This window comes from Rhipicephalus microplus, chromosome X (genome assembly GCF_043290135.1).
Source record: "Rhipicephalus microplus isolate Deutch F79 chromosome X, USDA_Rmic, whole genome shotgun sequence".
Lineage (NCBI taxonomy): Eukaryota > Metazoa > Arthropoda > Arachnida > Ixodida > Ixodidae > Rhipicephalus > Rhipicephalus microplus.
Genome location: NC_134710.1, coordinates 15,948,358 through 16,092,536, shown reverse-complemented (window position 1 = coordinate 16,092,536; position 144,179 = coordinate 15,948,358). Strand labels below are relative to the sequence as shown.

The 144,179-nt window shown below is 44.6% G+C and overlaps 2 protein-coding genes and 1 long non-coding RNA gene across 4 annotated transcripts in view; 1 reads left to right on the top strand and 2 right to left on the bottom strand.

The window, feature by feature from the left end:
- Nucleotides 1-60,135, bottom strand: part of Oat (Ornithine aminotransferase precursor) — a 61,067-nt gene extending 932 nt beyond the window's left edge. The window contains exons 1-8 of the mRNA XM_037426606.2: nucleotides 59,979-60,135; nucleotides 56,157-56,334; nucleotides 52,010-52,234; nucleotides 39,741-39,964; nucleotides 25,655-25,827; nucleotides 20,142-20,220; nucleotides 13,510-13,623; nucleotides 5,917-6,055 (exon numbers count right to left, since the gene is read on the bottom strand). Coding sequence (XP_037282503.2) covers nucleotides 5,917-6,055; nucleotides 13,510-13,623; nucleotides 20,142-20,220; nucleotides 25,655-25,827; nucleotides 39,741-39,964; nucleotides 52,010-52,234; nucleotides 56,157-56,328 — 1,126 coding nt within the window. The 5' untranslated portion in view covers nucleotides 56,329-56,334; nucleotides 59,979-60,135. The remainder of the gene's footprint in view (nucleotides 1-5,916; nucleotides 6,056-13,509; nucleotides 13,624-20,141; nucleotides 20,221-25,654; nucleotides 25,828-39,740; nucleotides 39,965-52,009; nucleotides 52,235-56,156; nucleotides 56,335-59,978) is intronic.
- Nucleotides 60,136-76,582: 16,447 nt separating this feature from the next.
- On the top strand, nucleotides 76,583-128,386 carry LOC119175676 (HIG1 domain family member 2A). Of its 2 annotated transcripts, XM_075881862.1 has the most exons (3): nucleotides 76,583-76,761; nucleotides 76,823-77,034; nucleotides 128,194-128,386. In XM_075881862.1, the coding sequence occupies exons 1-2, from the start codon at nucleotides 76,614-76,616 to the stop codon at nucleotides 76,996-76,998; spliced, it is 324 nt and encodes a 107-aa protein (XP_075737977.1). In that variant the 5' UTR covers nucleotides 76,583-76,613; the 3' UTR covers nucleotides 76,999-77,034; nucleotides 128,194-128,386. The 2 variants fall into 2 exon arrangements, with proteins under 2 accessions (XP_075737977.1, XP_037282502.2); XM_037426605.2 differs by lacking the exon at nucleotides 128,194-128,386 and having other exon boundaries at nucleotides 76,584-76,761; nucleotides 76,823-77,200.
- LOC142777442 (uncharacterized) lies at nucleotides 95,570-100,463 on the bottom strand. Its single transcript, XR_012888096.1, has 2 exons — nucleotides 100,406-100,463; nucleotides 95,570-100,317 (listed from the first exon to the last, which is right to left on the bottom strand). It is a non-coding gene; the product is annotated as an uncharacterized LOC142777442 (long non-coding RNA).
- Nucleotides 128,387-144,179: the final 15,793 nt, after the last annotated feature.

Below are 144,179 nucleotides of genomic sequence, written 5' to 3'. Positions count from 1 at the left end.
TTAGTGGAAATTTTGGCATAGCCAGCCAGAAGGGAAAGTCCCTCCCACGAAATATTTTAATTTGACACATGTATATATGCATGCACAGATCCAAGCAAGCACAAACAGCCATAAAATATTGTTGCCAACTCACCCCAACTCTAATAATTTTCTAGCAATGCCCGTCACTGAAATATATATATGCCAATGAAAAAACAGCACCAATTTGACAGCTGCTGTGAAACAACCCTAGAAATCTGAGCAGTAGAAAATACCGCATCTACCGTATTTACTCGATTCTACCGCGCCCTCGATTGTAACGCGCACCCGGTTTCCACGACGAAAAAAAAAAAGCAAGACATCGATTGCAACGCGCACCCATTTTTCTCGTTGGCCCGCACGATCACACCACTCGAAAAAACGACTCCTTTCGGGAGCGTGTTCCATTTAAATATGCGGTACGGGGGAAGCTTGTGCCCATCTGACGTGTAACAGAGCATTGCCGTCACTGCAGTTTTACCGTGGACCGATGTCAGCACGCGAACTTGCTTCGCCCCCTTCTTTTCGACGGTTGTGGTGCCAGGCATGTCGAAGTAAAGAGGCGTCTGATCGGCATTCCCGATTTGCCCAAGCAGGTAGCCGTTGTTGTGCCGCAAGTTTAGGACGAACCTCTGAAAACTGTGAATGTTTTCATCGTACTCCTCCGCAAAACTTTTCGCATATGCATGTTCCCCTTTGGAGGGAAAAGCCTTTCCTCTAAATAAAGTTAGTTAGCCAGCACCTGCTCGCTTTAAACTGGCTCTGCATTAGACCTTTTTCCAAGACTAATTGCATAGCCCGCACTTGGAGCAGTTCTGTCGTCACGGGCCGCTGTGCCGCTCGCTGCTCAAGCACATACTTGCCGAGCAGCTCTTTAATTTGCAAAAACCGACCCTGCTGTGGTCCACTGAAGCCTTTGCGTGAAGCTTTGCTGTCGAGAATCTTCTGCTTTTGTTTCCGCCGGTCCCGCACGCACGTTTCGGGAACTCCGAACGACCGCGATGCGGCCCGATTTCCGTCCGTTTCTGCACACGCCATAACTTTTCTTTTAAAAGCGGCATCGTGGCGCTATCGAGTTTTTGGAGTCGGCCCTTCCACGCCGTCGATGCTAATGCACTACTAGATGACGAACTCCTCAGCACACGTACGAAGTGCCACACATGGGAAACACATAGGCAGAAATGGCCGACGCGCCATGCCGACGCACGTAGGGGGCGGCCATTTTGGATTTGCCGATGGCAATAGATTGACCGTAATTTTTTTGTTCGTACTCGATTCTAACGCGCATGCAATTTATAAACTCGCTTAACCGGAAAAAAGGTGCGCGTTAGATTCGAGTAATTACGGTATGTTATGTCGTTGCCTTACTTTTTAGCACAGTTTTTTTTTTTACATTTTTTAAGCACTATAGTCAGGCTTCTGGAACAGTAAACAGTAAGATTGTGCAAATATTCCAGCATTTCGAATACTCGAACGAATATCAATGTATTCGAATTCACTTCAATTTGAATTCAATTACAGGAAATTTTGAAGTATTCGAAATAAACAAATTATATGCATATTAGTCCACACGTAACCCCTTGTAAAGGTGGTTTCACTGCTCTGGGGTGTGCCATACTGTGAATACAACTTTCGAAAAAGAAAATCCACACTGCCACGAAGCCCAAGGGTACAACAGCCAAAATAGAATTTGAAGCAATTTGCGGAGTAGCAAAATCTCACTTCGGGTTCACTAAAATGCAAATTTTTAGCAGATTACGGGAAATAAGACACATATTTCTTTAAACTCGAAAGGCCGAATTCGGAGCAGTATAAAAAAATGCTTATATTTAGAAAAAAAAAAAGTACGTGCAAACCACTGAACATCATCTAAACTGTGCAGAGTAAACATGAGCACTGCTATTTCAATAAAATGAGTATTTTGAGCCACCCCACTGAGCAAACAATGATAAAGTCCACATTAGCATTTGCTTTCACATAACTTGTGTATTTACATGCAGATCTGATAAGCTGACGACCTTGAAAATCAAGGTATTTGTGGAACTGAGGAGTAGGGGTGGCGAAAAAAAAAAAGAAAACTGGTGCAGTTTGTCTTTTTTTTTAGGGCAGCAGAAGTGTCATACACTACTCCACATGATTGCCAGTAACTTTTTCAGACCTCAGCGATCATACTAGTGCTCACAATTATGCGGTAGTATATAGAAACATGAGTAATTGAACGAAATGTGCTGTGTCCCGTGAGTAAAGCTAACAGCCCCTTCCAAATCATAATACGCTTTTATGCGGAGCACCAGTGTACTGTGGCAAAATTGATTCAGGCAGCCTTCTGCAGGGGTTAGAACAAGACCAAAAAATTTTTGAACACCGCTGCGCCATCATCTCTCTTTTTTTTCTTTCTTTTTTTTTTTTCTAAGGTGGGGGTCAGGTTAGGGGTACAACATCTCGGCGCGCTTGCAAGGTGTTCTACCAGATAAATTAACAACGGCGCGCTTCCGTTGGCCCTGCGACAGCACCGAATATCTATCGCCAGGGCAACACATCTAACGGAACTTCAAGAGAGAAAAATTTCTCATGTGCCATTGGTATGGTGACCAATAACATGTTCACTGACAAGGCCAGTGTGTGCAGCACATCGACTTTGTTCATGCGCGAGAAACACGGTATGCGTTCCCAGCTGTAGTCGCTAACATGCCATAGTCGCTCTTGCTAACTACAGGGGTGCAACAGCCGAAACACAATTTGCAGCAATTTTCGGAGCCGCAAAATGTTACTTTATGAGCACTGAAAATCTAGATTTCTCGGGAAGTATTGGTGGCTACAGCAACGCATTTTGGTCTCGAATTTCCGTCATCTCACCGATAAATATACACTGCGGTGAGCAGACTGATGGGCACGCAGCATTGTTATTTTATGTAGTTGATCGCGTCTTGCAAGCATAAGGCAAGTGCCTAGACTATTTTAAGTATATTCTAGGCCCTACAGTTAGGGTCAGTGCACTTTGGCTGATGGCGCAAATTCCAGGTGGCCGACGTGGCCTGCATTTCTCCCCGAAATTAGCGCACCAGAGAAACTTTTGAGGCAGGCTGAGGATTTCAGTAGAGCGTGGCACAATTTCAGCAAATTTCACAGTTTTGGCGCAGCTCGGCGCAACAATCGGCAATTTGATCAAATTGGCGCAGCTGTTGCACCTTTGTAACTCGGAAATTCATATTGTGTGATTCCTGGTTACACAATTCGAAATGTGTGACGCCTGGCTGTTATTTTACTCTTATGCACGCTATATTACTGATGTTAACGTCCTTCCTTGCCTTGCAGTTGTGAGCACTAGCATGCCTCTGTGGTGAATACTGGGCTGCCACGGAGAGGGCCTAGGTTCGAACCGTATTTCATGTTTGATATTTTTTCTTCATTTCACGCAACAGCGGTTATGAACACCACTAGCAGCGTCAGTGAACTGTGACACCAAATACAGCCTTTGTTGTGATCTCATAACAACTTTCACTGTAAAAATATCAAGAGGCCACTGCCAATCAGACATTGACTGTATTTTGGAACCGGCGCTCACCTATAGATTTGCCGCCGTAGCAGAGTCTTTGCCACAATGCGAAAATGTGATGGGTCAATCAAAAATTGACTATACTTGTTTTCAGGAAGTTTGAATACTTTGAAAAATCTAATTCCACTGCGAATTTAATTGAACAGCAAACACTAGTAACAAATATTCAAAAATTTGAATACAGTATAACCTCATTACAACAGACCTCTATAGTGAAGAGAATTTCTGTCTGTTGTAAAAGGAGTAGTATGTGAAATCTAACTACTGTTACAACAGACTTTTGTGGAAACACGGGTCTCTTAACACTGGAAAGAATCATGAGTCATGTTGAATTTATTCTCCATGGGGCATAAAAAAAGTTAATTTCTTGGAAATCATTTTTCAGTGTCTATAACATTTATTTTTATTAAAAAATATCTTCTATTTTGAAAACTACATAGAAGGGCTGTAAAATGTTTTTTGCGCCTGCCAAAGTGGTGAAAATCACCGTGGAAGTTACAAAAAACAACGGCGTATTTCAAAGTTTTATACTTCCCGATGATACAACTGCTCCCTAGTCATTTTGGGCTCGTCTTAGAACTATTTTGTGAAAAGCATTCCATGTTGAAAAAGCAGAAGTTTAAAATTCATTTGGAAGATTCTGATTGGCTGCTTCTGCCGTATAGCTCCAGTACGCCTGCTTCGCTAGTCCGATGCTCGTTCCAGATACACCTCCGAGATAGCGTCATCTGCTTCTTGTGAGTCGCGAGGTCACGGCTGTCTGAAATCGCACTACTTAGTGACATTTTCACGCTCGTTTTGTGTTCACGGGTTGTTAAGGCAGGTACAAGCAAAATTTCAGTCTTCAGATTACGATCCCATGCCGTACTCATCACGAACATCGCATGTGCACGTCTCGAACCGATTGTAATAGCATTGACTCGTTGGCGAGAAGGTTATGCTTATCAGTGCTTCAGACCTTGCGACGAAGACCACTGCAGGACAGATCTTTGTACTCGTGATCGAGCATGTCATACTTTCAAACATCAGGCACCGCAGCCATGCACATCCGCGCTTTCTGCTCGAAGTCACGGCTAGGCCTAGCTCCGCCCCAAATTTGGCGGACGAAACCGTCGTTCTACCGGATATGCGAAAGCGAAGAAGCCAAAATGTGTTTTGTCACAAGCAACAAATCCCATTGGCTACTGCCTCCTTAGAACCACGAATCTTGCGCATCGGTAGCGGGCCCCAGCCATGCTCGCCATGCACTGACCGCTCGGAACAGCGGTGGCAACGGCCAGCAATGTAGCGCGTCAGTGTCCTTACCCGCGAAATCAAGCACGCTGCACGTCGGTTTTTAGTCACTGTAGCTAGGCACAACTCGTCATTAACAGACCAAAGATATGTGGCTTTTGTTCTTAAATAGGTACGCCGGTATCCACGGCCCCATTCCCGTCCGGAAAGTATGCCAAGCAATTTTTGAAGTCAGAAGTTACTGAATTTAGGATGTCCGCAGTACAAAAGTCCGATGTAAAGACGTCCTGACCACCTTGCTGGCCTAACATTTGAGTCAATCATATGAATGTCCATTGCACCAGAATTCGCAGTAAACGAAGCCCAACCAATGGAACAAATAGAGAGGTCGGCATACGGTAACCCCGCAAATCAGTATGTAGTAACCGAATGTCTGTTGTAACGAGGTTATGCTGTATTCACACACCTCTAGTAGTAATATTCGCTGGGGTTTCACATGCTAAACATGATAATGAGGCACCCTGTAGTGAAGAGCTTTAGAAATTTTGACCACTGGGGGTGTTGGTCAACGTTCACATCACATAGTACAAGGGCCTCTGTAGCATTTGACCTCCCTCAAACTACAACTGCAGCCGAGACTGAACCTGTGATCTCTGTGTTAGCGGCCCAGCACTGTAACCACTGCACCGCCATGATGGACCGCATGAATGAGCAATGCAGCCCATTCATGCACTCACTGAAAATAATTATCGCTTTACGGTCATTATAAAAAAAATTTTGTTATAGTTTTTTAGGTGTGCAATGCTATATAAATTTGGTTATATATTTTTTGTTAATTATAGGTGCGCAATACTAAAGTTAGCGCCGTGGGGTAACCTTTGGCAATAAAATTTTACCCTCAAAAGGTTAAATGTGTTTCGTTACTTTAAGGTGTGACAGCATTATCGAATAAAGTGCCAGTGCACTTATATGTTTATTGTCTTCAGCTTTTTTTAATTTGACCAGCTGAGCAGACATCAATAGCACACATTTGTTTATTGGTCTGTGTACATGCGTGTGTGCGTGTATGTTAGCAAGAGAAAGAGAGAGAGCATGACTGTGACACCTACCTGGTGCCACGATGATTGCATTGAGCAGACCTTTGCCTCGAACTTGGGTGACAAGGTCTTTTGGTAGTCGGCTCAATTCAGCACGAACGATTTCACCAAGCTTCTGAGCATTGTCAGCAAGTCGTTCTTCTTCCAGCACCTGGTAAAGTTGAGGGTGAAAAGCATTCAAACACATTGCATGAGACCATTGAGCAAGTAATAAGTTAATGAGTTATTTAAAGATAAGGCACTGAGTAACAGCAAGTATAATTATATAAACATCAAGCTTCTAAAATTGGACACTCCACTAAGAAATTAGGCCTGTTGTAGTAAAGTTTTGAATGAACCATGGTGCAATCAGGTAGCACATAATGCAGTCCCAGCTTAAGCTCATTACACTTAGTTATGCCACTGTTACTCATCTTGTTTACTTAATTAAAGGGACACTAAAAGCAAATATTAAAGGGCCAGTAAACAGACTCCGACTTTTTTTTTTACACCCCCCATACAAGCTCGGCAATTCGTAGATTAGACCGCAGCGATAACGTTTTATGATTATTACAGCGCTGTGCGGCGCAGAGCCTCTATTTCGAAAAACAAAACCCACACATCTTTCCTACACCTGACCGACCCCCTTGCACGCAGCTCGCCGAAGCAGCTCGCCGACTGGTCTAAATCAGGCATGAAAAAACAGTAGTGAAGTCAACGTCAGTTCCTGTTCCCACCCACAGCTATGAAACAGGCCCTTGTTTCTTGGCACTGCGGTGAAAGAACCAGCCTCGCAGTTGTCGCGTACACGTGTACACTCCTCGCTCAACTACAGCGCCTGTGCGCACGTACGAACGTACTTCGCCCTTGACATGAGCAACACGGGTAAAAAGCGTTGCTCTGTTGTCGCCTGCATGTCGAGCGACTGGGCAGCGGAGAAGCATCGGCACTGGGTGCCTCACGATGGAGCCCTGCGCTGCATGGCTGAAGCGAATCGGCCATCCAGCGACGTAAGTCGGGAACCTGATCGTTTGTAGTCGACACTTCACACCTGACGCTTACACAATTGACCCGCGGCTGGTGCAGCAAACGATAAACAGACAACCACGCTTCGCAGCAAGCGGAAGTGCGTTGTGACTGACTGAGTTCTCTGATGACGTCAATCGCTGACGTAGTGTTGCATTGCCGAAGTGGGTGGAGTCACGACGATGGGCTACGCCTTCCCCTTCATGGAAGGAAGAATGGGGGCGAGGCCGCGCGAAAATTTGAAACTGGCTTGGACCGATGTTCTAACCCCTGTAACTTTCTTAATATAGCACGTATTCGCAAAATGCTTGCGGCAGCATGTTTGCAAAGAAAAACTGCACATATATCTTTTTTTGAAATTTTTTGGACTTCGGGGCTGTTTACTGGCCCTTTAAGTCGATGTTGATTGCTGAAATAGCGGTTCAGAAACCTGGTAGTGCTACTTTTGTGGCAAGGAAGTGCTTATTTTAAAATAATATCACGTTTCAGTGGTCTGCATTTTCTCAATTTAGTGCAGCTAGTTCGATTATTAGTGATTAATAGTAGGCGAAAAGTTTGAAATCATTGAGATTAATTTTGCGAATGTTCTACTCGTGGTGCATGTGCTTTCATGCATTTACCTTAATTTCTCGGTAAGTAGGGCACTGCTGTTGATAATATTGTCGTTTTAGATGTCATACATTGACTTTCCTTCTGACACAAATTGTTATCTAACTTTAGCGTCCCTTTATGAAGCGAGTTGACTAAGTATGGCATACCTCAATATTAAAGCAAGCAGGATAATGCAGGTAATACTGTGTTTACTCGCGCGATCCTCGCACTCGCATAATTCACGCACCCTCTACATCGCCCAACAAAACTACGATTTATTTTTTTCCGCGAGTAATTATTGCACCCCCAAAAATTGCTGAAATAATGTCGTCTGCCCATTCCAGCCACTGATGATGATAGCGTGCATATAGTTTCCTAAAATTAACTAGAGGAAACTCTGGCGCTGCGATCATTTAGGGACCATGGGAATGATAGGAAGTACACAGATCTGCTTAGTTTTCGTACTTGCGGGCAGCAAATCGCAATATTGGCTTCATTTATTGCTGGTTTCGGTTTTGTTTTGAAAGAAAGAATGATTCTTTTCAATATTGTAACCCAATTCAAAATGGTAAGCCTAAAAGAATAAGGTGGTGAAGCGCAACCACTGAACATTTATTGATTTTTGTGTCGTGAGAAAACAGCTCCAAGCCACACAAACACACATGGAGCCAGAAGCAGGCCAGAATTTCGAAGATTAGACAAATCTGTGTAGTACTCATCATTCCCTTGCTCTGAAGCACCGTGCATTGCAGGTTCCATAAACGTTAGCACCAGAGTTTCCTCTAGTGTATACAGTTAAACCTGGATATAACGAAATTGATAAATTTCTAGAAAAATTTGTTATAAAAAGAATTTCGTTACATGCAAGTTTGGTATGAAGATTCAGAAAATAAATGCACAATTTAAACAAAAGGGGGACTGACAGCCGAGCTAACCCAAAACATTTATTTTACAGTGAAAAACTGCATTACTGCGACAGCAATTATATGGACACTCTCGGCGGGTTTTTGCTGTCGCTGCCATGTTCCTGTCGCTGCCAAATTGATAACACGCCCCCGCGCATCATAACTTTCACGAGCGGGTAAAAGCGCGCGAGCGCTTCTGAAGCAGAGACGAAATGAGGCAGCCTATCTCTATCGACTGGAAAGTGCATAACATCTCCCGCGAGTTAGAACTGCCGTCGAATGCTCAAACAGAAAGTAAACCACCTGTCTTAAACGAGCATGAAACAAGGGGGGGGGGGGGGGGGGTTATTGCTCGAGTAGTAATAATGAACTTGGACTTTAAGGGCGGTCGCGATCGCTAATGCGCTTGCTATCTCGACGAGTATTAGTGCAGTTTCAACGCGAAGGGAATGTGTGAAAAGAGCGAAGTGATCTTTGTGCGCCCGGCAAACGCAATCACTCCCGTCAAAGTCAAAGGCGCGCGATTCTCCCCACCGAGGGATAAACGCGCGCGCACAGTCATATAAACCCCCTCCCCTCCCCGCATTCACGGGGCAAAGTACGCGTGGGAGATAAGCGCGCGTCGGCGCATCGTGACGAGCTGGGCGCCGAGCGCGGGTGGTTTTTTTTTTCTTTCTTGAGTTTTCATATATATATATATATAGGTGTGTATACATACAGGGTGAATGAACGCGTAAAAAAAAAACAGCCGAGACTGTTCATATACATAATTGCTATTGCAATAAAAAAAAATTTGCCCTAAATCTGCATGTTACACTGCAAATGTCGTTGAAAGACGATAGTCTTGCATCCGGAGAGAGTGAACAAAACATTTATTTGATGTTCTGCGCAAGAAAATCAGTAAATAGTATTCTGGAGGCGCTGCGTTAGAGTGCCTTGAGCGTGCAGCAGAGGCGAACGAGCTCATCGAGGCACGTTAGACACGAGCGCCATCTGGCAGTTATCTTCGAAAATGAAGGAAGACTTGTGCACCTGCAGAGAAAGATGCGTGCCATTCTCGGAGGCGATAAGGTGCAGAACGGAAAGCGACCGACAGGTGCCACCACTGTGTCGTTTTAGCAAAGCGTTGGTAACACTTGCCTTTTTGAGCATCGCGTTGCACTGTCATCGCAGCATGTTTAACGCTATGGTCCTTAAAATTACTTGTGTGTGCCTTCTCTAGTATAAAGGCACACATACAAAACATCGATGTGTTGTTATGGAACCTCAGATATGCGCAATGATTTCTTTTTATTTAACAATCGCACAAGTATGAACGCTAAACCTTGAGTAATATTGATGGGCGCTGCGGAGAGGGTCTGTCGTTCGAGGTATCGTTAAGGGCGGACAAACAGACAAATGTGCAGACAGACAGGCAGACCAAAAATTTTTGTCGAAGGTCCTTAAGAAAGACTATCGCCTTTAAAAAAGCAAAGCTGAACGTCGTCGGGGGACACATTATGCGCACGCAGTGAAACTATGCACGCGTGCACGGCATCGAAAACGAAATGCAAACGACACAGACATCGCGGAAAACTATTAAGTAAAGCACCCTCCATATGCAGCGTGGCCCTACATATGTGACGCAAACTAAATGCGTGGCACTGCCAGCGCGCAAAAGTAGTTTTTTTTTCTTTTTGAGTAGGGAAAGAGAGGGGGGGGGGGGGGCACACCAGCGCATGCGACCACGGCAGCGAGAACGAGGGGCAACACCTGCTCGTAGGTTGCAGGCCTGCCTGCCCCGCTTCACGCGAATGCGAGCCGCGTACCAGCCGCCGCCGCTTCGCGATTCGGCGGCGGCGGGACAGCCACGAAAGATTCATGCTCGTAACAAAATCTCAAAATGCGGAGCGAAATTCCTAGATTGTCCACGGGTAAAATTCGTTATATCAAGGTTGTCTCCCGCAGTTACTTTGTTACATAGAGGTCGCAAATACATGTGCTTCTATAAAGCGACAACGGGGAATATAAAAACTTCGTTATAGCGAGGAATTCGTTATATGGAGGTTCGTTATAAGCAGGTTTAACTGTATTAGCAAACTCTATGATAGCCCACACCATGTGGCGCCCTCTCCTAATCATAAAGCGTACTACTATTGCACAGAGATTCAATCTAATCCAAGCCATGTCAAAGTGGCGAGTGGGCGTTGCAGCGTGGTTTGTACGTTGTGTCCGTGATGTTATGTTATAGGGTGTTACAGAAGCTACACAGCTGATTTCAATTTGAAAGTGATTGGTCATGCACTAAAAAAATGGCAACATGGCAGCCAGTAGGCCCTTCGGAGTCTACGAGTTTTGTGCTTGCTACTGTTTGACGGCAGCTGAAAGCCACCAAGATGCATTGGGCCTTCTGTGTGCTTGAGACTAGGATGGATGGTAAACTTTATTTCGTCAGAAGACAACTGCGGACAGGACAATTCAGTCAAATGGCCTTCACCCCAATACTGACCTCGTACCCTAACCTTTTGCGGGCTCCTGTTGAGTGACGAACACTACCGCTACGCTCGCAATGCACACAAGCTTTACATACAGTATTCTAATTCTCGACTATTTGCTTGCGCCTTTTGTGTCTCAAATAAATTTTGCCTTGTGCTGAACCTGTGCTTTTATTATTGAGGTAAGATTTAATTAGTACTTCTGAAAGCTTGCAGTTAGTTACTGGCATGAAAATCCCGATTTGCGGCCACTTTGTTTTTTTTTTTTTTTTCGCTGTGTACATTTTTGCCGAAAGTTTTTCCCGTGTAATTCTCGCACTCTCCAACTCTGCATCGGTTTTCTGCCAAGAAAGTGCGAGGATTATGCGAGTAAATACGGTACAGGTTGTCTGAAAGGTACTTTGCTAAGGTGAGCAAATCGATGTCACCTGACTTGAGAATTAACGCTGTCACTTCATATGTGGCTGCAAGCAAAGTAATGGCAACATCCCCAGCAAGAGAATGCCTGTGAATTCGCCCTATAAGCAAAGACAGACGTACTGCCAAGGCACAGTGAAGAAATTCACCAATGGCCCCAGTCAGGAATTTAGCATTTGCCCTAGACTCATGTCTGACATACTGCCACCCAGTATCAACACAAAGAGGAGCCAATCAGTCCTTGTGTAAACGCTAGTCACTACTTGCATCCCTCTATCAGGTACCAATGACCAGTTGATTACATACAGTTTCGATTTAGGTATTATTCGATAAAAGAGCACTGAATACCTTTACAGTACCGTCGTATTCCGGCATAACGAAGTCCGCTTTATCAAAAGTTCCACCACAACAAAGTTTTTTTTTTTTTTTTCATTCCCTGTCTATGTCCCATAGCGTTCTATGCTTTAAAATTTCCTCCAATACAAATTACTTCACAGCTGCGTTTCCACATAACGAAGTTTTTTCTGGACCAACCATGAGTGAAAATGATTCAAGTTACATCTTTCTAATATTTTTAAAAAGGGTTTTAGTGCCTTAACAAACTATCAACTTTAATAATATAAGAAAAAAGCACATGAGAAGCTGCTCAGAGCTGGCATATGAGGCATGACAGAGCCTTGTCGCGCAACCCAAACAAAACAAAGCCACCACGCCACGACACTGATTGCAATGCAACGCGCTCTTACACTCATTTAGGTTGAGAAAAAACAATTTTGAATTGTGTCTGCGTGCAAGCAACATGCATATTTTGATTTTTATAGTATTTCCAATTGTTTTTTACGAAGCTTATGAGAACGTTTTTATTATCGGGAATTACTGACTAATGTAAGTTAAAAATTGAAATTGCGAGATAAATCCCGGCAGGGTGCGGCGAGGCGTTCAGGGTGATGGCTTCCAGCTTGACTAGGGCTAGGTTCACATGTTAAGAACTTGCATGCATTGTTTCCCAAAGCTGGGGTAACGTGAACAGTCATGTCGCAGCGGGCAAAAATGCGCAAGTGTTGTCACTTGAAAACAAGGGCGGCATTATCACAGATGCTGAAGCCAGACGTTGAAGAGCAAAGATGCTCTAAACAAAGCTTTAGCTGCAGGGACGTCGGCGAAGCATAAGAAGTTGAACCAGTCAGTGCACGAAGTGTTGGACAAGGCGAGACCTGGTTCGTGGAGACACAGGCCAAGAAAATAGCCCTTAGTGGTGATACTGTGCGGCAGAAAGCGCTGGATTTTGTTTGTATGCTCGGCATAGACCATTTCAAAGCCAGCGTGGGCTGGCTGAACTGATTCAAGTCCCGCCATAGTATCATTGGCAAAATGTTGTGTGGTGAAGCCACTTCAGCGGATAAAGAGGGAGCCGCCGCGTGGATGTTGGCCAACCTCCGAAGCCTCCTGAAGGACTATGCACCATCGGATATCTATAATGCCGATGAGACTGAATTGTTCTACGAGATGCTTCCACGAAAGACTCTGGATTTTAAGGTGTAGTGCTGTCAAGGCGGTAAACAGCAAAAAAATAATAACTGTGTTACTGTTACAACAAAACAGCAAAAATATAATAACTGTACTACCATGAAAACGACTCGTCAACACGCTGACAACAGCCTCATGGAAGTTGTCAAATACACAAATTTGATGCCATGGGCTAAAAAAAATCGGTGCACTACCCTACCTTAGAGGCCATGTGAATGCCGTGGGGTAGCTGGCTTTCACTTATGCTCTGCTGCTATTAGTAACCATCGAAACTTCAAGCTGAGGGGAACTTCACTTTTTCTAATATTTTGACATTCCTCTAATTTTTTCAGTGAATATTTGAATATGTGCATACTAATTATGGTAATTGTATTTTGTTCGAAGGTATATATTTTGTATTTTGTTTTGCCGCAGTGCCCTCCCTCTACTAGTTGGCAAGCTATTTCAAAAGATTAGTTTCGTTTTGAACACATCTTATAATTGGAAACAGTCCCATGTTTATAGCGCAAACAATGCAAGCATAAAATTTTTCGCCAAACATACCAATATTCGATAAAATGTTTCTTGATACAATCAGATAAAAATCCTACCATTCGGTATTCCCACACGGCAGCCTCATACTCAACTTTTCTTCACCAAAGGCAGCAACCAACACACGCAGGGTGCATTGGAGCTGACAAGCATACCTCAAGTGCTGCAACAGCAACTCTTGCTCCCAGAGGGTTGCCACCGTATGTGGATCCGTGCTCTCCAGGCTTTATCACCAGCATAACCTCGTCATCCGCCAAGGCAGCAGAGACCTGGAGGTAAACATTTAGTCACTTCATCAATCGAGCTAACTGGCACCTCCAAGCTTCAAAGGCAGTTTCATAACAGCATACGTGAAGCTTTGCATTGGCTGTAGAAGCACGAACCATAGGGATAATTGGTGTGACATCTCTAGGATGAAGAGCGGAAATATTATCAACGAAAAACTACAACAAAAAGGGCACAGCACTGACCGAGCATCGTTCCTGATAACATAACGTTAAAGAGCTTGTTTCAAAGAAATTCTAATGTTGGTGTCAAAAATTATGAGCAAAAAATCATCGTTGTCCATGAGTGGAAATTTAAGATAAGTACAAATAAATAAAAATAATAAAAAGACCTTGTGCAAATACACAAAAATAATAAAAAGACCTCAATTTGAGGGGGGAATCAAACTGAGGCCTTCTGCTTGGCAGGCAAGTGCTCTACTTCGAGCCACGCTTAGAACTACTCCTGAAAAAAAAAAAAAAAAACCTGATATGCATGTTATGTAATAAGAAAAAGAGTGTCCATAACACACGTAATGTTGTGTAACAGAAGCATAGAATTGTTGGGTGAATGAAGCCTTGAGAATTGCATGAGTGAGGCGTTCAAAGCCCCACGCATTGCCAAGAACAGAGACATATTTAATAATGATCATCAAAAGCATAAGCTAAGTGAGCAGTTGTGCAAGTTCATGTGTTGCCTTACAGATGCGTAATGGGGCCTTCACCGTGGTTAGTTTGCTCATTACATCAATGATGTAACAATCAAAAATAATTCACTGGATCAGGTAGGTGCAGAAAATCTTTTCAGAAGATGCTTCAATTTTTTATGGCACTTTTACGTAGTTTTCAGTGAAGATATTTTTGTAATCAGAAAAGGGCTACAGAAACTGAAAATGTGATCTTAAAAAATATATACTTTTTTTAATATTTGCAAAAGCCCCCTTTCTCTTTAGGAATAGATCGGTCCTTTCACTGCGTTTGCGATTTGTAATTCTCCCTGGTTATAACGCTCATTGGGTGTTTGCATAAAAATGTAACAGTACTTGTATATTTTTTGTGCTAAATGGTTACGTCTGCACTAATTACATACTGCCTTTACAACAGACCAAAACCTCTTCACTACGGAGGTTTTTTGTAATGAGGTTATACTGCATGAATTCCGTTACGATGTAGCTACATGTGCCAGTGGCGGTCGGCTGATGTTCATGAGGCAAACGTGGTTCCAGTTTCATACTTGACCGACTTGTTTTGTGAAACATGCTTTCCAAATAAGGTCTTAGTGCCATGAAATCAGTGCGATAGAAATTTATTAGTATCACCAGAAACACAGAGAAGCATCAAGTTATACCGGCTCATGGCAATATAGCACGTTACGTCACCTGCGCCACTGCATGACAACACGGAGCACAGTTTTATTTTCATGCAATGAACAGTGCGCTGCCGCCGGGTGTGCGGATTGCCATGCCAAAGGAATCCTTGTCTTTTGGGCCATGTTTTGCACTACTGTACATTTTAACACAAAAGCGTTACTTGGCACAGTTTACAAAAGCATTGACTCATCCGGCACCTGCAAAAGTCGTGCTTGGGAAACACATGACAATGTGTAAAGTGTTGTCAACACCACTTTGGTTATACAGTCGAGCTCACATATAACGGCCCCACTTAAAACCAACTTTCGCTTAAAATGAACAACATCTGCGTGACCGTGAAAATATACATTGGTTCAATGGCACAAAATCGCACTTACAACGAACATCCCTGAACGCCGCTGATCGGTTACAGTGAACGAAGTCAGCGGTCCGCCAACTTCTCAGGCCAGAAACCGATTTCGACCACAGATCAGGCATCAGCGAAGTGCCCATACATTCCTATTGTTAAACGCCGACCCTCCCTCCGCGCCCCTCGAGTTGCCGCTCTCCTTGACCGCTTTTTGTTACGCACCCCTCCGTCCTTTGTCCCCCCTGCTACTCTGAGCACCCCGCATTGACAGACGAGGCCCATGTTTTCACACTGCCACCGATCTTTCGAAGACCGGTCGGCCATCTACCCTGTTTTTGATCGCTGGTACTGTCGTTGGCGTCGCTGGCCTGGAGTGACCAGACCATTTGCCAACATCGTCGGCCACCGACTGTATCCGATAGTCTGCGTCTGGTGCACGCGCGTACGCTACCCCACCGACTCTGATAATTTACCATTCGTTTCGTTTTTAGGACTTATTCTCGCTCACTTCACACTCAGCTCAGCATGCCTGCTCTGCGTGTGCGGAAGCGCGAAAACGGCTGTTAATTTGTGCGGAATGAATCGCGAAATATCGAAGTTCGTGAGGCCACGCAAATCCGCCAGTGCAATGAAACGATTTTTTAACTACGGCCGCTGATTCTTCGAACACCGCTGCGCGCACCGATTCAGGCGGCCATGCACTCTTTCTAAGTTATTCTACATGCGAGTTTTGCGGACCTTTCAAGCAAGCTACCTAACCTGCCTCCTTCCCGTGTGTTTTGGTTTTCAAGGTCGCCCTCCCGCCGCATCCTCCCCATCGCAACTCCTTGCAAGTCTGCTCACCTCTCTTGATCACAACCCCTTCGCCTGTCTCCACCGCTCCACGACGCCCATCACACTGGCTCGAACTAGTTTCGTTTTCTGACTGGAAATGGGCCCAGAGCTGTTCTACGCGCTCTGGCATGTGTGTCGCGTGTGCGCGTCTTGCTCGCTCTTGGTGTACGTGTGTGGTCATGATGGCCGACGGGAGGACTAGCACGCTTCTTTGTGCCGCTCAACAAAACGTCGAAAGTGTGACCACTTGGCTAGAGCGTAATCCGCGCGTTAGGTGCCGCGTTGCGGAGGGCGTGCTCATAGCTGTTGACCACCTGGCAGCCAACTTGCCGCTTCGGACGTCCCGGTATTCAGCTGTGGAGATGGTGAATATTTCATCGGCAGTGGTGACGGCTACATGCACGCAACACTGTTCTCGCGAGGCCGACTTCGTCGACGTCGGGCCCGATGCGGAGCAATTCAACGGAGCAAACTGAAGCTTCCGAAGCAATTTGTGGCAGCGCGTCGTCGACTCCGACCTGGCAGAGCGGGTGAGACATCTGTTGCGATGGTGTAATTACGGCCGATGATGATGCCAACACTGCGGAACAGTGCCAGGATTGGGGCATTGTGAATGAAGTACGTGGCGAGAGGGATTTGGAGGAATCGGATTGCGAGAACGATGAAACTTTGGAGCCAGTGCCTCATGCAGCTTACGTCACGGGCCTCGGCGAACGAGCACCCTGCCGTTTTAAATGAACTCAAGACCGCCCTTATCGCTCCTGCTATTCAAAACACGTGCATCACGAACTTTTTGGGGCATAAAATGTTTGTGTTTTCACTCCCAACTTTTTTTATGAGCTGTGTTTCATTTACTACGAACTTCAGGATACAGCGAACGAATGCCGTGTCACGCTCAGGTTCATTATAAGCGGGCTCGACTGTAGTACTAAATTAGCTAAACACAAACTCAGCCTTTCATGTTCCCATCTCGTAAGAATGTGCTAAGGTATCTTCTACAACATTTTTGCTTAATTTTGCTTCGAAGCAATGGAAAAAGATATGAAAATTATTCAGTTCAATTTGCTCTAAACATTTCTTATTTGAATCTGCTTCACACCCAGAATTTAACTATTCTCTGTGTATGGCGACAGTGCTGTGCTCTTTGTATTGTTTCTAGACGTCATTGATGTATTCCCTCAATTCGTTCGAGTAGGTTTTTCACCTCACCAATGTATGATGAAGGGCACCCAGCACACTGAATTTTGTATGTGACACTGGGTGTTTTTTCAATCGTCAGGCCTTTGTGGGGCAGGGAAGAAGGCGGCATAGTGTATAGTACATGAAGGCACACGCGCGATGTGCATACCTTTTTCGAAAATCGAGGACTAATGTTTAGTTTTTAACACAGATACGACTGGCACAGAGCTGTGAGGTAATGTTCCTTGGGAGTTACAAAACCTCCTTTGCTCCCCGTGAGGAATCAAGTTCCTCTGGATATCTGTTTTATTTTGATATTTGCACGGGCCTCATGTCTGTGGAGCATATGTGTTTGGCTCTTTGAAGTAAAGTGATCACAACAAAAGCCTTGAGGCTGATGAGATGAGAGAAATCACAATGAAAGTAACGACAGGTGCACATTGACTTCAAAATGAACAGAAAACTCTAAGCCACTACCTTTCCTCGTCACCAAGACGTTGAGAAAGGCGAAGGTGCAGTGGTGTTCAAACTCCACTAAGAACTGTATGGCTGGGTGAACAGAATTTATACTCTGTTATACATTGTGGTTCAGCACTACCCAAGCTACGGGGTGTAAGAAAGCCACACGCTTGTGCAGCTAAACATAGTCCCAGATATAGGTGCCTCAAAATTTTCAGGGTTGGTTGAAATCGGCATTTGTTTAGTGTCTGCTGCACCACATCCATACATGATATGTTTATTTTTCTTCCGATTTACTTCAAACCCACTTAATTATCTGAGTCCCTTACTGCCGTTAACTGTGGTTACAAATCAACATGGCAGCCCCCATGCAGAAGTGACCCCCTGCTTCGAACCGAACCTGCTCTTCCTACACGCCGACTGCACTGACAGCAATAAATAAATGGTTAAATCAGCCATAAATTTGCTTGATCTTACTCTGAGGATAAAGCATCAGGTACATTTTGTCATTATGAGTGAGATATGCTACTTGATTGGCCACACCTGCTAAACCTAACGCATCGAGCCTGTGCTTGGGCTGCATCGCCAGACCAAGAACGCTGCTTCTCCAAGTACAGTAGACTCTCAGTAAATGGAACCTGAAGGGACCGCGAAAATATATTTCATTTAACAGGAGTTCCGTTTACTGAGAGGTGAACATGGGTATAGAATACAAGTCTGAAACCAAGTATTGCAGAGGCAATAGTTCCGTTTAAGCAGAAGTTCCGTTTAACAGATTTCCGCTTACTGAGAGTCTACTGTATTGGACGCGCAACCACGCACAGAGTTCCACGCGTGCGGGATCCTCCTTCAGTGGACACGAAAAAGCACCGTGCAAAAAAGAGAGAAAAGCAAATTTGCAGCAGGAGGTGCAAAGGAACGCGTGGACGGAGAAGTAGTCATACGAGAGCCACAAACAGCGTCGGAGAGAAACAGCGACCATCCGTCTACGACATGTTATGAATTGGGCACTCCGATTCAAATACAGTTTTTCCCAAATTCAAACAATTGTACCTGCTCTATTAGTTACCACCCAGTCAAAGATCTGACACATGTATACCACTCAAGTGACATTGAGCGAGTCTCCGCAGTGCTAAATCTCCAAGTTAGCAATTTTTCAAAAGAGACAAAATTGGTGGCCTGATGTAGTTGCTTGTTTCACAGTTTTAGTTTACTTTTAGGTTAATAAACTAGCCATATCAACCGCAGCGAGCAGATGCTCTGAAGACAACGAACAGACGGCATGGCGCGGATGAATACATGTGAAGGGGCTGATCACCCTTCCTATTAGCTGAGGGGCCCTGTAGCCTCCAGTGCTAAAAATAACTCCTGAAACAGATAATAGGTGCCATCTTAAATTTTCGATTTCAGAAAGACAGCCTTCTGTTTAACGTTTACCTTCAAAATCTTCTGCTGCACGGCGACCAGGAGAAGTTAGTACGGGCCAAAAATAGCAAAATATGCGTACTTCAATGACAAGCTCGCAAGCATTCTCAAGAAGCTTTGTGTAAAACAAGCTTGTCAAGGTAACGATGCTTGAATTGGCACACAATCAAGGCATATCCAGGAGTGACTTGAAAGCCAGCAAAACCACTGAATTAAAAAAACTGCCAGCAGTATAAGAAGTTCATTTGCGATAAGGACTTATTGTAGTCTTTTTTTTCCTGATTAGATATGTCATAAGTAAATGCTGGGCTATGCACAGTTATGCTGCACTTTTTCTACAGCTGGATGCAACTCAAGCAGTCCGAAAAGGTCCCACCCACACAGCCAAAGTGCAGCAGCCAATCACCTTCGCAACTAAAGAAATAGTCCTGCTGATGCACTCTGCAATAGTGTTCTCCAAAGGTAGAGTCACTGGCAGTCCAGCTCATGACATCTGTCCGGAGTGCATGCCCATTGGTGCAGGCTTCTGTGCTGCATCCGCCTTCGAGGGGGAAAAGCCATCGACTTGTCAAGTCGTGTCCGACTCTAGTTTGAGTACACTGGTGGAGCTACTCGGGCTAAAATAGCATTAGGGTATGGTGATAGCTATTAACCTTTTCCGATAGGTCAAATATAGTGAGCAGAATTGTATTTATGTGCATCATTTAGAAGCACCGTGATTTGATTTTGAGCGAATAAAACCATCACACTCATTTTTTGATGGTTTGAATACTGAACACCAGTTCAAAAATATTCACAAGTTTTAATATTCACACACCCCTAGTTATAAATATTCTGAGCTGTAGAGCAGAGGGAAAGTGCTCTTTACCCACTGAATAGGTAGAGCCATAGAAAAATGTGGAACTTACTGGATACAGGCCGCCTGAAAGAGCCTTGCCAAGGGTCACTATGTCAGGCCGTACATTTTCATGGTCCACACATAGCATCCTAGTTATGAAAGAAAACAAACAAAAAAATATGAGAATGTGATAGAATGTGGCCAATGGGAATCAGAGTCAGAGAAACAATCATTAGTCTTGATTTTGATTTATGAGTTGATTTCATATGCACATGCAGACAGAGCAATATTAAACAATCTAAACATTTTTTTTATGTTCTGAACCTAAACGATTCCTTGGTTTCCTTTCTTGTAAAATCGTGTCATGACTGATAAAATTACAACTGTTATACTGTTGTATAGGCTTAAAGATTGAATTAATAAATATTACCCATGCCATCTTACCAAAGCCTACAAGCTGACTGGTCAAAGAACAGAATAAGTTTCTAACACAGGCATGCAACTACTAGCGAATTTTAGAAGCAATTAGTAATGATACCTATTAGACAAGTAAAAAAATATTCAGATAGTTTTCAAACAGTAAGCAACCATTTCAAGGCAGGCCTAGAATCCCAGATTTGGTTTGAAACAAATATTTACAAACCTTAGGAATGCAACATTATGATTGCTTTTCGCTGACAAGAAGTGCCACAATCACATAAACTGAAGTAAGCTCGTATACAGCAATGACTAGGGCCTTCAAGATATTTCATAAGTGTAAGGTAAGTGCAGCACTTCATTATTCAAGGAGGTACTTCATCACCAGCTTCGAAGACAACCTGAGACCTATAGATTGAACCAAATTTCAAAGATCAACGTCATCATGGGTCCCACAATGATGATAATAGTTTGAAAACACTTTTGCTCCGGCAAATAGTTTAAAGCCATTAAAATGGTTATGCATCTGGGTTAGTTTACGACCTGACATGTCAGTCACAAATTAGCAGTACTGAGGCAGTTCAAACCTTTAATGCAACAGCATTATAGAGCTCGTTTTTCAGAAATTCTGGCGTGAGTATCAGTGTCAGCATAGGCATCATTGACTGGGAGCGAAAAATCGTCTTGTTCATGGCCGAAAAATCAAGAAAGCTGCAAATAAAATAAATAACGAATATTTCCAGGTCCGATTGAGGATTCAATACAGGCTGGTTGCGTGGCAAGCAGGTGTTCTGCCACACAGCCATGCATCTCCTAAAAATACAGTGAAAATAACTTCCGCCGCTTGAAAATGCAGCGAAAATAACTGTCATGCTTTACAAAGACTCGTGTCCAGTATGCAGGCTTCACAACTAAAGCATGTAATATTGCAGTAATAATGCATGGTACAAGCATATATTGTCATCGGACATCAGAACATGTGATTATCGTAACGACTTCGGGGTTTAAAGCCGGCCACCCATTACACAGGGCACACACTTACTGCGCATATTATGGGCCCATAGTGAGTGCATAGCAAGTTAAAAAACATTTCACATGCATAATTGCTTGTGATATAAAACATGCTATACTCGCGGGCGACTTTTCTTGGCAATGAAGGGAAAGCTACAGGGGCAGAGCTTCTGCACATGTGCTCAGTGATGTTCGATACTGCACTGAAGAATTTCCATTCAGCGACATGAAAATTCTCTATTTTGGAGGTTTTTCCCTACAAATACTGACGAAATTCCCAGCATATTTCCCTACACAACAGTACAAATTTCATCACCATCCACGCACACATATAGTATATTTACACGTGTCTGACGTACATGGTGACTTTTGAAATCATGATTAGCCTCTCCGCTCGCACAACAAAAGCATGAGCTCAATCATTAATATATTGTTAGTACAATGCTCATTGTGGGCTTCACGTCTAACACAAAAGTGAACTAGAAATAGCTCCGCATAAACATCAGAAACGAATCCGAAGAGCTATGCTTGCGTGGTGCATGCGTGAGAACCGAGTACAGCAGATGAAGGCGCACTATGATTGCTAATTATCGATTGTCATAGGAGAATTTAACCATTTCTGAAATTCCCTGCAATATCACGAAGATTCCCTTTTCCCTTTGGTTCAAAATGACAGGCAAAAATTTCCCGAAAAAGGGAACATTCCCTGCACGGAACATCACTGCATGTACTACTACGTGAAGTAGTCCGGTATGTCATGCATTCCATATCGCTGTGCAGAGTGATCGCTGCGTGCAACCAGCGTTTCATATCGACGCAGACACCACTTGGCGTTCGCCTCAGACATAAAAGGCACGGCTTTCTCACGTGTTCAAAAATGCGAAGTGACAATGAATAAATTAAAACAAATACCTATATCTAACTGGTGTAAGCTGTGTCCTGTGTCAGAGAGCTACAAGCAATGAATGAAGGCCGTATTTTTCATACCTCCCGTAGAATATCAGAACACAAATGTAGGACTACATTCATTAGCAGTAGGATATGTGCAATTTGGCTATGTAGTCTTCGCTGCATTGCCAAAAAAGTTGTCTGCAACTAATACCCATTACACAGAATGTAGCCATACACTGACAACAAGCTACTTTCAACTTTATCAATTACATTGTAGTAATCCACAATGCAAACTTCTCGAGTAACATCATGAAATGACAAGTATGCCCTAACCTGCTTGAAGTATGCACTATGGGCAGGATATCTCCAACGTGTTCAACTCAAAGGTGAAGCTTAAGGGTCCCCCAGTTTTTGGAACTTAAACTATGTACATGCATCTGGGCAATTTAGTATAAATATAAAACAGGATGACTCATTCCTTGCAGTTTCAGAATCTTGCTTAATGGGGTTTGCCAGTTGATTCTCATTATATGAAAAATAGTTGAATATATTCAGTTGTTCGAATATACACAATTTATCCAATTGCTGGATCAAATAGAATCAGAGTTTGTACGGGTTTCCAAACCGAAAATTTAAGGACATTCAAGGACTTTCCAGGACCTGTTGCAAGAAAACACACACCATGTCAGAAAGCTACGTGTTGATGGGCTTTAACGCGCATCTGTAGGCGAGCCTTAAAAGGGTGGTGCCACAATATTTGTGGCTTGTGCGCTCTTTGCTGCAAGCTTTAATTATAGGTCCAACAAGCACGATCAACACACCAATATCCATTTATTCTCGCTATATAATTTATTGCCTTATTGATATGGAAAATTTTCAGTTCCTGTTTGTGGGCACGGAGTTGGGCAGGTACGTAGCAGTGTAGCTGACTTAGTCACGTGATCACAAAGCTTTGCATGCGCCATGCTGAGTATCGTCTGCTCTCGGACACATGTGCCACACAAGCACCTGCAAAACGACCATGCCGCTAGCTGCAGCAGCTATTATGCTTTGCAGGTATGTATGAGGCTAAAGTCTAGAGGTCACTTGCCTCACTACATATCTGGTGTGACCTCGCTACAACTTTCATTGCCCTTCCTGTAGGGCTACATCAGTGTTTGAGGCACTCGCGACGGGCCTCGATTTGGAGAATGAGCATTTAGGTACACTTGAGATACACTCTAACCTCATTATAACGTAATGGGATATAACTAAATAATGGATATAACCAAGTAAATGAAATTCCCTTTGAAATCTCCATTGAGAACCACGCATTTTAAACCTCGTTGTAACGAAGTCAAATTGACCGGTAAATGGATATAACGAACTAAATTAGTCTATCAAATAGTCTATCAAAAAACCGACTGTAGTTTGTCAAGTATATCGTTTTCTGCGAAGTTCGACACTCGTTCGGGGCGACTCTTTCAAAACTACCGCGCTGACCTTACAGCCACGCCACGGGCGGCCGAGAGAGCCGTCCTACTCGCACAGCCAGCGGAGAGGACTGAGGAAGCGCTCAGCAGATCACATGACCGAGAAGCGGCACCACGGTGCAAAGCGATTTCTCTCTCTGCGCCTTAAAGAAGATGGCAACGACTCCGTCTCTGCTGCTACCTTCTGCATCGAGAAAAGAGAACTCTCCGCGACAGCTTTCTTTTTCTCTCTCTCTCTCTGCACACGACCTTGAAAGGAGAAGGGTGTTTATAGGCAGAGACTGAAAACAGAGAAGCGTGGCACAGGCGCGTTGCAGATCGGCATTTGAGAGAGAGCAAACGATCCGCCACAGTGTTTTCTTTCCTTCTTTTCCTTCTTCACGCGCAGCGTTGAGAGATGCCGCCGCGGGATTGGGCATGGTGCTGAGAGCATTTTCAGAGTGCAGTATGTTCTAATAAACCGTCGCAAATGCTTGCGCGTTTGAATTACAGGGCGTTTTTGCCCATTGGAATACACATAGCTTTGACGGGACCTCAGCATGAGTTCGAATTAACCGGAAGTTCGAATTAAGCGTGTTCGAATTAAGCGTGTTCAAATTAATGAGGTTCGACTGTGTTTATTTTCCATCGCACGCGTGGTCGCGTAGCGGTACATTGGGCCGCGAGGCGGTTTCCTTCTTTGCATGCTTATAGGTGTGCGCCCATATGAGCATACATTGCCACAAACTGTATAACCGATGTAACAAAATAATGAATATAACAAAATATTGGTGGCTTCCCTTCAAATTTATTATAATGAGGTTTGAGTGTATATTGTGAACGTTTCCCAAGTCCGAAAATTCATGTGGAGTGTCCTTGCTTATATAGATAAAACCCACACGGGCTTTCCTGTCATTACTAAACCCATGATAAAGGGGCTTCAGTCCCAACCATGCAGTTCACGCTAATGGCTATTGCGATGTGAACCGCTTTATTTTGATTTTGAACACCAGTGTCGTTTTCGTTCTTATGCACTTGGACAACACGTTTGTGCCACTTTACACTTAGTGCACTCCAGGATTGTCTGCAGTAACTAAGGTGTAGCCAAGTATATCCATATTAACAAGAGCTTGATGTCATTAAATAATGCATATGCTTTCCAGAACCAGGGGCAAGTTTAAATGATCAAATTTTCTACATTAACAAGGGTCAAATTAAAGAGGTCTCACTGTAAAATTCTGCCTCAGTTTCATAATCTTGGCATTTAAAATATCTAATATCTTCCTTTCATGCATTTATTCTTTGAAAGTATGATGCTTACACTTAAACAGGCCACCATTTTTCAAAATATTGCCAGAGAAACACAAAGAGAACAATAACTCTAGGATCCTCATCGTAAGTAGCTGTGCCCGAGGAATCTGAATAAATTCTCCACAACTAACAGCGATTATGTACTGCTCATAAGCACAGGCAGACCAAGAAAATGTTTAATGAGAAGGAGGAGAGGTCGGCCTGGAAAGAAGGTTTCTCCTCACGGAGGTAAGAGGAAAGAAAAAGATAGAGGGTGGCATGATGAGAGGTGACAATGGTATTGCACAATGAGTCACTGCACACACTGTACCCTGGGGACAAACCTGTTTCACATGCTGCACAACAATTTATTCCCTTAATGTCACACCCATTACGTCAAGACTCCCAATAAACTAATAAAGCAAAGAAGTTGGCTAGGTCGTTAGGCCTAATACTGGCTCTAAAGCAATGCTCACACCCAGCCAAGAAAGGCTGTTGTTCAAGTTTAAATGTAGTCACCCACTTGCCCGTGCGGCCCAGACCAGTCTGAATCTCGTCTGCTATCCAGAGCACTCGATGTTTGGTGCAAAGATCACGCACACCACGCAGGTAGCCAGCTGAAGGTACCACAACACCAGCCTCGCCTTGGATTGGCTCCACCATGAAGGCACACACATTGGGATCTTGCAAGGCTTTCTGCACATAACGAAAATTGCAGCATGTCGGAAATCGCACAAGACATCCACAATGTAAAACGAAAGTGTGCAGACAAAATAAAGATGTCCAACTACCACGATATTTAGTCGCATGCAGTAACTGCCTGAAGAGCACATCAAAAATTTATCTGAGCTGGCCTGCCTTTGCCCGAATGCGCCTGTATACACTTGCAGAAACACTGAACGATGGCACGTGCCCACCTTTCGTACATCATACGGTCTGCAAACATTATCTAATACTTTGCCGCGCTTACTGAACAAACTGGAAGCAAGAAACATAGATATGACGCGTGCTTCCAAAAAGAAAGTGCGTAGATTGATAGCGTCATCCTGGTAAGGTTTCTTTTTTTTTTTTTTCTCTCTCTTTTTTTTTTACGTCGCCCATTTTGTTATCGCCAAGTGTCTATCGATTCTGCCTTGCGGACCTTCGTTACAGACCTTCTTTTTACTCCTTCTCTTTGCTACTCAAATTTTTCGCGCCTTCAACAACAAACATTACTTTTTTTCCTGTGTGTACCGTTTTAATGCATTATGCATCCAATTTTTCGGGCCTTCAATTACTAGCCGTTGGTTTTCTCATGTGTAACATTTTAGTGCATATGCATCTCAGTGTGGGTGATACCCTGATTGATGTAACCATTTTTTTTTTTTTTTGAAGCGCTTATTCCTGTTCTGTTGTGTGCAGTAGCTCATATGTATACTTTTTATTATCAGTCTTTCTTTTACCGGTGCATCTTTTTTTTTTGTAAATTGACACTATTTGCACTTTTGTATGTTTCAGTATTGCCTCGTCGTTTCTCTTTTTCTTGTTTGTAGCGTTCCCATGTTTTTCGAATACAATATCGTTTCTTTGTTTAGTTGTTAGCGTGCATATATTTTTTACTTGCATATTTTTGTTATCGCAATAGAATTGCGATACTTTGGTGTGTTGTGTCTATTACTGTAAATTTCTACAGCATGCATATCTGCCGTCTGCTGCTGACGTTTGAATTGGGATGACGGGCCTGTCAAGCTGCTTATATGCAGCTTTTGTCGTCAGCCTTTCAATGTGCTCACGATAAATAAATAAAGAATACCTCAATATTAACTAAAAAAAAAATACTGAAATGTGTCTCTAACATAGGGAACCTCCTTAGGAGTGTTGTCCTACAAAAACATGCTGAATGCATTTCGTAGTGTCATAACAATGCTTACCCCAGCTAATCAGGTGGTGTTAGGGGCTAGTTCGTACGTCTTCATGCTTGTGATGCACTCGAAGGTATGAAAAACGAGAAACTGTGTAGTTTCTCGCTTTTCAGCGCATCACAAGCATGAAGGCTTACTACAGCCCTGTTGTAAAGGTGCAAAATTTTTAAAGCAGGCATTCTTATGCTAACCCCTAGTATTTATCAGCATTTTGCATGCAAGGCAGAAGTTCAAGGGAAGATGGACACTTAAAGCGATGAAAAATTATACAACAAGAAATGCCGCTGCAGCAATTATTCTGACAAGTCCCCTTCATTTTTCTGCACTGCAAATTTGCTGCACTTGTGTTCAGTATCATCTGAATGAACCAGGGTGTGGCAGAATGATTTCATAGCAACATTATTTTAATGTCATTAAATAATGCACTTGCTTGCCAGGAATAGGGTAAGACCAAATTATCTGATTTTCCAAATTAGCCCTACCCTTTTCAAGACAAGTCCTGTTGTCAAAATGTTGACTCCCACGACACTGCCTGTATGATATGCCACATGATAAGTATGATACGCCACTCCAAGAAGTTGTCTTAAAAATGAAAATTCTATGTTGCTGAAATAAAAAATTAAGGCAACTTAGCACTGGTGGTGCCAAGCTTGAAGTGAGGGCAGAACTAGATAGCCTTCTTTTCATCTCCTTATTTTTCTTTTTCTTTCTTCCTCTGTTTCTTTATTTTTTCCTCTCACCTCTCTTCTTCTGTCTTTTATGTCTCTGTTTATTTCTCTCTTTTTTCTCTTTATTTTCTATCCTTGTCTCACTATCTCTGTTTGTTGCTTGCCTCCTCTTTCTGCCTTTTTTTCTTTCTATATTTCTCATTCTCAGTGATGCTACAGACGTATGCTGATTTGGAGCTATTTTCGGAGCAGAAAAATTTCCATTTTGAAGCACCTTGGAGCAGCAAAATATGCACTTTGGAGCAGAATTTTTCATTTAGGAGCACTTTTGAGCAGTAAAATTTTGTTATTTAGAGCACTTTCGAGCTGCAAAATTTTTCATTTTGAAGCAATCTGGAACAGCTAACTTCACATACTGAAGGTGAGGCAAGTTGCATCTACATTCAAGTACATGAATAATTATTTTGGGGCTCTTGTGAAGAGCTTGAAGTATTTTGATTCATCGTAAACCTCCCAGATATCTTAAAAGCACTCCCTATTTCAGTTGATTATGCAAAATTAATGTTGTCATGTTGCTGAGAATTCTGTAAAAACTTGTTTAGCGACTATTTTCGTAGCAAATAAACAGAATACTTGATGAATAAAATTGTACTTCATGAAACAGCATTCTAAATACGCCCTTGACGTTATCAGCAGATATGATAGGCAAACGCTGTGACGTACAACACTAGGGACTCCCACAGTCCCAACTGCATTTCTCTAAGATGAATTAAAGGATAAAAGAAGGTACTTTTTCTTCACAACCAATTATATTGCTGGGCGTAACATGAAGTAATTTAGCTAGTCTCAGAAAGCCAACCTCCTCCGGCACTCATCTCTGTGCTGAAACTACACGATTAGACAAACTTCGTTTTCCTTTTGCAGCAGTGTTTTATGCGGCTAGGTCGTTCTGTGTATACACCAAAAACCCCCTATAGTGTCGTCTAGAAAGCAGTACTAAAATAAAAAATAAACCTCAAGGGGTGCCTTATGCATTTGCCTGTGACAACTCGAAGGTGAGAGTCATTTTGTTTTTTAGTGCGATAGCAACTGTTTCGACATTCTCGACTGGTTCTTGCCGTCGCCAGGGGCATAGGCAGAAATATCGTTCCTTTTTTTTGGGGGGGGGGGGGGGGGGGGGGCTTGATTTGATGGAGGGGTGGGCAGGCAAATGGTCATTTTGCGCTATATATGCCATGTCGAAAAAAATTCGGGTGGAGTGGGGGGGGGAGTATGTTCCCGATGTGCTCCCCCTGGCTACGCCACTGGCCGTCACAGTCATGTTTTGTGTACAGTCCGAATAGATAACATCCTTCCGCGCACTGTGTTTTACATGCCGGTAAAAGTGTCCGAGCGGGGGCGAGGTATGTGGCTAAAGCAGAGATAAAAAGAGCCAACCTTATCTCCTTTGCACTGAGGACAGATGCCATAACATTACCCTGCATGTCAGGCCTGCCATCGATTGTTGCTCAAGCAGAGGAACGCGCCACCCATCTTCAAGAAGCAGCAACTAGCACTGAAAGAAGTGGGGGGGGGGGGGGGGGGGCATTGTTACTTTAGAGCTGTGATCGTTGGCGCACTTGCTATTTCGGTAGGCATTAAAGACGGCTGGTATACCATTCTACCTTGTACTTTAAACGCGGACTGACTGGCCGAAAATGCATCGCTTTATAGTCGTGCAATTTGGAGGTCCATTTTTACACGCCATTCATAGAATCACACTTATCTAGAGTAGTGAAGTGCGTGCCTGTCGACAGTATTGTTGGCCGTGGCTTCTATCTCATGTTAGCTACAAGCTTCCGTTCATGCTTACATTATAGAACAAGGCTTACAAGAACAAGGACACGCAGTATGACCATGCATGTTTGATATCACTACGACATCTCTTCTTTACATATTTCTTGAAAAAAAAAGAACGGCAGCTCGAGCAGCCAGCTGGGCCTTCTAAACAAGCCTGATTCTATCTGTACGTGCGTCTACAGTGTACTTTAGTGTGTCGGCGTGCAAGAGGTGTTCGGGGGTCTCTAGTCATCCAAGTCGCTGTACGGATATCCAACACCACGCGGGGAGCAAGTTCTCTGCACGTGCGGCGAATGCGCAGACCTCCAAAATGGCAACCCCACTGATAGTGCTCCTCGCGGATAACGTCAAGCCTTACTATTTGGTATAATAATACAATTTGTTGGTATCGCATTCACTGTTAAGAGCTTAAGTGAAACTGACAAATTGCATCTTTTGGTCCCAATGTCGCATAACTCAACAGAACGTTGGCTGAAGAGACAATGACCAATCTAGTTGCCGAAGTGGTTTTTGTGCTTTCAGTTACCTAAACGCGAAGCAGCTGAGGTTAGTAGCGCGGAAAGTTTATGATCAGTCTCATTATGTCTCGAGATATAGTGCGCACCAGCGACTGCACCCTTTGAGCAACGCAGCCTCCCCCACCCCTGAAAAGAAAAAAGAAATGAAGCAATTGTTGTTATTGTTAACCGTCAGCTACTGGACCCAGGAAAGCGAGGGGCTTACGTACAACATGGCGTAGCTGCTCCACAGTGGGCCTTCCGACAAGAGCTGTCAGCGATATCCCCCCTACTGAAAGCTGCTTCGCAAAGGAGGCATGCTTCAATTAATGAGATGACACTTTTTAAAAAATCACACCAAAATTTTGAATTCAGACCCTAGCAATCTCGAGCTCAAAAGGGCACAGTCTTATGGGGCTTTTACCACAACAGGATTACAAGCGCGGATGCACTGGTGGAAGGCATTACGAAAAAGCTCTTCTGAATGAATATCCAGAAATAAATCATAGGTCCATTCAATTCAACTGCACTTCATGAACCAGTTCACGGAAATGCTGCACTTCGGCATTCGTTTCACAAGTTCAACATGGCCACAGCGGCATCGCAATATTCGTTTAGAAAAAGTGCAGCTGTTGTGCAAGGCTAATTCATGAATTCCCTGCACCTGCTCGCGAGTAGTGCCGAGCCCGTGCAGCAGAAGGTGGCTACAGCTGCAGCAGACGACACAACCGATCGCATTCGTACCTGTTTAAATGGCATCCAACAAGTACGACAGTGAACATTTTCCGGTAGACACATTCCAAGCAATGAAATTGGCGCCGTCATTTACAAATCACCCACAACCCGCGAGACAGTTGACGAGTAGCAAGGGCTTGCACGACATCTGCACTCCCGTATTCGTTTCTGCGTCTCTTTGCTGCTGCACTTGAAGAAACGTCACCTGCACGAAGACAACACCCAGATGGCACCACCGTGAACCACTTCTGGAAGTTCTGGGTGAATCGAATGGGCCTCATATTAGACGAAAAGTGTCAACGCGTTCCCACCGTTCACGTGTTCTTCTTTGGATGCGAAGCATGGAAAAACAGATTGTGATGTCTTGAAGTAGACGTGAGAGACATTCTGACAGCAGGCGTGAAGTTATTAGTGAAAATCGCTTCAATTACGTGCCGTGCAACTCTTCAAACAAGCTATCAGCAGCATTCCCGGAATTGACGACATCTGCTGATGAATCGCCACCACAGTTTTATGCCACCGATTGGACTAGACATCACAAGTCCGTGCGAAGAGCCCGTTTTGCCGTTAAGCAGACTTGCACAACATAAGTAGCGTCAGCACCAAACAGCATCGTGCATTGCTTTTAAGACGCATGCGTGACCGCTGTTTAATTAGCGGAATGATTCTAGGTACGTGATTGCGACTTTGATGGCCCAAAGAAAAAGGTGGGCATGTTTTGATGCGCCGGCGTGGCTGTTGCCAGTGAAAGACCCTTTCAAATCCGATTTTACCGCAATTTTCGTTGATATCATGAGGATGGTGCAGTAAATCTGATATGGCACACTTTGGCACAGCTGGCGCAGGATCTGTTCTCCTCACCTTCACTTCTCTTTTATAACCCCTTGCTATCCAGTACTATACAAGGCTATGACATCTTCTGTCAGTGTGCCTGGATAGCCGAGTGTTCAAGATGGTCGTCCTCGGATTGCGTATACACGAGTTTGAATCCCGCCGCCTCCTAAAGAATTCTTTTCGCAAACGTTTTCTATTTCTTTATACCTCTCTCTTCCTTTCTTTCTCTATATCACTACTTTCTTCTGACCCACCAGGGCTATTATAGGCCGCACTGGAGACACTTGTTTTGAGAGCAAATCAGAAGAGGAGGACTAAGAGGAAGAAAAGGACAAAGAAAATGTGCAATTCATGATGATAAAAGTTCATGTTTGCACTACGCAGCAAAACGAATTGCTTTAAGTGCTCCTCCACTCTTCAAAGATACCATTTCACAGTAAGGCAAAAGCAGCGAGTGCAATAGTAACAAACTGGAAAATTATACAAAGTAAGGCTCACAACTCACAAACACAATTTCACAGATTTAACAACTATAGCCGCTACAGTGTGCAAAGTAACCTTCGTGCTATCTATAGCTTCAACAGAAACTGTGATGACAGCACAACCTGTGCAAAGATATGGGCCATCTGCTGGTGCCTTTGTGACCACGGGCAATCACGCTTGGTATGCATTCCCTGCAGAAGCACACAGCCCCCCTCTGGATCTTTATGTGCCTTTTGCACTATCAAGAACAGTGGGTGCCTTTCCTCTCTGCTTGAACAGTGATCATTGGCATTCTTCGCCAGCTTTTACTCACGCATGTAACATACGATGCAACCAATAATGCCAACAGTAACATTGTGCCTCGAGTAACCATATTTCTATTGATATAAAAATGTATCATAATGTTCATCATAAATATTGGAATATACTTCAGTACATCTGACCATATATTTATTTTAATGTTATGTATCTTGACATTCGACATATATATATAAATAAAATACTTACAAAAGGGCGTGTTTTTGGGCTAGTTGGTGCATACTTGGTGTAGAAGACTGAGGTGCAAAAACATATCGTGAAGCAGGAAGAGCAGAAGAGAAGACAGAACAGCGCCAACTACCAACTGTTTAATGACCGTCTAGGAAACGCACAGGCAAGAAGATAAAACCGTGCATGCGTGACAGCCAACAAACATCGCACAGCATCATGATCAAGGCACTAAGTTATCCAAAAAATGCATTTCTGTTGCGTACAACACAATAGATGTATCACTGATACAATCGGGCCCTTTCTTTTTTATAAAGTAGGCTTCCAAGAGCTCTCTAGCTGCTTGTTTTTTGCTCCTACGGTGATTCTTGGTAGGAGCAAAAAACAAACAGCTTGAGAGCTCTTGGAAGCCTATTTTATCAAAAAGAAAGGGCCCTATTGTATCAGTGATGCATCTATTGTGCTGTACGCAACAGAAATGCATTTTTTGGATAACTTAGTGCCTTAATCATGACACTGTACGATGTTTGTTGGCTGTGCATGCATGCGCGGTTTTGTCTTCTTTCCTGTGCATTTCCTAGACGGTCATTAAACAATTGGTAGTTGGCGCCGTTCTGTCTTCTATTCTGCTCTTCCTGCTTCACGATATGTTTTTGCGCCTCAGTATTCTGCACCAAAATACTTACACACTTGTACTTTATTCCTGGCAGTTACTTTGAAATCTACATACAGCTCAGCTTAGTTCTGCCATTCTTAGTAGTGAAATACTTTTATAATCTATTGTTTGACAATGCAGGATACTGGTGTTTTGTAATTTTTTTTGTGTGTCATAAATGAGCTCATGCGTTTCCCAATTGGGAAAGGAAGACTATTTTGTGCTAAGCCAAGCAGAGGCACGCCACCATTCAGCAACACAGGGAAGGTGGCAAAGCGTTTTCCAGATGCACCGAATGGCCCACGTTGGAGCAGAAAAGCTTCGGTACCTAGATGACTTGATAAATGATATCATTACGCTGCGGCACTTTCCAGCCATAATGCCATTATTTATTAGTTACAACACAAACTTTTGCTGATCTGCAGCGGCAAACACTTTTCGCATTCACAAGCCTTGAATCGAGTTTGAACCAACACTGTCTAGAAAGTAGCCCATCTGAGAAGTTGCTATGGCTGAAGTGCTATTAATACAGCAATCTTCTCAGCGAAAGAGGTCTTGTGTGCAGAATTCTTTTGCAGAGCATCAAAATTACCGAAAAAAAAATCAAGTATCCCTATTCTGGGATCCCTTTTCCGTTTTTTAACAAAGGTATATCCAAAATATCCTGTAATGTCAAAGACAAATCAGTTCAGTTCAGTTCAGTTCAGTTCAGTTTTATTTCCTTAAAGGCCCCCATTCAGGGGGTGTTACATAAGGGGTGGGATTACAATTCAAAACAGCGGAGATTCAATTAACATTGCAAACAAAAAATTGAATTAACATGGCAGATGATCGGTGAGGCGTTCCAGGAAGGTAGATGATGAGGCAATTGTGACAATGTCGTAGGGCAGGCCGTTCCAGTCTGAAGCTGCTCTGAGGAAAAACGATGCAGCAAACGTAGTGGTGCGTGATGGCGGGCGGGCAACTTGAAGTGAATGACTGGTGCGGTGGGAAATGCGTGAGGCGGCTGTTATATAAGGAGCTTGATTGAGTGAAGAATAAAAAAACTTATGATAAAGAGTTAGGCTAGCAATGCGGCGACGATAAGAAAGGAGTGATAGGCCAGATTCATGTTTCAATAGTGAAATGCTGATGTCATATGAATATGAGGAATGGATGAAACGGGTGGCCCGATTTTGAACACCTTCCAAGGCAGTGATTAGGTATGCTTGATGGGGGCTCCAGATGGCAGATGCGTATTCTAATTTTGGTCTTATAAGCGATTTATACGCGAGTAATCTAACATGTGGTGGGGAAAGGCGAAGGTGGCGTTTAAGAAAACCCAGTGTTTTGTTCGATGCTGAAATGATGTTTGTAATATGGGCGCGCCATGATAAATTAGAACAAAGGGTGACTCCTAGATATTTATACGATTCTACTAATTCGATACATGATTTAGAAATAGAATACTGAAAGCGAGAGGGATTGTGACGACGAGAGAAGGACAAGAGTTTGCATTTAGTGGGGTTGAGAGTCATTAGCCAAATATTACACCAGTTTATTATATTGTTAAGGTTGCTTTGGAGGATGTGATGGTCATGACAATTAGTAATAGTATGATAGATTACGCAATCGTCAGCGAACATGCGAATGTTACAGGAAACATGCAATGGTAAGTCATTAATATATATTAGGAATAGGAGAGGACCGAGAACAGACCCTTGTGGGACGCCTGAGGTGACTGGGAGTGGTTTAGACAGGTGGCCGTTAAGATAGACAGATTGCGAGCGGTTAGTTAGAAACTCCTCAAGCCACCTGAAGATGTTAGGATGCAAGTTTAGTTTTGAAAGTTTCAGTAACAGACGCTGGTGAGGAACCTTGTCGAAAGCTTTTGCAAAATCAAGGAATATTGAGTCGGTTTGGATATTACAGTCGAGATTAGTCTGTAGGTCATGAACGAATTGTGCTAATTGGGTTTCGCAAGAAAGGCCCTTTCGAAATCCGTGCTGTGAAGGATGAAAAAATTCGTTGGAGTCCAAAAAATTGAAGATTTGTGAGTAGATGACGTGTTCCATGATCTTACAAGGCACGCTGGTTAATGAAATGGGGCGGTAGTTCAAGGGTGAGTTTCTGTTACCTGATTTGTAGACTGGAACGACCTTGCCCGTTTTCCAATCATCCGGCATGATTCCTGAGGTGAGTGACTGTGAGAAGATAAGACATAAGTATGCTGCGCAAGTCGATTTCACATTCTTGAGGAGTTTCGAGTTGATGGAATCCATACCAGCTGATGAAGAAAGTTTTAATTTGTGGATTATAGATGAAATGCCTTCTTCGAAGAAGGTGACAGCAGGCATGAAAGTTTCTACGCTAAATGATGGCGACTGTGAGGGCATGTCAAGTTCAGTAGTGAAGACAGATGCAAATGCTTCGTTGAATATTTCTGCGCAATCATGGTCAGTCACTGTCTCGTGTGAATCATTCGTTAGTTTAATATCGGAAGGATGTGTGGGGTTTAGAACTTGCCAGAATTGCTTGGGGTTCCTGATTAAGAGATTAGGTAAGTCTATATGGTAAAACGAGTATTTAGCTTTACGAACAGATAGCAAATATGATTTTTCAGCTTCGATGTATTTTTGCCATGCAGTAGGCTTGCCGTTGCGTTTGGCGGTACGAAAAAGTCGTTTCTTCTTGTTTTCAAGTTTTTTTAAATGCCGAGAAAACCATGGTTTATTGCGGTTAGTTTGAAAAGTAATCTTCGGGATAAACATATCAGAGAGGTGATTTACTTTGTCCTTAAAGATCAACCAGTTGTCATGAACTGAGCGCGTGTGAAATGTAGATTCATACTGATTAAAAGAGTTACTGAGATCTTCAGATATTGCACTATAGTTACCCTTATCATAAAGAACAATTGTTTTATTAGTCGTCTGTTTTTTGGTCGAGGTAAATGAAAATAAAGCATGTATGACCTTGTGGTCGCTGATCTCAGGAAGGTAAGTAATAGATAATAGGTTCTCGGGGCTATTGGTTAATATCAGGTCGAGAATATTTGCTGATCCTCGTGTGACACGGGTTGGTTGGGCGACTAATTGTGTAAGGTTAAAGTTGAGACATACATCGAGGAAGTTTTTCGCCTCTGCGTGACATGATAATGTAGAAGTAACTATGTTTTGCCAGTCGATATTAGGGTAGTTAAAATCACCGAACAGAAGAATGCGAGCCTTTGGGTAAGCGGAAGTAAGTTTTTGAATGGAATTGTTCAGATGACATGGAAAATTTGGATCCGTTTGCGGGGGCCTGTAGCAGACGCCAAGTAGGACAGTTACGGTGTTAGTACGACAAATTAGCCACAGGGATTCGGTATCGGAATCGACGTTAACAACGGAGCAAGATATGCCCCGATGAACTGCGATAAGTACTCCGCCCCCCCGTGAGCCATTTCGGTCATTTCGGTACACGTGGAAGTCCTGTAAGTCAGTTAATATTTCCGCATCCGTTATATCGCTGGTAAGCCACGTTTCTGTTAATACGAGTATGTTGCTTTTTGATGACGAGATAATGTTGGATATGAGTTCACGTTTTGGAAGAAGGCTACGTATGTTAGTGAATATTACGGAAAACGAGAGAACATGACATGGGGAAGCCGTTTGGCGTTTTATTGCTCTTTGTTGGCGGGGTAACCGCTATGCAATTTCCTTAACCATGTGTGATGATGCGTCAAATATATAGCGCTTCGACCCGACGTGCAGTGTTTTGAACCGCAAGGAGAACTTGTCCGAACGTGCTTTTGCAAATGCAAGTAATTGCTTGCGCGCATATTGAACGGGGCGGGAAAAGTCCTCCCCGATGCTGTAGTTAGTGTTCTTCAGTTTCCTGCCGTTTGATAAAAGTGCATCTCTGGTTTTGTATGATAAAAATTTCACAATTATGGGACGATTTCGGTTTAGTGAATGAATACCGAGACGATGTGCGCGTTCTATGTCGTTAGGCTGCACTGTTAGTCCAAGGTTATTGTTGCAGATATCGATTATCATTTTTTCAGATTCAGCCCACGTTTCATTCCTAGTGGGGTCAGGGATGCCGTAGAAGTAGCTTAGTATTTGTATGTTAGGCTTCCAGCCCATGTATTCAAATATCTGTATTCCAGAATACTTTTCTGAGTAGTGCTGTAGTTCTGCCCAGCCCTGTTGACAGGCAACTTGATAACACAAGTGCATCCCACATTTTCTCACGTGTGGTGCAGCTGTCAAAACACTGTAGGCAACAGGATATCTGCACTCTAAAGCAAATATTCATGATGAAGAAATATTAACCTAGAATGTTAAATCATATCAAGAAATTTCAAGCATTTGTGCTCTTGTCATATGCTTCTTTGTGTATGACAGTGTTCTGAATGAAAATGTGGCTGCTTCTTTTCATACTGCTGAAGACATTCACAAAATAATGAAACAAATGTGCCATGAACAATTCTGTTTTCATTCACACCTATCTGTAATGATGTATATGGGCAGTATATGGGCACCTGCCGTGATAGTTAAGCAATGTCGTACAGGTTTACGAAAGCTCATCCCTTCCGAATTGCTGAACAAGTTCCCATTACAAGTTTCTGAAATTCAAAAAAAACTCGTTACAGTTACGTTTCGAAAATTGGAATGTGTCGTTACATTAATGTTATATTTGACTTTTAATAAATATATGTTGTACTGAAGATTTTACAAATTTTGCCATTCTTAAAAATTATTTTAATTATGGTAAAAATAACAAATCTGAAAAAGAGATTGAAAAATCACTTTAATTAACTTGTAAAGGTGAAATTTGTGAAAATATACTAAGAGAAGCACGTATTTACTCTAAGATTGTCTTCAGGATAGTCTCCATCCAGCTGAAGACGCATTTACCAATGCATAATTAATGTTACTTCTTGTTTCCTCTGACTTGTTTTCCCAGTTACTTTTTTTTACCTAATGTTTGACTTGAACACTCAACTGCACAGAGTCATCAACAAATGAGCCATTAGTGCACTATAAACATACTACTGGTGAACATGATGAACACTACAATAACTATATTTGCTAAACAAAAAAAATACAGTAGACTCTCTAAAATAGAACCCGAAGGGAGCAGGAACATATGTTCCGTTTGATAGGAGTTCCATTTACTGAGAGATGAACAAAGCTGAAGAATGCCAGTACGAAACCAATCAGACTGAAGGCAGTTGTTAAGCAGCAGTGCTGCTCAACAGATTTTAGTTTATTGAGAGTCTACTGTGAACTGAAAAAAAATAGGTGGCAAGTGACAGCAAAAAAAAAAAAAAAAAAAGAAGCCCAAATCTGCTTAATATAAGTGGAATTGGAAACTTTGGATGGCCCTAAGGCAAAATAAAATGAGCAATGTAAAGCACCCATCAGGCTACATATATTATACAAATTTCACATTGCCTACAGCAGGTTACACATAGGTGAAAAAAACCTGAATAAATGTTCCTAGATGAATCTTTTAGCAACTACCAGCATGTCTAACTGCAACTTTTCAGAAACTGCATGTTGCACGTGTACGCATCCGGAGTGAAATGCAGCGAACAGAGTAAACTTCACTTGGTTGGCATCCAATCTTTGTCTCAGCCACAGCGCACGAAGTAGACCCACGCTTGCATCAGCACCCGATTGGACAGGAATCAGTTGAACTTGCACCTAATGTCCCCTGCTTCACTGGCGCAAGAATTCACAGGGCAAAATATTGGCGCCATGATAACACATTCTAAATCAAACGATTCCTTTGCCCTCTGGTAAGCGTATATCTTGTATTCGCCTGCACGTACACTATTCCAGGCTCCGCTGGCTCGCTTCACAGGCACGCTGGATGACAGTGACCACATGACCGCACAACGTGAGCAGACGATCAAGAAGGCGATGCACGAGCTGCCATTTTTTGTCTTTGGGTGCTTGACGTCATCACAACTAGTGATATTGCTACGTGAAGTCACTAGAATTAGTACTGTAGTCTGACGTCAAATTAGTGTTGATGTCAGTAGGTGTGCTGTAAGAAAATTGACTTTACTATCAAAATAAAACATCTCGTCAGCATTTGCCGAGCATAACAGTTGTTCATAGCTGTCTTTGTATACAGATTTCTATGGCAGAGTTAACTCGCTTCTGAAAAAAGGTGCCAGAACCCCTTTAACTAATCTTGCTCCATGCTTGAAAGTGATGCCTCCATTCTAGAATGCCTCTATCGATTCGCTGAGGACAGCACTAAACAACACTGAATGACTTTGGAATTTAATGCAATATTCCCTCTCTAAATGGGTGATTTAGCTCTTAGAAAGGTTGGCTTTGAATGTTGCTGGTTTTGAGTTGCAGCCATAATGCACTATTACAATAAAGTTTGTCAGTAACTTGGACAAACTATCTCACTAATCTACGAAATTAAAATTACTACCCAGGGGCATTTTTATTTGTCTCAATGCAAGTTCTAGGAAAGAAAAAAAAAACCTGTAACAGTGGCCAACATTGAGCCAAAAGCTGCCTACCTCCAAAGCTGGTAAGTCATCGTATGGTATGATCTCAAAGCCTGGCACAAATGGTCCAAAGCCTGCATAGCTTGATGGATCTGTTGATGCAGAGACCGCTGCGATACTGCGACCCCAGAAGTTGTTCTCAGCAAACACGATTTTAGCCTTGTTGGCAGGGATGCCCTTCACATCATACCCCCACCGCCGAGCTAGCTTGCAGGCAGTTTCTGCAGCCTCCACACCTGCATAATACAGCATGTAAGCAACATTTCAAAAATATACATAGCATAGCACCTGTTGCACACTGCTCTCTGGTAACTGCATGCAATGAACACTCTTACAGCACTCAAAGATTGAAATATGACTCAAAAGCCACAAGCATAACATGTGGTACCCACAGTTACTCAAGATAGCCACACCTTGTAGCTACGAATCTGCCACTGAAGCTGATGTTGGCTTTAATGTAAGTGTAAGAGCCGATATTACGCTGGCAGAACATTGACCAACAGAAGACTGTGAAAGCCAATGTTTGTCCATTCTTTAACCCTAAATTTCTATATTTGGTCCATAAGTTCTGTACATTTTGCTTGCTTTGAATTCAAACTAAGTGGTATTGCACAAAATCTGAGCCCTATTTAATTGATCATAACAGCTGCATTATCCATTATTGAGTGTGAACACACCCTATACATATTAACATGATGATGTTAAAAAACTCAATATATACAACTAACGCAGGCCAATACGTACATTTTTCTGGAGTACTATCTTTTAACATAAAGAAACAAACAATATTTCAATACTAGGAAAACAATCGCCAACCGCATGCAACAATCAATGGTCACGTGGCCAGGTACATCGGTTGCTTCGTGTTTTAGCCGGCAGAGATGCCACAGGTCATTTTTTGCAACTTTCAAAGTACAAATAAAAATATAAATCCACCTCTCACGAAAAAAAAAGAAAAAGAGGTGCTTTGCATCAACGTGATAGACAATCTTTCCATCAGCGGAGTTATCTCATTTCATGTTCTGGACATATAAATCCACCTCTCACGAAAAAAAAAAAAAAACAGGGGTAGTTTGCGTCAACGTGATAGACAATCTTTCCATCAGCGGAGTCATCTCATTTCATGTTCTGGGCAGTTGACATTCCCTTTAAGGAGCTTGAGGGCACTCTAGCCAGTGGAGTGCAATCTTGCAAACTTAACAATTAACAAGCGACTTCTGGTGTGTGATTACAGCATGCTCTCCAACCCTGGTGCATGAGAGCCTGCACAAGAGCTCGAAGCTGCGATGGCTTCCGGAAGATTGACCCGATTCCAGCTCTCTGTTTTGATGAAATGCGTTCTCCTTCATCACTCGTTCCTACCATGGAAGCAACGTAACATTGACCCCGTAACACTTTCATGCACCCGAAAGCAGTCGACGGAAATCGTCATTAAGCCAAGCTCCGAAGACGTCGCACTCGAACATGTTCTCTTAAGGGGAGATGCGATAAAAAAAAAAAAAGTCGCATTAATCTTACAACGACACGTTCATCGCCGATGCAGACCGGAAAAAGCGCATTCCGCTGAACATTAGAGAGTCGCTGTCCATTGCACCTATTCCACGCAACATGCATCGTACTTTCCACAAAAGTAGACGCAAGGCTAGAGCTGACACTATTCAACGAAAGTTCAAGCAAGACCCGGATGCCCGCTACACTGACGCGGCAAAGTATCTGCAGCATTTTAGATTCTTAAGGCCGAGAATGAGCGTCGGCCACGGTCAACGCACTCAATTCAGACGCAGCAAAAGAATCGGCAACCGCTCTAGCAACCACAACATGTACAGACGCCGTGGTGATTTTCACCGACTCGCAAGCCGCCTGCAGGAATTTCGCTAAGGGCCGTATCTCAGCCAATGCCATCAATATTTTGAAACGGTGAAGCACTCCACTCCCATACACTTGTATATTATGGGTGCCAGGACACGAGGGTCTGTAGGGAAATGAAGCGGCCCACGCCGCTGCCCGCGAGCACGTCAGCTGGGCTGTCCCCTGCCCACAGGACATCCAACCCATCGTTGAAGAGACGGCAGTTGTTCAAAACACCTACTCGTAGTTACTCCAGCGTTACAGGCTAGAGCGACAAGTATACCCTCCACCACACCCAAAACTGACAAAAGAGGAAAGCGTGATACTGAGGCGCCTGCAAAGCAGCACATACACGGCCCTAGTGCACCGTCTCTACCCAACGAGATATAGCTCTATGTGCCCGCTCTGCAGCGTGCCAGACACCCTGGCACACTCGCTTCTTACATGTCAGTGTATTGCCAGACGTAATCTGCAACAACACTCGACTGATTATGAAGCAGGATGGATGAACGAAGACCAAACAAAAACGTGGGAGGCGAAGCTCGCCCTCGAGAACCTGGAAGACCAACAACAACTCGTCGCCAGGGCCAAGAGGGCAGTAGAAGCCAGAGGGTTCCCGGACTAAGAAGCCCTGCCACATCAGGGTGACACCGGGCATTGCTCGGGACACTGTTTTAAAATAAATGTTTACTTTCCTCTCTCTCTTTTGTGTTAATCTGTAGCCTCGGGCAACGTAATTTTACTGTATATATAGACTTTTATACTGATTTCAAATATGTAATTAGTTTTATAGTAAGTTGAACAGTTTTCGTGTTATGCCGGGACAATGTGTGAGGCATAGCTCTTTTTGGACAAACTTTGTCAGCCATTAATGGCTCATATTGCTCTACATTAACAATATAATGCAAATAACTATCGAGAAAGTGGATATAAGACCTTTTAATGTACAAAAAAGTCACAGATTTGCCACTAGGAAAAGCAATGAATGCGACAGCGAGAAATTGGGATATCACACAAAAAACAATAACCAGCTCGGTACTTTTAGTGTGCTCCTAGAGCACAAAACGCTCAAAAAGAACGCATAGGTTTACACTGGACAAAGGTTAACCAACAACCGTCATAGTTGTTACGTGTTTGTATTTGAAGAATGCACTGAATATGTCCACAATGCAGTAGCCGACACTGTTTGATTTTTCTTTTTCTTTTATTAAACTGAGAGACGTGGGATGATCCCTCTGCATCTTCTGCCACGTGATGGTGTCTGATGCTTAGTGTGCCTCGTGTTCTTTCCTTCCTTATTCTACATCATGAGTGGTACAGAAGGGTGCCCCATTTTTTTGCGCTTCTCAAGGGCAGCTTTCAATTTGAAAGAAAATGTAAAGGAGTTGGCGATTGAAAATATGCTCAAGCTGTTCTGAGACATGCATAATGCGAGCAATAAATGGTGCATTAGAATAGCTCGCCGTGACATCACTGGCCCAAGCATGGCAAGTGGCTACGTCAGCTATAGCCGCAGGCTGGGGAGCAAGAAATTGCTGGTGAAAATCCCTGGTATGTTGCTTTGGAATATTCTACTACTGACTTATTTTTCGTTATGCCTTTTTTACATATATGAGTACATATATACATATTCGAGACATGACAGCAATGGTGAGTATCCATATAACCGCTATCGCAATGAAATTGTAATGTGATAATCCTTCGAATCCTCAGCCCATACTAATTGCTCACATAAGATTTATAATAATTATACAGGTGATATAAAGTTTTAAATGACCCACTTGCACCCTTTATTTGTTTAAGAATTTGTGGGCGAAATTTCATCCCGATCGAGCTATCAGAAGTATTAAAAACATGATTTCCAAACTCAACAAGTTGCCCAAGAATGGGTCTTGAGAAAAACGCATTTTAAGGGTATAAGTGAAAGCTCATCCATGCAGAAAAATATGTTTTTTAGGATGATTTCTTCCATTATGGGTATTTTGAGCATGTGGCTTTAGTAAACTCCTCATGCGAAATGCAATGGCAAACAGCCAGGTGGCAATTTCTAGGGGATTCTAGATAATGAGCAATTTATAGTTTTAGTAGCCACCTTGTGCTCTTTAAAAACAATTTTAGCCTACATCAAGTTTAATTGCGATTTTCAGTTGTTGTTTTTTTTTTGTGGAGAAGGTAGAAATGCTAAACTTGTGAAATCATATAAAAACAAAAAATATCCAACTTTGGAAAAAAAACTTCTGTTTTCTGACTCGCATCTCTCCTTAAAAGTTCAGAGCGGGTTAACTTATTGTGCCCATTGTAAGCATCGCATATCATGTCGTGGACATTCGGTAATGGCTAAAGCATGGTCGCTTAATAGAACACATGTACGGGATGCGGCCTGCCATGTTGCGCAGACTTGTATGGGCGCAGTTCTGAAAAGAAAGTTTACAGTTGCTGCCGCTTTTTTTGGTGGGGGCGCCGATAGTACGGTACCGTTAGAGTCGCTGTATATGTCATCTTTAGGCCCAAAGGTAGCATACTATACAGTAACTCCAGCGATCGCTCTCCCCCTCGAAGCCAGCCCAAATCAGTTGCGGACGTTGACTCTGTACAGGTTGGAGAGATCTAGCTCGATCGCTTCTTGCCTGCACGCTTTAGTGCAAAAGTGTGGTGATTTTTCACGTGTTACATGTGGCACTATGCTGTACAACTGTTGCGTTCCGTTGTGTAATACAAACGCAAGAAGAGACCCATTATTTCAATACCACTATTAGTTTTCGTGTGATGCAGAGCACCTTAAATCATGGCTGAAAACAATTCTCGCCAGGTATCGAAGGAAGCCCTTGGGAGCCAAGTGACCGGTCTTTGGTGTGTTCACTACACTTCCCCAACAATGACTATATATATATAAGAAGTCAATTAAGCTGAAGATATTGCTTCGAAGAGTTGTTCCCACCGCCTTCCCAAACTACCCAGAGTACGAGATCAGTAAGAAAAGTATCCGCCGTTTTTTTTTTTTTTTCAAGCACCTAATGGATTTGAAACAAGCGCGCTTGCATCATTGATTGATTTGTGGGGTTTAACGTCCCAAAACCACTATATGATTATGAGAGACGCCGTAGTGGAGGGCTCCGGAAATTTCGACCACCTGGGGTTCTTTAACGTGCACCCAAATCTGAGCACACGGGCCTAGCGCGCTTGCATCAGCCGACCTTGAACCTTTGTGCACATGCATAAATTTTTTCCCGCCTGCCAATGGTGTCAGTCGCTGTGATGCAGTGTTTGAGTGAGGTAGTACACAGTGCTTTGGTGGTTTTTTTTTTTTTTTTGCAAGAAAAATGACAGAGCAACTGGTGCAGCAAACTGGGCAACAGCCAAGTGGAAACCATTCGGAAGATCAAGACAGCTTTCGGTGACGATGCTATAAGCCGCACACAGATTAAGGAATGGTACAACCGGTTTAAAGATGGCCGCACATCAGTGGAGAGCGAGCCACGCTCCGGCCGACCATCAACATGCCAAAATGACCAGGTCATTGCCGAAGTGAACACTGTGCTGATGCAGCACCCTCGTGCGACTATTTGAGAAATTGTGGAAGATGTGGGCATTAGCACTTTCTCTGCACATTCAATTATGATCAAAGATTTAGCCATGAAGAGAGTTGCGGCAAAATTCGTGCCGGAACTACCCATAGTGGAGCAAAAGCAACTTCGTGTTGAAGTCTCACAGGACATGCTGAATTTCACAAGCAGTGACACTAACTTCATGAACACAATTATTACTGGTGACGAGTCTTGGGTGTACGGGTACAACCCGGAAACCAAATACAAGTCGTCACAGTGGAAGCATTCTAAGTCAACAAGACCAAAGAAGGCCCGCCAAGTGCGCAGCAACGTCAAAGTGATGCCGAGTGCTTCCTTTGACTCCTGCGGTGTGGTACACCACGAGTACACACCACAGGGTCAAACAATCACCAAAGAGCACTACGGGGATGTCCTTCGTCGCCTACGTGATGCTGTGCGGCACAAGGGACTTGAGTTGTGGTCAACAGGAAAATGACGAATCCATCACGACAATGCTCCTGCACATTCCTCACACTTGGTTTAGACTTTTTTGATAAAAAGTCAGACTCCTGTAGTTCAACAGGCTTCTTACTCTCCCGATATGGTCCCCTGTGAATTCTAGCAGTTTCCCCTAACTCAAGAGGACATGAAAAGGAGAGCTATTTCAGACGACAGCTGAGCTAAACTCCATTCTGAAAGAGGCCTTCTCAGAATGCTTCCAAGAATGGCAGCACCGCTAGGAGAAATGTTTGGAGTCCCAAGGAGACTGCTTTGAGAGGGATTAGGTTTCCAGCGCTCCAATGATGCCGGTTCTTTTTCTTCCACCAAAGGCTGGTTACTTTTCTAACAGACCTCGTATATGCGAAAATAAAATGGACAAAACACCGCGATGGAAACGATGTCGAAGCACTTACGACATGTTTCAATGCACAGGGAAAAGCAACAGCTGGCCTAGAAGATTTGGGACATACAAAAATAAGTGCATTTGCCTCATTTTTTTTTTTCTGAAAGTGAAGAGCGATAAAAAGCCATTTTTTAGACAACCGCAGAAAGGTACACCGCAAATATTTTGCTTGTCGGCAAAGCCTGCGAAACAACATTGAGCATCGTGAATGTGTTGAATGATGCGAAAAAGACGGAGCACTGGCTCAAGACCACAATTAAACGTCAACAAGACACACTTCAAAATCTGCTGCAAGAGCATGACATAATGAGGCAGCAACTTGGAGACTATCATGAGAGTAAATAAATCCAGGACTTTGTGAAGTAGCTTGAATTGGCCGACAAAGGTGACAAAATAGCTTTTTCATCATCAAACAAGTATGCACTTTCGGATGTAAGAAGCCTATAAATATCATTACATAATACTACAAATGCACATTCAAGTAAAGGCTATGAGCTTGCAACGACAAGACACCTTTCCAAATTGCTGTGCCAGGCCAAACTGAAAAACTATTTTGCAAGTGACACAGGAAATTGAAGTGAGCACATTAATCAAAGAATGGCTTCATGTTGAGTACAGAACAAGAACCTTTCTGTTCTCTACTGATTTTCCTTTTTCCCACTAAATATGCACACTCAATCAAGGTGACCACTCGATAAATAACTTGCTATAGTAGTTCTCTTCAACGGTGGTCATGTGACTCGAGTTTGTTTAGAGCGCCTTGATGAGAAGAGCACACAGGCATCAAGGCACCCTAAGTTCACTTGCAAAGTTACACCATTCGGCCTCATGTGAGCCCATTAGTGATAATGCAGGCAGCCGTGAGATTTTATTTTATAGTTTCGAAAAAGAATGCAGAACTCTCACAACTATAAAATCTAAATGCGAAGTGCTGCGTGAAGCATGTAGACACAGCCACAGAAGTGTCATCACCCGCACCGGCTAGTCCTGTAGTAGTAGTGCCACTGTGGCAGCGCAGACAACGAGGCTCCTCACGTCAATTTTGGGCGAAGTAGCAGGCCGCACCCGTGCATTGCATTTTCATGGAGTGGCCATGGCTAGTGTGCTAGAATGGGAGAGAGTTGGTCTACTGGAGCAGGCAGCAAGCGACGCGGGTGAAGCAGAAGGTGCTGAATATTTGCGGTAGCGCTGCAGTTGCCTTCACCTGAAGCTCTAGCTATAGCTGCGACTGATCCGGGCTAGTGCCTGCGGGCTGTTGGGGCGATGGAGCAGCGGCCGGCAGCACCAGTGATGACTGCAAGAGATACGAGCTGTTGTCCACTCGGCGAGGCATCATCTGCTCTATGCACTCGTGCCATCTCTCTCCGTCTGTTGAAGACAAGCCACGTGCCAACAGCAAGCAGGTGGGCAGGTGCGCCTGGACGCGCCCATTTTGTCTCGCTACACTCACAGCACCATCAATGTGGAAAGCGTGCCACTACTTGCCGCGTGGAGGTGCCGACGGGCAGGATGCCGCCGCAGCAAGCTTTCCACCCGTGTGCACATACCTTAAGTGGACCTTGAAACGGTTATGACGATTTTGTACAAACACATTGAGCTAGCAGACCAAGTCTAAGGCTCATTTACCAACCCATTTGAGCTCTAAGTGTAAATTGTGTATAATTTATTACGTTTGAAAGCTGTCAGTTTTTGCAGATCGCTGCGACTCAGCCAAATGCTTTTTCAACCGCCCATTCCCAAGACGACATGCTCTATTAATGTGACATTACTGATGCTGCCATGCCTGCTAACCTAGAAGCATGAAAATTAGGGAGACCGCAGCGAGAGGGGGGGGTGGCATATCGAAAATGAGACATTTGTGACCAGCTGCCATTGCTTCCGCCCACTGCGATTGCGAAAGTACTGCACTTCTGAACATCCATTATTGTGTTTTCAGCATCTGTATTTGGTACGTTTCTGTTGCTGAAAGTCTTGATACCAACTAACTTTATTGTTTGTTCAACTCGGTAGACTCGGGGACTGGTTCCCCTTTTCACTCCCTCTCCACAACTTTGTAGGCGGTGCAGGGAGAGAGAAAAGAATTATGGTCGGCGACATGCTGGCAGTGCCACTTACAGCGCCATAGTGCCCTTATGACGAATTCCATTGGGAGAGCAGGAGCACTTAAAACCACACTTGAAGTGCTCTTTTCAGAGCCGGCGTGTTTCAGTGGTCGAACAAACGCAGGAGCACTGTAACCCATTGCTAGAGCAAGAGTGCTTTTGCTGCGCCGAGAGCAGCCAAGAGCAGTTTGCAGTGCTCTCGCCTGAAAAGCGGAGTAGGCGCAGTACGACGAGTCACGTGGTCCTTGAACGTCACAGCCTCCAAATTTTTCTCCAGCTGGCGAGCGCGGCGGCAATGGTAGCAACCATGTGTAGTTTGACACGGCTGTTTTGTACGGATGGCTACGATGAGAGCTGGACGTTTTCCGAATGAGTCATTGCACAAGCACACTAGGATAATGAAGAATATGTGGCTGACCGATTTCACGCATATTTTGCTGCTGCCCCACAAAGAATATGCCGGGGCTTGGAATGTTTCAGTCACATGATCTCCCTACTCATCTCCTTCTCACCTGCCCTCCAGTAGCGCGGCACATTCCAGTGGCAGGTTGAGTGGCCCTGCTCTCAATGCTCTGCCCCCCACTTCTCAGTGCCCTGCCCCTCTACTCCTGTTCTGCCAATGGAATTCGCTATTAGAGTTCACCACGGTACTCCCCTACTCCACTCCAAGTGAGAGCATGAACGTAATGAAACGCTAGAGCGACCACTGACTACAGGTCAAGGCAATATGGTGCAACTGTCCATCTTCCACTGCATCTGCAGTAAAATTCAGTCTCTTGGGGAATATCTGTGTGCGTCGCTTCCATTGCAGTGGGATGTGGCGCTGCTCTGCAGGTTTCAGGCGAATAGATGGAGGTTGCTGTCGTGGACCAGTTGGTTTCCCTGTGCACCAGCTTAGCTCGGTCTGGTGACACAACTTCTTGGCGGCAGCACTTATAATCGTCTTCTTCCCATAGCGAATAACTTTGAAGGGTCCATCTTACGGTGCTTGCAGTGGTCTCGGTACTACTGTATTGTAACCCAAAAAGACGTGGCTACACCACTCGAGTTCGCTGCTCACATATGTTCTTCTTTCTATGGACTGCTGTGGAGGTGTAGGCCGAACTTTCATCATTATGTGATGTAAATGCGATGCATAGTCACCAGCAGAAATCTGGGCTTGTTGTCAGTCAGGCGCACAGAACTCACCAGGCAGACACAGGGTTGTGCCGTAGACAAGTTCTGCAGTGCTGCATCCAATGTCCACCTTGAATGCAGTTTCTATGCCCCAGAGTACAATGCGCAGTGCTTTGACCCACGAGTGTTTTTCACTTGCCATGAGTGCAGCTTTCAACTGTCACTGGAATCGCTTAACCATTCCATTACTCATTGGATGGTAAGCAGTCATTCTGATCCACAATGTATTGATGAGCTTCGTCAGACTGATAAATAATGCAGATTCAAATTGGCTTCCTCAGTCAGTTGTGATGGATAATGGCACGCTGAAACAACAGAGCCAGTGGCTAACGAAAGCATGAGCAACACTTTCGGCTGCGATGTCAAGAATGGGAACACCCTCTACCCAATTCGTGAAACAATCCACACAAGTTAACAAGTATATTTGGCCTTGACAGGGTGGCAACGACCCGATGATGTCCATGCATACATGATCAAAGCACGCATCTGGCCCGTGAAACATTTGCAACAGTGTCACGGTGTGATGCTGCACCTTGGAGCGCTGGAACGTGAGACACTCAAGAGTCCATTGTCAGGAATTTCAGTTCTTGCCGGGCCATACAAAATGTGCTTTGAGGCGCTTTTGCATAGCATGGATTCCCGGGTGTGACATCTTGTGTAGCGATGCGAATACCCGTGCCAGAGGTGCATGGACACGAATGGTTGTGGCTTGCAAGTAGATGTGTCACAGTAAAGGCCTTCCGTACCTGGCGAGGGGAAACACTGCAGGTTCAGCGACGTCGACGTTTCTTGTAGGCGGCGCAATTTATTGTTATTGTGTTGAGCCACTGCCATTTTGTCGAGGTCTATTTCTGTGGGCGAGGTTATGGCGCTGACTGGGCTACGGGAAACAGCATCGGCGACCGCGGTGTCAACTCCATTGATGTAGCAGACGTCTGCGGTAAGTTCAGATATGTATGACATCTGCTGCATTTCGTGGGCAGTATGAGCGTTCCTCAGTACTCAGTGACTGCAAGGCATACGTGAGAAGTTTGTGGTCCGTTACGGCAAAAAACTCAGTACCTTCCAAGTAATGCCGAAAGTGCCACACTATCGTGTAGACTGCCAACAGTTCACATCCGAAGGTGCTGTTTGATGTGCATCAGTTTCCAGGAGAAGCAAGCGATCGGCCGCCATACTCTTTCGAGGCATTGCTGAAGTGCGGTACCAACAGCTGCGTCTCATGCAACGACCATAACGCACTGCAGAAATCCCAGTTGCAGGTAAGTGAAGAGCGCGGCTTTTGCAATACATCTCTTGATCTCCTGGAGGACCGCTGGGCGCCCTCTGTCCAGCGAAGCTCCTTAGCAGTACTTTCGTGTATCGACAGCAGGAGGTGAAGAGGCTGCGGGATAGTTGCACGCTGGGTTACTAAACAGCGGCACTAGCTCACGATCCCAAGGAACTCACGGAGCTGACCTTTACAGTTGGGCCGTGGGAACATGTTAATCGCATAAACATTCAGTGGGTTATGAGGAACGCCGTAGAAGAGAACGTTGCTTTAATTTTCACGAAGATTTGTTAAGCTCAGTCTAATGCACGGCAAAATGTCTTTTTTTCCTCCATTTTCGATTAGAATTTTTCGCAGTAAGTGAGAATTTCGTCCATGACCTTGAGCACAGATATACATATATATATATATATATATATATATATATATATATATATAGAGAGAGAGAGAGAGAGAGAGTGATAGAGAGAGAGAAACAGCGGACGAACGTGCGAAAATGTTTATCACTTCCAATGTATCGCCAGGAGGGCCTGCCTTCGTCAGAGATACCCTACGAAGGCAGGCCCTCTTGCCGATACGTTTGAAATAATAAACATTTTCACACATTTGTCCGTCGTTTCTCAACGCATACAAAGCAGCTCTGGATCCACATAAAAAAATTGTATTATATATATATATATATATATATATCAAGCGAGTGTCTTCTGTGAATCCAGTGATAAATAGAAATCGGCTTGAGCGGACAAACGTACGAAAACTTTTATTACTCGTACGTTTCGGCCGGGGTTAGGCCTTCTTTGACGAAGGCCGGACCCCGGCCGAAACGTAGGAGTAATAAAAGTTTTCGTATGTTTGTCTGCTCAAGCCAATTTATATATATATATATATATATATATATATATATATATATATATATATATATATAAGGGAAAGAAGTGTATACTTTAGGGCTAGTTTTTCCGTGTTTTGACACAATAATAATGAGGTCTAACAGACAATAATGCCAAGTAATGTATAGGGGAAGTTATTAGACCGAATTGTAATGGAAATGTACAGAAAGAAAAGTGGGTGAAAAGATAACTTGCTGTGAGCAGGAACCGAACCTGCGACCTTTGAATAATATATATATATATATATATATATATATATATATACGCACACACAGATACATAATCAATGCATGTCCAAGTGCATAATTAAGGGACATGCACTACTATGCCACATGCTATCAGAAAATTTTACAACTGATGTTCTTGATTATTTCCTTTTCATGGTGGCATTATAGTAGGGTTTTTTGGCAAAGTTATAGTAAACCTATACAATCAGGCTCGCAATTCTGAAGTCTCCTGGGCAAACCCGAGGAGCCGGCCTGTATGCTACTGTGTAGGCATGAAATATGTGCTATGCTATATCATGAATCATTGGCCAGTACTTACCAGTGTTCATAGGCAGCACTTTGTCATAACCAAACATATTTGTCACTTTCTCAGCTAGCTCTCCCAGAGCAGTGTTGTAGAAGGCTCGGGAGGTGAGAGTTACGATTTCCGCTTGCTCTTTCAAAGCCCTCACAATTTTAGGATGGCAGTGGCCTTGGTTCACAGCACTGTATGCACTCAGGAAATCAAAGTAAACACGGCCATCAACGTCCCACACATGGACACCTGCATTGAGCACACAAAAATAGAACATGTAGGTGTGTGTGTGCACAAGTAATCACTCTCACTTCATTTTTTTAATCCTATTAATTTAACTTAATAGAATGCTTTACTCCAGCCTGTTTCATTATTTTTAATTTAAGATCAAGACACTATAATTCAATATTATAATAACTGTTGGGGTTTACCGTACCAAAAAGTCTATAATTATAAGAGGCACTGTGGTGGAGGGCTCTGGAAATTTCAACTACCTGGAGTTCTTTAACGTGTACCTAAATCCAAGCACATGGGCCTCAAGCATTTTCACCAGCATTAAAAATGTGGCCACTGCAATCGGGACTCGATCCCGTGACTTCTGGGTGAGTACCCGAGTGTCCTAGCCACTTGACCATGATGGCAGGTCAGACACTATAGTTCAATTTCTGTTACACAAACACAAAAATCTCCGAGCAAGCTCCACATTTTTGCGCTTCTTTTCCCCGTTTCCCATTCTTGAAGAAACTTTTGGAAATACAGGACATATATATCCTGCCATATAAACCAGAGCAATCCTCTCTCGCACCCAGGCACTTAGGCTGCCGGCGCATACTCTCACACCGAGACGCCTGAACTGCCAAAGCATGTCTCTGCGGCACCAAGTTAACATGGCAAGTGGCATCTCTGAGAGTTCAAAATACGAGAAAGCACCTATGCATGCCGCTACCACCTTCATGATGTAGTCTGGGCCCCACTGCATCGTCTTTGGCTGTGAAAATAATCAGCGCCAGAGAAAGATATTACTCAGCACTCTCTGTGAAGATCACAACATGACGCGGCAATCGTGCCAGTGCAGTGATTTCAGATTGCACAGATTTCCATCCGCAACGAAAAACACCGAGCTCCACCACTACTGGATAATTGCAATCAACAAAAAAAACTACGAGCCCGGTAAACAAGTAAGTACGCTTACTGCGTTTATTCAAGCACGATGCCAGGTGTTTCGCTTTACAGCAGTGATTGGTGTACAGTATGCTTGTAGTATGCAGCCCCAAATCATTGCCCAAACCGCACGCCAATAACAGGATATATTACGACTCACACGTGGATGCACGAAACGCACAGATTTAGTGCAATTATAACGGCCTACTGTCGCGATGCAAAAAAACATGAACAGAGCGGAAGACATGGCTTTCGACTCAATCGAACTGTAACAAGCCTTGACTGTCCCAAGGCAAATCTGTGCTTTCAGCCGGCGTCCCCGTAGCACTATAAAATCTTGCTCTGGCTGGCACTTTCACACCGCATGTGTGTTTCAAGTGCTAGACATGACTGGCAAATGGCAAACTTATGCGATGCATGAGGGCAACCTGAAGCAGGATTATAGCACTACATTGACACCGGCTTACAGCACAAGTTTTGCCTTGCCACAGCCAAGGCATGCCGCAGTTCAACTGAGTCGAAAGCAACGCTTTCTGCTGTTCACATTTCTTTTCATCACGATAGTACGTACCGGATAAAATTTCTTCTGCGGTCTGCAGTGCACGTGCTGTAGACATTCCGGACTATCAAAGAAGGTCTTTAAGATGTTTCACATGATAAGAGCACAAAAGTTCTAGGAGAGGGAAAGCGCGAAACATGTTTACAGCCATACTCAGGTTGTGAAGTTTTGCGTTTGATTTGCGGAGCGTCTGCTCACGTGGCAGTGCAGGGTGTTGCTTCGCCGCCCTTGCAACAGATGGTCCAACGTGCATTCTCAATATTGCAGCATGCACTGAGCTCACTGTGTTATGGTGTACAGAAGGCAAATTGAAACCGACAAGCTTCTAAGTTTTTCAAGTGCAGGTATTTCGTATGGTATATTTAAATAGAGTAAATTTTAAAACAGGCCTGATGGTTTGATTGATTGACATGTGGGGTTTAACGTCCCAAAACCATTATATGATTATGAGAGACGCCGTAGTGGAGGGCTCCGGAAATTTAGACCACCTGGGGTTCTTTAACGTGCACCCAAAATCTGAGCACACGGGCCTACAACATTTCCGCCTCCATCGGAAATGCAGCCGCCGCAGCCGGGATTCGAACCCGCGCCCTGCGGGTCAGCAGCCGAGTATCTTAGCCACTAGACCACTGCGGCGGGGCATCACAGGCCTGATGGGAAAGAAGTACATCAACTAAATGAAGATTAAGAGAAAACGACATTTCCACTTCCACACCTATTTCTATTGTGCCTTGTGCACAATAGAAAGCCCAGAAACATATTTTGAACATACTCAGAGAATGCCGTCGATCTATAGTCAAGGCTTCGGAGCACATATGAACCAAATGTTATTGCACTAAACATAGCAGATAATTTACAATAGTGTCAAAAGCAGCCAAAAATATCTTGCTTTCTACTTGGCTATGCCATCATTGACTATGCTGCAAGTAGAAGCCAGTGAGTGTGGCGAGTATTGGCTGATTTCATTAATGGCTCGCCAGACCATATCAGAGGCTGCATCATGCAGACACCATGGCTCCCCAATGGGAAATCTTCACGAGTAGTGGCTAATAAGGTCTATGATACATGGCAACTAAACTTTTGGGCAGTGCACTGCCCCTCTGCATAGCTTCCAGTGTATGTATGGTGACGAAAGAAAGAGACACATAATACGCACAGCAAGCCCGCCATCACTTATCACAATATTAAGAACCCCTATGGCATCACACTTCCACACAGATGATCAAATTTCTTGACAGAGCACACCAAAGAAGGGCTACTAACACATACTTCAGCGTCTTTTCTAATTACTGGAGCATTGAAAATTTCCCTCTCCTCCTGTGTTGCTAAACTGCGCAGCGCTGTAGGAGTAAGGGCGACGAGTGCCTCGCAACCAGAAGGAGTCTGCAACGTGCCCACTTCTTGATAATACATGGGGTTTAACATCCCAAAACCACCATATGATTATGAGAGACACCCTAGTGGAGGGCTCTGGAAATTTCAAGCACCTGGGGTTCCTTAACATGCACCCAATGAGCACACAGGCCTACAGCATTTTCACCTACATCGAAAATGCAGCCACCGCAGCCGGAATTCGATCCTGTGGCCCATTTCTTACTAACGCCTTTGCTGCTACCCAGTCAGAGACTGTGCCAGCGGTGGGCACAGATGTGCTGGAGCCCCCCAGAAATTTTTGCCTGCCCCCCTGTGTCCCCTGCCCCTCCCACCCCGCGCAGGAGCAAGCGTAGTCAAAACACAACGCATAAGTTCTGTGCCTCTGTGCCTCCCTGAAGGTACACAATTGTAATCTTTGCCCCCACCCCACCCCCCCACATAAAAAATCCTGGTGCCACCAGTGCACCCAGTGCTCCCATAATCTTACATTTATGCACTGGCTAGTCTGGTGGACATGACACCAGCCACAAGGCAGCAGAATCCTGGAAACCACTACAGTTGTAAACTGAACAAATCATGTAGCACTTTGTATGCTTTGTTCTGGCTGGGCCCATTCACAACAGCGCACATCTGCGCGAGCTTCTTCATAGCATAAAAACAAAACACCACACTTTCCTGCAGCCTTTCACAGACAATGTGAAAGCTGGTGCATGTAAGGGAATAGCCACAGGAGGCACAGGATTGCCTAGTGCACACCTTCACCATGTGTGACAGCTTGACTAACAGCTTTCACCTCCCTTAAAAGGCTGTCTATTGTGGACATAATTGTCATTTCAGGAAAAGCAGCAGACTTAAGGCATTCGACTTTACACCGCACACTCTTTTTTCACCACATAAAAAATGCTACTTAAATCCTTTAAGGATGATAACTACCACAGCAGTCTGATACGATCACTAGGATATTTTACAGATGATTTAAACATGAATGTACTATTATATATAAGTACAGACAGGTATCTTTGTGCATGGGCAGTTAAACATGACTGGGCTATGGATAATTACTAATCAATAAGATACCTTTTGCTTTGTGTATTGCCACTGGAAGTGGATGATAGTTGTGGGCACCATATTTTTCTTCACGTTCAAAGACCTGGTCAGAACTGAGTGGGTACAACTTAGCCTGGTTCCTTTTTTGTAACCAACTCAGCTGCCGCCGCAAAACTCTGGAGGACAGCCTGGTCGCGTGCATAATCTTCTGCAAAACAGATGTATAAAAAAGTTAATAAGCCTTAATTATTATTGCAGACAGATTGATGTGCACTGACGCCTGACCCACACCTAGATAAATGTGGGCAACCAAAATGAACTACTTCAGCATAATTATTAAGACAGAATTTCGGGCTTATTGGATTTGTATACAGGGTACGTCACAGCACATTGTTTTAGGAATGACTCGGCTGAGAGCAACGAAGTTAGGTAAGGTGACAAAATTAAGAAGTTTGTAGGCATAGGTGGTATCAACTTACACAAGACAGATAGAAATTGAAGGTCACTGGGACAAACCTTTGCCCAGCCCACTGGTGGACAAAGGCTGATGTGAATGGTAAGTAAAAAAATACAGGCACTCTAGGTGTCTTGTTTCTGCAGTCGTCCCTTGCATATTGTGCTCAGATTTGCAAAATGCTAATAACACAATACTATTCCCTTGAGTAGTTAGTTAAATGACATCAGAATGAAGGAAAGTCCAAGCTGGCTCCTTTCAGTGCTGGTTGCGACCAGTTAAACCACTCCATATGCAGTGGCAAACCAACTCCTTTTTGTCCCCGGGATATATATATGGAATGAATATATGTATTGAATGAAGTTGAAGGTAGCACACATTGAAAAGGTAAATGCTTTTATCAACGTTTCAGCCACGGCACGACCTTCATATGCATGTATGTATGCATGTATGTATATATATATATATATATATATATATATATATATATATATATATATATATATATATATATATATATATATATATATATATATATATACGCATTGAGAAGCGACGAACAAACGCGTGAAAATGTTTATTTCTTTTAAAGTTTCAGCAGGACAGCCTGCCTTTGTCAGGGAATACAGGGTACACGAAAAAACGCACTTTTTAACTAGATGAGTACGGCGGGGGCCCCCAACACGTGCTTAACTATTATCGTCATAGATATGGCATATATCGTGTCACTATCAATAAACATAGACACTTGTACGATATGGTTATGGCTCCATAAAAAAACTGCGAGCAAGACACTGTTTTTTACTACAAGGTATGGGGTATGCGCAGGAACATGGAAATCGACAGTGCTGGGATACATACCAACGTTGTCACGTCTATATATGATAGCGGGAGATGTGTATGGAGGATTCGCGGGTTGCACAATCATGTCCGAGCAAGCGCCTCTCACATCACTTTGTGGATATAGCAGTGATTTTTTATGCATCACCTCACAACTCTCTGCATAAATACAATTAGCTCATCCTTGTTAAGAGAGAGATAAAAGAGAGAAGAATCACGAGCATGCTTTTTTGCTGTGAGAGTTTTTTTTTGTGGAACTGTAAAACTCAATTCAAGTTGAATGAAAGCCAACCAGCCCAACTCCTAATTAAGTCTCCTTAGTGCAAAAAACCACAGACCTTAACTATCTCCTTGGTTAGTGGGATCAAGTTCAGAGAAAGATTAAAAGCTGAGCTTCCCACTGCTCGAATCTACTGATTTATTTGTCGCCACTTTGCAAGCTGCTGCCATCGTTAGAAGGTACCATAAACAAGGCTGATCACTGATTTGGTTGATCGGAGACTGAAGCGCAAAACCTATTTGTTTTTCTTTTGGCTCTTCCAGTGCGAAAAAACCAAACATGGAAAAAAATTCATCACACTCATAGACTCACAGCTGTTTGGACAGAGCAGCAGTGATGCTATTCTTTTTCGACAGAGGAAAAGTTATTTTTTGTGAAGCAGCGAGTGCTTTCACTGGTCCATGAAAACTGCTCATTCCCATCTGTAGCTGCATCGGCCAAGCACAGCAGAATAAAAGCATGAGCCAGTGATGTAATGTTATTGGGCCCTGTTCAGGGCTAGGCTGCTTTGCAATGTTTCAGCACAAGCCGCGAAAGCGTCGTACTGCGGCCCGCACTGCGAAGAGCCTACAAGGAAAATCTTCGAATCAGAATTGTTGGAAATATTTCATTATATGTAACATTTTCTCGTAATATTTTCATTCCCTAGTAACATTATAACTGAGTGATTACTGTGGTCAATGAAAACTTTGCCTTAGTTGTTGGTTTCCGTAGCGTGCAGCCAATATTGACCACTGTCAAAAGTTGCCTAGCTCACCCCCCCCCCCCCCCCTGGCTGTTCCACCTATGTCCATATGCAACAACGGAACTACACGTTCAAAGACCTGCCAGCCATCACCCCCTGGGCAGATGATCAAGGCAGACACTCCTTTCGTAAACGCTCTTCGAGTAATGGCTAACAGCTATCTCCCACACCTCTTTCATGCGTTGCCCTCCTCTTTCAGAGCTCTGTACCTCCTTCCCAATATTTTCATATTCAGAGCAGATTATCAACTTTATATACACAGATATATCCTTAGCTACAATGACACCTCTGAAATCTGCCAGGTACTGTCATGAAGTAAGGCAATAAGTCTAGTCATATTAACTGCACTATCAAAGCTGTCTCTTCTCGTCTTTGTCTCTGTTTATTAGCATAGATAATAGGCATTTCAAACGAGTATTATCATTGTGGGCTACTATAGGCACATTTATTGTGATGAAGGCATTACTTATTTATTATAAAAATTAATAATGAAGCTTGGCAATTTTTTTTATAGATATATAGGGTTTAACGTCCCAAAACCATCATATGATTATGAGACACTCTGTATTAGAGGGCTCCAAAAATTTTTACCACCTGGGGTTCTTTAGCGTGCACTCAAATCTGAGCACACGGGGCTACAGCATTTTCACCTCCATCGATAATGCGGCCGCCGCAGGCCGGATTCGATCCCGCGACCTGCGAGTCAGCACAGCTGAGAGCCTTAGCCACTAGACCACGGCGGCGGGGCGGTAATTTTTTTTCTGCATGCTTCTTTAATCTTCTTAATAATAAAGGCACATGCCAAGCCATTATCACGAAACATCGCCACAATGACGGCACAATGAAAGCTTCAAATGCCGCCTATTTTGATGCCTCAGTTCAGGGGTGTGAGGCGGACAGGTGAAAGAGGCGCACCTACTCTCATTGCCTGCAGCCCGCATACCCTCGCTATCTGCTCTGATTAGAGGCTCCATTTCATTCTAGAGATGCTGGAATGAACCTTGCGCAAACTAACTTCCAAGGTGGGATCACAATAATGCCAGATTTATTTTGCGTCCTTCACTTACACTCGACTGAGAGCTCCTCACGCACGCGAAATATTTCTAGAAGTGTAGGTCTCATTCATCTAAAAAATTTATACCTATCTATCACACACACCGTGTGAAGAGAATACGCGTATATGCAGACGCAATGAAGCGCCATGAGCGCACGCTGGCAACGCCCTCGTATCGCCACGTTTCTTAGCGCGACACGCAACTGTCTATCAAATGAGCACGTGATTCCAATATGTGCGCATTGTGCGCCGGGACGATCAAATTTGGCGCGTAAAAGAGGAGGGTTAGCTGGGCGGGTCGCGCGTCCAGCTAATCTTGTAATAGAGAAGGAAAAAAAAGGAGGGCTGGGGAGAACGAATCAAATTAAATGAAGTCAGCGAGACGGTGTGTCTAAACTTTCAAAGTTTCAATCGCAGATCAAATGGCACAGCGTTCCTGCATCAATCTCAAGCAAGCAAAAGCGGCTAAAAGGGCTCACCGTTGGCAGCCACAGAGGAGCAATCAAGATAACTACCCGTGGGCAAACAAGGCAAATTGTGAGTATCGTGGTGTATCGCTGCGCACAGCTGTTACTCAACTCGACGCGCCACAATGTAGGCTGTGGCGCTGCGAGCGGTATGGCACTTTCCACCACAATTCCAGCGCAGCTATCACCGGTTCTAATTGGCTGTCATTCAAGCGCAAGCTGTGACGTTGGCGCTCATTGGTAGAAGCCTACTCAAAGAGTGGTGACGACGTCAATTATTGTCGGTATGTGGAGGAGCTATGTAATCGTCTTTTCTCACTTTTTTTTTTTGCGTAGGGTAAGTTTATGCGTACACTTTGGGTACAAAAACAAAGACGTGAAGAAAAAAAAATGCGACGTAAAATGCGCGGGTGTTTTGAAAGCAAGTAGGGCGTTGACTTGGCCCTCACTTGCTTTTTCCCATCGACAGTGCTGTTTAAAGCTGCTTTCTTTATCTTCTCCATAGTACCGCCTTTCCAAAATGATAAATGTTCATGTTCAACTACAAGTAGAAAGTAGAATGTGCCGAGTACAGCAGTCACTTTCAGTAACCCAAGTCGTGAGCCCAGCTTTGGGGCTCACGACGAAAAGGAAGGAGAGTGTTGTTCTCTGCACCGCGCTGAAAAATGCTGCGTAAGTTATTAAAATAAGAAAGGTACTGGGCACGAGTTCTATTTCACCTAATAGAGAGAGGGAGCTAATTCGTCTTGACACTGCCACTCGGCAGGAGAGTAGCCAGAAATTTTTTTCGAGTAGAAGTGTCTTATTTATATAACCTGACTGGGAAGGGGGGGGGGGGGGAGGCACATGCATCAGCTTTTTTCTCTGACGTGACGGCGGTAGTTTGACCAGATTGTTTACATGTACATGGAACTCATGAGACACCGTCCCCACGCGTATGCTTGTGAAGAGAGCAAGTAAATGTGAATTAATCGCAGTAAAATACAGTAAACGACGGGTAGATTGGCCGTTTGGAGCAACGGCCTCTCGTCGCACCATTGAATGAACTATAGTAATCGAAAACTCATTATTGCGACGACCTACCCGATCAGAGAAGGCATCAATAATCGTTAATCTCTGTTAAGCGTAGATGGCGTAGTCCTTGCCGAGCCGAAGTGCATTTCACAAGTCAAGGACGGCTCCGCTTACAACGTGGAATGAGAGGTACACGCAGCACGTTTTTGTACATTCATAGTTACATTTCTGTTTTGCTTACTATTCTGAGCGAATTTCTTGCTGTCGATGTTTGTGATTGCATATAGGAATGATATTTTTTTTTTTTTTATGTCAAGCTCCATATGTTAAGCATGCCTGGTCGCAGTGATAGCTCTTAGTCAATCCTTTTTTTTTTTTTACTTTACAGCACCCATGCAAGCATGCCTGCGATACGTAATAAGTATTTTTTTTTGTAATTTATGCTGCACGTTAGCATCATGATTTCACACGCGTTATTATTCGGGCAGACTTTCTCGCAACCTTGGTTGACTTAACAGTTGCACTGTGACTTTTAATAGCAATGAAGTCCTCCAATTATAGAGATTTCGTTGAGAAATAGTTGAGGGCCAAGTAATAGTTGTTGAGAAATTTTCACTTGGTCTCAATCGAAAATGCACCTGGGACCAGACTATGCCTACTCATATAGAAATATCTTGTTCTACAAAACTTCCATACGCGCAAAAACGCGTAATGACTCGTTTTTTTTTTTTTTTTTCGTAGCTTTGGTCGCTCTGCTTTCTAAAACGATAGCGTTGCGGCAAGGCATGTCTTCCGTTGTTTGCAAACGTGCTGCCGTCATTTCAACTCACGTCGACAGGTTCAGAACTGTGCAGAATATTTCAGCGTGACACATAAATACGCCATGTATACACTGTTCTAACTAGTGCGTTCATTCATGTTTGTAGCACTTACGCCGGCGCGAACAGGAGCAGCCTCGTTATGCCTAACAAAATCTCATGTCTGGTTCACTATTGAAGGAATGAAATGCGGTCTTATTCAGAGCAAAGTGCACCATAATCAATTTCTCTGAACTCGTGAACTCTGACGAGAACTGTTAGCGCGTGCAAGACGCGTTTACTTAATCTGTACTGCGCACCATTCATGAGTGTCGGTTGTGCTTCGGGCAATCTGATGCGAGTCGCTAGAATTTCACTGCTGGCGTCAATTTTTTCGCGTTCATTTACGTTTCTAGTATGGGTCACAGCGCAACAGAAACAACGAGCCTTCTATATGGACGAAATCCCAAACGCGAGACTTTTCGCACGCAGAGTAAGATACGGGAAAGCGCTACGTGTATACCTTACCGGCAGCCCCGCCGCGGGGGTCTGCAGGTCGCGGGTTCGAATCCTGGCTGCGGCGGCTGCATTTCCGATGGAGGCGGAAATGTATACGCCCGTGTGCTCCGATTTGGGCGCACGTTAAAGAACCCCAGGTGGTCGAAATTCCCGGAGCCCTCCACTACGGCGTTTCTCATAACCATGGTGGTTTGGTATGTTAAACTCCACATATCAATCAATACCTTATACCGGCACCTCAAAGGAAGCGGGGTAAATGTATAATCTTTCCACCAGGGGAAAAACGAGCGCTAGTGTTTGAGGCGGAACTTTACCTTCAGACATGTATCGTCGCTGAAGTTCTCATTACTCGAATGTGTCACTGCCCGAACTTTGCTGAGTGCGTTGCTTCATACAATGAGAAGTCACGACACCCTTGAAATACGCTGTCTACACGTATTTCTGGGCAGTTCGTGTTCTGTGTCAATCAGCGCCCTTCTGTGAGACTCGATGGCCGCGCCGAAAAGCCGTAGGATAACACTTGATGATTGTTTATCGAAAGGCGATGCTGCTCCCAGTCCACATGCATCGACAACTGGCGAAAAAGCTACAGCAGCCGAAGAAACAGTTCCCAGCTGTAGTTCTACACTGCCTGAATACGACTAGAGTGCCGAAAGAACTCCTGAAACCGATCGGAGCACGATGCATGAACGGAAGCCGCTATTTCTGACAATAACATTGGTCTTTACGTGTTTAACGCGCCGAGACGCCAGGAGTTGAAGAACGATGCGACTAAATGAAGTTTGCTAATGACGCCACGGAAACCAGGCGCGAACTACAGCTTTCTCCCAGTTAGTAAGCGCGAACTGAAGTTTCAACCTCACTGGCAAGAAATGTTTTCCTGGCTGGTGTATTCCAAATATAAGGAGGGAGCTCTTTGCAAGACATGTGTGCTTTCTGGATAAGAACGTTCAGGCAAGGGGAATCGCCGCGTTCTTGGTGCCTTGTTCCTTTCTCCGTTCACACGTTGGAACAACGCGCTCGAAAATTTCAGAAACCACAACGAGTGTGACTACCACAAGACCACTGCTTTACATACGCGACGAACTCTCTAGAAGTAATCAAAGGCGAGTCAATCGCTGAAAAGATTGAGTCATCAGCGCAAGCACAAAAGAATTAAAGAGAAAAAAATTGGCAGATCCCACGTACAGTGTGAATCGATGATATGCGAAGCAGGAATCATGAAGGTTATGTCGCTTTAAAATTAGCCCAATGTTACCAGGCGGACGGGCGTACACAGTAAACACAATTACAAATGTTATGCGCACTCACGTATCTAGATGAGATGCAAGTATACATGTTGTTTAAAGTCGCGTAACGACGGCACAACTAAAGTTTTCAATACCCGCACCAGCAGTGGTAGGCATGTAAATTATGCGTACATGGCGTCTATGTCATGATTAACATCTTCGCGCCTGGCATTTGTGTTCGTCGTCCATTCACGTCACGTAATACCAAGTTTGGTATATGTGAAGCTAGCGAAACAGCCGCGAGCGCATGATGAGCGTTTCATGTAGTCATGTTTTAGATGACACGCATGTAATGATCATCATGTTTGGACGTGTCGTTTACCTTCGTCGTTTAATCACGTCGCGCAAAACCAAATACGGCATATGTGAAGCTTGCGAAACGACCGCGAGCGCACCATGAGCGTGGCGCACCATCAACGTGGCGACTTACATGACATCCATATCATCCATGGTTTATACGTTAGGTCCTGTCACTTATGTTTGCCATGCAGTCATGTCATACCACACCTGCCTTGAACGTTACTAGATAGTAACGTTGACCAGTTTCGAAACCACCTCAAGAGCAGCAAGATCATCATCATCATCATCATCATCATCATCATTTATTGAACCCTTAAAGGCCCCTTCCGGGGTATTACATAAGGGGGGGGGGCAAAAACACAATTCAACAGATGCATGATTGTCAATGATACAAAGCATAATCGAAAGTGAACTACATGATAAAAAACAATGTCAACAGAAGGAAAAATATATATATACGTGGAAGAAAACGGCAACAATTGTAAATTAACTAACATATCGAGTGATTTGTGATTAGCTGTTTAATCTTTAAGGGGTTTTGTTCGTGCACTATGGATTCAGGCAGGTTATTCCAGTCTTCAATGGCAGTAGGTAAAAATGATATATTGAAAGCGTTAGTTGAACCATGTAAGCGCTGTAAACATAGGGAGTTAAAGTGGCGACACGATGAACGGGCGGGAGGTAGAAGAACGGTATTGCGTTACGACGGGAAATTATGGTATAGTTTGTGCAGAAGGCAGAGCCGAGTGACTTTGCGGCGAATTTCATAGAGGAGGGAGATTGAGGGATAGTTTGATACTGGTAATACTTAAGCGAGAACTATATTGTGAGGTGATGAATCTGGCAGCGCGATTTTGAATTGCTTCTAATGCGTCAATTAGGTAATTTAGGTGAGGGTTCCAAATAGCAGAAGCATATTCAAGTTTATTACGCGCGAAGGTTTTGTAAGCTAATTTTCGGATTTGCGGTGGGCAGGACGTAAGCGATCTTTGATTGATTTGTGGGGTTTAACGTCCCAAAACCACCATATGATTATGAGAGACGCCGTAGTGGAGGGCTCCGGAAATTTTGACCACCTGGGGTTCTTTAACGTGCACCCAAGTCTGAGCACACGGGCCTCGACATTTCCGCCTCCATCGGAAATGCAGCCGCCGTAGCCGGGATTCAAACCCGCGACCTGCGGGTCAGCAGCCGAGTACCTTAGCCACTATAGACCACCGCGGCGGGGCGACGTAAGCGAGCTTTTAATGTAGCCAAGTGATTTTGCTGAAGCGGTGACTAGTTGTTCTATGTGCTCGGACCATGTTAGTTTACTTGTTATTATTACGCCAAGATAACGATAGGAGTCGAACTGGGGTAAGGGTTGGAAGTTCACAGGTTACTGGAAGGAAATGTTAGTGCGCTTGCGCGAAACTTGCATGAATTTACATTTTTGTGTATTAATCTGCATTAGCCATCGCGAACACCAATTATGTCTGTTAGACAAGTCATTCTGGAGTGTAATTTGGTCAGTGCAACATGAGATGCGACGGTAAAGCACACAATCGTCTGCAAAAAGGCGGATGGTGGATGAAATTTTGTCTGGAGTATCATTAATAAAGATTATAAACAAAAGAGGCCCAAGAACGGAACCTTGCGGTACACCGAAAAGTATACATCAACACGGGTTGATTCATTATTCGCGACAACAGTATACTGAACACGACCGGTTAGAAAATTTTTAACCCAAGGTAGGGCTAAGGGGTCTATACTGAGACAAGAAAGTTTACTTATTAGACGGCGGTGGGGAACATGGTCGAAAGCTTTGGAAAAGTCGAGGTATATTACGTCTGTTTGAAAAAAAGAGTCTATAGGTTAAAATGAAGGTCAGTAGAAAATTCGTACAGCTGTGTCTCGCATGACAGTCCGCGCCGGAACCCGTGCTGGTTAGAAAAAAAGAATGAATTTTGGTCCAGATGAGTTGCAATGTGGGAGTAGATTACGTGTTCTAGCAGCTTGCAGGCAATGCATGTTAACGAAATAGGACGATAGTTTGAGGGGTCTGAAGGGCTTCCTGACTTGGGCACGGGGATGACTACTTATCTTCCAGTCTTTAGGAATAAAACCAGTGTCAAGGGATTGGTTAAAAATAAATTGTAGGATAAGACTGTATAATATTTTTGTGCTTTTCAGAATTTTAGCGGGTATATTGTCTGGGCCAGGAGAACACGAGAATTTAAGGTTGTCGATTAGATTTGCTATTCCTTCGCTTGTAACAAAAATGCCTGGCATCTGCGGGAAGTCTCTGGGCGGCAAGGACGAAACATTGGTGGAGGGTTCATGCGTGAATGTAGATGAAAAATGAGAATTCATGATTTCGGCAGAGTCAGGGGCGGAAACGGCCGAACCATCGGGATTAGTAAATGGCACAAATACTTCCAAACTTTTTGTGGGTGGTCGCGCAGAATGCCGAGGAGATCATGAGCGAAGAATTGCCTTTTTTGCATTTTTTAACAGTGAAGTGTACTCGCGCAAACATGTGCGATACTTTTCCCATTTAACAGGGGATTTCGATGACTTGGCTTCTCTGACGAGGCGTTTTTTTTTTTTTTTTTTGACAGCCTCCACAAGGAATTAGAGTACCATGGTCTTTCGGCATCCCCGCGAATACAGATTATAGGTACATGTCTGTCAATTAAGGACAGCAATTTGTTTTTAAATAACACCCAGTTTTGTTCGACAAAACATCATGAGATGTAAATCATGAGATTCACGACCTACGTGTCATAATTTTCCTAATATGTCCAGTCATTTATGCTCGGCATACAGTCATGTTATGCCATACCAATTTTGATATAGATCCCAATATTGAAACGGCCAGGAGAGCTAAAAGTTGTAGGTGGCTGAATAGATAGATAGATAGATAGATAGATAGATAGATAGATAGATAGATAGATAGATAGATAGATAGATAGATAGATAGATAGATAGATAGATAGATAGATAGATAGATAGAAGATAGATAGATAGATAGATAGATAGATAGATAGATAGATAGATAGATAGATAGATAGATAGATAGATAGATAGATAGATAGATAGATAGATAGATAGATAGAGAGATAGATAGATAGATAGATAGATAGATAGATAGATAGATAGATAGATAGATAGATAGATAGATAGATAGATAGATAGATAGATAGATAGATAGATAGATAGATAGATAGATAGATAGATAGATAGATAGATAGATAGATAGATAGATTAGATAGATAGATAGATAGATAGAGTTTGTACAAAAAGCCACGATGAATTCACTGACAAATTAAAACTTGATCTTCATGTTTGAGCAACCCTGTATAACTGCCTCAGACTCTGCTCCATGTGCGCATCGGGATTTACCTGACTGTGAGGAAGAAAAATTTTCAGCTCGTTGTTGTTGTTTGTTTAGTGCAGTTTGTGCTTATAATTACATTTCTACGTATTTTTTCCATCTTTTTTAGCACGATGGCATTCAGTTTTTCAATACTTTTATTACTTTAGTGCTTGTGTTGTTTTTATGTATGTATTCTTTTACCCCCCCCCCCCCCCATCGCAATACCCTCGGGCTTTTAGAGTACATGAATAAATACGCAGCCCGTGGGGGCCGCCAAAGGTGCAGCTGTGCCAAGTTGAGGAGAGGTTCAAACGCTGCTATCGACGGGCTTTTTGTGCGTGGGACAGCCTCTGTGTTTTAGCTTTAGAAGCTTTCTCGGCGGTCGCTTTCCTTTCACAAATTTACTTTTGGAACTCAGCATGCATAAATATCTGCCTAAATGCGTTTTTGTTTTAAATTGAGCGTCTCGCAGGCTAGGTGGGACGAGAAAAAGCAGCTAAAGAAAACATGCAGCTCGATCGCGGTGGTATCAGTAAAATAAATACGAAAATTCAGGGGTTTACGAATGAATACCACAATATGATCATTATGAACTTCATATTGTTGGACATGTGTAGGACTTTGGCCCACCTAACCAGTGAACCACATATATTATGTATGCATACATGGTATCTTTCTCATGGACATTGTAAACGTCTCTTAGTTATCCACAGAAATCTAAATTACGAAAATTAGATGTACCTGCAACTATGAAAAGCTCGGCCGAGTAAGGTTGCAGGTACGTTGCACTTCGACACTGAGTATTCAATAGATATACAAAGACATTGTTATTTAGAAAATAAAAGGCTTTTTTTTTCATGCTATTGGCACACTTACCGCATGTAGTTGGTGTGTTGCACCTGCGGTTCCATGGCAGCCTTGCTCATTGCCAGTCAGCTGTACTTTATAGAAAGCACGAAATGCTTGAGGCAGCCCGGATTGATTGATATGTGGAGTTCAACATCCCAAAACCACCACATAGGAGAGACGCCGTAGTGGAGGACTCTGCACATGTCGAACACATGGGGTTCTTTAACGTGCACCCGGATCTGAGCACACGGGCCTACAGCACTTTTGCCTCCATCGGAAATGCAGCCGCCGCAGCCGGAATTCCAACCCGTGACTTGCGGGTGAGCAGCCGAGTACCTTAACTACTAGGCCGCCGCGGCGGGGTGAGGGTTGCTGGATTGCTGTCAGACGACAAATTCAGGGCCGGCCTCACGGTGCTGATGCTTTCTATAAGTATAGCACACCAGCTAAGAGCCAGACTGCAGTGGGAGCGCAGGTCTCTAGCACACGCAGCAAGCCTGAAGAAAGACGAAGCTGGGAAGTCCCCTTTGTTTCTGTTCAGCTTCCTTTCCTCCTTTCTTTTTTTTTTATTGTTTTGAAGTGTTTTCTGTCTTTATCTATCGATCCTCTATTTTTTCATATATTTGCCTTGCCTTGTCTATTCGTCTTACTATTTCTTCCTTTTCCACATCTTTCTATTTATTTATTCATTTTTTTATTTTTACGTGGTTTCGCTTGCGTTACGCCAAGCGACGACAGACCAGGAGGAGGAGGAGGAATAAATGAGGAAGGACAGGGAGGTTAGCCAGTTCTCAGACCGGACAGACCAGGCCCCTAAAGTGCTTCAGACTTAAAAGCAGCTTCGGGCTGCATGATTTCGCACTATCATGTATGGCAGCACTATATATAGGCACACATTTTATTTTTATGATCGTTCACGTGCTTAATCTTCTCGAGCATGTAAGTTTACGCATATACACATGCTCGAACGTTACATGTCCATTTGTATTCGAGCACTTTCTATATTTTACATGGCAGTATATATTTATCATTCTAAATGCCAACTAAAGCAGTTTTGGAAGACAGGAAGTCCTGTGATGCATTTGATGTTGTGAGCACGTTTATATGCGACATCATTTGCAACGTCTATAGTTTTTGTCTGAAAGAGAAGTGCATACGACGTTAAAATATGTAGGCTCTTTAGACTGTACGGATGGCACCTTATGGTGATGTCGATTATATGTTACTAATATACGTAGACGCATGGATCATATTTCGACGTTGACAGGATATCACTGGTTCACGGGGTAGGGTATACATGTACAGTGTAAATTTTTATAAAAGAAAACACGGGAGCGCGTGGCGTGCGCGCTAACCGGCGGGCCCTGCAGGCAGCGCGTTCAACTTTGAGCGAGAGGAACCACAGCCTCGTTTCGTGTCATCTCGCGGTGAGCAGAGCCATTCATTCACGGCCGGGCTAGACTACATCGGCGCGCGCGCAGGTGCAATCTAGCTTGGCCGAGCGCTAGATATGGAACCAGGAACAAGATTGCAACCCCCTGCCCCTTCAAGGCGATTACCAGCCTCTGTTGCAATCTCGCCGCTGGTGCTGCAATGTCAATGACTGCTTGTTCTGCTCGCCGCGAGATGGCGCGAAAAGAGACTGGTTTAGATTGCCTCGATGCGCGCGCCCTCGTTGAGTGGAGTGGAGGCGACCTAGCACTGAACACAAGGAGGTTATACTAAAAAGTATAACCTCCTTGACTGAACACTTCAACATCATGGAGGAAGGAAATTGAGGAGAGGTCGTGACGTCACATTTTGTGAAGCCAGAAGTGGGGTAGAGCAACGCCGACTAAATTTAGTCGGCGTTGGGTAGAGTAGGAGCGCTCCTCCTTGCACTTGTGGCCACGCTCATCTGGTTGCTAGGAGACGATATCGCGTCGCGCTGGCCAGAGCGCAGGGACATCGCCAGCTAACCGAGCCGGAAAGCGATACATCTGATCGCATCAGCTAAGGAGCTGCGATGTCCTCGATAAAACGGGAACCAGGCATCAGCTTCCACACTCTAAAAAAATATCAATTAAAAAAGGTGTCTTTTTGTCCCGCAACAATAATCGTCCTCAGGCTTGCGTGCGCTTCCTTTCTTGAAAACTCGGCGCTGGCCACTTTCCTATCGAGAATGCACTGCAACCCTGATAATGTGCATGTCGATCGTGACCGGAATGTACCGGGCGCGGGGCGATAGCGCAAGGATGGAAAGCAATATAGATGACGATTATTGTTGTGGGACAAAATGATTGATTGATTTGTGGAGTTTAACGTTCCAAAACCACTATTTGATTATGAGAGACGCCGTAGTGGAGGACTCCGGAAATTTTGACCACCTGGGGTTCTTTAACGTGCACCCAAATCTGAGTACACGGGCCTACAACATTTCCGCCTCCATCGGAAATGCAGCCGCCACAGCCGGGATTTGATCCCGCGACCTGCGGGTAAGCAGCCGAGTACCTTAGCCACTAGACCACCGGTTGTGGGACAAAAAGACACCCTATTTACTCGCTCTTTTTTTACAGTGCACAGGTGAGTATATTGAATTTTCTTTATGTTCGACGTACGGTATGATCGAGAGTATCCTCGCAGAACATAATGCATGATACTTCATGCATCAGTGTAGTGTTCCTGGGGTTTATTACGGCTCTTGGTGACAGTTCTTGAACGCAATAGAACGCAGCGCAATTAACCACGACTCTGATGACATGGCGCAGCTAGCGCCGTAGTTTCTTCTTTCGTTCGCTTTGTCCGCATCGTGATATCACTGCATTTCAATTTATTCATGACTATTTGCCCATGTGTCAATAATGTCAGCAAATTCGCGTACATCGATAAGTGCTTTCGTGCAGGTTTCCCAAAGATCCCCGTCGAAGGAGGCTATGAATCGAGGATATTAGACCCAGCCAATGAGACTGGGAACCAACGAAATGGTCTTTTGAGTGCTCAAAACACTTCCCACCTGAGCACTTCAATCGGGCGGCGCCAGTGGCAGTTCACCTTCGCGAGGATGCCGTTCCTACTGCCTTGAGAAACCGCAACGACGAGCGCACTGCAGATTTAAATGCCACACCTTTATTGGAGACACATGTAAATTGATTGCATGCTGATACGTCGGTATATTGCCCAGACAAGTGTACAGCAAATGGAACAAAGTTTTATTGAGTGCAAGCGTTGCTATTGAGCTTTTCAAATAAACTTCCAGTTACGTGCTTCAAGCCTATTGAGCTGAATGCAAGGAAGAAACTGAGCATCTCGGCAAGGTAATCGCCGTGGACTTTTTTTTTCAGTGAACCGGTAAGTTAAGGGTACGCGACATAATTTGACAGTGCCATCTGCATTAGCCTTCCTCCATAGAAGCATGTTGCACCTTCAGATTATCCCTTGCATCTGTGCGTCATAACATTCGCACCATAGAGTTTCATACAAACGCACCAACGTGGTGACACTTCAGTCAAGCTACAGTGAGGCAGGGCGGTAGTTCGGGTACGACCGCTTCGAAGATTACTTCGGCCCATATAAACTATCTCGCACAAAACGCAATAGAATCTGAACACGTCAAGCAGCTTCGCAAATCGCCTTCTTGTGTCAACCACAATTGGGTTAGGCACGCCTTTTCTACTCTTGACGATGCAGCCTTCAGCAAGAGCACCGGGCCAATGCTTTCCAGTCGTTACCGTCGCGCACGGAAACGGCTTACCACTGTCTCCAACACCAAGAGCCGCCAGAGGTGTCGTTCTGTTCTCGGAAACGTATCCTTTCATCGCGGAGGAGTGCAGCAGCACGGTGTCGAAAGTAAACAGCGAAGTTGCGGCACGAAGCCTTCTCGGGGAAGCTGCCGTCGGCTTCGAAAACCCCTCGCGATGGCACGCTGAATGCTGCGCACGCAACCGTTACGACATACACTCACTGTCGGATGAGCTTCTAAAACCTTACGTCATCCGCGAACACAACAATTTCATAAAAATGCAGATTCACAGACAACAAGCCGATCAAAGGTGTGTTTTGCCGACGACGCGAGATGACAGGACGATGACGGGGCATCGACGGCATGCCCACATTGCCATGGAAACCATTGCGCAAAAACACGTGACTTCCGCCACACTTTTTTTCTGCCACTTAGATAGCGAGGGCCTCTCCTCGGTTTTCCTTCCTGAGCACATCGAGGTACTCTACTGTGGTTGCTCTCGCTCCCACTTGAACGCGCTACCAGCAGCCGCCGCAGCGCGCAAGCCACGCGCTACCGTGTTCCCTTTCATAAAAATTGACATTGTGCCTAATTCTCAGCGAGCTGGTGTCGTTGCATTTCGCGCCAATCATAATGCGGCCGCCGTGGCAAGCTCCTTTCGTCTGAACACTACCATAGGAACCACATTTTAATATATTCCCGTGCACTTGAACATTATGCATTTGCAGCTAAGTGCCAGTGGTGCCATTGTAAACAGAGGCAAAACAAATCACATGTATTCTACAGCCAATGAATCTAGTTCCACAATTGCATGCATATTTTCTACGCGACATATAAAAATTACTCCTCTATTTTCTACATGCAGCTCTTTCATACAGAACGTGGCACGCACTGGGAAGATTTTTCTATTTATTTCACTTCATACGTTCAAATTCCTTTGCGTCCTTGGACGCTTTAGAAAGTTGCACCTTTTACGTCTACCTCAAAGGCTAAGTGGCGCCTCCGTCTAAATGCAACGCTCATTGTGGTACGAGACACGGGCCAATTCAGACTACTTTGCACTAGAATACATGGGCAGAGGCTCCATCCCATGTTGCCAAGAAAAGTTAATTGTCCGCGACCACGAGTATATAAAGCCCGTTCAAACACTCTTTGGGTAGCTGCTACAAGCACACATGCAGGGTACCCACTACGCCATAAATCATCACAATTTTGGTGTTGTAGGGAGACATTCTCTGTGCCATATCCTTCGCTATTCTTCAGAGAAGCGTGGTACCCGCTGCACACTTGCAAGGAATTCTGTGAAACTTTTTACGCTGTGGTTGACGACAATTAAGAATCTTGCCCGAGGCTTTTGTAATGGTTTGAAGCATTCCAACGACCACTCGTTACGAAATTCACATTGTGTGACTCATGATTGCTCTTTTGCCGTTCTAAAACGCTTTATTACTCATATTAACCCAATTCCTTTCTCGACATGAAGCCTGCCTAAGGCCAGTTTGCAACGAAAGTTCAAGCATGTGGCGTGGCTATCAGTCACAGATACTTTTACCACCATTCGGTGGTTCACAAGTCCAGCAAAGTAGTACCAAGGCGTATACTCCTTCAATACTACAAAAGCACTGATGAATATTGGAATGGCCAAGTACCAGAAATGCGAGAAAGAACATCGCGTGGGAACGCCACTTTTCTCCCACTGTTTGCAAGGGTTGCTGCTGTATATATACGCGTAGTGGATATGTTTCGCTGATTCGCAAAAGAAGTATGGTGTAGTAGGCACTTCGCAACTGTATACTTGCAGTAGGCTTTCTAGTATAGTTCTAAATGGCCAATATAACGCGCGCAAATGTTCGTTTGCTTGCGACACGGCTGAAGCAATCGCCGCGGCAACCGAAGCCATGACGGTGCACGAGGCCTGATTGCCATGTCACATTCTGTTCTTGAAGGTGATCGAAGCCCAAGCATCCTCTGAGTTTTTGCTCCAGCGGAACTTTCACAATGTAAGGGACTTGTAACTTGAACATCGAGAAAATCACCTAGCAGCCAGTTGAAATGAAAAGTAAGCATGTTTTCACAACGCGAGCACTATCCTCACAGTGTTCCACGGTATTGTCACTGCAACCGTTTCTGGTGCAACTGAACACTGATCGATAAAGCCTACAGGTGCCTGAAAAAAAAAAGTGTTTCATCAGGAGATGCGCAACATCTGCTCTTTAAGTCGATCCCTCAGTCAGCATGAACATGATTTGCAGCTTTATATTCAGGTCAAATGTAGTCTGTATGTTTAATCTGCAGCTGTTAAAGGGGACCTGATCATTTCTATGCCACCAAACGAGAGGAAGGAATGCACGTGTACTGCGATGAGAGGCGTACCGCAGGGATCTGTTTTGGGCCTTTGTTATTTATATTAGAACGAAAGCTGTTATGAGTTCACACCATTGGTCACGCGCAGCGCCGTAGTTGTCCGCCGTCGCCGCCGGTGTCCGTAACCACGATCGCAAAAAAAAAAAAGAAAGAACAACTGAAATATGATACACCAAGGACATGTGGTGGCGTAGTGAGATTCGTATATAAAAAAGTGTGGACACACAATGGAGGAAAGGGACCAGGAAACAGACTAGTAAATATTACAAGACATGTGAATCCGTAGAAATAAATACAAATAAATACGAGGTTAGACGCCAACTCAAAAACAGAAACGGAGCGCTGGATGGAAGCAATGAAGAAGAAAAAAGATCAATATAAATTTGAAAGAGTGAAATAAACAGTTAAATGTTTTATGACAATTCAAGAAGTTCTCCGCACTTTGATACCAGATCAGGTTGCCTGAGAAAGCTAGCGAAAGACGTTTTATAATGAAGACGAATTGTGCTTAAATTAATACGTGAGAAGGGACCAGAATGGATGCAGCATACTATAGTGGATGTGTCAGCTTAGAATAACAGAACTGAGCTGAGCTATATATGGGTGAATTATTTTAAAAGAAAGACAGCGTGAAAACACAGGCACAAGAAGAAGGCCCTCTATAAAAACCGAGCCCCGCCGCGGTGGTCTAGTGGCTAAGGTACTCGGCTGCTGACCCGCAGGGCGCGGGTTCGAATCCCGGCTGCGGCGGCTGCATTTCCGATGGAGGCGGAAATGTTGTAGGCCCGTGTACTCAGATTTGGGTGCACGTTAAAGAACCCCAGGTGGTCTAAATTTCCGGAGCCCTCCACTACGGCGTCTCTCATAATCATATAGTCGTTTTGGGACGTTAAACCCCACATATCTATCTATCTATAAAAACCGAAGAAGCATGCACCGAACAGAAGAAAAGAAAGAATTGAGGCACGATTGCATGCCCCTGCACTCTGGCACACGTGAGGGTCTACACGTGAAATATATCACTGTTTAATGCATCTCATTTCGTCTTCATGCAACTTATCGGACGATTGGCTGACGCATGCACTACCGCTAATATTGATATGCCATGCCTCAATAATCAGACGCGCGCGTTTCTTCATTCGGCATGCGCAGATGTTTTCGCGCATTCTTTCTTTTGAGCTGTTTTTGCGATATTTCGGTTGTTATAGTAGGCGTACGTTTCTGGTGTCTTGACTTCCTCTGGTGAGTGTGTTTGCACGGCCTGTTTCTTTTAGATTGATTGATATGTGAGGTTTAACGTCCCGAAACCACCGTATGACAATGAGAGACGCCTTAGTGGAGGGCTGAGCACACGGGCCTACAGCATTTTCATCTCCATCGAAAATGCAGTCACCGCAGCTGGGATTCGATCCCGAGATCTGCGGGTCAGCAGCCGGGTAGCCACTAGACCACCGCGGCTGGGCTTTCTTTTTGAACAAACAAATAGTCAAGGAAGGAGTAAGTCTGCTTGTTATATGTTGGAATTCAAGGGTAGCTTTGGTAACATAAATGAATATAGCCTAGAGACAATTGCCCGAGGTGACTGGACGATGGGTGGTGTAAAACTATGAAGAAATAGTTAGAATTGAAAATTAATAAGAAGCATAAGCAGCAGAGACCAATAAAGCTCGTAACGGACTATAGGCGGCATTTGCCGCCACATATCGATCAAAAAAGGCTCCTAACAACCCACGCTCTACCAGACTCGTTTTCGAAGTTTGTTGGTTCGACCGGATTCTATCGACGGAAAGGGAAATTTTCTTCCAATTTAATTCATTACTCTACAGTGTCACCAAATAATTAATCAATTACTTTAATTGAATATATAACCTATGCTTTTCTTTGGTTGTGTCTCATATGGTGTTCTGAATTCTGTCGCCAACCAAGAAACAAACCCTTCGGACAGAAAAATTGCCCCTCGTCTTTCGTACTGTTCAAGCAGCATATCCGTATGCCCGTGTGCTCAGATTTGGGTGCACGTTAAAGAACCTCAGGTGGTCAAAATTTCCAGAGCCCTCCACTACGGCGTCTCTCATAGTCATATGGTGGTTTGGGGACGTTAAACCCCACATATCAATCAATCAAGCAGCATCCGTGCGTATCATGCGTACGCGTGCGCGTATGTATGAGAAACCAGTGTGCGAAACCAAAACCGTTTCAATAGGCAGTGCAGCGATGGCCGAGCCACAAGTTTTTACAGCAGCATTGAGTGCTCAAACTTCCGCTTGGCTGCTTATCCAAGCTTTCATAGCACTTATTTTTTATTGATCAACTGCTAAATAGTATTGTCTACCACAAAATAACAAAGCTTGATTTAGCGCCCTCCCGTGAATGGTACTGAAAGCCATGGTCACGTGACATACGCTGGTGTTTCTTTTTGCGTTTCTTGTTACTGCACTGATGGCGGATCAGTCGAGAAATTCGAAGGACGACGAATTGGAATGGATAGAGATCGAAAGGTCATTTCGCCGAGAAGATTCCGCTCAGAGGGGAGACCGGTCCCAACGAGTTAAGGATAAACTAGTGGCGAACCCATTCGTACCACTGGGTAAGACGGGTGCTCTCAGACATCGCTAAACGAACTCGTGTGGCAAATGTGCTCTTCGCAGGTCTTTTGGCCACGGTGACGGCGTTGGGTTTCGGTCTAAAGACGATGCTCATGGGCCAGTCAAGGCAGTCGCAGATGATGATGCGTGCTCGAGTCGTCTGTCAAGGACTGACGTTCGCGGCCATAATCGTGGGCATCGTGGCGGGTACACGAAAGGCTGAACAGAAACCTCAGTGACTGAACCGTTGCTCTTCAAACAGCAGCTTTCTAATGGTAACCGCCTTCCTTGCTGTTTACGTTCGCTGTACACCGCCGCCTCTACATGCGTCAGCGCTGTATTGGCTGAGTGGTTCGTTGGAGGCGAACTGCCTGAGTCCCATGTGCTTACATTTAGGTGAATAAAGAATCCCAGTGGGTCGAAAGTACCCGGAGCCCTTCACCACGGCGTCATCATTGCCTGAGGTGCTTCGGGACCAAAAATGTTATAAAGAGGCATAATGTCTTGAACATACGTCCCTAAGCTCTAGGCTGCGAGTGGACCTTCTGTATTAATTAGAAAAAGAAAACATCAATCAATAGCATCTTGCTGACAGGGAAGAAGTTTGGAAGAAGCAGTAACACTTGACAGCCAATGAAATAAAACATAGTATCAAAATACTATGCATTAGATGTGAGGATTTCAACTAACAAGACATTTAGGTTAATGCAAATGAAAATGCAGCAATTGATTCCAAATACTAACATGCAGTAATGTAAAAAAAAGTAAAACTCATAAATGGGGTGCTGATTTCAATGAAAAATTTCATGTGCTTATTATTACTGATGAAGCAAAAAAGGCCAAGTAATACATCACTAAATGGCAAATTTTTCATACACATAAAAACGAGTTAACTGTGTTATAAGATTGAACAAGCATCAATGACAGCAAGACATAACCAATAGAACAGCATATATGATTAGTTACAAGTATGAAAATAATTGCTTTTAAAACTGCCTATATTACTACACAGCTTAACATCACTTGGAATACTGTTCCAGAAGTATATTGCTGTAAACCCAGAGGTGAATAAACCATAATTAGTAGTATGTTAACGATAGTTATCTGGTTAACCTAACTAATTGTAAGGTAACGGGAAGTTATTGCTGCAAATCGGATTTTATTTTGATTAGTGAGCTGTCACTTCTCGGAAACTATTGAGCGAAAGTTTGAGTGTAGGAAATGATAGGTAAGAATTGCCATGTTAAAATTAAAAAGTTTGTGAATGGTTAGAATTCGATGCTCTTGTAAAAGAGCAGAGGCACTGCGTCATAGTGGCTGAAACGTATTAATGTGGATGGCCTGGTTTTGAACATAATATACAAGAGCTAAATGAGTGCTCCAAGGATGTGATGCAGTAGGTGAAGTAACTGTGAAGGAAGGCATAATACAGAGAAAGCAAGGTATTTATACTGAGGTATGCGCATGCTTCGATTAGGTTCCTGATGCCATAGGCAGATATTTGCTGGATGTGTGAGAAATGGGAAATGTACTTTAAGTTTGAAACAATGATGACTCCCAAAAAGCGACAATGATTGCATGCGTGATGAGGTAATTATCGACTGTTAATGAGAGAAATTCGACTATCCTCTATTGAGTAGAGGGAAATAGCATAAAAAATGTTTTGGTGAGGTTAGCTCGAGGAGTACTTTGGTTTGGACTAGCTGGTTCATAGTACTCATTTTGATAGAGCAGCGCAGACACTGGGAAAGAAAGACGGTAAAGACAAAGAGCGCTGAACTAACAACTGATCATTTATTGCTGTCACCTGTGCGCAAAAAAAAAACACAATTGTGAAGAGGTTAAAAGCTAGATAACAAGGCTGGTTTTAACCAGTGAAACAAAATAAGAAACTGAAAACGATAAAAACCATTTAAAGGGGTGATGCCATCATGTTTTGAGGCTAAAACACGCCTCTTGTGGGTTTCCTTTGCAGTCTAGGAGACAGTCCACATGAACGGTCGGACACAGCAAACGTTTAGAATATTTTTTAATTCACATCCAAAGTGCTCCTAAATACTCATTCTCCTGGCCGAAGCCTATCGCAAGCACGTACAGAGTTGTCGTAGCTCTCTAAGAAGGCCAATGAAAATTGCAGTCATGTCGTATCAGATCTGTAGTGAGCGTAGGCACGAGCAGGTTTGCCCTCCAGGGGGAACAAAGGTTAATCGCTGGCTTTGTGCCTCCTCCCTAAACCCCATTCCTATTATGTCAATTTGGGGGGCTGCGTTTGCACAACCCCCTTCATAGGTGACTATGGGAATGGCCTTCCTCATACCCCCGTCTCGTATGCACGCCTATTGTAGTGAGGGGAGTGACCTCAGGAGACCTCCACCACGTACATACCTGCAAAGCATCACAGCTGCTACACATTTGTTTTGCAGGTGCTTTTGCGGCACGTATGTGCGAGAAAACCAGCGAGAGCAGACGATAATCCGCTCTATGTGTGTCACAGCCTTGTGTGGCCACGTGGCCAAGCTACACTGCAACATCACAGCCCAATTCGGTGCCCAGAAACAGAAACTGAAAATTGTTCACATAAAATTTATTTAGCGAGACTAAATGAAATGGTGCGCGTGTCATTTTTCCTGGATCTGTAAGCAACACCTGCAGCAAATAACGCGAAAGCCACAGAAATGGTGGCACCACCTTTTTAAGGAACTCATGCTTGGGTGATGAGTGAGAAACACCTGGCTATGACAAAACAAGAGCACAAAGGACAAAGAAAATCAAACAAAACCTCTAAGATATATAATTTCAGCGTCAGACAAACATATAGAAGGCCTGCTAACGCATTTTTCACCTGCTTGATGAATGAAGAAAGCCTCGACGATCTCACGCTCTATCTTGTCTCTACCTGTCTTTAAAAACTGCATGCTGCTAAAGTCAGGAAAGCAGCCGCAACGCCTGCAATGGTCAGCCAGAAAACCACTAGAATTACGTACATTATAGTCATGCTCCTTTGCCCTTTCATTAAAACACCTGCCAGTTTGGCCAATGTACTTGAGTCCGCAACTTGATGGAATCCTATAAACTACATTGGAAATGCACTCAGTGAATCTGGTCCTGTGTTTGGTTGTGTAGCCAGGCCATTTCCCTCTGTTGATCATGTCACATAACTTCGAGAGTTTGTGCAAGGCATGGACAGTATAACTTGAACGCCATGCTTTGATGCAATTCTCTTCAAGTTATGCCAAATTTAGTGAACGTATGGGATAACGTGCACATGCTTAATCTTTTTTGTGCCAAGTTTCTCTTTTGTTTGATCGCGTTTAATGTTTTGTAATAGGGTCTCACAAACTGTAGAAATTCAAGTGGATATCCCTCCTGCTTCAGTCTGATAACCTATGCATTGAAGCTAGACGAAATAACATGTACACACGACTTATTCAATGCTGAGTGCTGTGCTTGCGATGCTTTGCTTAACAAGCTTAGAATGCATGATCTCAAGAGGTAACGAAAGTTTCTTAGATCTAGCATTGTACTTTCAACAGATATGGTTATCCGCAAAACGCAAGCAAATGTCGAGAAATTGCAATGTTTGCTTCATGTGTAAAGTTCAGGCCCTGACTTTCATTCTGAAAAACATGAAAAACGTCATCAATGACCATGTCAAGGTCCGCAACATCATTCAATATTACTAGAAAATCTCCATCATATCTAAATACCTTGACAATTTGCGGCACTTGCAGTTTATTTTTAATACAGCAGCCAACAATCGACAGGAAAAGGTCAAACAAAACTGGAGGCACGGCTGAATAGATGCATATGCTCTTTCTTTGAACACAAAGCTTATCATCATAAATAACAACTGTATATGTCATATAAAATTCCAAGAGTATGACAGAATCATCAGCAAAAACACCTGCCTCACCTGAGAACTGCAGTTCACCATATTCCTGAACCCTGTCTCAAAAAGCCTGGATCAGACCTTTGTGTGGCACAGAATAATGAAGTTCTTCAATGTCAACAGAGAAGCCATTAAAAGAACCAGAATTCAAACCATGTAAATGCAACAGAAAGTTCTCAGACTTGCGGATGACGAAGGGATGATCCTTCACCAATACTTGAAGGTGCCTTTGCAAGTACCAGCTGACATGGCGTTGCCAGTTGGCGTCTTCGAAACAATGGCGTCCTAGCCTGGTGTTTCTCACTCATCACTCATGCGTGAGTTCCATAACTGGTTTTTATCATTTTGAGTTTCTTATTTTCTTTCACTAGTAAAACCAGCTTTGTTATCGTGCTTTTAACCTCTTCTCAATTGTGTTTTTTTTGGGGGGGGGGGGGGGGGGGGCTCATATATATGCACAGTTGACGGCAATGAAAGATCAGTTGTTAGTTCAGGGCTCTTTGTCTCTGCTGTCTGTCTTTTTCCGTGTCTTTGCGCTGCCCTTTTAAAATGTTTACTGGGGTTAATTTCTCATGAATTTTGATAACAGTAGCAAACTATATTTTTGAGATCACTATTTAGCTTAGAAGTAAGAGTATGAAGAGGTAGGTACAAGCAGTTAGAATAGTATTATCGTCTGCATACAGGTGAAGTAGACAGACAGATGGGACATAAAATCATTAATGTAAATAGGGAAAAGTAATAAGCCTAATATTGATCCACTAGGAACTCTAATTTCAAATAATTTGAAATTAGAATGAGGATTAGAAATAATAACAGCCTGTTTTCTATTAGTTATGTAACTGCAAATGAAAGGCAATACAGTTCATACTGCTCCAATCACATTTAGTTTAGTAATTGAGATGTTATGAAGAATTAGGTCAAATGTTATAGTGAGATCTATAAATACTGCTCCAGCATGGTTACCTGCATCAATGTAATCTTTAAGTTTATCAGGGAATGAAAGAAGCACAAGATTTGTAAAGTAGCCTGCATAAAAGCCAAACTATAGGGCACAAAGAATGTTAAATATTGTCAAGTACTTTGTTAAACATTTTTCAAAGCACTGCTCCATAACTTTGCTGAGCATGGACAATATAGCGATATAGCACTGTACACTGTTGTCAGCACTGAACGCTGACAACGGTGTACAGTGCCTCAGTAAATTCTGCGACTTACCAGCATTGCCGGGCACCATCTCGGACAGTGAGCTACTTCATCGGTGCACATGATAACATAGCTGTTTCTGACTGCATCGATGTAGGGATCACGGCTGCCGTGGCCAGTGCCGCGGATGTGTATGCTTTTGCTGCCACTGCTAACCAACCTTTTGCTGCGCTTTAAAGCTTGTGTCGACTTTCTGCGTCAATCAACACTGTTGTGGCCGAAGGAGCTGAATTCGCTTAGTTGAAAAGCTTCAGCGATATTGATGATGACTGGAACTTGACGGTGCGCAAGAAGCAAGACAAGTTTATGAACTATTTTCATGTGAAATAAAGTGCGGTAACTTGCAGTTTCGTTCTTTATTATACTGTGAGTGAATCATTATGTCGCGCTTGTTATGATTTCCGTGGCCAAAAATTCTTCAATTTAGGCCTTAAGTACGCATATTTTTGATTTAGAATTACTTAGATATTGAACTATTTTGCGATCCCCTTCGTACCCGATATATCCAGGATCGACTGTATAAGAAAAATGACTGCTGTTGCCTCTCAAGTATTGCGTCAAAGCGGTCTAAAGAGGTTTATTATTAACTGTAAAGTGGTTATTGAATTCATTCGTGATGGTTGTCGGATTTGGTAGGTACCATTAATACTTGAAATCTCATTTATTTTAAAGAGTTGATGAGCTTTCATTGTTGTGCAACGCCTCTAGCTTCATTAATTTTAATTTTGTAATAACTTTTTGCCAGCATCTTTCAGTAACAAGAATATCCCTGCTGCAATCTGAAGTTAAATGGACAGCATTTCGTTTTTTGTATATATTCTGTTTTTTTATGGATACACTTCAAACCATCGGTGTGCCATGGGCTTTAGGGTGCAGGATACGTTTTGTGACATTTTATCAAATATTGAATACATTGTCTGATTGCTTATAAACAAGCTTCAAAAGCTAGCTTTGGGTTTGATTCAGACTTTGTTGTTGATCAGTCGAAAGATGAGATAAAAATTCTATGAGTGGAACTTTGTTGAATACTGTAGGCCCGTGTGCTCAGATTTGTGTGCACGTTAAAGAACCCCAGGTTGTCAAAACTTCCTGAGCCCTCCACTACGGCGTCTCTCATAATCATATGGTGGTTTTGGGACGTTAAACTCCACATATCAAATCAAAACTTTGTTTAATAGCGCTTTTTCAAAAGAATGCTCAGCTCGGGATGAGGCTCGTGACTATGCCATCTTTTGTCAAGCGACGAAAAGTGGCATAGTGATCAGTAATATCGAGCGGTATTATGCCACACTCATTGCATGATAAGTGGTTTGATTCAATGGGATCAGTGAGCGTAACTGACCAGTGCCACCCGCAATACATCTTGTTGGCAATATTAGCAGCTGCTCATACTTAATGTATATCAAACAATTATAATATTTAACTGAATAATGATTGTTATCATCTAAAAGATTGATATTGATTTCTGCCATGGTGACTAAGTGTTTTTGTTCATGGGAAATCTTTTCCAAGCTTTCATGTGGTGCAAAACAAAACTCTGGCATGGATGATGATGGTGATTTTTATAAATACAAGCTAAAATGTTTTTTTCAGAATGGGACTGTGTAAAACTGTCATCTATTTCAATCCAGACAGATTCAATGTTATTGGCTACTATGGCGAGGTCATTTCTAGGCTTTCATTTCGGAGAAGATTGTATAAATATAGTGGATCTGCCATCACTGTTGCATTGGCGTTCACAGTACTCTGGTGTGTACGGTGGAAAGCGGAATAAATTTCTATTGTCAGCCAATAGAAACTTATTACGCTGAATAAACTAACCAACTGGTGCCAGCAATTGTCATTCGCACTGAGCTTTGCTGACGATGTTCAATGGCCCCGCTGCGGTGGTCTAGTGGTGAAGGTACTGGGCTGCTGACCCGCAGATCGCGGGTTCAAATCCGGCGGCGGCTGCATTTCCAATGGAGGCGGAAATGTTGTAGGCCCGTGTGCTCAGGTTTGGGTGCACATTAAAGAACCCCAGGTGGTCGAAACTTCCAGAGCCCTCTCTACGGCGTCTCTCATAATCATATGGTGGTTTTGGGGCGTTAAACCCCACATATCAATCAATCAATCATGAGGATGTTGAATGAATTACTGTGTCTGGTTCAGGCAAACTTGTTTTGTAGAAGCAAACCATAGGGCATGAATGGTGCAAGATGCAAGCACGCCTGAATGGTGCAAGCACGCCATGAATGGTGCAAGATGCAAGCACGCCTGGCCGTGTTTTGCGGTGTCCCTGGACTCCACTACATTTTTTAAGGATGATAAACTTTTTTCTGATGTTATTTGTAGCTTAGGCCGCAGATATCTACGAAAAACAAACCAAGAACTGTGAGACAAACGTTCGTTATTTGTTGAAGGAAACTGTGTGGCTAAGCTAGCATGGATTGTCCTGGACCCGGAGAAACTGCTGAGCATTATTGTTACCCCGGCTACAACATTAGCTCACGCATGGTGACAATGTGTGTTCTAGCTGCCATTAGTGGTGTCTCAATCTTATCATCCGTCTCACTTTTCTTGTCAGGAGGGTGTGTGGACGACAATAAATTCGTTGACCCTCTGTTCACACAATTCTGCTTAGTGTTGTGTGAATAGACAGTTTTAGAATTGGGTATGTAAGGTTTCATATATGCATTTGAGTTGTCATCACTGTGTTTGCATGAAATTGAAGCCACACTTTTGACCAGCATTTCAGCCTCCATTTTTATGGAGTAATGTGTACAACCAAGTCACTTCCAAGGCTGCTTCAGGTTGATTTTGATAAGACTGTCAAGGCTGTGTATGTTAAGCGTGGTTAAAAACCTACTTGAGTGCATAAAAAACAACAAAAAACAAACATACAAAAAACACCTGCATTATGTTTAGAATATTAACAGCGAGTCAAGCTTTTCATGTCCAGAGTTGTGGCAGCACTGTTCACGTGGCCTTGTATTATGGCGAGAGAGAGCCTCAGTAAGTAGAGAAGAGCTCTGTGCGCTGCAAGAGGTGAGGGAGTGCTGTGAGAATCTAGGGCAGAGGATGTCGAGGTGTAAGCCTTCGAGAAACATGTCAAAATGGGGTGACGGTGAGGCGCAGTGGAGTGTCAAATAGGGGGCTAGTTTCGTTGTTCAAGAGTTTTCACTTTGAAGATGTTGAAAATTTCTCTCTTTTCCACTGAAGGTGAAGAAGGCACCCAACATGAGGGTCAGCGTGAGTTGATCCGAGAACGAGCATGTCATTACTGAACCAACTGCAATGTTCGTGTAGAAGAGGCACGAGCTAAGTTCCAACAAACGGAAGACTTGAAAAATATAGAAGTACTATATGTAGCCTGATAAAAGACAGGGATAAGCATCACTGTTTCGGCAGTATTCGCGAAGTGGAGCTCTCTGGATTTTAAAGAATCTTTAAAAACAGCATCAGTCTAATATTTTCATCTGTGTATGCAAAAAAAAAACTGCATGTTTTCGGCAGTCTTGTAAGCGCAATTCTCTTGGCCTTAGACCTGTTCTAAAGCCCAGTAAACCCCAAAAAACAAGGGCTCAGTACTTAGCTCTAAAACTCACTAATGGGAACATTGAATGTTGTGTAAATAAACACATTAGCTAAGTATGGCTTCAAGTTTCACAGATAGGCGGGCTAGACAGTGCACTAATTAGAACTAAGTGACAAGAACACCAAGGAAAGCACAGGGGCTGTTATTTGTAGTGGTTATGATTTCATCAGTAGTAATTATGATCTGGAGTAATTTGTAGCTTTATGATAGTATGTAAGGGGTTATTGGCCAGCTGGTAGCTCAGAAAAAGGTCTTGTGCTTTGTGACCCCAGTAGGCAGAAAAAATGTTTCACACTCGCTGTCATGGCTACTAGCGGCACTGACTCCCAGGTTTAGATGTACATACATACCTCATAAAGGGGATGGGGGATGACTGCCAGTGTAACTGAGTTGGTAAAGCGGGTTCGACCCCTGTCAGCGGCAAGTCATCTTTTTGTCTGCTTTACTTCTTTCTTCACAGTTACCTCATAATTACTACAAATAACATCCCCTATACTTCCCTGGTTTTCTTCTTTGTTAGTGCTAATTAATATTGCATCTATCAAACAAAAACGAGCCCTAAAATGGCCCTTTAATTCACAGATAAGTGGGTTTTCATAGACCACCATGCAGAACCAGTAATAACTATCATCATTTGAGGTGTGACTAGGAATTAAAGTCTGGCCAATGTCACGCCAGGTGCGAATCAATTTCATGCGAAGCATTTAGCAGGTAGCTGCTTATACTATACTCTATGCCAAGTTTTAAGAGGTGTATTGATGCCTTTCATATTGTGTATAAGAAAGAAAATGAGCATTTAAATGTACACTTCTTTCCTAATAAACCGCATGCAACTTTTTTGTAAAGTTGGTTTCACTGCTGTGAAGGGATGCTAAACTGTGAAAGCATTTATCTAGGGGAAATCTGCACTGCCGCGAAGCCCCATTTCAAGGTTAACTTAACCTGCACATCGATTCCTCATATTTTAGTTTAAAATCTTGTGATATTAGCTTATATGCTCTATGTATAATAGATTTTAGAACGTAACATAATTTACTGCTAGCCACTTGCATCTTACAGAAAGTCAAATCTTGTTACTATTCAAAGTTGTTTCCACTTTCTTTGAACCAAATAAAATGGCATTTGCACAGGTTTTGTCTTGATTAAAAAAGTATATATTGTGCAGGCTGGTCAAATCATGACAATTATGGTAATTTTTGTTTATATGCGATATATGCTATTCAAATTCGATTTGAAATTATTTGACCAAAATCACTTTTCTTTAAGTTCGCTTTGAACCTACAATTAATTATTCGCAAAAGCATACATTCTTCGAATCGCCTGGCCACTGCAGCTTCGGGGAAGCATGCACCTCATTGCTCTCCTATACTTTAGTAGGTATGGTTCATTAAAATTTTTATTTTTGAAGAAGCAGCGCATAGAGGATGGAAAACATTCGCATATAGAAGACGCAAATACAACTGCTATACTCCATCAGTTGCAGTACAGTACTTGTGTTTGCATCTTTTATGTGTGCATGTTTTGTATTCCTCTGTGTGATTCTTCAAAAGTCATGGCTCACCAACTAGCCCATCAGTGCACATTAATAAAATTTTCAATTACTTATTCAATAATAATTTGTCAATTTAGCTTTTAGTCAATTGCTTGCTTTTTTTGGTGTGACGTTTCAATCGATTTATCAATATTTTTGATGAGCACTTCAAAAAACGTGTTTTATTGTTCGTGAAGATAGTGTGTGTTTGGTATCGATCAAAGTCTATCAGACGCACTAGAGATCACATGTACAGGTTGGCGTCTTTGCGAAAATTCGCACTTTTGTCCCGTAGGCACAGGGGAACTGTCATCTTTTGGTGTCATCACGAATTTAAGGATCTTTGTCCATTGTCCTTGGATGATTCGGCAGTAGATTGTATTTTCTCGAAGCCTGCCCACTTGGGTGCACCGAAATCAGGGACGTTTTTGACGACCACACTGGTAGAAAACATGCACAGGAAACTTGCACTGTGGCTGAGGGGCAAGAAATGCTGTGAAAACCAAAGCAGAGATGTCGAAGAATAAAAAAGTAAACAAGACGCTCGCACTTTGGCATGGTATCTTTTCTCTGTTTGTCTTTTAGGAAGCCCTCATTAATGCTATAATTGTGCACTGACGGAATTTCTTCCTTGAGGTCTCCTATGCAAGATTGCACAGCAACGTAATGGCCTCGAACAGACCATCGGTGTACAGGCATCTGCAGAAAATAATGACACGAGTTTCTGCCTCCTCCACCCCCCCCCTCGTTTAATATGAATGGCAGTTGTACAAGTTTACTTCACCTATTTCACCTCATTGTTACTGCAGCTCGGCACTACGCACACATCTCCCATCGTGTGTACAGCCTGAACTGTAATAATAATAATAATAATAATAATAATAATAATAATAATAATAATAATAATAATAATAATAATAATAATAATATCAGGGGTGTTATGTGCGTCAGGCATGATATGATTATCAGGAACGCTGTAGTCAACGGTTTCGGGAGACTCGGCCACCTGGGGCTCTTTATTCTAATTATATGGGCCTCAAACATTCTCGCCTAGAAAATGCGGCTGCCGCAGCTGAGATTTGATCCTGCAACCTTCTGGTTCGTTGTAAAGCGCTGCCATGGAGCCCGAACTGTAAGTGTTCAAGCTCCACGGTCGGGCATTAGAACATATAGTATTTTACGACTGTCGTCCTTTCACGTCACAGCAGAAGACGAACTTTTAGGCTGGGTGACACGAGAGTGCAAATGTTAGCTGCAAATCACATTTCTCCAGGATCTGTTAGACCATTTTCATAATGCGCTAATGCGCTTCCTTGCGCTGCATATTCACTCAAATACTGGTGGCACGAGCTGTACTTCATGTGGAGATGAAGTCCTAGTTGCACGCACTGGGGTTTATCTATCATGCGTGTCTATGTCAGGAGAGCTGCTGAGTCTACATTTTCAGCGTCATAGCACAAGCAAACTGCAACTGCATTGGAACACGCTGTTTGCAGAGTTGACTATAATAATATGTGGGTTTAATGTCTCAAAACCACCATAAGATTATAAGAGATGCCATAATGGAGAGCTCCAGAAATTTCGACCACCTGGGCTCTTTAATGTGCACCCAAATCTGAGTACATGAACCTACAGTCTTTTCGCCTTTATCGAAAATGCAGCCGCCGCAGCCAGGCTTCGACTCCGCGACGTGCGCGTTAGCAGTCGAGCGCCATAACCGCTAAACCACCTCAGCCGGGCCGCAGGGTTGACTAACTGGTGTAAATTGGGCTAACTGCATTGCAAGAATTGTAGCTTCACAGTCATGAAAAGTAAACACGCACATGCATACATGCACACACACACACACGCACACATTGAAGAATAAGGTCGTTTGCTGCAAGGCTATAAGTATAAAATTAGATGTGCCTTCACATAGCACCTGTTTGTTTTGCCTATGTTTAACAGGAGTGCCATCTTTTTCAAGGCATCACAATATTTACAACATGTATGTGTCTTCTTATAGTATGCTAAGACAGGCGGGAAGAGGACAGAAAGGGAAAGAGGAGTAAAAATGAACACAAACAAAGTAAGCAACTAGACACGCTCGCACGTCTAAAATATACGGGAAGCAACAAACTTCTCTGTCGAGCATTGATGCACTGTTTTGCTGCCTTCATTTAATGAAGCCAAAGTGCTGAAAACTCCGGATTAAAGAAAGGGGTTTCGTGAAGGTGACCAGGTTTTTGAACAATTATGAATTACCAACAGTCTATGCTTCGGGAACATAAGAACGGCTTGTGCAATTGAATAGTGACTTGATTTTCAAGATAAGTTAAACAAAGCGTGTTCGAAAAGTAGTGAGACACTGATAACTTACTTGAAGAGGTGGATTGATGCCTTCAAAAACGGGGTCTTCGACTTTGTAATTTTTATTCATGGCCATTTTTTCTTGGAAGGTGAATCTTGGCACAAGAGTAAGGTTGGCGTGAAGCAGCTGGCATCTTAAGAGTTTCCATCACTGGCATTGCTTACCACCGTTATCATGCATCGCCGTCGTCGTTTTCAAATCTCTGTTGAACTACGTCAACAACATGCTCCTCTCACCATTATGACATGACAAAAGAAGCAGTGTACACACCTAGATGTAATAATAATGCAATATAGCAAGTAAGCACCACTTGTACTTCGATGGCTAACCAGCGCACGATAGCAGAAAGCGTGGGGAGAGGAAGCGCATGCAGTAGGCTGGGAGCAGAGACAAGCGGGCAAGTCCATTTATGCCTCATTGAGGTGGGGCCACTTCCTGCCTGCACTTCAAGCCTTGGGTATGCTTTAGAGGTGGACACCGACGAATGGAGCGCGAATTAGATGAAGAGAAAAAGAGATATAAAACACAGACTAGCGTGTATTACTGTCTATGGCTAAGTTGTGCTGCATTTGTTGGAGCGTGTACTTTCTCGACCAAGTCAAGGTGTTGGAGATGGGTGCTAGAGACCTGGGCAAGTTCATTTCTGCCTTTATGAGGTAGAGTCGCAGATGGCTTTGGGCTTGTTCTACTAGCGTGCAAGTATGTGCTGTAGTGGAACAGATTATTTGTATTCGGCTTCCATGTCTCGACGTCGCTTGCCTCACACTCATGTGTGAGGTGGCAGTTGCTGAAGTCTAATAATTACAGAGTTTTAATAAATTAATCCAGTTAATTGAAAGGTGAAAATGAATTACAGTCAATCGATGAACTATGGCCCTTTAATTGGTTAACTTTTCGTAGATTTTACCATCCATAGAAGCATCCTGCTGATGCATGGCATGCGGAAACCATGAACGACGGCATATCGTATCATGCACTGTTATTTAGGTGTTCTGCGATTGTGCAGAGCTGTTCTGCATTCGTTGTGCATACCATGCATTAGTTCCTGATGTGTTGTTCTTGCTATCTCTGCGTGGCAAGTAACAAGCATGTGCATGCGTAGTAGTAGATATGGTTGCAGTAGATGTAAAGAGCTCTCAGTTATCATGCAAACAAGCGTGATCGTTCAATAAGCGGATATTCCCTACAGGGGCGCTATCTTGGTAGCAGTTCGGGTCGGCGGAAAAACAAATGCTGCTTTTTTTTGATGGATACCAGAAAGCTCTCGCAACCGGTCATCCTGAGCTTTAAAGATGTTATTTAGGATTCTTTGGCAAATAAAATAAATTTCCAGGCATGAGTAATTGCAACCAACAAGTGTGTTTACTCTATGGGAAAGCTCTTTTTGTGTTTTGTGTGGGCAGTACTGAAACAAGTCAAAGGGCTTATCTACAGGCTCTGACTTTATTCTTACTCTCCCAAAAAAAGCTCGACAATTCGTAGAATAGACTGCAGTGATCACGTTTTCTAAACATTACAGCACTGCCCGCCGCAGAGCCTCCATTTTGAAAAACAATTGCCTTGGTTCTTTCCTATGCCTGAGCAATCCTCCTTTCACATGCAGTGACGCAGTGCTGCCAATTGGTGACTTGACTAGCATGCAGCTCATCGATTCGTCTAAACTAGTTGCTACGACGAGCTACGCCTTCCACTCCCTATGAGGGAGAAGGGTGGGGAGGCTGTGCAAAAATTTGAAAGTAGCTGAAACCGATATTCTAACCCCTGTAACTTCCTCAATATAGAAAATAATAGCAAAATTCTTGTGGCAGCATGTTCACATAGCAAAAGTGCACATATTTCTCTTTATAACAACTTTTGAACCTCGGGGGTTGTTTACTGGCCCTTTAAGCAGCCGACCCATATTTTTTGGCGCTCCAGCTTGCAGTCACTAACCGCACTGCTGTTTATGGCACAATGGGGATGTTTTGTGACAAAGTTGAATTGCAATACTTCTATTGTTTTTCCTAAAAGCACATATGCAGGACTAGACTTAGAAGTGTCATGTATGTGACCACATGGACTGCCTTTACAGGCAGGGCTAGTTTTAAGAGTCAGTACCTAGGCTACTGTCAGTTGGAGGCACCTCCACCTACCCCGTCTAATTTAAAGGTGGAAACCCCAGAAGCCTTCATCAAACTCGAAAATAGACTCTCGGATGTTTCGTGTCAGAGATGTTAACGTGATTGTTGCAAAAAATCATCATGACGTGATGATGTTACCATATGTCGTAATCATGACGTCAGATTGCCCAGATTTGTTACATCATCACGTAATCACATGACATTATCTCTTGGTCAGAGGGGGGGGCCAGTTGTGGCGGCAGTGCAAAACCAAATGAGGTGGAGGGGGAGGATCAGTATATCGACTGAGAAAAAGAAACGTGGATGGCTTTTACCTTTCAGTTGTCTGAGGCGAATGCATAAGGGATGCTGTGAAGTTTTATACTTTAGCTTTGTGCTTTAGTTTAACACAAACATAGTGCTTGACACAGCCTTGTTACTTCTGCCGCCTGTAACGCCATGCCATTAGCAAGAGTGACGTGGTGTGCCATAGCTCGGTTCAGCCAGGTTGCTTCAGGTTATAAGGCCTTTAGGGGCGTTGAACCCCACATATCAATCAAGGATAAAGGCCAGTCCTGTTTACTGGTGCACAGGTTGCCAATCCTGTTTTTTATAGAAATAATGCAGAAGAAAAACCCTAGTTTTTGAATATTCTCACTTCGACAAAAATACACCATCAAAACCACATTTACATTAAACAAATCACTTTGTGATCTTTTTTCTGGGGTTTCTGGTTTGGCATGTCTGCTTGGTTGGTCTATCACCTAAGAATTGCAGAAGTGGCTCACTCTAGACACAGTGCTGATTCTGGAGATGAGGTCCTAACACAGTGGTTTGAGTCCAGAGGCAGTAATGCACAGCCACGTTGGTTGTGTGGTGTGGGCCTCCATGTCCAGCTGTCTTGCTTGGTAGGCATGTAGATGCATGTGTGAAGCACCATGCCAGTTATATTTGCTTATATGATATTTCATCAACCATTTCATTAAAACGTATGACTCAGATTCTGTTCCAACAATGTGGGTTGGATCTACTGTATAATTTGTGAGAAAACCACCAGGTGCCCAGCGCATCGCCCTATCTGCTCTTACGAAACCACAAGCTTTCTTGAACCGTGCATACTGCAGTGTTGTGGAGTTGCCACTCCGGAATTAGAATGGATCCGGAATCATTTTACATTTTCACGGAATTTCATGGAATGGGAATTAAGCGCATTTTCCACAGAATGCAATTGGAATATCATTGCATATTTTTCAGAAAATAGAGCACATTTTTGTTGACGTGCTATTTTTCAAACATTAGCATTAGTAAGTCGGACCCTTGAATTTAACTATAAAGGAGTAGTTTAAAAAGGCTTGGCTGATTGCAAGCATGGTACATTTATAAGCAACACACCTACTATAATTCTGTCCTTATAAGACTGTGTTGCTCCGAAGTTTTTCTCTATTCTTCGCGCAAGCATGGCTCTATGCCATGGTGTTCATCTTGCAGTACAATGTATACGGTGGCGGCATACCTACCTTACACCTTGTGATTTTTTCCCTCTCGCTGCCTGCCATCCTTCACTTTGTTTTTGCTTCTCCCGCTGTCGGCGACTCTGACACCTATTCAAAGAAGTGCTTCTCTAAGTTTTGATGCGTATTAACACCGGTGCGATGCTTGTGTTTACTGCAAGCTTTCGTATTCCAGCTTGTGTGCAGTCTCGCCACATATTGCCTCCCCCCTCCCCAGTTTTTTTCGCAATACTGTTCCCCCTGCCTACACAAATGGGTGCCTTTACCTGAAACACTATTGCGAAGGTCTGTAGGTCAGCACAGCACACATTCGTACACGATGAACTGTGTGTTGTGTGAATTGTGTGTGCGACGAATTGTTGTACATGAGGAACTGTACAGAGAGGAAATAGACATTTCAGAGCATTCCTGCGGGTAGCCAGCCAAAGCAGGCGATCCCTCGTAACCAAGGTGGTGCCTCCTCGAACCCCACGTGACAATTTCCTGAGTCATTCTTTTAGCAATAACGCATTTAAGCTTAAACAATATTAAAACATCATTTGTGTAAGCATGCACTCTTAGAAAAAAAGCCTGCTTACTCACTAACTAAATAATAACCATTTTCTTGTAATAAAAAACAGTAACCTCCTAGTAAGAGAAGGTGGTAAAATTCTTATTAGTGAAACTTGCTAGTTGGCGAAGTAGTTTGTGAATAGTGCTGACTCAAATAATTAATACACAATTGAATTTTAGTTAAAGGGCATTTATATGTGCATGGACATTGCCACATCAGCATAATTCAAAATAGAAATATATATAGGATAATAAGCAAAGTGCAATTGTCCATGTAGATTAATTAGTGGTCACTAATTACTTAATACAATTAACATGGCAAGTGCGCATCACAGCAACGTATATAGAGCCACGAACGAATCACAGATGAGGACATACATGGACATCAAGATAGGCCTTTCCTACATTGAGAAATTGTAAGACTGGAATTAACCTGCCTGGCCATTCAGTGGAAATGGGTAAGTTTTTTAATTCCGAGGAATTGAAAAGAACGGAATTACGGCAAGTTGCAATTCCCTGGAATAGAACTCCAATGGAATATAGGTGCCCATTCCATAACAGTGGTCTACTGTACTCGACATTGTGATGGAAACATTTCTAGGTGTTTCCATTGCTGGTTTTGCTTTATATACATGTGACAGTGGCAAACTTTAAGCCCAATGTTCCAATCTTTTATGCCGAATGCTGTGGGTTTTTCGTAGAGTAGGTACTTAATCCTTTAAGCCATGGTTTGGCAACCTCTTTAGGTGGAGGGCTGAGTTGCATGAAGTCAACACGGCGGGGGCCGAACAGGTCAAATCGGTGGGTGTTCAAAAGCCAAGAGGAAAAATTTGGTAAATTAATAACATACGAAACTAAAATAGAAATCGCATTTATTTCCAGTATGCATGTCATTACAAATGCATGTTAAATTATGAAAGAACCACAGCAATAGAAAGGACATGGACCCGAAAATACACAACACAGGTGCTGACTCTGAACTAGAAGTGAGGAAGTGAGCACCTGTGTTGTGTGTTCCTTTGTCCATGTCTTGTCTAGTGCTGTTGTTTCATACTGTAAAATGGGGTTACTTTGTGACTGTAGGGGTTACTCCATGACACCCACTCGGGTTTCTGTATTTTAAATCTCATGCCTCGACCAGGCGCCGCAGAAAAGCAATAGGCCGCTCAAAAAGTTCGCCTAACATGCCAAGTGACCTAGCGGAAGCCAGTCAAAGTTCCTATGCTGCGTAGCCACTCTAGGCGCCGACATGCTGAATAGTGTTTTGGCGCGCATTCTTGAAGAACCGAAAACTTTGTGTGCTCAACCCGTCCCCATCCCAAGTAACCACGGATATCCGTTAGGAATACGTCGGGACGTCCGTCTCGGATATTCCGGACATCCATCAGATATCCGCGGACGTACAATGTACGTCCAATGGACATACTGTGAATGTACAAAGGTAACAAATTTGTACGTTCGCTCGTCATCCGTTTCGGACAGCCGACACGGACATTAAAAGGACCATCAGGGGGATATATTATACATATACACAGGTACATATATGTTCATAATAGATATGTATATTGATTTCTTATTCATTGTGCATAAATAATCTACCCCCTAATGGTCCTTTGAATGTCCATGCGGCCTGTCCGAGGCTGATGTTGAGTGAGCACAAATACCTAGCTATATATATATGTGTGTGTGTGTGTGGTAATATCGAGGGTCCTTGAGGTTTTGTGCACTCGCAATTGATGCTTGAACGTCTTTCACAAGAACCCTTTTACTGCAGATTAAATATCAAAGCGCTAAAATTATTTCTGGTGCAATGCTAAATTAAAACAAGATTCATGGACACAAATAAGGTGACGACCAGGGATCCGGAGTGCCAATTACCAGCTGTTTATTGATGGTATAAGCTAGAAAAAACAATCATGCACAGCGACGTGAAAGAGTACAGCGAACTTTCATGCCACTGTGCATGCTTAGAAGCTTATTTGTTTTCAAGCTTTTACCATCGATAAAACAGAATAACATATGTTTGGCAAACTTAGGCATCAACTAGCCCAGGAACAAGTGCTAAAGCGTAAGAAGATTGGGCTCACACAAGGTCTCAGATGCAATAAAATGTTTATTATCATTAGGTCAAATCATGTACTCTAGTAATAATGAATAAATAAATTAAGCAAACACTAATTAAATCAAGTACGATGTTCAAGTTGAAGTGTGAACACAATGATGAGAATAGAAGCACAGCTCCACACAATTCTAGCAGTGAAGGTAATACAATGAAAGAAGTTAACTGTGATTATTTCATTTTGTAATATCAAAATTAAAACTTACAGGGTCATAAAGACACAAGCTTTGGTACAAACAAAAAATGTCAAGAACATTTAGCAAGAAATAAAAAAGGTTTAAGTTAAAAACTGACAAAATCCAGTATGATGCAAAACACCATTCCAATACAATACTGCAGAACAGGCGACAAATATGACTGTTGCAAAAATTCAAAAACAAACATGAAATGGGAAATACCAAAAAAATGTATAAGACAAATTCACATCATGGAAAGCACAGGGCTCAATTCCATCACATGCTGAAAATGGATGACACAGTTTTATTGTTTATTAAGTACAATAAACATTAATCATACATAAAACTGTCATTCGCCCAGAAGCATTTTAGAGCTCTACATAGAACAATGCAATGGGACAATTAAGATACCCTTATGACATGGATATCTCTTAAACACTATGAACAGTCCTCACATAGACATCAGTTTTAATTCAAGCACAACCAATACACCTCTTTATCTTTGGAGAATGTGAATGTTTATTGCACAATAGTGGCTGTTTCGTTTCACTGCTAGCACAATATGGTGACCAAATAACTGTCATATTAAAGGGGTAGTGCCACCATTTTTTTTTTGAAGGACAGTTTACTCTGCCCTACAAATCTCCTGTGTATAGAGATAGCTCGGAGCAAGTGTGAAGTACAGCAAATGCCGAGATAGATTATTTTGGAATTAAAGCCAGAAGGGTGTCTTGAAGGGCCAGTTGATACACGATTTGCATGAGCGCATGACTCAAACTATGTACCTAAGAGACGACAAAAATTTATTGTCTTTCCTGTGCTGAGCAAAGCACCAGGAAATACCCAGCACAAGACAAAAAATTTCCGCCATCCCTTACGCACGCGGTGCGAGCCATGCACTCAAGATCGTTAGCTAAGCAAGCGTAAGGCTTTCTCGGCAGCCTATGCGAAAAAGTAAAGTAACCCCAAAGAGCATGCGTGCATAAAGAAGCACAGGACACAGTACGAGGAATGCATTAACAATGTATTACAACATTCCGTTGTCATGTGGCTACACCTATGCTGGACAGACCAGTCAATAATTGAACAATCACCTGAATGAGCACCCGTTCAATCTCAAGACTTCAACAAGCAGCACCTTAGCAGCCCATTGTTCCTCGTGCAGCTGCACCCAGCTCTTCCATAATTGAAAGATGCTTTCACGATATCGTAACAAGATCGAGTGCGAAATCAACGAAGCCTTCCTTATTAGGAAGAAAGGACACGTGTGTCAGTGAGCCTCCACTTGCCCTCCTCGAAAAAGAGAACATGTTTCTGAGCTGTTAACTTTGGATATTTTGACTCGTGAGAGATTCATCTTGCTTTTCATGTTTATGAGCAAGTGTTGTAGTACTATTTGTTTTTGCAGCTCTATATTTTCCCGTGTAATAGACACACACACAATTCTTTTTCAGTGTTGTGCGGTCATTCTTTCTTCGTCCCAACTTAGTGCCATTTTTCCCTCAGTACTAGTAAAGCCAATTTTCCCAAGGTGCACCTCGCGACATCGACACTAGCTTGACGTCAGGCTACAGTACTAATTCTGGCGACATCATACAGGATACTCGCCAGGCCATGGGAACATCACAATTTCTTGCTCCAGCATGTGAAGAGCTCATATCGCGACTTGAGAGTACAGTAGGAACCAAGACTAGTTTTTAATAACATGTTGTAATTACTTTTTCAGGGAGCACTTACACTTATTTTCTAGGATCAGCAGGGCTTGGCTTAACATTTAACGCAACGGTGGTATAGTGTCTAAGGTACTCAGCTGCTGACCCGCAGGTCGCGGGATCAAATCCCGGCTGTGGCTGCTGCATTTCCGATGGAAGCGGAAATGTACGCCCGTGTGCTCAGATTTGGGGGCACGTTAATGAATCCCAGGTGGTCGAAATTTCCGGAGCCCTCCACTACGGCGTCTCTCATAATCATATGGTGGTTTCGGGATGTTAAAGCCCACATATCATTTAACGCAAGAAAACAACAAATTAAAACTTTCATGTAACAACCACTTAAAGGGGAACTCCGGCGTTTTTTCAATATTAACTGATTTCAATAAAACTTTAAACATGTGTTTTCATTGGTACCGTGATAATATGTGCCAAATTATGCACCCTACGTCATTCAGTTTCTTGGAAAACAACTTTTAAAATTAGTAGCCGATTCTGCAATCACACTAGTAAACGCAGGCCACCCTGTGCATGTGACGTAATTAAGGGCCTACTCTTTTTGGAAAACCCTACATTCCCCGGCAGACAGATGCAACGTGCGCTTTCTTCTACGAGGCGACAACGCTAGCACAGTTCAGTTTTGTCAGCTGTATACAACGTGTTCGTCATCATTGATGTCGGTCTTACAATATTGAGCAACAAGAAAATCGATTCGGGGCATGTCAGATGCTTCACGCGCCGGCGGGTCGAAATCAAAAAGCGATGCTTCTGCGCTGAGATAGTAGCTGCAATCATTGCTGAACTTGTCACTAGTAAGTTCAGACGCTCTGGCACAGCTTGCTTCTGCGTCGATATCGCCAACTTGCTTTTCGCGCATCAGAAGAGGAATGTGAGCTATGTGTGCACCCTAGCAAGCCGTGGCTGGGTGTAGCCGATCTCGTGACGTCATCAGCGACGAATTCTCGAGACGTCATCTGATACCCACCATGAATGACAGAGCAGCTTCCCATTTTGGTCTTTGTTTTGACTTGTCGCTTATTGCTTAATTAAAATTACTGACGAGTACCTGGGCAAAATTAACCACCTTAGCCTTTGCAGGATTGTCAATACTATTTGAAAACAGCATTATCTCAGTATGGTCGAAAATGCACCGGAGTTCCCCTTTAAGAAAACAAAGCATCTCTTCATAACAAAGCGGTGTGTCAAAAACTGTTGAAGGGTAATCTATCCTAAATGCAATCAATTCTTCTTTTAGTGCCCTCAAGACAGATGAAGCAGTGGAATAGTAACAAATTTTCCGTGCCAGGGTAACCTAGCAACCTTGCATACATTTATTAATGGCCAACATTTAACACCAGAAAGCTGTGAAACCACAAAAACATCAATGGTGCCAGAAATAAATGGCTTCTCATACAAGTTTTCTTTTACTTTGAATTCACGGCCAATGATGCAGGGCACCTTTCGTTACATATGGTGCTAACAACACATTAAGGTGAGAGAATTGTCTGCGCTTTGCAGGCCCAAGGCGTTATGTCTAAAGGACTACTTAGCCAAGCATTATGCAGCTTTTTCGCAATCCCCAAACACAACAGGTGCATATAGTCCAGTGGTGCAGAGGTCACACAGTATATGGGCAGTGATGTTAATACTGATGCGCCCCGGTGATGGTCAGAGTCAATCTGACGCCTGAAAGAATCATTCGTACGCAAAGTGGATGACGTAGTAGGGAAGCTGAGTCGACTGTTTCTGTATGTACCCTCAGCTGTGCACTTAGGACACCCAGAATAACCTGTATGTCCTTTAATCTGAAACACAAATGATTGTGCTGGGGCATCCAAAACAAAACACTTCAAAAAAACATCAATTAGGTGCCCATGAAAAATCATTCCTTGGGAAAGAAGCTGTTGCAGGTCACTGACAAGTTTGTTGAGAAACTCATTGGCTGAAGCAGGCTTTCCTGGGCCTGTGAAAATTCCAACTACAAAGGGTGGTATTCTTCGATCTTCACGAATCATGCACTGTATGGGCCACAACTGCATGGTGGAGCGTTTGGAAATTGGCAGCCCGTCAATGTTAAAGGCAAGAGAAACATGACTGCCTTCATAACGTGCTTTTGACAAAGCATTCTCGAGGCTTTTCTGTAGCCCAACGTGGCAGTAATGTCCCGGTACCATTGAACTGACAACAGGTGCACGCTGTGTATCTCTAGGCATGGCGAGAAGAGTATGAGCGTCGCTAGGCAGAGATGAAGAATCGAAAGTACTGACCTTGAGAATTTTTAGAAGAGAGGACAAAGCTGTATGAGTAACATTTTCTTTGATGACCCAACTGCGCAGTGACACAACAAAATCTTTGTGCTTTGACAATGCATCAGTGGAAAATGAACAAACAAGTACCTCCGGGACTCCGCTTACAGGAGAAGGCACATCGCTGAGTTGCATTGGCGAGCCTTCGGGTTCAGTGTGCGATGCTCCGGTGGACGAACAGAGTGAACATTTTGTAGGCGATGTGTCCGTTGAGTCACTTTCGGTGACGCAAGGTGAACTGCCCTCAGGGGGCGCCGAGCTGCAGCAATCCGCCTGAGTAGCTGCTGATGTAGCCGCAGTGTTTTCGTCAGTCCCAGGCACGCAAATGCTCGCACACTCACTGGCACAGCATGTGTTACTGCATGCGCGTAGTGTACCACACGCACTACTGCATTGTTCGAAGTTCCCGATTCCTTCAGACGTTGACGGCTGGCTGCCGGCTTGAAATCCGAAATCCCGAAATATTGCCTTTGTTTGCAATGACGCTTTCTTGCGCGTGTAAGACTTTTCCTTCGCTTTAGGCATGCTGGCACCTGCGACGGAAACACATTGTAGTACTCATACGAAGTTCTGAAGTCTTTGACTGTAATCTTAATAAATAAATAAATGTAGCTGTCTTACCTCCGTGGCTGGGGAAGAAAATACAATCGTATCTGCACTGGCACTACAAGCATGCCGCCATTATCCACAGGACTAACAAAACAAATTCAGTGGCTTGGCTTGACTGGGCGATGGCTCGCCAAACGAAACTTTTTTTTTTTTCTCCGCTGTTTGGATAGATCACCGTCAATATAAACAACGTCGTTAAAGTAGCTTTATAATATTTAACAATTAGGCGGTGTATTACAACCGTTTTTGATAATAATTATTATCAAATAACCTAAATTGGAAACGCCGTTTTTGTGACATGTTTCAGTTTTTGAGAGAGACATTTGCGACGCAAGAGCAGTGTCATCGCTAGCACCGTGTGTATCACCTTCCTCCGTGGTGTACCGCATGTAACTATTACATTTGTCGGGTTGCGCTCGCTCCGTGGCATTTATTTACCTAAAGTATTCTTACACGTGATTTGTAATAAACGTTCAGCAGTGAAAAGTTAGTCTATTTAGTGATAGATTGAGTGTATGGTTTCATTGTATATCTTTTGCTATAGTGGTCAATGGGATAAAAAAATTTAATTGATTTCATGGAACAATTATTTTTAAAACTGTTGGTCACTTTCGACTGACAAAAACTAGTAAGATAAGTGCAAGATATACTACAAGCAATGCACAGTATACAACATAAATTATACGAGCACATATATTTTTAACCCTGACAAAAAGTGCACATGCCTTAAAAAACCCTGAACTAGATGCTATATTTTTTACGTTTCAAAATAGGATTGATATGTGGGGTTAACGTCCCAAAACCACCATATGATTATGAGAGACGCCTACGTAGTGGTGGGTTCCGGAAATTTCTACCACCTGGGGTTCTTTAACGTGACCCAAATCTGACCACACGGGCCGACATTTCTGCCTCCATCGGAAATGCAGTCGCCGCCGCCGGGATTTGATCCCGCGACCTTTACGTTTCAACTAACCGTCGCATTCAGTTCAGAATGCCGTGAAAATTAAAAAAAAAAACAATACCTCATCCTTGAAGGGTTTCTGGTTTCCCCAGCGTGTGTGTTGGCCTGGGAATCGGCATGCGAGTCAGCTCATGCCATCCACGGAAACTGTCTGCTCACAGATACACACATTCGCCACTACTCCGGCCGCTATACAAGGAGATATGAGCTCTAGATCTGAAAGCAGATCACTTGCGGATCACCATACGCAATTAAGGCCCCACTATTATCACAAGATTTAGAAAATTTCTGATGACTGCGAGCATAGGATATGCTCATGCACTGCAGTACTCCAAAACTAATTTCAATTCTCATGTGTTCTTTGGGGCCCTTTGATGGATAGCCAGTGGACATTCGCAACTGGCTATCCGACTGAAATCCTGTTCGGATATCCACCAGAAAGCCACCTAGTACATCCCGTCAATGGACCTTCCTTGTACGTCCAGCGAATGTCCGTGCTGTGTCCGCTCTGGATATCCGAATTTTTCGACCTTTGGATTCATAGCGGACAGCCGACGGATATCCGTGGTTACTTGGGATGAGCGAAACAGCGAAAATTGGTATCTACTTGTGATTGTTGTTATGTAGGCTGAAATGAACTGTAATATAAATATAATCAAGTCATGCTTGTTTAAGGTTATAGAAAGGAAACTGAAATGTTGATACTTTGCGGGGTAACTTTGTGACACGCCAACTGTCGCAAGGTTACCCAAAGAAGGCCAGTTCTTCCTGCGGTATCAGAGCTAAATGACCTTGGGAGAGGTTTCCTCTTGAGGGCAACAACACAGAAGAAAGCAGTGACAAGGTATCGTCTTCAGGTGATCAGCACAGCGACAAGAAAGTGGTCGGAAGGAGGTACAAGTGATTCCGAGGTACTCTCCGGAACTCTTGACAACCTATCTGAAACAGACACTCATACCACTTCCATGATACCAAATACTAGCAATGTCTCGAGCTCCCAGGGTGCAGGTTCCGGAGGAAGAATCTTCAAGAAGGATGACTTCATCGTAGTAAACTTCGAACGACAACGTTACCCGGGAAGAGTGACGGCAATCGAACCTGACGGGCACATCATCAGCACTATGAAGAGGACCCAAAAGAATTGGAGATGGCCAGACCACAAAGATGCAATTTTGTACTCAAAAGAAGAAATTATGTACTCAATTGAATCCCCTAGGCCTATAGGAAAATCGGGCATCCTTGAGGTAAAAGATTTTGATTGAGGAGGTACATGTATGAATAAGTTTTCATAGCATTGTAACGATGCTAGAGCAGAAACCAATTGTGGATAACTCAAATAATATTTTGGTGGTGCAACTTTGTGCCAGCCTTTTTTTCTCTATTCAGCCAAAAACAATGTTGTCACAAAGTTACCCAACACAATGGGGCAATATTGTGACAGCTTTTGACCTGGATATAGCTGTTTGTAATAAATATGCACATTTGTAGAACATTCAGTTCTGCAAAGGAAGGTTTTAGAAACATTGTGCCATTATTCATTCAATAATTCTCTAGCAAGGGAAGGAAAACATGCGAAATCAGTCACAAGATAACCTCATTTTACGATAATGAGTTTCTACCAACTAGCCCAAGTACCTCTGCTAGCACTGGTTGCAAGAAAAAAAAAAAAGGAAGTTCTTTAAATGTTACTGTTGTGTAGGATACTCTTACCTCGTCAAAATCTACATCAAAGCTGTTCACCGGCAGACTGTGATACGACATTAGTTGCAAACGTGATGCTTGTGAAAGTTTGTTTGCAGATGTATGTAGTGCTGAGAACTGTTATCATGTATGATATGCTGTTAATTTCTTAAAATAAAATCCTATTTGAAGCCAAAATTGCCATGTCGGCCTTCAAATAGGAATTACAGGGTTCATGTAGGTTCTTGAGACCCTTGAAAAACCCTTGAATTCGAAAAGTTACTTTCCAAGTCTTTGAAAGTGCTGCAATTTTTCGCAAATCCTTGAAAATTCTTGAAATTTATTGTTTTTTTAATGAATGTTCTTGCACATCATAGAGCACATTATTTGTGATGCTGTAAATGTAGCAGGTGGTATATGTTATGTGCTCATCACAAAAGAGGTCATTGGTAGCTTTTGTGATGAGCCAACACTGTGCATTTTTAGAAACTCTGAAAAGACAAGAGCAAGAGGATGAGAAAAAAAATGTTGCATTGAAGAAAAGGCCTAAATTCTTACAAAAAAAAAAAGAAACCGAAGCTAGAAGCCTCTGTGAAGAAAGTAACAGCTACAGCAGACTCATATGCAGAAAAGGCAGAGGCAACTAGAAACCTAAGATGCATAACGAAGTCAAACAGCCTTAGGAAGATAGCTAAGACCAAGCAGCAGGAGAGATGGTGGACATTGATATGAAAAATCAAGAAATGCTACAAAGCATTGCATAATAACTCTTCTTTAGTCGATTCTATTTGAATAAAAGTTTGCATCTTATATTTAAAGTGCTTATTTATGCAACTCTAAGCCACTATGATTGAAATCTGTGCAGAAAGAAAATGTCATTAGAGAGATGTTTTCGACGTCTGCTTTAGCGATGGTACCCTTTTTTGATTAGTATTAGTTATTCCAAGCCTCTTTCATCCCCTGAACATGTGTTAATCGGGTTTCTAACTGACATTGTGGTCCTTGAAAACTTACACATATAGCCTTGAAAGTCCTTGAAAACCCATGAATTTTCGGCATGTAAACGAGCATGAACCCTGGAAGTGATAAGTGGACGAAGTGTTCTGACATATACTGTGGGTGGCATGTGGGCCATGGGCCGCAGGTTGTTGATCCCTGCTTTACGCTGTTTGTATTTCTCATTTAAACATCTTGTGCCTGCATGTTTAGATTGTTGATTCCAACACTGCAGTTAGGGCTAACCAGTAGTATGTGGGCTTAAGCACTCGCAAAGAATACTATCATTGTCAATATATAACTATTCCCGAGTAGTGAGTTCCTGCTGGATATTCTTTGTGCTGAACATTGCTCTATGTGGCACATACTTGAGACAAAACAGGAAAGTAATGCTATTAAATATAGCAGTCAGTGGAATCTATAGTGAAATTCTATCTATACTATGCACATGTGAAATTTATGGGGGAGTGAGCAAACAGTTTAACATGTGTACTGTCGTGGACAACTGACACGTCTGTGCAACATTGCTGTCCCTCCTGCATAGAGCTTTGAAACAGAGATCACTAGGCAGCCGAAGTAACCACGGATATTCGGTAGGCATACGACGGGACAGACATCAGATGTACAAAATTAACAAATTTGTACGTTTGCTCGCTCGTCATCTCTTTGAGACAGTCGACACAGACAATGACAGGCCCTTTAGCGGTTGTATATATATATATATATATATATATATATATATATATATATATATATATATATATATATATATATAGGCAGGCATGGTGGTTGAGTGGCCGTAGCATTGCATATAGTCCAGTAGATCCTCCGTGAGCGGTCACAACGTGGTTTATTTCGATGTTTCTAGGCCGAAACGTCGAAATAAACCACGTTGTAACCGCTCACGGAGGATCTACTGGACTATATATATATATATATATATATATATATATATATATATATATATATATATATATATATATATATATATATATGTGTGTGTGTGTGTGTGTGTGCATGTGTGTGTGTGTGTCTATGGTGTGTATGTGTGTGCATGTGCGTGTTTGTGTGTATGTAGCTACTATAGTCGGTGACAAGCTAGGAATAAAAAGTAAAGTGCACCACTTCCATTCGTATTATGCGCATCCAACTGCTGCTGCTCTTTACTACGACGTAACAGTCGCGATGAACCATTGACGACAAGGGTCAATGTGCCACTATGGTGGCTATAGTGCCGCTGCACCAAGATGAAATTATGTTTCCCTGTGATCATAGAGTCTTCTAGCCTGTGATGTTTTTTTTTTTCATCAAGAAGCAGCTGCTTTATCAACTCGCCCTCAACATCATCCTCGTGGACTGTCATCCGATGCTGACATTTGTGATTTTGCAGTGTTTGAAGTGCACTGAAGCGCCTGAAGTTCATTGCATTTCGTTGTTTTGGCAGCGTGAAGCTGCAACATGGCATCTACTCTCTGCATCGCTCGGATGCACCAAGCATTAAAGCCCCTCTTCAGGAGCTTTGCTGGTATATTGTATGAGGGTGATTACTGTCGACGACTGTTGTCGTGGCCATTCCTGTGCAGGAAGCTGAAGGTGAAGTCTGAATGTGCGTGTCTGTATTTTGTGAAATGTGCACATCTGTGATTTACCGCCCACAAAAGCCATTACGTCAGTGTTGCCTCATGCGCGTGTGTGTATGTGTTACTTGGTTGTCGCAACCTGGGAATCTTGGTGAGCATTTGCGATATGTGCGGTGTTTTGCTCCCATATGAGTGATGTAAGTGTGATGTGGCATGAGAAAAAACATTCAACAGAGCCTGTTATGGCGTGACGCAGTACGAAAATAAACAAACCAGTTGGGGAGAACATGCAGTGGGGTATGCATTATAAAACGAATTTCGGTCATCCAGTGGGTGGGTGTGGGGGGGATTATTTGATGTGTCTTTATTGGCGCCGGTGCGTCATCTTAATGCAACTGATTTCCCCCGGCTCAGAATTGTGTGCCAAGTTGAAGTGCCCATTGCGTAAACACTTGTCTCTGCATCGATTGTGATAGTTACTGAAGCGATGCCGCTAAAACTACTATTGAGTGAAAAAAAAAATAACATTTCCTTTTAGGGTGTTGTATTATACTTGACAATATCTTATGAATTTTTACTCTTTGTCTAACGTTTTTTTTTTCATTTTGCCTCTTGTGTTACGTAGCGATAACATGTTTATATTGAATTGGAGACCTCTCATAGTTTGAGAAAACACAGAAGAAACCTGGCAGCATAAGTTTCGTCAAAAATATAAAAAATTGGAACAACTTTATGAAATGTGATTAGGGCTCCTGCTTCATTTTGTAAAACCACAAAATGACAGTTCTTTTATTTTAAACATTACATTAACTGTGGCATTGTTTGTTTTAGTACGACGATAGGCAACCTTTGGTATCTGTAAACGTTGACCAAAGGAACTGCGCAAAAACGCGGCCTTCGAGAAATATACATTGCTTCTTCGTGGACTCAGAGATGAGCGAGGGTAGGGGGTTGCGATATAAACAAAAAATATGTTGCCAAGCTCACGCTGAACTCTGTGCCATCTCAAGATTTTTCATGGAGATTTGGTTTCTTTATTTAAATATCAATGAAGTATTGCGAGGTAGTCGCTGTATGTGTGAAAATTATTTCCATTGTTTGGGAACTATTTTGTAGCGTGGAGGCATGGAAAACAATGGCAATGCGGCCTCGTAGGTAGAGCTTATATTTGTTTTTGGGTTGTCACCGACTATAGTGCATATTCAAGAGACCTTGCATGTGTACAATCTACCCACTCAGCTTATACTCGGAGGCCTGTCTGTTTTTTGTGGGAGCTTTTCTGCTGCAAATAAAAAAAAATGGGATCCAAGCGGGCTTTCAAGAACAATCGAATCTTTATTGACTTATATATCAAGGCTAAGAAGCACATAACTCCCAGTCTACAGCCGCGCTTGTGAAAGTTTCTACATAGTCTGACAAGTTGTCAGTGTCAATGCCCTTCCGCCTTCAAGTGCAATGACTTAGGCAGCAACAATTGCCCCGCCACGGTGGTCTAGTGGCTAAGGTGACCCGCAGGTCGTGGGATCGAATCCCGGCTGCGGCGGCTGCGTTTCCGATGAAGGTGGCAATGCTGTAGGCCCGTGTGCTCAGATTTGGGTGCAGGTTAAAGAACCCCAAGTGGTCGCCACGTGCCACAGCGTCCACCTCCTCGTTGTGGTTCTCAATGTCGGGAGCCAGTTGTCCCATGTGGGCTGGGAACCATTTGAGGGCGATGGTTGGCCCTGTAGCGGCGCCGCGAGCAGCCCGCGAAGCCGCGATGGACGTCACTAGCCGCTCCGTGTTCCGCCAGACCATGCCTCGGGCGAAATTCCTGATTGCCTGTTTTGAGTCGCTTAGCACCGTGCGCGTGCCCGGCCTATCTGTGGCCAGGGCTATCGCCGCCTCCTCTGCCTGGCCGGCTGTTTGAGCGCGCACAGTGCTTGCTGTTAGTAGTTTACCGGTAGTAGCGCTGACCACCACTGCCGCGAAGGCGTTGCGTCTTCCCGGATATCTTGCGGCGTCCACGTAGACTGCGCCCTCGTCTCTCTGATGTTGACGGGCCAGCGCCGCTGCTCTCGCCGCTCGCCTGCCCGCATCCCTTTCTGGGTCCATGTTCTTTGGCAGCGGGTAGACAATGATCTTCCTCGCTGCCTCATCGCTCAGGGGGACTTTTTCTTCTAGCTCCCCGTCCGGTCCTGCTCCCGGGCGTTCTCCAGGAGGTAATAATCCCACCCGATCGAGTAATCCTCTGCCCGCGGCTGTGTTGCTCAGGCGGCTCAGCTGCGAAGCTCTCTGGGCCTCGCTGATCTCCGAAAGCGTGTTGTGTGTTCCCAGAGACAGCAAGGCCGTTGTCTTTGTGCCTGGTAGGAGCCCACGAGCCCCCGCGTAAGCCTTCCGGATGGCAGCGTCGATCTTGGCTCGTTCCGCGCCGGTCCAGCGGTGAAAGGCCCCCGCATATGCCGCGTGGCTTATAACGAAAGCCTGCAGCAGACGCAGAAGCCCCCTCTCTTTCATGCCCCGGTAGCGGGATGACATTCGCTTGACCAGGCGCGCTGCGATGCCCATCTTGGTTGTGATGTTCTTGACCGCCGTGGTGTTGGTTTGGGTGCCGTCCACGAACATCCCCAGGACTCGAAGCCCCGGGACGTGCGGGATCAGCATACCGTCACTGGTGCGCACGATGATGTTCTCGGCCGCCTCTCGACTTGCCTTCTTTCTGTGCCTCCCAGATGGTGGCAGGATGAGTAGCTGTGATTTTTGTGGCGAACACCGCAAGCCCGTGCTCGAGAGTGCGGACTCCACGGCGTCCACCGCCGCCTGCATATCCGCCTCGATGTTTCCGTCGCTTCCACCCATGGCCCAGATGGTTACGTCGTCGGCGTAGAGGCAGTGTCGGATCCCCGGGCCCAGCACCTCCAGACGTCTGGCCACCTCGATCATGACAATGTTAAACAGGAACGGGGAGATGACCGAGCCCTGTGGGGTCCCGACACTGCCCAGCTCTCGTTCTTCGAGCTTCGTTCCTCCCACCTCCAGCCTGGCCGTGCGGCGAGAGAGGAAGGCTCTGATGTAGTTGTACGATCTTGCGCCCAGCCCCAGGCGGGACACCTCAGCCAGGACCAACGAGTGTCTAACGTTGTCGAAGGCGCTCTGCAGGTCCAGGCCCAAGATCGCTCGGTTGTCATTCTTTGGAGTCCCGCCCGGTGGGTCAAGGACTTTTCGTTGGATCAGGAGCATGGCGTCTTGCGTTCCCAACTTGGCCCGGAAGCTAAGCATTGAGTCCGGGTAGACATTGTGCGCTTCCATGTAACGGTTCCACCGGGTTTTAAGAACGTGCTCCAGGACCTTGCCCACGCAGGACGTGAGCGAGATGGGACGCAGGCCCTCTATACCCGGTGGCCTGTTTGGTTTTGGGAGCAGGATCGTCTTTGCTGTCTTCCAGGCCTTGGGCAGCTTGCCGTTACGCCAGCATTCATTGTAGTAGCGTGTCAGTGATGTGATGGCTGAGTCGCTCAGGTTGCGTAGAGCTTTGTTTGTAACTCTGTCGGGTCCGGCGGCCGAACGACAGTTCAGGTCCTGCGCCACCTGCCTCACTTCCCATTCCTCTAGATCTCGGTCGAGGTGGGGGTTCGGCTGGCCGGCGTAGTCTGGGTGGTCTTCGCGACTGGTGATGGGGAGGTAGCACTCGTTGAGTCGCTTGAACATCTCCTCTTTGCCCAGTTGACGAGTGGTGCTGTGTAGGATTTGGGCCATGCGTGTACGTTGGTATTGGCAGCTCTTGGTCTCATCCATCAGTTGCCTGAGGAGTTTCCAAGTGCCGCCGCGGTGAAGCTGCCCATCAGCCTGGCTGCAGAGTGCAAACCACTGCTGTGAGCAGAGCTGCCTGCTGTGGCGCTCGATCTCTCGGCCGAGTTCTGCGATCTTCTTTCGTAGCTTTCTGTTGTGACTTTGCCGCCGCCAACGCTTTTGGAGCGAGCGCCTGGCTTCGAGGAGGTGGGCTAGTCTCGGGTCCATGGTTTCGATTTCTTCGGGTGCATGGATCTCTTCGGTGGCCCCTTCTGTTACCGCCAGCAGCTTCGCTGACCACTCGTTGGTATTGTCGACTTCGCCGAGTTCTGTGTTACGGAACTTGCTCCAGTCGACGAGTTTGTGCTTCGATGTTTTGCCGTGGTTCGGGTTTCCGTTGAGATGAGCCAGCGGTAATTCGATTTTGAAGTGATCGCTGCCCAGGTTAATTCCCGTATTCCTCCACTTCGCGGTGCCACCTTCGGGCAGCATCGCAAAGGTGAGGTCCAGATTTGTATCCCGGGCAGCCGATGTTCCGATCCTTGATGGATGGGCTGGATTGATTAGTAACGTCAACTTGGCTTCGCCGGCGTCTTCGAGAAGGTTCCTTCCCTTGGATGTGGTGGTCGTGTAGCTGAGCTCTCGATGTTGGGCGTTGAAATCGCCGCATATTACCGCGGCAGCGTCTCCTCTCGTGGCCAGGTCTTTCTGTGCTTGTCATGTGGCGCTCTTGATCTTATGGAAGAGAGTTTTGAATTTCTGCTTTCCATGTCTTGGATTGCTATAGATGTTAGCGATGAAGATGGTGGTTGATGTCTTCTTCTTTCTTCCACCCCGGGCTCCTCGTCCTTTGCCGCTAATCGCTAGCTCGGTGACGCACAGCTCGATGGCGGTGTCCCTGCTGCCCAGGAACTGTTGGTGTTTCACGTGGACGATGCCTTTCCGGATGAACGTGCACACGCCCTGCGCCGCACCCTTCCCGCATGTGCGAGCGGACGGGGCGCAGGCGTGTGTCCGATACCCTGGCAGCGTCGGCGTGTCTTCGGTGTGGGTTTCTTGGACCGCTATCACGTCCGGGCGAGCCGTCGGTGCCAGTGATCTCAAGTATTGTTGTAGGATTGCTTTTTGGCACCGGAACCCGTTGGCGTTCCAGTGCCAGATCTTGATCTTATTGTTGCTGTCCATTATGAGGGAGAGCCTTTTGTGTTTGGCAATATTGATGCACCGCTTCACCAATTAGCGGCTGCAGCTTCTCGAGGCTCAGGGCCCTCTCTAGCGCTTGCTCGATTTGGAGCTGAATCGTTTGCGCAAGTTGTTGTTGGATGACTTGGGTGCATTTCGTGAGGATTCTCTGCACGAGGCCCTCAAAGCTCTTGCCCCATTTCTTTATAGCTCTCGCGTTCCGACCGATCTTCTTACTGAAGCTCCCGTAGCCGAGAGGTTTGGTCCTGTCTCCGTTGTTTGTAGCTGCCACCGAGATTACCGAGGCGCTATCATCTTTTTCCTCGTTGCTTTCGCTTTCTAGTTCCTCTTCGGGTTGTGCTTCCAACCCTCTTGCCACCGCAACCATGGGTGCCCTTGTCGGAGTCTTCGCTTTGGCGGTGAATTGGTAGGTCTTAGGGGTTGTAGTGTTGACAAAGGCGTAGCCCGCGATGTTCGTTGGGGTTCCGCTGTCATCCTCATCGGCGTCTGTCGCCATCTTGTTGTTGGCTTCGTTCCTTGATCCCCCCTCTTGAAGCCTTCTAATGGCTTCCCGTTGTTGGTCGATGACGCCTCGTTGTTGTTTGATGGTGAGCTGTGTCACCACCATCGCCGTCTGGAGTTCCTCCATCGCCTTTTCCATTTTCTTAACGGTAGCTATCAACTCCCGTGTCTCTTTCTTGCATTGTTCGCTGCAGCCACCGCCGCTTGGCATCTTGCCAGGCTCCTTCAGCGTTGCAGCTGCTGCTCTGTTCGGGGCCCCGCTCTTTTGCGTCATCGCCGCGCGATTGACGCCAGACTTGTTTGTCAGGCTCAGGTGCGCTTGCAACTGCGGTGCCGGTCTTGGCGGACGCGCTTCTTTCGGTCTTCCGGAGGTGACGTCAGGCCACTTCACGTCCTCCGGTTCCGCTCTGCTTCTATCGCGGCTCGCCACGCCGTTCTGTTCGTGACGTGTGCCGCTGGCTCCCGGCTCCGGGAAGTCGAATCTTCTAGAAAGCGCAGCCACCCCGGGCGCCATCTCGGTTATAGTTTCGGTGTTCTGTTTTATCCTCTGCCGCTGCTTGATTTGTAGCGGCGTTTTGAATTTGTTCTTGCATTTGCCCGCGCCCGTGACGTGGGAGCTGCCGCAGAACTTGCATCTTGGTTTGCAGTATCCTGCATGGTCTTCTCCTGGGTTCTTTCTACCACAAGCGAAGCACACCCTAGCTTTCGGAGTTGGGCACACATCTTTTCTGTGCCCTATCTGGCCGCATGTAGTGCAGACCTCACGGTGCTGTCTGTACAGCGTACACTTCGTGACAAAGCCGCCATACTTTACGTAGCGCGGTACTTTGTTTCCTTCAAATAGAATTACCACCGACTCAGAATTTCCGAGCCGGTGTGCGGCCATAACGGTGGGGTTATGCTTGTTCACTAGGAACCGAGTGATCTGTTCCTCGGGTTCCTCTCTGCCCACTCCACTTATTACACCCCGTGAGGTGTTGTCTGGGGTGCTCTTACACGCAAACGTTTCATACGTGCGTTTCTCCACCGTGATATTACGGATTGATCCGTAGCGAAATGATCTGGCTTCGCTAGGAGTGCTCAGCACTATAATGTTCTGGGCGGCGTTCGGCGCAAACGAATCGTCGTCCGCTTCTTCGATCTTAACGTTAGCCGCTGTTATGATGGCTGTGCGCAGCGTGGTCATTTTGGTGGCACTCACTACGAGTTTTCCGCGAGGCCTAACAACCACGCGGTGCTTGTCTTTTTTGGCGAAAGTAGGCATACGGGCTGACTTTGCCATATTAGCGTTCACTTTGGCAACGTACTGCGCTTTCTGTTCGCACCTACGCTCCTCCTTCAACTTAGCGTTTGAAGCCGAGAGAGACTTGCTCGGCTCACCTGCGGTTAGGGTATCCCGCTGCGATGGGCTTCCCGTTTTTTGCCGTTTCTTATCGCGTCGGGAGGCCACTACAGTCCAACCCGCACACGAGTTCGGCGGGTCACAGTCACTGTTCACCGTGGTAACACACTGTCCGATGCCGGTGGCGGTCGGAAAACTGTTGCCGATCGTCGTCGAGCAGTCCTCGCTGGCGTCGAGTCGCGATCCGGTCGGTTGTTCGACGGCTTTCTTCTACGCGGCGGTTAGGCCTAGCTGACCATGCCGCCTCTTGCGAGCAGAATCCACACTTATATCCGCGGCAGAGGTGTCCATGGCTTGGAATTCTTCGTAGTGTTGGTCGTTCTCGTCGTTCCGAAGCCCGGCGAGCTCTGGGGAGGCCTCCAAGGCCGCCCCGAGTGCCGCGCCGACCGAGCACATAGTCGGAGCGAAGGTAGCCGTCGTTAGGCATAGCGGGGCCTCGCCCGCTTCGCACATGAAATCGCTCGAAAACTCCCAAAATTTGGTGAAATGGCCCAAATTTGGTATTGACGTCGTCCACTCACCGAGTTGATCACTCACGTACCAAAATTAGTCCTGTAGGGGTCGATGGTCCGCCGAAAATTAGCATTTCCTACGGAGCCGATGTGAAGCGTGACCGCTCGCTCCGCCCCCCCCCCCCCCCTGAAGAAAAGAGAGAGCGGGTGCGTCGAAGAGATGGTGAAAGTGCTGGAAGGAAGGCATGCTGTCGAGAAAGGGTGCTAGTTCCGAGAGGTGGTGGCGGCCACAATAACATAACTCTGCAGTTAGAACGTGCAATATTGTGTGGCTTCAGAATAAAAAATTCAACGTGCCCCAATTCTTACATGACGCCGGTGGCTATTGAACTTTGATGTAATCATGAAATCGAAGAATTCACGTTGCTTTTCAACCTCCAGTGAAATTAATGAGAGATTGCATCGAAGACTGCCTTAGAAAATAGATTTCAGAGGTTAATATTCTCACATAAAAGTCTTATTTCTATTATTCACGCACACGAGTTATGAAACACTGGTTTAAGCAAAGCGAGCCGTGATATGGCGCTCCGCAGCCTTTTAGTATGCGCAATAATGCGGCTGGAATTTCTTTTCATGCGCAAGTTTTATCACGATATGGTAAACCATTCTTACAGATCCCACGCATTGTGGGAATCATGCGAAGCAGTCAGAGGGTATCAGCCTATGCAGAATTTCATACGCTTTGAGTGTTTTTAGGTACTTGTGCGCAGATCCTGGACGTATTCAGGTATGTCGAAAACACTGGGTCATGGTTCGATGTAATGTTGGCGCTCATGCACGTTACATGACATACGTTAGATTTAGCGAAACACATTGCTCGCTATGTTGCGGTGTTGCGCAAATCAAATGGGCTGGTTATCGGCGTATATCACAGGGGTGGAGCAGTGCTTCGGTGTACATATGCAATGTTTATTACATCGTTATAAAAGTGGCTAGCCAACACTACAACCACAATTGGCATTTCTCTGACATGAAACCACTGTAAGGTCTTCTTACAAGCAGCTACAGTCAGTAGTATGGATATATGGTAGAATGCTTGAGTTCCACGCAGAATGGCTCAAACTGCGATTTCTGTTCTTTGCGCCCATCGGGATTTCCCTCCCACACAATGCTCACGACGTCGGCACCTAATTTTGTGAGATTTCTAAAGTCTTGTTTCACCGTTTCTGATAGATAGATAGATAAATAGATAGATAGACTGAAACGACCAAAATATGCTTGGTTAGCTAAGAAATGCTTTACATTTAATAATTGCATACCGACATTTCTAATGAGTAAGGGGATTTGCTCAATGGGCCCAGGTGATCGGACGCACTCAAGGGAGCCTGATAAACGTAGCACATGGGAGAATATCACGAGGATACTTTTAAAGAGAGGGAAAGTACATAAATGGGGTCCTTTTACATGTGTCAATTAGAGCAGTAACGGCGTGGCCATGAACGAACACACGAAGTAAATTGCGTCTTGAATTTGTAGCTGGTTGAGGGTTTTCGTTCCAAGTCATCAACGCAGCGCCACCTCCAGGAGCTTCACTCGTCAGTTTCCTGGGGAACGACCAGAATAAGCCGGTGACGAAGAACGGCGGCGTTGTGGGGAGCGTAACGGCCAACCCTGAGGTGACGGCGAGTGGCTAGACCAGTTTCTTTGGGCGATAACGTCAGCGTAGGACGGTTCGGAGCGTGGAGATGAACGGCGAGCTGAGGGGTCCTGAATATGGTCATCCGGAAAAGCGGGTTGCGAATAGTGTCTATGGTCCCGACGGTGGTCGACATTAGGAAAGCTTGGCCGGAAATACCACCTGTTTCAGCAATGGCGGGAGATGTGCCCAACTCGAGAGCAAGAAAAACAGATGGGTCGATCATTGTGCGTGCGCCACTCAGATGGATTTCGGTAGCGTGGTGGATACCGAGGAGTCGAAGCTGCCATAGCGACAAGTGGAGCAGAGTGGTGGTGAGCGTTGTGGACGGGAGTTCACATGGGCTGCGGCATCAGCCTGGCAGGCTGGGGAACCTGGACGCCCAGGTTAGCAAACTCCTGACGTACGACGGCTTGAATAAGCGAGAATGTTACCCAGTTGTCTTGCGCAGGGGGCTGATAGGAAGTGGGTGCCATGGCCTCCAGCTCCTGGCGAACAATCCGTGCGATGGCAGGAGGCGCAAGTGAACGGGGCGCTGCAGAATCCTCGCAAGACGAAGTCGCAGCATTGTTTGGTAATCTCGTGAAGTGGTGGGTTATTCGCCTGCATTTAGCTTGTTCAAATCGTTGGCATTCAGATATTATGGAGTCGACAGTGGTACAGTTCTTACACATTAGTATGTTGAAAGCATCATAAGCAATGCCTTTCAATACGTTGCTGATCTTGCCCGCCTCGGACATGTTTTTGTCAGTCTTCCGCCACTGTGCCAGTACGTCTTGGATGTACGTGACGTACGACTCCGTCGATGATTGAACATGCGACGCTTGTTCCTGCCTGGCTGCCATCTGAGGAGCAACTGACTGACCGAACAAATCACGAAGCTTTTGGTTGCATGTGTACCAGCTGGTTAATTTTTCTTCATGCGTCTCATACCAGGCGCGTGTCGTACCCCGTAGGTAGAATCGAATATTTGCCACCATAAGCGTCTCGTCCCACCTGTAGTGCTTGCTGACATGCTCGAATAATGCAAGCCATTCTTCGACGTCCGTGCTGTCCGTACCGGAAAACGTGCCAGGGTCAAGAAGATGGGAGGAGTTACAGGTGATAGAACCGGCGCGGATGGCGAGGCCTGAGTGCCGGTTTCAGGCATCGCGGCTGGACAAAGCTGGCGCCCACTGCGGAGTTCCAGAGCCGGGCTGTGTGAAGACCCCGCACCTTCCACCAATACGCGAGTGATTCAATCGCGCTTACCGATAAAGTTCCCGGAGATAGCACTCACGCACACCGTCGTTGCGATGATCGTCGCACTGGGTAACGTGGCGTCGAGTGTGTCATTGTAGAGTCCATGGTGTGAACACGCCTTCTTGTGTGCCTCGCTGGACGAGCTCGATGACTCTGTGCCGCACCATGACGTGCCGCTGGCGTCGAGGTCACGCTCGACTGAAGCAAGCGCCCTGGACAGGGAATCCAAAGCCCATATGACAATCGAAGGCGGCCTCTCTGTGATGATGATGATGTCGATGATGATGATGATGATGATGGCCTATATGTATAACCAAGGCCGCTGGATGAAGTGCGCTTTTTCATCCAGTGGCCGTGGTATGGTTCCAAACCAGTCTGGGAGATTGGCCACGAAACGAATGATGAGACAAACGGGGTGACATATTATTTTACATCTAAGGTATTATAAAACGATTCATCATCATCATCATGATTATAAGGGTATTATAAAACGATTAGAAGAAATTAATTTTACTGTTATTTATCGGCTCTGCGAGCCAATCATCATTCTCCTCTTCTTTTCAGTCGCACGTTCAGGGCCGTTTTGCGCATCGCGCTGCCACCACATTTGTCACATTCTTCCCCCCTCGATCTTGCAGAAAGTTGTGTGCACTTCGGCTTTACAGTTGAAGTAGTCCACATTTTGAAGGTTCGTGAACCCAGGAGCTCAAACAACACAAGACGAAACGTAGACGAGGACACTACGTTTATGTACAACACGGAGAGACGTCGGACAATGCACAAGTGCATCACGTTCATCGGAACACGTTGCAGTTTCTTAGGTGCAATCACGCTCCTGATTGCGTGGTCATCGATGGCACACGTGTGTTCATGGGATATCGCCATGAAGCTGCTGCTCCTGCACGGACCGGATGATGGAAGTGGTGATAAAATTTTCTGCGATTTCACTGTGACCGATGGATTCTTCTTCGGGCTTCCAGCCACATCGATGTCGACAATAAAAAAATACATGTATACATTTCCACTAATGCAATACATGTGCGGTACATCTAAACCACATGAATGTGCAACCTTTGTGCAAAACAAATGCAGAAAGAGATCATTTTCTAGTCAGACTTCACGGATTTTTGTGGTAAAGTACTAAATATCCTGAGCGGGACATAAAATAGAAAGCGGATATGGCTAATTGGACTAATCAGTAAAGTTTTTTTTTCGCAAAACATTTGATGCCAAAGTTGGGTTTTTATTGTCCAGCTGAGACGGCTATTACATGCCTTGAAAAAGGAGTAAAAGCGAGCTGTGAGCTCGAATACGCCATTTAGCATTTATTCAGACCCTGCCTTGCTCGGCCACGAAAAGGCTGGAGTGGACACTCTTTATATACTATATTCTCCATGGAAACAGTGTGCATGGCACGGCTCCTTACCATGGCTTTTTATCTAGGCAGGCGGCGTGTTTAAGTTTTTTCTACACGGTAAAAAAATCGGACGACCCATTCTCGCTTCTTTGTCTATGCCCAAATGTGTTGTACGAAATTGTAAGTGACTGTTTTTCCGCGTTTTTCTTCCTACTGCAGTGTAGAAACGTTCAAACTAGTATGTTCTAGGCACTATAGTTGAAACTATAAACGCCCCGCTGCGGTGGTCTAGTGGCTAAGGTACTCGGCTGCTGACCCGCAGGTCATGGGATCGAATCCCGGCTGCGGCGGCTGCGTTTCCGATGAATGTGGCAATGCTGTAGGCCCGTGTGCTCAGATTTGGGTGCACGTTAAAGAACCCCAGGTGGTCGAAATTTACGGAGCCCTCCACTACGGCGTCTCATGATCATATCGTGGTTTTGGGACGTTAACTCCCACATATCAATCAGTTAGACAGACACAACTGGTTCCTTGCAGATTTATTAAATGAAGTTATTAGCAGCAAACCGGGCTCGTGCGTGTTTAATCAATGTTATTCTAGTAACCACAATATGTGTACACACAGACAAGTACAGGAGAAAAACCAATGTGTGTGGCATATGCAACAAATGAAGGTGCACAAGCACTGACCACGTGCGTGTCTTTAATCGGTTATTAGCAAGGAATATGCGAGCGACTGAAAAAACTGGAAACACGGCACCTAATAACAGGGCTTATACAAAAGATTGGCAGTACAAAAGGTGCAAAAATAATAGATAAATATCTGATGAAATGTTAAGAACAGTTGTAACACATGGCCTATCTTTAGAGTGTGAACGAAGAGTTCGAGAAGTGGAGTGTTGCTGTTGCTTGCTGCGGTAATCTCTGCCAAAAACAGTGGTGGAATCATGGCCCGTTTCGGTGTTTCTTGTCAAAAAGGCATTCTTTGTAACTTAACATGTTGCTGCTAACTAATGCCCACACAGGCGCACTTGGAAAAAAACATCTGCTTATTCTGCTGCTCGGAGACCAGCTCAACGTACATTCGACGTGACATGAACACCCTCTTTTTCCCTTGCCCCTTCCCTCACAGCGCACCACAAGTCCAGCAAGTTTCGGGACAATAGCTGCAACGGCAAGCGTTTTCTCCCAACACATGCAGCGGGGTGGACACGTACGTTCAAGAAATCTGAGGAACTGCTGTACACCGCTTGTTGAGTAGTGTCGAGGATGGCGCATGAGAGTTTGCCTACATTCTGATTTCTATGATGCACTTGATTCCTTATTTTTGTTTTAGTTCACATGTAATAATAACAATAATAATAATAATGTATGCATTCTTTCTCATGACATACATATATTGAACCAACCGATAGTTTGGCCTCGGGAAAATTATTTGGCATCTTGGGAGGAAACGTGCGTGCTGAAATTTGAATGAAGTTTTTACATAATTGTCACCCGGGATTCGGCAGATCTATGTATATTTTCACTACATTCTAATTTTATCATAAATGATGAGCAAATGCACATATAATTCGCATGTCCTTAAATGGACAGCAAGTCAACATTCAAAACTGAATCAGTTCGGACATTCGGAAAACAGCTACACGGGACAAGGATTTTCACAGTACGTCCATTGGTTATCTGTGTTGGATATCCAGAAACTTCTGGACATTTGTATTCATAATGGACATCCAGTAAATATCCGTGGTTACTTGGAAGGTTGGGATTGTAAATGCTGTAATGATGCCTCCCTGTTATTTTGCTGTAATGGTGCCTCCCTGCTGTAATGGTGCCTCCCTGTAACTGACGTGTGCCAAATGCGGGAATCGTGAACATTCCTCCGACACTTGTGACAGTCCGCTCCAGTTTCTAAACGGTGATGGGGGGCACAGGGCATACTGGAGAGCCTGTACTACTTGGAAAAAGGGGAAAAAAGAAATAATCACACTAAAACACAAAGAAAACATTTCATACAAGGAAGCACGTAGACAGCTTCGCCGTTTTACGGCACATCGTATGCTGATGTGGCGCGTCGGGGAGCAGCGCCGCACCAGCCTTCGCCACAAGCCCAGCTCGCGTGAAGCGAGCTGTTGGCTGTGGCTCATGTCCCCATAGTGAGAGTAGTTAGGCCTACTCCACCTACCCAGCAAGAAGGTCTGGTAACCCTAGGGCCGCTCGCACCAATACCAACGATGAAAGCCCGTGCGCCACGCGCACTGAAAGCACAACACCACCACAACCGGTCACGGCGGGCAGACAAAGCTGCCTCGCCCTCTCCGGCCCCAGCTGGTGCTGGCAAGAGCCAGTGCAGCTTGGACACAAGCAGCCCCATCGACCTCCGGGTCGGTGGATGCAAAGGCCTCGTCCTCTGTGGCGAGGCTTTTACATGAGACCTCACGCTCATACGTTGCCTCTCCAAAGGCAATGGACACGACATCTATGCCAAACGCGCATCATGCGCCTTTGGAGCAGCGAGAGTCACTTGACCGCTCCAAAAAAGATAAACAAAAAGGCCTGGATAGAGCCCTCTAACTCAAACGAATCTTCATTTTGTACACAGAGCACTACTCTACACACTAAATGGAGACAAATTTTACAGCGGAACATCAGAGGACTGCTTAGAAACCTTGACGATGCCCAAGAACTTTTATTGGGACAGACGAACACAAATGGCCATTAGTATCCTCGTCACGCCACACACAAGTAACCCTTACCAGACTGCGAATAGGACAAACACATACTACACACTCACACCTTTTGTCCGGTGGCGATCCACCTGTATGTGATAGGGAACCGTTTTTTAGTTATCAATCCTTGATCGCGTTTTTAAAGCATGGAAATAGTTTTCACGCCATATTTTCACACATCCCCGCAGCACGACCTCTCTAAGGAGAGGTTGCTGCTGCGTTCGTACAATAAAATGGCACCTAGCTGCCTCGCGACCCTTGGAAACAAGGGCTATTGATGAGGCATTCGTGCTTATGTCATATACCCTATTGTAGTATTCATTCAAGTTCCATTGTCATTCATTCATGTTACATGCACTACATGTCACCCTCATGATTTTTAATATACATATGGTTTATTTGCATTAGGGCGTGGAGCTTCAGGCCTCCACACAGCCACGTAACAGCACCATAGTTCACATCTTCTACATGTCACCGCAAACCATACATCATTGCTATATTAATGTGATTTTTCGTGGCGATCTTTGGCCAAGAATGACCTTTGCGCCTATAGAAATCACATCATCATCATGACAATGCTTGTGAATGTGTCGACCTATTGCTCAATAAATGGTCAATTTTAGGACATTCAAGAAGCCATAGGAGCCCGAGTCAACTATTTGAACAGAAATCAAAGATTGGCGTTGATATCTTAGAAGTTAGGCATGTTTTGTGGACATACGGCAAAACGAGCACAGCATGAAAGAAGCATGCTGTGCTGGTTTCGGGCGATTTTATTTCTGAAGAAACCCACACCCTGTGTGAGGGAACCGGCACTAGAGTGTATACTAGAGTGTTTTCCAGTACACTCTACCCGCACCCTGTAGCCACACATACACGCAGCTGTGACGAAGCTGTGGCTACTGTGACGAAGGCTGTTCCACTAGTCAAAATTTTAGAAAACCATACTGTTCCGTACCAACGTATGTCACAGTCTAGTGTTCAATAATTATCCACACTCAAGTGCACGTATATCGAACTCGCAAAACATACGGGCATTAGTTCAATTTATCTGATAATGTTATGCAATGCCTTAAATAATTTATGGTGTTTTCGGTGCGCTAATCTACGTCGTGGCACTGCTTCACGATCTTTCAACGAAGGCAGCTTCGCGACTGTGCGTGATTCTGCTTTTCTTTTCTGTGTGGTTTGTTGTTGGCGTGCGCGTTGTGTATGCAGGGGCGGCTTAAACGCAACAAAATGAGATATCGATCAAAACAGCTTCTGAAAATCTGCATGCGGCGGAAGCCTCTTGTCCGCCTTTGCCATCCAAGTCGGACTTGTTCTTTAGTCGTGTTGAGTTTGTTCTTGTGCACAGCGGGGGCGTCAGATCTCTTTTCTTTTTCTCCACTTTTGACTGTGTTCATTATCGCCCAGCTTTGCGGAGAACAGCCCGGCTCCTGCTTTTTGAGCCAGCTGTCGCGTTTTCACAAAGAGCCAGAACGACGTGTCGACGGGACGTCGTGGAATCATATGGGAGAAGGCATGACAACTTCTGCCTGCAGGATGTAGACGAAAGGACAAAAGAAAAAGGCGCCTGCAAGGTGATGCATGGCATGACAATCAGTAGTTACAACTAGCTGAGCTCTCTTTATCACACCGCTCACACTCCCGAATGCGGGCTGGAAGGTCCCCTTTCGTGAGGTAAAGCCAACTTCGGGGGGCGTTGCACGCTTCCAGATGTTCGATGTAATGCTATATTCAACCGAAGCTTGTCATATATAACTCGCATACTTCGGTGGCGTTGTACGCCATATATTCGGTGCTGGCGAACGTCCAAAGATCATCAGTCACGTGAGTATTTTTATTCGCCGTTTTCGCGCAATAATTGATTTTGGATTGACAAATTGAATTGATTTTGAATTGGAATAATTTTGGATTGAAGTTTGGCTTGTACACTTCATGGTTCGGTTGACCCCTCCTCCCCCCATTTCGCCAATAGGGCGAGGACTCCTAAATTAAAAAAAAATATTTGCGATTTAGCTGTAGGAAAGCATTGTGTTCGCAAATAGCTTGATTTAAAGCATGATTCTAATTACCCGAGGTTGGGTTTTGCTGTACCGGGTGCTTCACGTAACTAAAATCAAGGGTTCTGAATGAAGTGGTTAACCACAACTGAATGAAACCGACGACATACGGTTTGCTGTCGCATTTTTGATGGAGGCGAAACTGCTGTAGGCCCGTGGGCTCAGATTTGGATGGACGTTAAAGAACCCCAGGTGGTCGAAATTTCCCAAGCCCTCCACTACGGCGACTCTCATAATTATCTGGTGTTTTTCGGGATGTTAAACCCCCACTTATCAATCAATCAATAAATCAACGGTTTGCTGTCGTTTGGTGCTCGTTAGGGTATTTTGATATTGTACTTGATTGGTAAATTACCCAAGAATATTTATGTGAAATTCTTAATGTTTACCCTTGGGCTGAGTGCGTTTCCTTAAGGTGTAGCGGGCATTCCAGAATGACCGATTCAATATTTTGTGCCAACGTACATGTCTCCTGGGGATATTCGCAGATGCTTAAAAGGACGCCCGCGAAATGTGGAACAAAACCACGCGACTTCGTTCATGCGCTACCGCATTGCAGCGCTGTCAACGGTGCTTCGAACGAGACAACCATGGCATGCGGAGGGATGATGGCGCTTCCTTGCTGTGTGCCACTGTCAAAGAGCTGACGCACCCTAGTCTAGATCTGCGGCCGCTCATTTCGCCTCGTGCTTGGTTCTTTCGCTTTAAGGGCGCTGTAATACGGCAATGCATAGAGTGCCGCGATGCGTGCGGGCATCAAAACGCATGGAAGGATGGCTAGCATGGAGTTACATGCAGTTACTCCATATTGTGCTTAAGCCTGTCATCTTGCAATCCAAATATGTGCCGTGAAGCTATCCCTCGTTCGCGTAGGCCAGGGCTCTCAAACTCTCCTCAGCCAACTGGCTGCAGCGACAAAGATTTACTCAGAAGGGCAGGGCAATAATGGAATGGAATGGAATGGAATGAAAAAAACTTTAGGACAATAAACCCTTTAGAAAATTCAGTCTGGCAACATGGATCTTCCGCCATATATTGTTCGCTCGTGTGAGCTGGCGGGCTGTGTGTCTCAGCTAGGGTGTCTAGAATTGGGTCCCAGCGACGCCGATGAGCGTTCCCTGCAGCGCTTGCGTTCCTACAGGACGCGTTTGAACGGTACGCCAATGAGCGTCCCTTGGGTGAACAAGACATAGCGGAAAAAATGTGTTTTCGGTTTCGTTCAATAGGTTGTGCTGAATTTTGAAAAGGGTCTATTGCGATAATAAAAGTGGGGGGGGGGGGGAATCGACTGCTGTTTTGAAATATTTCTCATAACTCATGTTCGAGTAATTACTCATACAGTGATGTAGAGCGTTTGGCGCCATTCCCTTAATATATATCGTTACCTATCTCCAAAATGACTAAATTCTGGACGCCGATTCTCAAATCGACTTTTCTTTCATAGTTATGTATGAACACATGTTGAGCACAAGGCATGCCTGACGTCAAAAATGGCTGAGACTAATCATGTCTGTGTTCGCCATGAGTAGACTTACTTTTGAAAAATAATAAGCAAAGGGGCCTAACAGAGTCGTGTGCTGGTTATGGGCCGCCAGGGAGAGGTTCGCAGGCCGCGTGTTAGAGGTCGCTGGCGTAGGGGCTGTGTTCTAGGCCGGCTACTCGTCGGACGTATTTATGGAATCAGGGGTAAAAGTGCTACGCCGTTTGCGCCACGCTGCGCCTGTTCGCTTCTGCAGTGCCATCCTGCCCCGAAACGCATTATCGCATCGAAACTGCTCCCGAGCGGTTTTTGGTGCCTTCATGTGCCGCTGTCTTCCACGACGTAGCGTGCCCAAACGTGTTGATGACTTCAATACACACGGTAAACCTCGACCATAATAAGGGCGAAGTGATCAATGCGCGCAAGAGCAACAAATCGTTGTGTTATACGAAGGGCTGTAGCAGCTTTTAGATTTATAGTCTCGCGTATCTTCAAACGCTGGCATAACGGAATACGGCCGCTCCATGGATCACAGAAGTGGGTTTTCGTGCTGTCGGTCATCTTAACGCCAAGAAAGCAGGTCATTCGCTGATATCTGTCGAGAAAGCGTGCATCAGCCCCCTTCTCCCTTGCTTTTCATGGCCCGATGCCCCTTCACCTCACGAAAGACACCTATAGGGTGTTTCTCAATGAGGAGTCATCGACTGCAGGCCTCACACGCAGGAAGATGTTATAGCATGCACCCAACGGAGATGGCCTGCTGATATCTCCGCTTTTGCCGCGTTCGTTCGCAGCGATTGCGCGCTTTTACTCGTGCGTCGAACATACAATGCGCGGGTCGATGTGTTCTCGATTTGGACAATAAATTAAGCATGACGGCAAAGACCCAACGAGGGGGCGCACATTTAAGTTCTCTCGTTTCCTCATTCGTACATGTCGGCGAGTTTTCATGATATTGACGCAAGGTAGGCTGGCAACTATAGTAGCCAGCCTCTGAGGAGGACAACGAAGTAGTTCTGTGTGCGCGTGCTCTCAGGGGACCGTATCATCTACCGTACCCAGCACCTCCACCAGAAAATGTCACAAAGATACATGTACGCAGGTACAAAATAGGGCGTTTACTTTCGTAACCTAACAACGCGAACACCAAAGCACGCGCACACATAACTACTTCGCTGTCCTCCTCAAAGGCTGGCTACTATAGTTGCCAGCCTACCTTGCGTCAATATGATATGTTGGGTTTAACGTCCCAAAATCAGCATATTCAGATTTGGGTGCACGTTAAAGAACCCCAGGTGGTCTGAATTTCCGGAGCCCTCCACTACGGCGTCTCTCATAATCATATAGTGGTTTTGGGACGTTAAACCCCACATATCTATCAATCAAAATCAGCATATTATTACGAGAGACGCCGTAGTGGAGGGCTCCGCAAATTTTGGCCACCTGGGGTTCTTTAACGTGCACCCAAATCTGAGCACACGGGCCTACACCATTTCCGCCTCCATCGGAAATGCAGCCACCACAGCCGGGATACGAACCCGCGACCTTCGGGTCAGCAGCCGAGTACACCACCACGGCGGGGCTGTCGGCGAGTTTTGTTTTGTCGGTGTGAGGCTTCAAAAATTTTCTCTCAAGCTGTAGTCAGGTTTAGCTGCAACAAAATGGTGATTTGGGCTAATTGGTGAGTGTTCATTTTGAAGAAAGCAGCGCACGTTTTTTTTTCAATCATGAAAATCACTAGCAGTTTTTACGTGGCAGTATACTGTGCGGTCTCGGTGCGTGTTGAAGAATACCAGATGGTTGAAACTTCCGGAACCTTCCACAACGGAGTGCCTCATAATCATATCTTGGTGTTTAAAACCCCAGATAATATGCTTATGTGTATGCGTTCTAGTGCCCCTAAGTTTGCAAACTCGCGATATTTGTGTTGTTGATTGACCTGCATCAGTGAGCACTTCTCACTGATTGTCAGCGGCGAACGTTGAATTTAAAACATTTTAATTTGTTCGAGTAAGCGTGAGTGCTAATCTGAGTTGGCAGCACCTTTCGACATCGCTACTAGATGGCGCGGGTAGAGGCTCCTCTGCCTCTGATCTATCGAACTTTTAAGCAGGAAATTGCCAAGGAAAGGATCTATGATAATACTCGGGGTAGTTCTCTACTGTTTGAGGCCAGGACGGGAGTACTGCGAACCAAGACATATCGGGCCAAATACGAAGGGGTAGACACAGTATGCAGTGCGTGTGGAGAGGAAGAAGAAACTGCCGAACACTTGATAATGTTCTGTAAAGTGCTTCACCCTATAGTTCAGGATGATGGCGCAGAGTTTTTCAAAGCACTGGGGTTTAGGGACCAGGAGGGCAAAATAGACTTTAAGCGGGTAGACTTAACTAGAAGGAGGTTATCTGATTGGTGGCTAAAGTCAAGGCACGAGTGAAAATTAAACCCTTCACTGCGAAGTACGAATCCTCAACTTCATTATTTAAAGGAAAAAAAGATAAATGTAATGGTTAGTTCACTAAGTATTACGGCTAGGTGGCGTTAGCCGCCGCCCGATCTAAAGGGTACAGCCACATCCATCCATCCATCCATCCATCCTGCTTTTGGGAACTGTGTTATGTGCACAAGATCAGATTCACGAACAAATAGGAATGGATGCAAATGAAAGGACTGTGCGACGCCTTGTGTTAGGTTCTCACGGGAACACCACAAATGATTCTGCGAAGGGCGATATTGGGTGAACAAGTTTTGAAGCAAGGGAAGCTCAGATCAAAATAAGGTTCGAACAGAGGCTAAGCAATATGAAAGAAAAGTAGACGGACAGAAGTGTAGGAGGAGCGTTGACACACACTGAAGAAAAAGAACTAAGAGGCTCACTGGTAAATATACGGCGGGCAGTGTAAGCGGCATGGCTACAAAAAAAAAAAAAAGAAAGCGCTAAACGAAAAGCCAGAGAGGCGGAGAAGACTTGCTGGATGGCAGCGATAGGAAAAAAAAAACAGGTTCGGGCTAAGCACCAACACGGCAAAATGAATTAAGGAGGGATGCATTTTATGGTAATTCAAGGGGAAGCACTTTGCTATTTGAAGCGAGATCGAGTTGCCTTAGCACGCGTAGTTATAAAGCGACAATTAGATAAAAAAACAATGCATATGCTGTGGGCAAGATAAGGAAACGATGTTCTGATTGAATGTGGAAGTATACACCCAGATGTGTGCTCGGGGAGGAGCCTACTTGAAGTCTTGGGTTGTAGGGACAACAATGGAAAGCTGAACACACCCGCGATAGAAATGAGACGGCTTGAGTATTGGTGGCAGAAAACTAGATAATATGGACATTCTGCCGTAAAAGGCAGATAACCAGGCTATGAATTCGCGTTTTTCCTTTTATGTAGATTCAATCGAGATAGAGAATTAAGGCACCAAGCCAACTTAAAAAAAAAGGAAAAAGTTTTTTTTTTTCATTTGTCGAGTGTATTATAAAAGGGACGCTCCGAATCAACTCATTCACGCTTTCTTTCGCTCTTCTTTTTTTTGCCTTTCCCGTATTTTCCTCCGGCTAAGATACCGTCATGCGTCCATCCGATCAAAAGGCTACGCCAACACACCATCGTCATTTAAGCGGGTAAAGCGGGATTCGCAAAATGTGTTCTGTGGGACTCTCTTTTTTTTCTCGCCGTCTCTAGCGCGTTTTTTTAGTTTCGCGCAAAGAAAGTTGATCATTTCTGAATCAATGTACCTGCGTAATGGGCTGCAGAAACTTATTCGGGGCGTGACTTCCTGCTTCCTGTGTTTGATCGGGAAACCGGTCGTCTGCGCTACAACAAGCATGAGCCATTCGGATCGCTCACCGCAATGGTTGTCGCTTACACCTCGAAGCGCTTTGCTCAAAATTATCTTTTTTTTCACGTTTAGTGTGAGTACAATCCGACAATATCAGTTTAGTACCTGATCGGGTTTAACGTCCCGGAATCACGTTATTGTTATGAGGGACGCCATAGTGGAGGGTGCTGGAAATAGAGACACGTGCACCTAAATTTATGTACACGAGCCTCGGGCATTTTCGCCTCTATCGAAAATGCGGCCTCTACTGCTGGGATTCAACGCCGCAACTTTCGGGTCTGTAGTCGAGCACTATAACCACTGCACCACTGTGGCTGGTTGAGAATAATAGTTTAGATTCAAGCGGATTCCCGTTTGAAATTCTCGTTTAGGTATACGGTTTTTGGTACACTTACAGCCAGTTCAGGACTGGTTGTAAGTGTATACCCGCTTGAGCACATCGTTTATTTATTAATTAATTAATCCAATATTATTATTTAAATAATTAATTAAATTATTAATTAATAATTCAGAATATATTCATGGCAATTTACACTTGTCTTAGGAGATGCAGCAAAAGACCCGAAAGGTGTCTCAGTGATTCTGAATATGTGGCGACAGGCTGTCTTTCTCCAATAAGGTGCCTAAATGTGTTGTCGTGGGTCTTTTCCGAGTATAAACTTTCAGAAAAAAAGCAATAAGTCCAGTTGAAGTCGTTACTGTTAGTTTACAGTTTGATACAATGACGTGGAATAATTTTTTCACCGCTCTTATGAAGAAAATGTTCGTGTATGTGGTTTTAATTTTTTTTTGAGCGTCGGTGCTTCCATTGATGACCGCAGTTTTCATTTCGCGTATATATGCAGGCTTCCCGGGATGCCTTGTGCTGTTGCAGCTCCGGATGGCCGAAGAAGTGTTTCTTGAACTACATAGACATATATTCTAGCCAGCCAGATTGTTAGTGAAATCACAGGAAATTAAATTAAAGGTGGCTTGCACTTGGGCTAGTGCTGTACATGTTATATTCTATGAATAAAAAGATCTTGGCAGGTGACCTCATAGAGCCGCAGAATAAAGTTATTTCTGCGTATTTATTGGTGACGCCTATTACGCAAGTTTAAAAAAATTAACTTTATGTTTTTTTCTAGTTCAGTGAATAGAGTTCAGTTCCGGTAAAATTTCAGAGGGCCTGGTCTGGTGAGTGAGTGTTTTGAAGCCCACTGGGCCATCCTAACTTGGTGGCACCGAAGGTATACTCAGATATACCTTAACAAGGAGTCTGGGAAGGTCCCGCCCTCTTGCCCAGACGACCGAAGCATGGTCGCCTCCGCGGCTGAAGTCCTGCTCCATGCACTCGGCAAAAAAGGACTGCGCCCCCGCTGCTGTAGGCTTGTGTGCTGCATCCGCCTTTGAGGAGGAAATGCTGCTGACTTCTGAAGGTGTGTCCCACTATATAATGCAGCTCTGCATGCTGTCGGTGATGTTTTTATCAGTTTCAGGTACCACTTCAAGTCTTCAAAATGTATACATATCTGGACAGCTACAAAAGAACCCCGGTAGGCTGGACGACAAGTATGAGTTATTGTGATTTGAAATAATTATGTTTTGTTAGTGCTCATAACGTTCCAGAAAGAAATCAGATAGGACATTTTAACTTTCTGAAACGTACGGCGCACTAAAAAGTATATTTCTTTCAAAGTGCGATGACAACCAGCTTAAGTAGCCACCCTTTTGGAGTTTTTGTGCCCGTCAGCTGTGTGTCCAAGGCTTGCACTGCTGTAAACTGCGTTAGCCGGCTTTATGTACTTCTGGTTCGTACTAAAGTTACTGTAAATAGCTCTTCTAGGGAGGGTATACACTAACTCGAGTTCCAACGTGTCTTGCAAGCGCTTGACAACAGGCGAGCACAAAAAAAAAAGTCACAGCTTTGCCGCAAAGGCGTAGCAATGAGCGCGATAGCAATAATTTGAGAAGTCACGCGCAGAATGGAAAGCAGAGCGAAAGGGACCCCGAGTTTTCGCGCACAAATTACGCACGAAACGTACTCACAGGTACGAATGCACACGAATAAGCGTCTCATTTGTTATTTCGCTGAGTCTGAAAAGCGCGCGCTTTTCGCGAATGGAGACTGCAATGATTGCAGTGACCTTTGTGCGCCTGGTAACTAGAGCAGAATTGTTCCACGTAAAGCCCGAGGCCAGCCAATGCAATTCTCCCCTCCTCGCCACCGCGAGATAAGGGCGTGCGAGGGAGCCTAGCTCCCCTTCTCTAAACCGGGCAAAGTACGCGTAGGAGATTAGAGCGGGAGCCGCTGCGCGATGTGGCGACGTGCGCTTATTGCACCATCTTTCTGGTAATGCCGACAACACAGCAGCGGTAAGTTGTAGATATAAATTGCTTGCTGTTTGAACGGTGAAGAACGTCCTCAAAGGAGGCTCAGTGGTTAACGCCTCGCTCTCACGACGCAGAGTTCCCACGTTTGGTTCTGCCCGCTGGAGTGATTTTTTTCTGGATTTTCTTTCTTGCTTTTTCATATATAGAGATACGTATACATATACGGTGCATGACATTGACGCCGGCGGCAAAATGCAGCCGAGAGTGTCCATATAATTGCTATCGCAATAAAAATATGAACCATCTCCCCGAAGGGAACCCTGAGAGGATGCGAAGCAGCAGCAGTGCGCCTGGCGTTGACCCGGTTGAAACGGGCGTCGACGCGGGTGCTGGAAGAACGGTTTGAAGCGAAACTCAGTGTAGCGTTTACTCGAGCAAACGTTTGTTTAAAACGCAGACACGGGAGGCGGGACGCGTTGAATACGCTTGCGCTCGGCTTCCTTGGCTCGCGTCTTGCCGGTGTTACCCGCGCGCTGTCTGTATTTTCGTACGCGATCAGTGTTGTTGACTTTCACCTCATCGGTGTCGCCATGGCCTCCGAGATTGCAGGCGCGCGGCAGGTTTCTCTCCTGCAGTCCTAATCGCACGGAGAGCGCGTTTCCAGAGGTGGAAGTTGCCCGTTCTTTCCTCCACACCGCGGCGCTCTTCTTTCGGTCGAAAAGGCTGCCAGGCTGTTGGCGAAGCTTCTATGTGGCGAGAAAAATGGTTTTGAGCTTTTATATAACTTTGTGTTCGTTTAGAAATGTCAGGTCAAGGTGCACGAGAAGCAAAGTCAACGGTGAGGCGTTTTATTTTCAAACGGGGCTTCTATTTTGCTGTAGATTGGCGCCGCCCATATTGGAGCAGTTAAATTTGCGATATCTCTGCAAGAGATCCGCATGTGGCCCCGCCACGGTGGTCTAGTGGCTAAGGTACTCGGCTGCTGACCCGCAGGCCGCGGGATCAAATCCCGGCTGTGGCGGCTGCATTTCCGATGGAGGCGGAAATGTAAGCCCGTGTGCTCAGTTTGGGTGCACGTTAAAGAACCCCAGGTGGTCGAAATTTCCGGAACCCTCCACTACGGCGTCTCTCATAATCATATGGTGGTTTTGGGGCGTTAAACCCCACAAACCAATCAATCAATCAGAGATCCGCATGTGCTCGAAACTATACTTCGAAGTTCACGGGCTGTATAGTAAGAGGGGGGGGGGGGGCACCAGCGAAAAAGAAAGAAAAATGGCAGCCTGATCCGCAAGCGAGGTCAGAAGACTGCAGCGTTCTACATCCATGGACTACGGATTGTTCTTCTTCTCATTGAACTACTGCTGTTTTTTTATTGTAACGCTGTTTTCCGAATTCTTGCAGACGCTCTAATGTAATCACACCTGCTCCACGACGCGGTTTTAGTGCTTCTTAGACGCGATCTCCGCTTCTTAGGCTGCCACGCCGGCCGTCCAGCCGTGCTCACCACAACTGGTTTCCCCTATAGATGAGGCACGTTCATTGGCACTTCTCAACAAGGAGCGAAACAATGTTCGGTGTGCGAGGGATAAATAAACTAAATCACAGCATATGCACGGAGTGAATGGTTAGTGGGGCGAAGCGTTCGTCCGTCCGCCCGTGCATTCGTTCGTCCATGTGTTCATCGACTCTTGGCACTTCTCAACAAAGAGCGAAACAATGTTCGGTGTGCGAGGAATAAATAAACTAAATCACAGCATATGCACGGAGTGAATGGTTAGTGGGGCGAAGTGTTCGTCCGTCAGCCCGTGCATTCGTTCATCCATGTGTTCATCGACTCTTATCACACTACAGCACGCATCGGACGGATGGACGCTTCGCCCCACTCATCATATCATTCACTCCAGGCACATGCTGGCTACGCTGGATAGAAGGACGACAGATCAAGTGATGCTATAAAGAGCTTCGTCCTTAAAAGCAGTAAAACCACGTCACGTTACGTGTCGCCGCTGTGATTACGTCAGCGCGCCCGTAATAATTTTCTCTACAGCGTCCAATCTAAACCAGGGGCAGCTCCACGCAAAAAAACAAGAAAGTTACCCAATTATTTGCATGTAGCCTGTGAGCGCAGGATGCGGCATTCTGATTTCGCTTGTGGATTGGGCTGTCGGTTCTTATTAAATGTGGAGCGTTTCATAATCGCACCTACTCGCGAATCCGGCGTTGTCGCTGCCGTTGACATGCTGGCGTCTCGTGCTCAAGTTTTTTTCCTATCCGATGTGCAGAAGGGCACGCATCAGTATGACATATTCCTGAAATTAAATGGAAGAAACAAGACCTGACGTCAATTTTTCCAATAGGAAAAGACTACAGCATTGACATAAATCAATTGTATAAACCGTAACCAGTCGGCAACTTAATTATTAAATCGCTACTGTTGAATGAAACATTCATTTTGACTTCCACTCTAAAATGTTCTCTCCTCTATGCAGAATGCTAGCGACGCATGCACGCAAGGTAACCACGCGAATGCCGCAGCATGAGCGCGTTACGAAGAAATAGCACTCGCTGGAGAGGAACGGTCGCTGAGCCGACCCAACTCGGCGCTCATCATCAGTAACTGTCTTGCTCTTTCCTCGCAATGTGCCGATGCCGTGAAGTCTGGCGCGAAATCCGTGCTTTCAAAGCGTACAACGCTTCGCACTCGCCCCCGAGGCTTCCTCAGTTTCTCTTTCTAACTATACTTCCCGTCGCGCCGCAGAAGCAGGAGACAGGAAGGAGGTCTCGACTACGTCTAGATTGAACGCCACCGGCTCTGCTACGACCACGGGCTGGTTACAGGTTCGCTTTGGCCATTCGCACTGTGAGTTCTACAGTGTTCAGTGGATATGTTGGTGAATGTAAGAACGAACATCGAGATATTTTGCTTGTTGAAGAAGAACGCTGCACGCGTTCAGATTTCTGTGTATCTGGCATGAAACACTGTGCGTTTTCTCCAGTAGTCAACCTCGACGAATACTTGGTTTTCTGAAAGACGCCGTTCGGCCGCATGTGCGACCCTTTGATTTGGATGCAGTATAGATAACTATGAATGAACACGATACTGATATTGCCATTGTGCCACCAAAACATAATCAAAATACAGATGACGAAAAAAGAGACGTTGATAACTCAAACACTTTCACTGTGAAGGATGTAGGGAGTAAATGCCGATCGGCTAATCGTTGCCTATCACGATATTCTGGCAAAATTACTTATCACAGTACAAGTAGCGCGATCATGGCACCTAATTATCTAGAGCGTAAGTGGAATTCGGTTGACTACGTGATAAATATCGGTACGCGATAAAATGGTAAAACGATCTCTAACGATAGGAGGGCAATATAATTCAACGACAATAATTAGCCCACTTTTCCCCCATATACGCGTCTCCAGAAAGGTGGAATGTTAAAATGCTTCTGTCACAGACGAAATAATACCTCTTTGAAATAATCTATATGACAAAAAGTCAGCAGTTGCCACGCTTTTATTCGCTAATTGGACAAAAATAAAAGCAGTAACAGAAAAAAAAATACTTGCCTTCAGTGCAGCCAGAAGACTTGTCGGTGATTTTCGCTCGCACGCGAGAAAACAAACAAAAAAAAACACGCACGCTGAAATCCCGTGTGTGCTGCTTTCTGTCGCGGTCTCCGGCGCCGAAGGAACCCACATTCAACGCGCTCTCTAGCGGTAGCCGGGCGCGTGAGGCGAGACTCGCTGGTTTTGCTGGGAAGCGAGGTGATTGAGACGGCCGAAAAAAACCACGCCGGGCGCCGGCAATCTCGGAGGCCATGGTGTCGCTGGCCTTCCACTGCCGACGCTTGTGTTCGGCTTCCCTGGTTTGCGCCTCATTGGTGTTGACCTCGCCATTCACGAAAGCGATTGGCTTTGCTAACCCTCGCAACGCCGGCGACAGCTGGGAAAGGTACGCGCACACTATCGGGAAGCATGCCGCGACGGCGTCTCACCCGTCGAAGCGATCGCACGGCAAGCAGCGGCGCACTGTCCAGATTGTCAGCGCCGCAAAATTCTCTGGTTCGCGGCTTCTCGCTGGCAGATGGAGCGAAGCGGCGCGGGTGAGATGATGCCCATGTGAGGAGTGGGCTAGAGCGTTGCGAGCGGCGGAGAGGGTACGTGAAGCGAGAGAGAGCTAGAACGCGGCGAGTGCACGGTAGGCGAGGGAGAGAGACGTCACCGCGCACTGCTACAAGGGCGTAAGTTACTTGGCACCGCTCCTACACCTGCGGCGAGGGGAGTGGTACCAACGGAGGGACAGCGTTACACAGGCTAGTCAAAAAGCAGCTTCGCATCTAAAAAAAGCGCTTAGTGCAGAAAAAAAGGTGCGCTCACCGGTAAACAAGCATTTCAAAAACGTTAGCCTGCATTATTTTAAGCACATATATGATTTTTTTCTAAAAGCCAAATCCTGTTATCTCAACGCATATTCTTCACTTTCGAAACGTTTGTAATCAAAATCACATCATTCCTGATTCTGACTTGTACTCAAAAAGCAGTTTAAAAAAAAGTAGTGATCTTCCTGCATCTGCTTAAGACATTATTATAATCATCATCAGCCTGACTACGTCCACTGCAGGACAAAAACCTCTCCCATGTTACGCCAGTCAACTCGGTCCTGTGATTTCTGCTGCCGTGTTATAACCGCAAACTTATTCATTTTATCTTCCTACCTAACATTGTCTCGCCCTAACTCGTTTGCCTTCCCTGGGAATCCAGTCAATTACCATTAATGACCAGCGGTTATCCTGCCTATGGGCTAAATGCCCGGCCCATGTCTATTTCCTCTTGATTTCAAACTCTAATATCCTTAACCCCGGTTTGTTCCCTGATCCACTCTGCTCTCTTCTCGTCTCTTAAGCTTACCCCTATCATTTTCATTTCCATCGCTCGCTGCGTATTCTGCAATTTAAGCTGCACCTTCTTTGTAAGCCTTCACGTTTCTGCTCCGTAGCCAAGTACTGGCAAGATGCAGCTGTTATATACCTTCCTCTTGAGGTACAGTGACAATCCACCAGCAATGATTTGAGAGTACTTGACAATTGTGCTCCACCCCATTTTTATTCTTCTAGTTACTTCAATCTCGTGGTTCGGCTCCGCACTTATTACCTGTCCTAAATAGATGTAGTCTTTTGCAACTTCAAGTTCACTATTAGTTATCTCAAAGCTGTTCTTTTCCGAGGTTGTTGTACATTACTTTTGTTTTTTGCGGGTTAATTTTAAGACCTACTTTTCTGCTCTCCTTGTCTAACTTTGTAACCGTGAGTTGCAATTCGTCGCCTGAGTTACTCAGCAATGCAATATCATCGGTGAAGTGCAGGTCACTAACGTACTCTCCATTGACTCTTTTCCCTAACTCTTCCCGTTCTAGGCCTCTGAAAACCCCCTGTAAGCACGCGGTTAATAGCATTGTGGTCTTACATCCTTCTTGATTGGTATTCTGTCGTTTTCTTTATTCAGCTCTACGGCGGCACTTAATGTCCTGTAGATTTCCTCCAGGTTGTTTATATATGCTTTGTCGACGCCCTGATTCCACAGCGTCTGCCGGACTGCTGATATTGCTACTGAATCAAACGCCTTCTCGTAATTTATGAAGGCTATGTATAGTGGTTGGCTGTATTCTCAGCATTTCTATATTACCTGATTGATAGTATGAATGTGGTCAATTGTTGAGTAGCCTGTTTGAAATCTTGCTTGTGCCTTTGTTTGTTTGAATTTTAATGTCGTCTTAATTCTATTAGCTATTATTTTTGTAAATAGTGTGTAGAAAATGGAGAGTAAGCTGATCGGCCTGTAATTCTTCAAGTCCTTGTCATCTTCTTTCTTATGTATTGGATGATGTTAGCATTCTTTCAAGACTCTGCTACTCTTCCCGTCAGGAGACACCTCGTAAACAGGGTGGCTAGTTTTTCTAACACAATCTGTACTCCGTCTTTCAGCAGAACTGATTTGACCTGATCCTCACCAGCAGCTTTGCCTCTTTGCATGCTCTCCAAGGCTTTTCTGACTTATTCTATCATTACTGGTGGGTTGTCATCTGGGTTACTGCTAGATCTCTGTAAAATTCCTCTGCTATTTCAACCATCCTGTCTATATTGGTAGTTATTTTGCCTTCCTTGTCCCCTAGTGAATACATGTGATTTTTGCCTATCCCAAGCTTCTTCTTCACTGCTTTGACGCTTGCTCCGTTCTTCTGACGTGCTCCGTGTTCAATTCTCTCCATGTTATATCTTCTTACATCGGATAGTTTACGCCTATTAATGAACTTCGAAAGCTCTACCAACTCTATGTTGTCTGTTGTACTTGAGGCTTTCATGCTTTGACGCTTTTTGAAGAGGTTTTTTGTTTCCTGGGACAGCTTGCCAGAGTCCTGTCTAAGTTCCACTGCGCACTCCGTAATGATACTCGTCAAATTATTATTTATTTATTTGTATTATCATTCATCACGTCAACGCTAAGGCTGGTTTCCTCGGATAGAGCTGAGTACCTGTCTGTGTCTAGTGGCTAAGGTACTCGGCTACTTAGTCTAGTGGTTAAGGTACTCGGCTACTGACCCGCTGGTCGAGGGATTGAATCCTGGCGGCGGCGGCTGCATTTCCGATAGAGGCGGAAATGTTGTAGGCCCGTGTGCTCAGATTTGGGTGCATGTTAAAGAACCCCAGGTGGTCGAAATTTCCGGAGCCCCTCCACTACGGCGTCTCTCATAATCATATGGTGGTTTTGGGACGTTAAACCCCACATATCAATCAATCTAGGCGGATTCGAGACCGTACCATTCTGTGGTCGCTGAATCGTACCTTGCTAAGTACTTAAACATATGTCTGGCTGATCACATAAAGTCCACTCCGCTCTTACTTTCGCCATTAGGGCTCCTCCATGTCCACTTACGGTTCCCTCGTTTTCGGTAGAAGGTATTTAAGATACGTAAATTATGGCGTTCTGCAAATTCTACTAATAGCTCCCCTCTGGAGTTTCTCGTAACAATGCCATAATCTCGCGCCGCCTGGTTTCCAGCTTGCTTATTCCCTACTTTGGCATTGAAGTCACCCATCAGTATAATACACTGTGTTTCTACCTTATATATTGCCGATTCCACGGCTTCCTAGAAGATTTCAACTGACGCGTCATCATGGTTGGATGTAGGCGTGTAAGCCTGCACCACCTTCGCCTTGTATCTCTTACTGAGTTTAATTACGATACCTACCGCTCTTTCATAAATGCTATCGTATTCCTCTATGTTGCCAGCTATATTTCTGTGGATAAGGAACCCCACGCCCAGTTTTATTCTATCAGCCAAGCCACGATAGCAAAGGTAGCGCTGTATAGGCCTTGTTGGAGCTCTGAGCCTTTCTGCTGCGGTGCGGCTCACATCAAGCAAAAACACGTCTTGCCAGATGAAAGGCTTTAATGGAACTAAAGAAGAAAAGAAAAGACAAGGGTGAGCCGGTGCTGCCACGAGGCCAAGCGTCAGCTCGTGAGGAGGCTCAATAATGATGATGACTGCTATTCTGCTGCGAGGGATGAATAAAGGAAGTCACAACAGTCTTCCGCGCCGACAGATGACGCTAGGTGGCTTCCAATAGGTACAGTAGCTGCACAGGACGCTTCACAACAGTGCTGTCAGGAAAGCGTGGAAAGCAAGTCCTCACGATGCCGTCACGTCCACCGATCAGTTCTTTTATGCGAACCAAGGTCCACAGTTGCCTGGGACAAGGTTTTTCTCCGAGTAGAACTACATTGCCTTCTTTCAATATGTGATTTCTTTTTGCTTGGTTGAATGTGTAATTCTCGAGTTCATTGAGGTACTCCTTTAAACAACGAGACCAGAAAGTTTGCAGATCCTCTTCTCTTTTGCTCCAAAGTTTCTTCAGTTGATCGTTGGTCGACTCGGTTTTGATTTTGAGGTCGTAAGGAGGTAGCGTTGTCAGTCGTCTTCTGACGAGAAAATCTGCTGGATATAGGGGGCACGGCTCATCCACATCATTGTACGTATACGTTAAAGGCCGATAATCAATTACTGCTTCCACTTCCGTTAGTAAAGTGACCAACTCTGTCTGATTTACCAAACGTCGACCAAGCATTTTCTTCAAGCAGGTCTTCACAGAACGTACGAGTCTCTCGCAAAATCCACCCCACCAAGGAGCACTCGGGCAAATGAGTTTCCACTGAATCTTCAAGGAAGAGAAATATGCAAGTACATCGGGATGCCGAATCGTTCGCCAGAGCTTCTCTAGATCTTTGGACGTTTTGACGAAGGTTCGGGCGTTGTCGCTGTACATTGTGTGACAGAGGCCTCGACGTGATACGAATCTCCGAAGTGCACAAAGGAAAGCCACCGTCGTCAAATCTTCAACAAGTTCCTAGTGAACAGCTCTTGTTACAGCACAAGTAAAAAGAGCGATGTAAGAGCGCTGGTGAAGATGCCCTTTGATGTAAAGTGGACCCGCAAAATCTACTCCACTTACAAGAAACGGAGGCGTTTGTTTACAACGATCCTGGGGCATACAAGGTGAAACTTGTTCAACTGGTTTAGACTGTAGGCGTTGGCAGATGAAACACTGTCGTATTGCTTTTTCACAAGCTGTCGTAATTGTGGAATCCAGTATTGTTCTCTTATTTGAGTCAGTGTGTCCCGTACTCCTCCGTAGAAGACTTTTTCGTGACCATGATTGATGATTAATGTAACGAGGTGACAGTCTTTCGGTAGGAGGATTGGATGGCGAGAACCGTACGAGTCGTCCGTAATGTGAACTTTTCCTTGTACCCGAAGCAGCCCGTTGTTGTCGAGGAACAATCTTAATTGTCCAACTGGACTTTGGGAAGGAATCGGATTCTCGTTTGCGACGCAGTTGGCTTCGTTACCAAAGTGAGCTCTCTGTTCTACGCGAATCAAGTAACACTCCGCCTGTGGAATTTATTCAGCAGACAGCTCCTCGAACCTATCGCTTCCTTGTTCAACTTTTTAACATAACGAAAACCCATGCCGTTACTCTTACAAGTTTTGTGAGGCTGCTAAATCGTTAGTTATCGATCAGCGTGTGCATCGATGTTCTCGTGTTAACAGCGTAAATATTGATTTCTGGCCTTGTCTCAGCTGCCTCGAGTTTTCCGTTTTCGAGGTCAAGGTTTCCCCTGAATTCAGGCCAGAATGTATGAGACATGGCAAGTCATCCAGGTCCATACCACCACAACTGTGATTTACTCAGTTTGCGTACAGTCAAGCCTCGAGTGAGCAAATCTGCGTGGTTTTCTTTTCCGGGACAAAATCGCCATCGAGAATATTCTGTCAAATTTCTGATCTCCTGCGTCCTGTTTCATACAAAGCCTTCCAAGAAACGGGGTCCTTGTAAACCCAGCAAAGGGTAATCTGGGAATCTGACCAAAATGTTACTTCACCAATGGCCGGGTCGCAGTTCTTGATGATGTAGGCATACAAGCGGGCTGCAAGCAAAGCTGACATTAATTCCAGCCTCGCCAAGGTAACCGTCTTTAACGGTGCAACTCTTGTCTTTGCCATTAAGAGTATAGTGTGGACGGTACCACTTGAGTCGATGGTACGAAGGTAGGCTACAGCACCGTATGCTGACTCACTAGCGTCGGAAAAGATGTGCAGTTCTGCCTTTTGATAAGCGCCTTCGCTGCCCGCTGCGAGGAACCTGGGAATACTGATCTCATGTAGCATGGCTACCTCCTTGTAACATTTTTTCCAGACAGCTGACAGCTTTATTGGCATGGTTTCATCCCAGCCGATGTTTTCCCTCCAGAGATATTGTAGGAAGATCTTCGCTCTTACTATAAAGGGTGACAGAAACCCCAAAAGGTCGTAGATCCTTGCAACAGGTTGGAACACAAAGTGTTTGGTAATTTGATGCTCTTCCATAAACTGTGCAATATCCTGGGGCCTAAACGAAAAGGTATCCGTCTGTTTGTTCCAATAAAGTCCCAGGACTTTCAGATGTCCAGAAGGTTAGCAAAGTGATTTTTCGGAAGAAGTGAGTCCTTGTACGAAGACTGCAGATACAACGGGCTTGTTGCTGGCCCATTTACGAATGTTCATTAAAGCATCTTTACAGATTTCAATTATCTCTTTATGCATTTCAATAGCTTGTTCAATGGTGTCAGCGCCAATAAGAAGGTCATCCATATTATGGAGTCTTGCAATAGCCGGGATGTCGAAGGAAAGCGATTTTCTTCGGACTTGAAGTGGTGCTTTAAGGTTGCAGTGAATAGGAAAGGACTTGAAGTAGCTCCAAAGGGCACTCTCGTCATTCTCCAAACTTTTGTTTCCGACAGTGCGCTGTCCACTTGAGGTGAAGTCTTGAACCACAAGAAGCGAAGTGCATCTCTGTCGTGTTCTTGCAGGCCAATTTTAAGGAACGCTTTCTCAACATCAGCATTCATTGCTATCTTGTAGCGTCGGAAACGAAGCAGTAGCGTCACTACGTCGGGATTTAGATTTGGGCTGGCTTCTAGATTGTAATTTAAGGACTTCATCCTGGATTCGTGAGACGAAGCGTCGAACACGATGCGTACAATCGTAGTAGATTGGTCCTCTCGTATGACGGCTCGGTGTGGCATATAATACCGGGGTTCAATTGGTTGGTCTTCTTTTGAAGGTACTTTTTCAGCATATCCCTCTTCGAGGTACATTCGAATAGATGCTTCGTATTGTTTTAAGAGCTCACTGTCTTTGTTAAGCTTGTCCATCAAACTGTGCAGACGTTTGAGTGCAACTGCGTAGTTTTCCCCCAGATCAACCCTTTCCTTCTACGGTAGCGCCACTTCATATCGATTGTTTTCCTTATTGATGTTCTCAAAATTTGCCAGCACCGATTAAGCGACCGTCGTTTCTTCATTTTCGGCCTGGATACCGGTGCTTTCTATATCCCAGAAACCAGTGAAAAGTTTCGAGATATCTTGCTCAGTCACCGTGGATCGTAAGACTGCAATACTGGCACACTGTAACATCGGCTGCAGTAGACAATGGTCCTTGCACAGTCCATCCGAGTTTCGTCTTGACAGCTTTCAACTTTTCGAACACAGGCTTCACAGTACCCGTTACTATATCCCAATAATAGTCTGATCCAATAAGGACCGCAATCTGTTTGTCTTCTACTCCTTGTAAAGAGAGAGCTCGCGTATCCAAGTGTATCTTGTTCATTTCTCTTATAACGTTTTCTTCTGGTACCGGAATGCATTCAGTGCATATCGTGTCCTCCACCAGCGCCTATATTGAAATCGGAAGCTTCTGGTTTGCAGGGCGAATCGATACACGTATCTTCTTCATGGTTTTCTGTATGTTATCACCTCCAAACACACCGATAGCTAACGTTTCCTCTTCTATTAGTTCGCATCCGAGTCTTCCATAAGCTTTGGTTGTAATGAAGCTTCGCTGACTTCCACCATCAAAAAGGACTCGGTAGCGACCGGATGATTTGGTGCCCAATACGGTGGCTGTCAGACTCTGGAGCATTACGACTGACCTTGCCTGCTTGGACACCACATTGAGCGATGCAGATATCACCTTCTGGTCGTTTTTGATGTTGGATGCGCGAACAGATGTTGCGTGCCTTCTTGCGTACTTGCCGCATTTTAACCGGCTTCTGCAATCTTTTGCCATGTGGCCCTGCTTTACGCAACAAAAGCATCGTCCAGCTTTGATGAGCATCTCTCTTTTGTTTGAGAAGTCGATATTCTTCGTATCACAGACTTCGGCAGAATGCTTTTCAGACCAGCAGGACAGGCATTGTTGCGGACTTTTTGTAGAGCAGCCGTCGTGGAAACGTCACGTGGATGACTGTGTTTTAGTCCTCCCTTATCTGGGGCTCGACAAGTTTCTGTTACGTCTTGTTCAGCAACAGCTTCCCGACAAGTGAGTAGAAGTTCGAAAAATTCCAGAAGCATTCGAAGATCGTTATCTTCTGGAACCGTTACCCGGTTTGAATTGCCTTGCGTATTCGAAGAGGATACAGCCGACGAGGATGCCTTGTGCATCTCCTGAAAACGCAGCACCATGTCCGTTGGTAGAACTCTTAGCAAGATTTCCCGAAGCATGGAGCTATAAGTTGTCGAGTTTGTGCCAAGTGCCTTGAGGCTTCGAATATGAACCTGTACCTTGTCGTAAAGTTGCCTCAGCTTTCGAATGTCTGCTGACGACGATACCGGCTTTAGTTCCAGCAAAGCTTGCAAATGGTCGTGCACTATGATCTGTTCTTCTCCGAAACGCTTCTCTAAAATTTCAATAGCGTCTTTATAACACTCTTCGGTAGCTTGTAATCCCAATATGGCCGACGCGGCCGCTCCGGTAACCAAACTGTTCAAGTAGTTGAACTTGTCAGCTGTGCTTAACTCGCTGTTGTGGACTGCTGATGTAAACTTCGTCCGAAATCTCGGCCATAGTCTGCGGTTACAATCAAATTTTACGAGTTCCAGTTGGGGAAGCTTGCTTTTGCCGGATGACAACGGGTGAACGTTCGGAAGTAGTGGGGCTTGAGGAGCCAGACATTCATTCAGCTTGACTCATAGATTCGCTGTGAGAGTAACAACCTTGTCACAGTATTCTCCAGCGTCTAACGTCTCGCTGTCCAACAGGTCGTCTGGCGTCTCCTCAAAAATTGCCTCATCCACTTTCTCTATCTGACTATAAAATGAGCTTATTCGGTCGAGGAATACACTTACTGCTGCTGCCGTGACGGCTTGATTTCCTCGCAAGTGGTCTTCCGCTTCGGACAACAGGACATCCAGTTGGGACCACAGGCTGTGGCGTCGTCTAAGATATCGTTCCATTCTGCCGCCTGCAGTCGATGTATCTAGCCAAGATCGCAGGCGCTGTCTTCCGAGGTGTTGCGGCTCCCAACGTTAATGATGTTGGTGTCATCAAAGGTCCCGGTTTTCGGCACCATGTGTTGGACCTCTGAGCCTTTCTGCTGCGGCGCGGCTCACATCAAGCAAGAACACGTCTTGCCAGATCAAAGGCTTTAATGGAACTAAAGAAGAAAGAAAAAGACATGGGTGAGCCGGCGCTGCCCCGAGGCCAAGCGTCAGCTCTTGAGGAGGCTCAATAATAATGATGACTGCTATTCTGCTGTGATGGATGAATAAAGGAAGTCACAACAGGCCTCAGATGTCCTCTTAACCTCACTTAGCCCTATTGCATTCCACTTAACACACTCTAGTTCTCCGAACAGTACAGCTAGACTTGCCTCACTAGATGAGGTTCTAGCGTTAAACGTTGCCAAGTTCAGGTTCCACTGGACTCAGCGATTCTTAGCACCCTCTGCTGCGTTGGAAATCTGACCGCCGCCGTGGTCAGTCGCTTCGCAGCTGCTAGGTACTGAGGGCCGCGAGTTAATTGGCGTATGCATGTGGGAGGTAGTGGCCGGAGACAGCACCAGGGTGGCCAATCCTTCTCTGGTGAGAGAGTGCGTTACCGGCGGTTGTCACCGGGGAGCCCGCAACCCAGGCCTCTTATTGCAGTCCATCACCGTGCGGATTTTTTAAAAATCTGGTTGGGAACGGCGCGGCACCAGGATTCTAACCACGGACATCTTGCATGTGAGGCTGATGCTCTAACCACTATGCCATCGCTCCATCCTTGAGCCAAATTGAGTCATCCTTGAGATAAACTGAGCCAAATAATTAAACAGCTCTGCGTCAACAATAGTGGCCATGCAACCAACATGGATGCATCCAGTGTGCTTAATTTGTGTCCTTGGTCTCGGCTATCGTGCTTTCACTCACGAAATAGTTTTTCTTTGGGAGTTGGTACTCAGTGGAGGACACAATGTTGCAGGGCAAAAAGTCTAATATAAATAGCAAGAAGCCGACTTTCCTACTACTTTCTGCTGCTTAGTAATTTTTTAGATCTTTGTGGTATAGTATCATGTCCATCTTTCGCTTCATAGCCTTACAGTTTAAATGCAAGACAGGAAATGAAGGTACTCGTTATTATGCACCGATCAATTTTTTGATAAGGACTGATCCCAGATGTTGTGGCATAAAACGAGCTAAGAAGCTAAGAAAAAGAGCTGAAGAACTTTTAACTGACTCCAGTGCTTTTTTAACACAAAAGTGTTTTATGCCGGGGTCCACCAAGACTTTAGTGGTGTATTTATATCACGGATATGATGTAAAACTAGCGCTACCATCGAGGCGCTCGTTTCCAGCGAAGCGTTTGTTTCTTGTGGTGTCAAGATACACGATTCTAATGTCAAAAATTTCTGCAGTACTTTTCTTGAACGTAGATATGCGAACAAATAACAGTTATTTTTTTATTTGGAAAGCTTATTGTGATGTCTACCGTCATATTCTTTCGCATTGGTAACGGTGTGCATAAGAATGCCAGTAAAAAAACTGGTAGCCTTTTAAATTTGTTTCGCATTAAATATAGAGAAGCTTCTTCTGAGTGGCTTTTGTCTTCTGCAATCGGGCTTACATTTATCATTGCACCAACGAGAGGAAGGAC

What these genes read in the sequence shown, in the direction of transcription:
- LOC119175676 (XM_075881862.1), top strand. Translation starts at nt 76,614, where the DNA reads ATGGCGGATCAGTCGAGAAATTCGAAGGACGACGAATTGGAATGGATA. An exon ending in GAACCCATTCGTACCACTGG is followed by an intron (nt 76,762 to 76,822) that starts GTAAGACGGGTG and finishes TGCTCTTCGCAG; the next exon opens with GTCTTTTGGCCACGGTGACG.